This window comes from Maylandia zebra, linkage group LG17 (assembly GCF_041146795.1).
Source record: "Maylandia zebra isolate NMK-2024a linkage group LG17, Mzebra_GT3a, whole genome shotgun sequence".
NCBI lineage: Eukaryota > Metazoa > Chordata > Actinopteri > Cichliformes > Cichlidae > Maylandia > Maylandia zebra.
Genome location: NC_135183.1, coordinates 14,044,221 through 14,188,399, shown reverse-complemented (window position 1 = coordinate 14,188,399; position 144,179 = coordinate 14,044,221). Strand labels below are relative to the sequence as shown.

The 144,179-nt window shown below is 41.7% G+C and overlaps 5 protein-coding genes and 3 long non-coding RNA genes across 9 annotated transcripts; 3 read left to right on the top strand and 5 right to left on the bottom strand.

Annotated features, from left to right (window-relative positions):
• Positions 1 to 3,882: 3,882 nt before the first annotated feature.
• LOC143413148 (uncharacterized) lies at positions 3,883 to 6,936 on the bottom strand. Its single transcript, XM_076875723.1, has 5 exons — positions 6,845 to 6,936; positions 6,523 to 6,627; positions 6,251 to 6,418; positions 6,014 to 6,130; positions 3,883 to 5,716 (listed from the first exon to the last, which is right to left on the bottom strand). Exons 4-5 carry the CDS (start codon positions 6,028 to 6,030, stop codon positions 4,843 to 4,845), a joined length of 891 nt encoding a protein of 296 aa, XP_076731838.1. The 5' UTR covers positions 6,031 to 6,130; positions 6,251 to 6,418; positions 6,523 to 6,627; positions 6,845 to 6,936; the 3' UTR covers positions 3,883 to 4,842.
• Positions 6,937 to 55,054: 48,118 nt separating this feature from the next.
• LOC143413333 (uncharacterized) lies at positions 55,055 to 60,090 on the bottom strand (the record flags this gene model as incomplete). Its single annotated transcript, XM_076876165.1, has 2 exons — positions 55,055 to 58,550; positions 58,839 to 60,090. Coding segments are annotated over 2 exons (3,741 nt in total), but the record flags the coding sequence as incomplete, so codon positions are not given.
• Positions 60,091 to 60,424: 334 nt separating this feature from the next.
• Positions 60,425 to 61,390, bottom strand: LOC143413129 (uncharacterized). Its single transcript, XR_013093712.1, has 4 exons — positions 61,346 to 61,390; positions 61,074 to 61,241; positions 60,837 to 60,953; positions 60,425 to 60,539 (listed from the first exon to the last, which is right to left on the bottom strand). It is a non-coding gene; the product is annotated as an uncharacterized LOC143413129 (long non-coding RNA).
• A 482-nt stretch (positions 61,391 to 61,872) lies between these two features.
• LOC143413141 (uncharacterized) lies at positions 61,873 to 62,742 on the bottom strand. The gene is made up of 4 exons (XR_013093727.1): positions 62,698 to 62,742; positions 62,426 to 62,593; positions 62,189 to 62,305; positions 61,873 to 61,891 (listed from the first exon to the last, which is right to left on the bottom strand). It is a non-coding gene; the product is annotated as an uncharacterized LOC143413141 (long non-coding RNA).
• A 344-nt stretch (positions 62,743 to 63,086) lies between these two features.
• On the bottom strand, positions 63,087 to 64,094 carry LOC143413124 (uncharacterized). Its single transcript, XR_013093706.1, has 4 exons — positions 64,050 to 64,094; positions 63,778 to 63,945; positions 63,541 to 63,657; positions 63,087 to 63,243 (listed from the first exon to the last, which is right to left on the bottom strand). It is a non-coding gene; the product is annotated as an uncharacterized LOC143413124 (long non-coding RNA).
• An 18,924-nt stretch (positions 64,095 to 83,018) lies between these two features.
• Positions 83,019 to 86,852, top strand: lg17h8orf82 (linkage group 17 C8orf82 homolog). The gene is made up of 3 exons (XM_004572318.4): positions 83,019 to 83,349; positions 83,442 to 83,490; positions 85,627 to 86,852. The coding sequence occupies exons 1-3, from the start codon at positions 83,185 to 83,187 to the stop codon at positions 86,112 to 86,114; spliced, it is 702 nt and encodes a 233-aa protein (XP_004572375.1). The 5' UTR covers positions 83,019 to 83,184; the 3' UTR covers positions 86,115 to 86,852.
• Positions 86,853 to 89,741: 2,889 nt separating this feature from the next.
• Positions 89,742 to 97,720, top strand: naprt (nicotinate phosphoribosyltransferase). Its single transcript, XM_004572320.5, has 13 exons — positions 89,742 to 90,242; positions 91,374 to 91,501; positions 91,589 to 91,671; positions 91,956 to 92,086; positions 92,614 to 92,729; positions 93,599 to 93,795; positions 94,857 to 94,997; positions 95,135 to 95,219; positions 95,334 to 95,414; positions 95,506 to 95,608; positions 95,799 to 95,956; positions 96,256 to 96,363; positions 96,498 to 97,720. The coding sequence occupies exons 1-13, from the start codon at positions 89,990 to 89,992 to the stop codon at positions 96,582 to 96,584; spliced, it is 1,671 nt and encodes a 556-aa protein (XP_004572377.1). The 5' UTR covers positions 89,742 to 89,989; the 3' UTR covers positions 96,585 to 97,720.
• Positions 97,721 to 100,795: 3,075 nt separating this feature from the next.
• LOC101473405 (1-phosphatidylinositol 4,5-bisphosphate phosphodiesterase gamma-1) lies at positions 100,796 to 143,678 on the top strand. 2 transcript variants are annotated; one of them, XM_004572319.6, is made up of 32 exons: positions 100,796 to 102,043; positions 113,124 to 113,273; positions 114,049 to 114,142; positions 118,341 to 118,388; positions 118,971 to 119,055; positions 119,204 to 119,284; positions 121,406 to 121,440; positions 121,787 to 121,859; positions 121,949 to 122,044; positions 123,934 to 124,052; positions 124,641 to 124,726; positions 124,885 to 125,005; positions 125,131 to 125,299; positions 127,366 to 127,485; positions 127,594 to 127,701; positions 127,796 to 127,980; positions 128,429 to 128,629; positions 129,036 to 129,155; positions 129,272 to 129,455; positions 130,725 to 130,802; positions 132,251 to 132,354; positions 132,435 to 132,531; positions 132,619 to 132,685; positions 134,070 to 134,236; positions 136,720 to 136,816; positions 136,903 to 137,127; positions 138,290 to 138,435; positions 138,894 to 139,008; positions 139,109 to 139,270; positions 139,403 to 139,491; positions 140,001 to 140,185; positions 140,313 to 143,678. In XM_004572319.6, exons 1-32 carry the CDS (start codon positions 101,773 to 101,775, stop codon positions 140,371 to 140,373), a joined length of 3,939 nt encoding a protein of 1,312 aa, XP_004572376.1. In that variant the 5' UTR covers positions 100,796 to 101,772; the 3' UTR covers positions 140,374 to 143,678. The 2 variants fall into 2 exon arrangements, with proteins under 2 accessions (XP_004572376.1, XP_076732119.1); XM_076876004.1 differs by lacking the exons at positions 100,796 to 102,043; positions 113,124 to 113,273; positions 114,049 to 114,142; positions 118,341 to 118,388; positions 121,406 to 121,440.
• The last annotated feature ends 501 nt before the right edge of the window (positions 143,679 to 144,179 follow it).

Genomic DNA, 144,179 nt, shown 5'->3' with positions numbered 1-144,179 from the left:
ACATTCTGCAACGGTAAAATATGACTTGGAGGCGGATATTTGTTTTACCAAATGGACAATTGCTGTTGACAAAACTTGACTCTGAGAAAAAAAAACTCTTTCCCACAGAGGGGAATAAACTTATTCGAATATGAGCTTTTTTCCACTAAGACTTGTTTTATGGGGAGATGTACGAAATTATTTACCGGGTTATTGAGATAATCCATCCCACCTCACAGGTGTGCCACATCAGGATGCTGATCTGACATCATGAGTAGTGCACAGGTGTACCTCAGACTGCCCACAACAAAAGGCCACCCTGGAATGTGCAGTTTTTTGTTCTATTGGGGGTCTGGGGACCCAGAACTGGTCAGTATCTGGTGTGACCACCATTTGCCTCATGCAGTGCAACACATCGTCGCATGGAGTCTATCAGATTGTCAATTGTGGCCTGTGGAATGTTGGTCCACTCCACTTCAATGGCTGTGCGAGGTTGTTGGATATTCATGGGAACTGGTACACGCTGTCGTATACGCCGGTCAAGCACATCCCGAACATGCTCAATGGGTGACATGTCCGGTGAGTATGCTGGCCATGCAAGAACTGGGACATTCTCAGCTGCCATCTGCCCTGAACAATGTGAACCATGATTCATCCGTGAAGCGCACACCTCTCCAACGTGCCAGACGCCATCGAATGTGAGCATTTGCCCACACAAGTCTGTTACGGCGACGAGCTGGAGTCAGGTCAAGACCCCGATGAGGACGACGGGCATGCAGTTGAGCGTCCCTGAGATGGTTTCTGACAGTTTGTGCAGAAATTGTTTGGTTGTGCAAACCAATTGTTCCAGCAGCTGTCTGGGTGGCTGGTCTCAGACGATCTTGGAGGTGAACTTGCTGGATGTGGAGGTCCTGGGCTGGTGTGGTTACACGAGGTCTGCGGTTGTGAGGCCGGTTGGATGTGCTGCCATATTCTCTGAAACGCCTGTGGAGACAGCTTATGGTTGAGAAATGAACATTCAATGCACGGGCGACAGATCTGGTTGACATTCCTGCTGTCAGCATGCCAATTGCACGCTCCCTCATTGCTTGTGGCATCTGTGGCATTTTGCTGTGAGACAAAACTGCACATTCCAGGGTGGCCTTTTGTTGTGGGCAGTCTGAGGTACACCTGTGCACTACTCATGATGTCAGATCAGCATCCTGATGTGGCACACCTGTGAGGTGGGATGGATTATCTCAATATAGCAGATGTGCCCACTACCATACATTTGGACTGATTTGTGACCACTGTTTGGGAGGGATGGTTATATTGTGTATCTGGAATGAATTTTAGGTCTCTACGTCCATCCCATGGGGAATGGGAGCAAAAACAAAAGTGTTGCGTTTATATTTTTGTTCAGTGTGTATATATATATATATATATATATATATATATATATATATATATATATATATATATATATATATATATATATATATATATATATATATACACACACACACACACACACACACACACACACATATACGGTGAGGTGGTTCTTTGTTAGTGGCTTCTATCTCCTCCTTTGGCCAGCTGATATATGATCACCAGCAGGGCATAGGTAGTGATTGCCCACTTGTTGTTCTTCCCATTCAGCTGACTCCTTAGGCTTTGCCTTACTTCCTGCAGATATTTGGCTGTTGCAGCTTTCTGAGGGGCCTCCTGGGGTGGGTGTTAGGCCCTGTGATGGCTGTAGCTTAAGAGGTAAAAAGTGACTCCCAAGCTAGGCGAGTGGCTCCAGCAGACCCCAGAACCACATCCGAGATCACTGTCAGGACTCAAGCTCCCAGGCCTCTGGTAGAGGACCTGAGCTTGAAGGACAGACCGGCCGCAGGGGTTAGAGGGAAAACCTTTTCTTTAGATCCTAATTTATTCCTCACCAGAAATTGCATTTTTTTTTAAATTACATTTCACATAAATTTTTAAAAAGGCATTTCTTGTTTTTTTAAACATTTAATTATATTATTTGGATACCTAAGTATCATTAAAATTGATACTAAATATCCACAAATGTATTTTAAAATATACAAGCTTTCATAGTGTGTCCTAATTTTCTCACATGACTAGATAGATAGATACTAACCCCAAGTTGTTCTCAAATGCATCCATTGAATTTGTGTGAATGTTAGATAGAAAGCATTTATGTCGAAAAAAAGGTGCTTGTGCAAATGGGTGAATGAGGAGAGTTGTGTAAAGGACTCAGTGCTCAGTTAGAGTAGATAAGTGCTAAATAAGAACTAGTCCACTTACCATTTACTCCTCATTGTTCCCCAGAATCCTTTATTTCTGCAATTTTCCCTTCTGGTAGTGCAGTCCCCTCACTTCTGACTAGCTTTCCTCTTTTTGTAGCCAACCTACTACATTTCTCCAGTCTAAATTACATTTCTATCCTAGTAGTGTAGATCAGTGAATTGATGTCTCGTCTCATTTGGCATACAGCTTTTATTCAATACTGGAATTTAAGGAATAATTGTACTGTTCAACCGTATCCGTTTCACATGGTTGTTCGGGTTTTTTCTAATTGTACTGTAATTAACTTTTACATATAAGATATTAAGTGTGTGATGGAAGGGGCAGAATGATGAATCTGAATACAGGCAGGAGGTAAAAAGGCTGAAAAGATGGTGCAGGTATACCAGTCTCAGCATTTCATTAAGGGCAGAAACTCCCTTCCACCCCTACACATTGAGGAGCAGCTGAAAAGGTGTTCAGTTTTAATTAACTTGTTGAACATCCCTCTGAGGACCTGATCTGGAACCACAACTTTTTCTTTGTTGTTGTGACAAAGTGGGTGAGAAGACCATTTGTCTATATTCTTAGTTAACATTCTAGTTTTGATTCAACCATATTTCACATGTAATCTGCAATAGGCAAACATCTACTATCCTGGGTTTGTTTATGTTTTGCACTTTTACAGATTATATAAAATAACATCTTGGTTTAAATCAATTCCTACAAGTTTGTTAAGTTAACATGTTCTTTATTTCAACTGTTAATTTGTATTGTTTAGAACTTACCTTACCTACCTGTCTTGCAGAAACAAAAGGAGGAAATGTAGTTTTACTTCCTGCTTTATACCTTCTGGGTTCATCTGAGGTCACAGGAAGAGACCAAGTGCAGAAGGGGAAGAACTCTTATAATTTAATAAAGTTGATTTTAGAGGATTTATAAAGAAATAGATTTATTGTTGTGATATGTATTGATTACACCACAGAGTTTATGTTGCCAGTAAAGAGGAGTAGTAGAGGTTTGAATATAATCCTGTTCATCTTACCTACCTACTGAATGGAATAGTCCAGAGGAGAAATTGTTTGATTAAGTGGCCTATTTAAGCAGAAGAACTCAGGTGTTTCGAGAGAAAGGTTCAGGTTGGTGTAGCTGTGTGCAGTTTGACCTTAATTTTTGTTGATTTAAGTTCAGTTATGTTTATTTGAACTGAGTTATAGAGTTGAGTTTCTTATTTGTTTCTTTGTAAATATTGTTTGGGTCACAAAATGGTGAATAAATCACTTGCTACACTGGACAGCATCAGTCTCCTGCACTTCTTCAACCGCTTAAGTCGAGTCCTACCACAGTTGTTAACAAGGTGCACCGGCACACTCTACTTTCTCAGGAAGTGAAGGAACACTGGACTTGGAAACTCAGTCCTAAAACTATTCTACAGATGTGTGGTAGAGAGTTCCCTGTGCTGCTGCATCACTGTGTGGCATGGAATCTGCTCTATGGCAAAGAAGATGACTCTGCCAGCGGTTGTGAAAACTACACAGAGATTGTAAGCAGCAGCCTCCACACAACCAAATTAATCTATACCAACATATGTCAGAAATGTTCCCAGTTTAACACTGAAACACAGAAGGATATAGGACAAGGGCTTTATTGTATCTTTATCATCAGCAGGGGCAGAGCTACAGAAATTTCCTAAATTCTAAAGACCTACACCCACATTTTGTAAACAATAAAGTTCTATACAACTATTTACCAAAAGATGGAGACACTGCATCTGGAGTTGTTTTTTTTTGTACCTCTATTTAAAACTACTAAAAAAAATTAGACAACAATCAGGTGTCACAGTAAGATGCCACACATATTATTTGTGCCAGTGCAAAAAAATAGTTTGTCTGCCATAAGACAGAGGAGAACACCACAAGCTTAAACCCTGCAGGTCTGACAAGAGGAGGTGCAAACTTACTGTATTGCTCACTCTGTCAATGTTAACTATAGCTAGGCTCAAAGTGTTAATGCTAGCTTATTTTAATAAACAACACTGTCATATGCAAAACGTGGGTTCCACTAGGGATAGCAAGAGATTAATTTTAGGTGGGCACATGCCACCCTTGCAGATTCAACATTGATCACTAGTAATATACATCAGATTAGAGAGAGAGAAATGCAGAAAATAAAAAGCACAAAGCAAAATAAATGAATAAATAAGAAATAGAAATTCTCCTTCTTTCTTCTATTTCCAAAGCATGCTTTGTTATTGCTAAAAGGATTCAATATTATCACACATTTAGCATTATGATTATATTATTATATTATTTTGGACATAATGGACATAATTGTCCATCATGACAACATACAAAGAAGGCATACATACTTATTCCAAGTCTGCTTCAACAAGACTCTATCACCTTTTTTCATTGACTTTACTTTAACAGTGGTTTGTAAACACAAGGTCAATATCCAAAAGGTTTTTGAGTCTTGTTAAAGCATCATATGTTCTTTTGTTTGTTTTTGTGTTATTCGGGACTTTAATGAAAGGTAAAGAGAAGAAGTCCAAGCAGCAGATGGATCATTCCCAGTCTGATAGAACAAGCATCACTTTTGGTTGTAGAGGCAGTTGTTGCAGTTGATGTAGCAGTTGTAGCTGCAGAGCTTGTAGTTGAGGCGGTGGTTGTAGTTGTAGTTGGGGTGGTGGTTGTAGTTGTGGTGGTAGTTGTAGTTGGGGTGGTGGTTGTAGTTGTAGGAATGGTTGTAGTTGGAGTTGGGGTGGTGGTTGTAGTTGTGGCGGTAGTTGGAGTTGGGGTGGTGGTTGTAGTTGTGGCAGTAGTTGTAGTTGGGGTGGTGGTTGTAGTTGTAGTTGGGGTAGTGGTTGGAGTTGTAGTTGGGGTGGTGGTTGTTGTTGTGGCGGTGGTTGTAGTTGTAGTTGGGGTGGTGGTTGTAGTTGTGGCGGTAGTTGTAGTTGGGGTGGTGGCTGTAGTTGTAGTTGTGGCGGTGGTTGTAGTTGGGGTGGTGGTTGTAGTTGTGGCGGTGGTTGTAGTTGTAGTTGGGGTGGTGGTTGTAGTTGTAGATGGGGTGGTGGTTGTAGTTGTGGCGGTAGTTGTAGTTGGGGTGGTGGTTGTAGTTGTAGGTTGGGTAGTGGTTGGAGTTGTAGTTGGGGTGGTGGTTGTAGTTGTAGTTGGGGTGGTGGTTGTAGCTGGGGTGGTGGTTGTAGTTGTAGTTGGGGTGGTGGTTGTAGTTGTAGTTGGGGTAGTGGTTGTAGTTGTGGCAGTGGTTGTAGTTGTAGTTAGGGTGGTGGTTGTAGTTGGGGTGGTGGTGGTGGTTGTAGTTGTAGTTGGTGCTGCAGAACAGGCAACACCTGATACTGTACCAACGCTCTGCATGAAAGGTAGAGAACCCAGGCTTAAAGCAGCTGCACACAGGTTTGCAGATGCGCAGCCGTAACCTGGATACGTGCTGGTGCCGCTTTTGACTGCAGATCAAAAAGAAGAATTTCAGGATATGTTTTAAATTGGCTACTTTCCAGGAAGCTTAATATATTTCATGCAAAAAACAACTTAACAGCTTTTTAAAAAGTTTATGTGTTTGTCTGACTTCCAGGCTTGAAATTTAAAATCTTATCACAGTAACTTTCACACCCAAGGATAACATTTAGTATAAATTAGGGTAAAAGTTTCTGCTCTTTTATATGTCAGATGTATTACAAAAGAATTTGAAATCATCTTTGATAGAAAACCGATGACACAACTGATACAACATAAAGACTTACTGGTTGATTGGAAGCATTGGTTCTCCACTCCCTGACACTGTAATGTGGAGGAGCACTGACCAGTAGAAGGGTCACAAAAGTTGCATACTCCACCATTATTTGACTGAGAAGCAGGATCTGAAACAGAAAAGGAGGCCATTTCATTTCAGAACAGAGACTCTTACAACATCAGATTATTGCTTTTATTTCTTTATATTATTCTTTTGTCATCAATGAGCAACGTAGTATTTAACTTACTTGGTAGAGTTACTGAGTTGCAGTTATCTGTGTTGCAGCATTGAGCAGAAGCCAGAGCACTTTGAAAACCCAGGTCGACTGAGAATGTCTGAGAGGTAACGGCTGGACACAGGGAGGAAGATGCACATGCCTTGTAGATTTGTGTGACCGGAGTTCCAGATGAAGTAGCTACAAATTCAAAGTGCAGTTTGTTAATGTTGATGGAACACAAATAGCTTCACAGGGGATGTAATTTGGTGAAAATATGAAATATGATATGAAGAAAACATTACCTAGAATGGTAGCTGTAACACACATTGGTTCCGATGAGGAGCATGTAAGTAGTGCTGTGCTTGAACATGCTGAATTTGTGCAGGTTTGGCACTGGAGGGCTCCAGCTGCAATCAGGAGAGAAACACAAAACTGATCATCACAATTTAAATATATAGCAAATATGAGATGTTCTGAAAGTTCATATTGGGTTACAGCAGGTTACAGTCGAGTCAATACTACTCACTAACTTTGGAAAAAAAATTACAATGTAAGATTTAAATAAAAGATTTAAAGCTTTAAATTAGACTCTCTTCTACCTGCAGGTGAAATGAGTGTAGTTACCTGTGGTGGAGAGTGCCCAGAGAAGAAACAGAGAAAACAGCAGCTTCATTGTGATGAACAGGTCAGTTCTGCAGATTAGTTTGCCTGGGCTGTGATACTGAAGCTGAGGAGCAGCACTGCACTTTATATACTGAACAGGTGACATCAGGTTTGGGTGTGTTTACATTTTTAAAGCATGATCATTCATACATTCAACTCTTCTTTCGTCAAATCACTATGTCAGAGCACCTTACCACACCTTTCCTCTTCAATTCAACAACAAGTATCCGTGCATCACAAAAAACACAGGAATTCTTTTTTACATTATTAAGTTTTTAACAAATGAGAATGACCTTGCATCTTGTGTCATTAAGCCATCATCTTTAATTTTGACGTTGAAACCATAATTGACGTTTTGTTCAGACAATTCAATTTATTTATAACAGCTGACACTTCCAAATAAAATCAGGACCAAATGTTATGAAACAACCCTGGAATAACTTTTCTACAACTGATGAAGATCAAGCCTAAATGCTTTACATTAAGTGTTGTCCTCTACATATACTACTAATGATAAATGGTGTCTAAATAGATCAGGGGTTATCAACTACATTTGTCCAAGGACCAGAATTTTATCAGCACACACTGTGAGGACCAGATGCTCTCATAAAGTAACTAAAGTAACATAAACATAACATCAAGTACCTCACATTACCTGTACTGCAACAAGCCACTAGAGAGTGACTGCAATATTTTAGGCTTCATATTTGTGAGGCTAATAATGCATGCACTGAAATCATACAGTTTTTGTCATAATGTAGCTTCGAGTTTGTTTGTCTAAGAGAGGGACACAAACATAGAGATACTACAGAGGTCAAGATAAAACAAAAGAAAGAAGTCCAAAAAGAACTATTAATTTGCTAACAAATGTTGTGTTTTTAATCTCAAAATTAATATATCTGAAAAAAACAGTGATCATTGTAGATGTCTATTTAATCAGCTTATACTACAATAACAGTTTTCATTCCTACTTGAATGCCAGTTGTTGACCATTTCAATATGAAAACTTGATTTTACTCACTAACACAGTATAAACAGTGTGGTGTGAAATCTGTTTGATTTTATGTGTAAGTTGAAAGAAAATCATCAGATGTTCCTTAATGCAAGAACTAACAGTCATGACTGTGAGGTAACTGTCTGAATAAAATATAAAACATGTTAATCACTCTTTATTTTCTTGCCCCACACCTGCTTCATTCTTTCCTATAGATCTGGTTTGTTGAGAAACTGACGGCTTTGTGATCAATGGTGTAAAACCTGCTGCAGGTGTGGCAGCTGCCTTACCCGATCAAGATCAATACTTGAACAGTGGAGTAACTTTACTTTTACTCAGCTGCTTTACTGAAATGTCTTTTAGCTCAAACATTGATTTTCTGGTTTATGCTTCCATGCTTTGTACATTTTGCTCTTACACGCTTCAAACAGCTAAGAAATCATCTAAACCTCATGATCTACCATCTCAAATGTTTTCAAAAACCATCATGAAGCACAACTGACGCTGTAACTCTGTCACAGTGTTGTGCTACTCTCTCAATTTACCACACCTGCTGTTGTTAAACGGATGTCATTGCCACGCTCTCTTTGTAACATAATAATAGCACACCTATTCAAATCAAACATACAGCATGTTATTTATCAAGTATGATCATTTGTCACACACACCTTCTTTTTTTATCTATTATTGTCTAACACAGAAATAACGCAGGTTGTTTCTGAATCACTTAATTAAGGGTTTGGCCATTACATTAATTTTTCAGCTAATGCCCTGGTATGTCACCTCCACCACAGCCGAGTTATCTTTTAATATATGCTTCTCTTTACTATTTCTTTACTCCTTTCTGTTTCCATGTCTTAGATGAAACATCTGAAACACTACTGTGTGATAAACATGAACTATAAAAGGAAGACTATGACTGAAACTGCAGGGGAAAAAACACAATGTCCAGCTTGAAATGGACATTTTCAACGAATGGCTGTGCAACTGTCCAACTGTGCATGGAATAAAATAAAATATAAACAGGAGAGCAAGAATAAGTAGCAGATAAGAGAAGTATATGCATCCTCACTTAGATCTTCCTGTTCTCCAGATGGCTCAGCATTCTGTGAAGGGTGATGATGATGGCATCCTCCATGAACTGATTTGGTGTGTACACAAACTGATTGTGGTCAAGAGAGGGAGATAGGCAGCCTCTGATGTGCTGAGAACTTTTCGCCTTCTAGTAGGTCCTGTGCTCTCCTCAGCGCCATAGAGCCCTGTTGGCTAAACCAAACCAGTTCTTATGCCTTCAACATGACTGGTTCGCTAATTAGTCAGTGATAGTCTGTGGAGGCATATCCATGGAGGGACCTCTACAAGCTAGGCAACGGCAGCCTGACTGCTACACTCAAAAAACAGATTCAGGTCCTCCTTTCAAAGAACACATGCAAATTATGTTAGTTGTTCACAAATGCAATTAAAAAATACCAAATCAATTTGATTTTCTTTGTGTAAACCTAAAATTATTCAAAACCAGCAGAGGCTGATTCTGAACACAACATGAATGAGTTTGTTGGGGCACTGGGGGTAGGGGGAGTACATTTTTGCACTTGCGCATTTGTAAACTCAAAGAAAAAAATTCAAGCCCCTCATTAAGCCTAAACATTTTTTTTAATCTCACTCAACGCAAATGTAGCACTCCAGCATTACTGCAACTATTATTCGTGTGGTGAACCTAAATTATTCTCCCTCAAAACGGTATTTGTCACAAGAACACAAAGTTGCTGAGTTACCCAACAGCCCGCCCTCTCCGAAGATTTTGCGCTCTTTCAGGATCATCAGAATGAATGCAGCTGCTGTTGGCCTCTCTCTCTGTACTTTCGAACAAAACTACACCTTCAGGTAAGGTAACATTTTTATTTTTCATATATCCAATTGTGTATTACCTTATGAGCTGAATGTATGGCAATGCTATTTATCATAGAAGCTTTTAATAGTTGTTTTTCGAACTTTAGCTGGTGCTACCATTCTCTTCTCTGCTTGAATACTAATTTTTGGACAATATAGACAGGTCTTTTCAAAAGTGCCTTGTTATAGAGGAGAAATTGTGTAGCTGCCAACTTTTAAGTACTCAGAGCGTGTGCTAGCTTATCAGCAGCTAGCCAGCGGCCATGTGCTCAATGAAAGATGATGTCCTATAGCTAACTTCTTTCTTACTGTTTTTTTTTTATATAATCAAATAATGTGGTATTCTGTGCTTATTATCATATAATGCCATTTTCTAGTAGAACGTATTGTTTTGAGGTGTCTCTAAAAGCACTGCATAGTTTACTGAGGGTGCTACCAAAAGCGAACCATGTGGCCGGAAGAGTAACTGTAGTCAGCACAATGCGAACTCCCGTGATGTTCAAACCTACTTATTATTATGAATGATTTCGGCTACGTCTACACATGCACGGGTATTTTTGTAAACGGAGATATTCCGTTTTCATTTCAAGAAATAATCCCGTCCACATGTAAACGCAAAACTGAAGGAAAACGCTGCTATGAACATGCCAAAGCAACAGGTGGCGATATATTCCTAACCGTGTAGAAATGTTGGCCAATCAGAAGTCTAGAAGACTCGGCGAGAAATAGTAAACAAAGATGGCGCATAGCAGCAGAACTGAGACCTATGTGTAGAGGGACAGTAACTGTGTGTATATGTAAGCATTTAAATACTGCAGAGAGGACAATTAACAGTATTTTGTCTAAGTCCCCTATTGTAGAGATTAATTTCACCGAAACAATAACGTGGCGCACAGTGTGACGCCAAAAAACGCGCACACCTTTGACACTGCATTTTCTCCATTTTTCTCATCCACACTAAATGCAAAAATGGAGTTCTCAAAAATATCCACCCTGGCAGGCGGGAAGTGTTTGAAGGAGAGGCGGATGACAGTCGCCTGGTTTGTAGGGGAGAGCACTGTGAAACCAGTGAAGTGTGGCGGGCCATCGCGGAAAGTTATTCCCCGGGACAGTGAGCCCATATCGGATTGCCCTCGGAGGTTTCCCCGCTCCCTATACTTTATCATTATGCAGGCCGGTATTATTGAACGACTCTAGAACTACGATGACATGCCGCCTAACAAATGCAGTGAGCGTTTTGGGTCAGAAACGTTTCCAGCCCCTAACTTAACTTATAGCTAATTCAAGAAGAACACGGCCTCGTGAACGCGCATATGTCGCAGCATGCTCTCACATAAGGTGAAACTGTCCCAAACCGCTTCAAAATAAATCTAACCGATACCTCTTCATGGAGAATTACTGCCTTTTTTACCCACCTTTTTGTTGAAATTGTTGCATTCCAAACGTAAACTTTCATGAAAAAAGTAACATAGGCGGATATATTTGTTTTCAAATGCATGTTTCTTATTTACACATTCTCATTAGTGAAATTTTCACAAATCGTCACTTGTTGACATTCTTCTCATGTTCTCTTTTAACTAGAAAATCGAAACACACTACTAATAACTGTTCTGTCTGACTGTATTGAACCTCTGCCACTTCTATCTGTGTCCAGAGCTTTTATTGTTGCCTATATTATGGAAATATTCATGATGTTATTATGGGAACACTGTAAGGAACAAGTAAAGAAAAACCATGAAATTATTCTTTTACCAATTAAAATGTTATATGATTTATTTTACAGTGTGATCAATTTTGAAGTGTGATCATCATTTTTACATCACTAAGTCACCAAGTTATCTGTCAACTTTTAAGTGTTGGTAAGTAGCATTTTTTACACATTTTACACATTTCCCTTGTGTAAAACAGTTTTGGGATTCTATAAACTTATTTTTCACTGATATTGTCTTATTTTTCTTTCTTTCAGGTAGTTGGATGTGGACATGTAAAAGCTGCAGTTTAGAATTATCTAGCAGGTATTTGTTGTTGAAACATTTTAGACAGGCTCACGGGCATATAAGAGGTGTTATTCGGTTTCCCTGTCCGTACTCAGATTGTCCATGTAGCTTTACTACATGGACTAAATTGTTAAATCACACGTACAAAAATCATTCAGAACAAACAACACAAAACAAATCAGAACAATCCATTTTTCAGTGTCCTATTTGCTCACGCAGAGAATAGATTTCAGAGAGAAATTTTTTCCAACACATAAATACACATCTCAGGCGTCACCAAACTGTCCAATGTGTGTTTAAAAATTGTGAATTTGAAACTAATATATACAGTACATTTCAGACACACAAATACAGAAAACACAACAAATACTCCCTTCATGATTTTAGAGATAATATTTGTATACGTAATCAGTTGATTCAGTCAGGGAGTTCTGAAGATGATCTGTTTAAGGCTGGGACAACAGATACCCTTCAGGAAAAACTAGATTGTCATGAACCGGTAGAATTACTTACTTCAGATTACTTTGAAGAAAGAATTGCTTGCCTTTTACTGAAGTTAGAAAATGTCATTCATGTCCCAACAACAGTTGTTGATGAACTGCTGTCTGAACTCGATTACTTATTGAGTACAGCATCTTTACATGCCACGAAAAACGTTATTTCTGGTGTATTTCAAAATAATCAGCTACAAATTGAAGAGTCTTTAATTGATGAGATTTCCTCTATTGTTTGCAGATCTAGTCCTGTTTGCATAGCCATTGCGAGTGACGGCCCTCTTGCTACTGCATATAGAAGAAAACAGTATTACTGTGCACATTTTGGTATTATAGAGCCAATAGAGTACATACTAGATGCTCAAAGGAATCGGACCTATCAGTACATTCCTTTATTACGATCTCTGCAGCAGTTGCTTTCTCAGAAAGATGTTCTTGAACTTCTTGTAGCCCAGAAGGGTCAAAACACACAATTGACTTCTAAAGAATACAGAACAGTTAGAGATGGTGAGTACTACAAGCAAAACAGTTTCTTCTGTGGTGAAGAGTTAAGAATTGCTGTAAATCTTTATATTGATGATTTTGAGATATGTAACCCGCTTGGGACATCTCGTAAAAAGCACAAACTCTGTGGTGTCTATTGGGTTTTGGGGAATTTACCACCAGGTTCCCATTCAGCCCTAACCTCAATTTATTTAGCTGTACTTTGCAAGTCAGATGACACAAAAGCTTTTGGTTTCGTGAAAGTATTGGAGCCTCTCATTCAAGACTTGACCATTTTAGAAAAGCATGGTGTCTTTGTGTCTCAGCTTGGTAAATTTGTAAAAGGCTCTGTCCAATGTGTAATAGCGGACAATCTTTCAGCTCATGGTATTGGTGGATTTGTTGAGAGTTTTGCTGGTGGATACATTTGTAGGTTCTGTACTGGAGACAAATCAGAATTTCAAAAACAGGATGTAATGTCAGGGATTTTCCAACTTCGAACCAGAGAGGTCCATGAAGTTCATGTCCGCTGTGCTCAAGAAAAGGCAACTGCTGTCTGTGGTGTAAAAAAACAGTGTGTGTTGACAGAGAATCTCTCACATTTTCATGTCAGCACTGGATATCCTCCAGATATTGTCCACGATATCTTTGAAGGTATTGTTCCCACAGAACTGGCACGTTGTATTAGCTTATTGATCGCCAAAAAATACTTCACACTTGACAAACTTAACACCTTGATCCAGACATTTCCATACAAATTTGATGACAAAACAAATCGACCTCATGCCATACCACACACTTATTCTTCAAAAAACACAATAGGGGGCAATGCTCATGAAAATTGGTCCTTGCTGAGATTGCTTCCTTTAATCATAGGGCCATTTTTGCCAGTTGATGAGCCAGCATGGCAGGTAATTCTACATCTTAAAGATATAGTTGAGTTGGTTGTTGCCCATGTCCACACAGATGAAACCTTAGCTTACCTTGAGGCCAAGATCTATGATCATAAGCAGCTCTATCTTGATCTCTTTCCACATGTAAATCTGTTGCCAAAGCATCATTATTTGGAGCACTATCCACAGCTGATTAAATGCTTTGGACCTCTCATTTCTCTATGGACCATGCGATTCGAGGCAAAGCATAGTTTTTTCAAGCAGGTTGCACGACATACAAACTGCTTCAAAAACATACCTTTCTCATTAGCTGTTAAACATCAGTTCATGATTGCCCATCAGACACATTCCTCTAATTACAAAAAGTCATCCTTGGAAGTTAGAAATGCCTCTGTCATGCCCGTTGAGGTTCTTAATGACAGAGTAGTGTCTGCTTTGATGGAAAGATACCCATCTGTTTCTGAAGTTGCTCTGTTAAAGAAGGTATCCTGCAATGGTATGCATTACAGTCAAGGCATGCTTATTGTTCATGGAACTGTAAATGGGCTGCCGAAACTTAATGAGATCATTCAGCTGTGCATAGTTGAGAAGAAACTGTGTTTCATAGTTAGGGAACTATGTTCTTGGTACAGGGAGCATTATGGTGGATTTGAGCTGTCTACCCCATCCACTAGAGAGCTGGCCATAATTGAGCTTGGTGACTTGGAGGACCCATATCCCCTTGCGGACTACATTGTGGAGGGACTACGCTTGGTGATGTTAAAGAGATTCATCATCGTGAAGGGTATGTTTTCTTCAATAACATGGCTCTTAAAATTCCTAAATTTAGTATGTAAAGATTCTTATAAAGAGCAACCCCTCTGCTGGAGGATGCCTGACAATAAGCTCTTGAAAGCAAACTCTTTGAAGGTTTTGCTTATAGTTGTGTCCGGCGTCGAAAAGCCAGACTCTCCATTGTCGTCCTGGAAGCTTCTTTCAGCTCTGGGAGACCCAGCAGCACACTTTCTTAGGTGACACTGAAAAGTTAATAAAAATAATACTGCTGGGTGAGCATACCAGAAGAATCATACAAAGGTGTTAGAAATGTATGTGGTCTAGAGCTGTATTTATGTTCATTTAATATGCCATCATTTGGCTGTGCTTTTTCTGTTCCAGAGTAAAGGTTGTCCCATAATGGCAAGCCCTGTTCTCAGAATCATCTTTGGGGATGTGTCAGACTCCAGGAAAATGCATCTGGACTCTGGAATTCCAGCAACATTATCAGAACTCCATATGTTGGTGAAGACATTCTTCAATTTGACAGAAGACTTCCGTTTGCAGTACATGGATGAAGACTTTAATGCATTTATGAACTTAACTTCAATGTCTGATGTAAAGGATAAAGGCACACTGAAAGTGATATCCAATCCTAAACCCACACTTGAGGAACAATTCATCACTTTGTACCCAGTTGAGACTTCCACAAACAGCAGTGTTTACACTTGCCAAGGAACTTCCAGCCCTGGGCCTTCTTTAGTTTCATCCTGCAGTGATGATACCCTATACACATCAACCCCTCATTCATCACCAGACGTTCAACCGACAAGACAGTTTTCCTGGCCCAATGTGTTTGTGGTCCCTAAATTCACATATGACGTGGAATTGGAACTCCAGCAGAAAAACGCAGAATATGAAGCAAATGGCACACTCTTCAAGCCTGGGATAAAACTGAAGGGAGTCATCCTTGATGGGTTAGCTCAAGAAATGCTGAAATACACAAAATATCCTAAAGACTATCAATGTGAAGAGGTGGCAGCAGCACTGACAAGGACCCATCCTTGTTTAGGGCAGCTAGGATCTAAGACAGGATTTTGGGGATGGAAACAATCACTGAAGTACAAAATGCAAAACTATCGAACAAAGCTTGGGCGGCTCGGTGATCCTGAAATCCGTGTGAATTCCTTAAAGCACAAACAAGAAGGCAGAGGAAAAACTGCTGCCAACATCAAAAAACCAAGAAAGGCCGAGGTCTATTATGTCCCTTTGCCCCCAAAAGGTGAAAGCACTGAAAGCTTGGAAACTGAAAGAGTGGCACTACTCTCAGAAATCAAAAAGCGGGACAATGAAGCAGTGATAAAAGCAAAAATGGAAAGAACCTTCTCCCATAGACGACTAGAGATCGTGGAACAGAGGCCGATGATCAAAGACTTCATGAACAGATGGCCTGCCCTTTTCAAGGAAAGTGAAGTAAGTAAAATGATTGTGTATCAACAAATTTAAGTATTGTTTGTTTTGTCAGCGCTTTTAGGTATATTACTGAATATTTTTGTGTAGATGAACTGAGGATTTGAGCAAAAAACCCTTTTGTCTGTATTTTAGCCAACTTGTAATAAAGTTAAACTAAACTTTGGTGAAAAACATAGTGGTCCTAGTGGTAAGGGTGGTGACTTGAAGCCCTTTTCCCAGCAGCACTACTCACCCAAAACAACTCAGTACAGTGTGGGTTAACACAGCTCACATTAGTGTAGTTGGTTTTTCCTGCCAAATCAGTGGAGAGGAAAAAAAAACACTAGTTAAGGGGTATTAGTTGCAGTCATTATCTTTATTGGAGACAGAAATAGCACAAGGTAAACAGTAAACAATGTGAAGTATAATTCAGGCACACTACAGCACAATAATGGGGTAGGTACTAAAATTTGGGGGACAATAGCGAATCGTGCTGTTGGACAAGGCTGTCTAACCGAACCACAACCATCCGAGTCATGCTGAGTAGTGCTGCTGGGAAAACCCCTATAACGGTATTGTAAGAAGAGGCTAAATGAACTTTGAATGCTGTTGTCATGAAAAAGGACACATCAAACTTAAAACTCAGTTACAAACAGTTTAGGTCTTGACAAACTTCACTGATGGTTCAAATGTTTAGCAACTTTAAGTGTGTTGATTCAGCAGTCTGTATTTACTTAACTTCTAGTTTACTATATTTATGTATGTTTTATTTCCAGGTGAATGCAGAGTTCCTGCGGATCACTACAAAACCCCTGCAGGCAAAGTTCTTGGCTCAGCTGGACAACTTAACAGACAAGCTGATGCAAATTTTTGAGGGGAGCAAAGGAGCAAAGGGCCAAAAGATCAAGGATATCATGGCGATCAGTAGTTTGGTCAGTACTAATGATAAACCCATCAATTAAATGCAATCAATTACATTTATTTCACCCTTGTTTTTCACCCTTGCATTAGTGTGATGACATCGACATAAAGAGGGAGCATACTCTTAAAAGCCTGGTGATCTACTTTAATGAAGATCCAGACCTACTGTTCAAGGAGTATCTGGTACGCTTATCACACTTTCTTTTCTAGATTCAATTTGAGTTAGGTTCATCGCACACAAAATCCTCATATATTCAAAAGAGACAATATAATTGTGAAATATGTATTATTCTTAATAGTCATTGTTGAAACTTGCGCTGGAGAGCACTTTTTAAGGGGACAGTTTCAGCAAAAATTCAATTGTTCATTCTTTTGGTGCTGCCATGTAGGTATCTACTGCCTCTATATACACAGTAAATGTGGAGAAAACATTCATCCATTTTCCGTCAGTGTTTCAATTCAGTTTATTTATATAGCGGTATACAACAACAGTCATCTCAAGGCACTTCAGAAAGTAAACACTCCAATGGAGTTCAGTTAATTATGCCAATTAGTAAAAAGTTTTCATTATAAGGAACACAGCAGATTGCATCAAGACACTAACTAGTGTCACTGCCATTCCTGGTTTCAGGAATAATGTGCATAAAACAAGCTGTTTCAAAAGGTTCCCAATTGTGATGAAATAAGGGAAATTGACCCAGCCCCCCCCCCCCCCCCCCCCCCCCCCCCCCCCCCACACACACACACACACACACTGATAGACACTGGAGGACCAGAATTTTATCAGCACACACTGTGAGGACCAGATGCTCTCATAAAGTAACTAAAGTAACATAAACATAACATCAAGTAACTCACATGACCTGTACTGCAGTAAGCCACTAGCTAGAGAGCGACTGCAATATTTTAGGCTTCATATTTGTGAGGCTAATAATGCATGCAGTGCTTTAGTTTGTGGAGTTGGCCTGAATATATTACATGAATGAAAAAATGTCATTCCTCAAGAGCCTTAAGTGTTGTGCAATTTGATACAATTTCATACAAAAGCTGAAATTTCTTAGGTCTTGAACAGCAGAAATTTGGTTGTCTTGTCAGAGGTGTTTGTTACAAAACAAAATCAATTTTAAAAAGGGGACAGCCACACTGTACATATAATAGACTGGTGCATAAAGCATCTACGCATAACTAGCAAATAAGGCTGAAAATAGTGATGGGAAACAGCTCTTGAAGCACACTGGAAGATGGAGCCGTGCGGGAAGCGTTTGTTCAGGTGGACGTTTGGAAGCAAGAGAGCAAAGATAAAACAAAATTCATCCTAATGTTTTTCAAACTTGAAGAATAATTGTGGTCTTTTGCTGCTGTTTGGTAAATTTTGCTTGGAGCCTGCCAAAACTTGCAGTTTTGGAATCTGTGCTTTCTGATTGAACTCTGGCGACTCTGTGGAAACAGGCAGAAGTGTTTAACAGGTTAAGTAGAAAGTTAATGCAGAAAACCATAGCTTTAATGAAGAATGGACTGATACGTATGTACTCATAGTGCAAACTTTTAGAAATGCTGTACCTGGGTGCCTCATTTGCAAACAAAGAGTCGCGGTTGCTAAATAATAATGTAGTTTATAAAGATAGGCTAACAAGTCCTCTGAAGACAGAGAAATCATGGGACAAAAGAGGGACAAAACTCAGAGATCCTACAGAGGTCAAGATAAAACAAAAGAAAGAAGTCCAAAAAGAACTATTAATTTGCTAACAAATGTTGTGTTTTTAATCTCAAAATCAACATATCTGAAAAAAACAGTGATCATTGTAGATGTCTATTTAATCAGCTTATACTCCATAACAGTTTTCATTCCTACTTGAATGCCAGTTGTTGACCATTTCAATATGAAAACTTGATTTTACTCACTAACACAGTACAAACAGTGTGGTGTGAAATCTGTTTGATTTTATGTGTAAGTTGAAAGAAAATCATCAGATGTTCCTTGATGCAAGAACTAACAGTCATGACTGGGAGGTAACTGTTTGAATAAAATATAAAACATGTTAATCACTCTTTATTTTCTTGCCCCACACCTGCTTCATTCTTTCCTGTACAGCTGGTTTGTTGAGAAAGTGACGGCTTTGTGATCAATGGTGTAAAACCTGCTGCAGGTGTGGCAGCTGCCTTACCGATCAAGATCAATACTTGAACCGTGGAGTAACTTTACTTTTACTCAGCTACTGTATTGAAATGTCTTTTAGCTCAAACATTGATTTTCTGGTTTATGCTTTGATGAAAGATTTTTAATTTTGTGATTATGCTTAGTTGTAGCTTCATTTAAAGGAAGAAGAGCTTGTGAATTGGAGCCAACACAGGAAGAGAGATTGAAGCCATATGTGTAGAGGAATGCGGTGACATACGAGACAAACTGGCGCTCCCCCTCTCTTTCTATCCTTTTATGGGAATGTCTGAATTCTATACATACAAAGTTATCTCCTGTTCCAGCTGACAAGCGAACAGTCTCTCCTTTTATGGAAATGTTTTTGCCACTCCTACTTCCCTGAAAGCTCGTTTAAGTATAAATAAAGAGAGTTCTGAAAGCCCTGGGCGGTCTTTCCTCTCTCTCAAATCTGTCCTGCACACGTTGCTGCAGGATGGATCGGGCGATGAGGGGGGGATTGTCCATGTGTGCACATGTATAAGATATCTTGAGTCTGAGTTCCTTTGCCTTCTAAAATTTTCTCTTCACATGCTTCTATGCTTTGTACATTTTGCTCTTACACGCTTCAAACAGCCAAGAAATCATCTAAACCTCATGATCTACCATCTCAAATGTTTCCAAAAACCATCATGAAGCACAACTGACGCTGTAACTCTGTCACAGTGTTGTGCTACTCTCTCAATTTACCACACCTGCTGTTGTTAAACGGATGTCATTGCCACGCTCTCTTTGTAACATAATAATAGCACGCCTATTCAAATCAAACATACAGCATGTTATTTATCAAGTATGATCATTTGTCACACACACCTTCTTTTGTTATCTATTATGGTCTAACACAGAAATAACGCAGGTTGTTTCTGAATCACTTAATTAAGGGTTTGGCCATTGATAGGTTTGTAGCTTGAACCTATTCGCTGGAACGTTGAGGACAATATAATTACACAGCAAGCAAGACCCGAAGTAGGCAAAGTTCTTCATGTTACTCATGCATGAGGGAGACCTGCCTGGAGCCAAGTGTCGTTCCACCACTTGACCTCCGTCAGACTCTCAGCCAGGTTCCCCATAGCACTCCTTTTATTGTGGTTACATGAATATGCATAGGGTCATTAACATATAACATCTTACATAGGTGTACATGTGAACAAAGAATACTGTGTGTGTGTGTGTGTGTGTGTGTGTGTGTGTGTGTGTGTGTGTGTGTGTGTGTGTGTGTGTGTGTGTGTGTAAGTGATTTGTGTGAGGTCAAGATGTGACCCTGTGAAGACTCCCCAAAGCTAGTGCCAGGAGTCTGGCGGGTCCATCTGAACGAAAGGCTCTTATACTTAAAGAGATACAGTGGGACAAAAAAGTATTTAGTCAGCCACTGATTGTGCAAGTTCCCCCACTTAAAATGATGACAGAGGTCAGTAATTTGCACCAGAGGTACACTTCAACTGTGAGAGACAGAATGTGAAAAAAAAAGCCATGAATCCACATGGTAGGATTTGTAAAGAATTTATTCATAAATTAGGGTGGAAAATAAGTATTTGGTCACCTTAAACATGGAAAATCTCTGGCTCTCACAGACCTGTAACGTCTTCTGTAAGAAGCTTTTCTGTCCCCCACTCGTTACCTGTATGAATGGCACCTGTTTGAACTCATCATCTGTATAAAAGACACCTGTCCACAGCCTCAAACAGTCAGACTCCAAACTCCGCCATGGCCAAGACCAAAGAGCTTTCGAAGGACACCAGGAAAAGTATTGTAGACCTGCACCAGACTGGGAAGAGTGAATCTACAATAGGCAAGCAGCTTGGTGTGAAAAAATCAACTGTGGGAGCAATCATCAGAAAATGGAAGACATACAAGACCACTGATAATCTCCCTCGATCTGGGGCTCCACGCAAGATCTCATCCCGTGGGGTCAAAATGATCATGAGAACGGTGAGCAAAGATCCCAGAACCACATGGGGGGACCTGGTGAATGACCTGCAGAGAGCTGGGACCAAAGTAACAAAGGTCACCATCAGTAACACACTACAACGGCAGGGAATCAAATCCCGCAGTGCCAGACGTGTTCCGCTGCTGAAGCCAGTGCATGTCCAGGCCCGTCTGAAGTTTGCCAGAGAGCACATGGATGATACAGCAGAGGATTGGGAGAATGTCATGTGGTCAGATGAAACCAAAGTAGAACTTTTTGGTATAAACTCAACTCGTCGTGTTTGGAGGAAGAAGAATACTGAGTTGCATCCCAAGAACGCCATACCTACTGTGAAGCATGGGGGTGGAAACATCATGTTATGGGGCTGTTTTTCTGCCAAGGGGACAGGACGACTGATCCGTGTTAAGGACAGAATGAATGGGGCCATGTATCGTGAGATTTTGAGCCAAAACCTCCTTCCATCAGTGAGAACTTTGAAGATGAAACGAGGCTGGGTCTTCCAACATGACAATGATCCAAAACACACCGCCCGGGCAACAAAGGAGTGGCTCCGTAAGAAGCATTTGAAAGTCCTGGAGTGGCCTAGCCAGTCTCCAGACCTCAACCCCATAGAAAATCTGTGGCGGGAGTTGAAAGTCCGTGTTGCTCGGCGACAGCCCCAAAACATCACTGCTCTCGAGAAGATCTGCATGGAGGAATGGGCCAAAATACCAGCTACTGTGTGTGCAAACCTGGTAAAGACCTATAGTAAACGTTTGACCTCTGTTATTGCCAACAAAGGTTATGTTACAAAGTATTGAGTTGTATTTTTGTTATTGACCAAATACTTATTTTCCACCCTGATTTACGAATAAATTCTTTACAAATCCTACCATGTGGATTCATGGATTTTCTTTTTCACATTCTGTCTCTCACAGTTGAAGTGTACCTCTGGTGCAAATTACTGACCTCTGTCATCATTTTAGGTGGGGGAACTTGCACAATCGGTGGCTGACTAAATACTTTTTTGCCCCACTGTATATGTGTGTTTGCTATACCATATATCTCCTAGGATGTGGGTGTGCATTCCACTCTAGAATGCACACCAAGCCTTTGCAGCCTGCTAAAGATCACAGTCCTATCACTACACAATTGATTATACACCTCTAAGCATATATGGTTAAATATTTCTAAGCATAAATGGCAATCAACAATACAAAACCTAACAGCCATTACATTAATTTTTCAGCTAATGCCTTGGTATGTCACCTATACCCCACAGCCGAGTTATCTTTTAATATATGCTTCTCTTTACTATTTCTTTACTCAATTCTGTTTCCATGTCTTAGATGAAACATCTGAAACACTACTGTGTGACAAACATGAACTATAAAAGGAAGACTATGACTGAAACTGCAGGGGAAAAACATAATGTCCAGCTTGAAATGGACATTTTCAACGAATGGCTGTGCAACTGTCCAACTGTGCATGGAATAAAATAAAATATAAACAGGGGAGCAAGAATAAGTAGCAGATAAGAGAAGTATATGCATCCTCACTTAGATCTTCCTGTTCTCCAGATGGCTCAGCATTCTGTGAAGGGTGATGATGATGGCATCCTCCGTGAACTGATTTGGTGTGTACACAAGCTGATTGTGGTCAAGAGAGGGAGATAGGCAGCCTCTGATGTGCTGAGAACTTTTCGCCTTCTAGTAGGTCCTGTACTCTCCTCAGCGCCATAGAGCCCTGTTGGCTAAACCAAACCAGTTCTTATGCCTTCAACTGACTGGTTTGCTAATTAGTCAGTAATAATAATAATAATAATGGATTGGATTTATATAGCGCTTTTCAAGGCACCCAAAGCGCTTTACAATGCCACTATTCATTCACTCTCACATTCACACACTGGTGGAGGCAAGCTACGGTTGTAGCCACAGTTGCCCTGGGGCAGACTGACAGAGACGAGGCTGCCATATCGCGCCATCGGCCCCTCTGGCCAACACCAGTCTGTGGAGGCATATCCATGGAGGGGCCTCTACAAGCTAGGCAACGGCAGCCTGACTGCTATTAGGTATCATCAAGAAATCCTTGGGCCCATTGTCAGACCCTGCTCTGTTGCTGTACATCCTGGCTCCTCCTGGTCCCCGTCAACGCCCAGCCTCAGCATTATTATTAGCCTCATGCAGCATCTCAGTGATGCCGTGGACCAAGCATGTCTTAACATTACAAGCATGCTGTGACACACGCTAGGCACAGATACACCCACACACAGGTCGTTGTCATCAGATCCCACATTTATTAAGAGTGTGCACTGAATCACAACAGAACACCGTCTGACAGCGGTCGGTTTCCCCAGCGTCTCTCTCCTCCGCTCCTCTCCACCTCCTATATAAAGGAAAGGAAAAGCATCATCAGTCCAAAATCGCCATCAGCTGTTCTTACCAGCACCGCCCCGTTGAGCTCACTGCACCACTCCTCCCCTGCAGCCGCGCCCCGGACCACACCTCCGCCACACACCCCCACCGCCCGACTGAGGCCGGGAAGCCCACCGGCCGAACCTACTCCCCCCCCCCGCGAGCGAGAGAGGAAATCGGCCACCGCCATCTGCGCCCCCGGCCTATGGACCACCTTGAACTTAAAAGGCTGCAAAGCCAGATACCACCGGGTGATCCGGGCGTTGGCATCCTTCATGCGGTGGAGCCACTGTAGCGGGGCGTGGTCCGAGCAGAGGGTGAATGAGCGCCCCAGGAGGTAATAGCGAAGGGAGTCGACCGCCCACCGGATAGCCAAGCACTCCTTCTCCACGGTGCTGTACCGTCTTTCGCGCTCTGCCAGCTTCCGGCTGATGTAAAGAACGGGACAGTCGGCCCCCCTCACCTGCTGGGACAAAACGGCCCCCAACCCTCTGTTCGAGGCGTCAGTCTGCAGAACAAAAGGGAGGGAAAAGTTAGGGGTGTGAAGCAGCGGCTCCCCACAGAGAGCCTTTTTCACCTGCACAAACGCCGCCTGGCACGGCCCCGTCCACTGAACCAGATCTGGAGCACCCTTCCGGGTAAGATCGGTTAAGGGGCTGGTCAGCTGCGCAAATCCTGGCACGAACCGGCGATAGTAACCCGCCAGCCCCAGAAACCGTCTCACCTCCTTTTTAGTCTTGGGGCGCGGGCAGGATGCGATAGCCGCCGTCTTTTCCACCTGTGGACGCACCTGCCCGCCCCCCAAGTGGTACCCCAGATACTGTACCTCCCTCCGTCCAACCGCACACTTCTTCGGGTTGGCCGTGAGCCCCGCCTGCCTCAGGGACTCCAGGACCGCGGCCACCCGCTGCACATGCTCCGCCCAGGTGTCGCTGTGGATGATCACGTCATCCAAGTAGGCAGCAGCATACGCAGCGTGTGGGCGCAGCACCCGGTCCATGAGGCGCTGGAAGGTGGCAGGGGCCCCGAACAAGCCGAACGGAAGTGTAACGAATTGGTACAAACTGTACGGAGTGGAGAAGGCCGTTTTCTCCTTGGACTCGGCAGACAAGGGAATCTGCCAATAGCCCTTGGTTAAATCCAGGGTCGTGAAAAAACGGGCCGTGCCCAGCCGATCCAGGAGCTCGTCGACCCGGGGCATGGGATAAGCATCAAAACGTGACACTTCATTCACCTTGCGATAGTCGACACAGAACCGTATAGACCCATCCTTCTTCACCACCAGAACGATGGGGCTACACCAGGCGCTGTGCGACTCTTCTATCACTCCCATTCTCAGCATTTCAGCCAATTCCCTCTGCACGATTTGCCGTTTATGCTCAGGAAGCCTGTAGGGCCGTGAACGCACTGTCACGCCAGGCTGCGTTACAAAATGATGCTCAATGAGAGACGTCCGGCCGGGCAGGGGGGAGAACACGTCAGCAAAACGCTGTTGTAACGCGACAACGTCCGCTCTCTGGGCCTGTGTGAGATGGTCATCACAAGGGAGGGAGGCGGGGATGATGGAATTTGGCACCTCCGGCCCCAACTCATCTCTCTCCTTAACCAGGCTCACCAGAGAAGCGGTTTCAACCTCTCTCCACGCTTTAAGGAGATTGAGGTGATAAATCTGCGTGGCCCCTCCCCTGTCCGACCGAGCGACCTCATAGTCAACGTCCCCGACTCGCCGTGTGACCACAAAGGGTCCTTGCCACTTGGCGAGCAACTTTGAGCTAGAAGAAGGGAGTAATACAAGCACTTTGTCTCCCGGTGAAAATTGCCTGAGTCTAGCCCCTCTGTCATACAGGCGTTGCTGACGCTGCTGAGCCTGGAGCAAATTCTCCCGTGACAACCTCCCCAAAGTGTGGAGTTTTGCTCTCAGGTCCAACACGTACTGAATCTCATTCTTGGCGGGGCTCGGACCGTCCTCCCAGCTTTCTTTAATCAGGTCGAGCACCCCACGTGGCCTCCTGCCGAACAGCAGTTCAAAGGGAGAAAATCCCGTGGAGGCCTGGGGCACCTCCCGCACTGCGATCAATGGCCGGCTGATTAACAAGTTGGCAGTCCGGGCAGGACGCGCACCAATGGCGCACATCCGCTCGGATGCCCGGCCAATAAAATCGGGCCGTTATTCGCTCCAGAGTTTTTTCGTATCCCATATGCCCTGCCATGGGGTTATAATGAGCCGCCTGGAAAATTGTTTCCCGGCGGCCCTGCGGCACCAACAGCTGGGTGTGTGTCCCCTCCATGCGAGCGTCACGACTCACTTGATATAACCTGTCTTTTGATAAAATGAAGCGTGGGTAGGTCCGCACGGCTTCAGGGCACACCACGTGACCATCAATCTCAATCACTTGGTCAAAGGCTGAGCGTAGGGTGTCATCACGAGACTGTTCCAGTGGGAAATCACCCGTGGGGGGAACTTCCGGAGCCGGCAGGGCTACCTGTGAAGGACCCGCCGTCTCCCCCTCCCCAGAGTCAGTGTCGGACGACCCCGCGTCACCACTGAGCACCGCGCAGACACTACATGCTACTAGCGGTCGTGACCGCACCCCCGCATACTGTCCCAACAGATGATGAAACCCCGGCCAATTCGTACCCAGAATTAGGGGATGCGACAGGCGCGGGCTAACCGCAGCCGTTACTCTATGCGTTTTGCCCTTATACTTTAATAACAGCGGCACTATGGGATACCTGTGAACATCACCATGCACACACCTCACCACCACCCATTCTGCCTCCAGCAATGCCCCGGGGCGAACCAAGCATTGGTGCACGAGGGTCTGCGTGCAGCCCGTGTCCACCAAAGCATGGCGTATACCCCCTCAAGTCCTTACCGGAATGCTGTATGTCCCTCCGGGAGAGGGTGCTGGAGCACCGGCAACGCGGAACACCTGCCCCACCTCCATCAAAGGACAGTCCCTCCTCAGGTGTCCCGGCTGTCCGCACTTCCAGCACTCCTGCCCCGGCGTCTGTGCTGCTCTCCGTGGCTCAGGGGCGGCACTGCTCAGGTCCGATCCCTGGGAAGGCACAAACGCAGCAAAAGGATTAGTGGGGCTCAACGCCAGCGGTGCCGGCACCGGGGCTTGTCTGTTCGGCCTCCGGCCGCTGTTCCCGGGCTCCCCCGCTCTAGCGGCAAGGTGGTCCTCCGCCAACGTAACCGCCACCTCCAGATGGTGGCACCTGACCCATCTCGCCGTCTCCGCAGGCAGCCCCTCCACGAACTGCTCCAGCACCACTTTGTCCACCAGCAGCGTCTCGCCCTCTGACGATCCCGACGATCTTCAGTGGTGAGCCCCAACCTGTCCACCACCGCCCGGCTCACGTCCTGGAAGCTGCCCCTCGAAGCCGGCGGCAGACTGAGGGCCGCCGTCCGAGCCTCCCCCGACAGCAGAGGAAGCAAACGCGGAGCCCACTCCACCTGCGGCCACTGGCAGGCCTCCGCCGTGGCACGAAAAGTCTCCAGAAAAACCTGGGGGTCGTCCCCGTCCCCCATCCGGGGCACTGCCACCGACAGCGGTGGGGGCTTCGGCGGGGCAGCGGCGCCAACCAGCCGCTCCAGAACCAGAGTCTGCCGGTCCGTCTGCTCCTGCAGCGCAGCCAGGTGAGCCCGCTGGGCCGCCGCATGGTCGTGGCTCATCTTCGCCATCTCCGCCAGCATCTGCGCCAAAAACTGCAAAGGCTGGGCGGGCGGCGCAGCCTGCGGGTCGGACATCCCCACACCGGCAGGCTCCTGGGTTTCGGCACCACTTGTGACACATGCTAGGCACAGATACACCCACACACAGGTCGTTGTCATCAGATCCCACATTTATTAAGAGTGTGCACTGAATCACAACAGAACACCGTCTGCATTAGCTGTTCTTACCAGCACCGCCCCGTTGAGATCACTGCACCACTCCTCCCCTCCTCCCACCTCCGCCACACATGCATACAAGCACATGGGGGTCGTACAAACTACTGATACTGATACTAATGCTGCATTGAAATTTATGCAAAATGAACTAGCCTACAGCATCATTTTGTTCATTTTGATTTTAAATGTGTCTTTTATTTGAGAGATATACAGCAAAAAGAAAAAAAAATCCCATTGAGATGAGGCATTTTCAAATTGTTTCTTTAACGTGTTTGTGCAGTGCATATATACAAATACTAGTGTTATGTCTAAGGAATTTACAAAAATGTACATTTTTATTTTCTTTTTTTCTATTAAAATGTATTTAATATGAGTAATATAGCAACACTTCAATGGAAGCGCTTATATTTTTCAGAAACACTGGCAGAGCCACATTGTATTTTTGCTCTGTAAAATCTGCCACCATCAGGGTGCAGTGTTGCAGTCAGTGAGCCTGTACTAGAAAGAGAGGGCACAGAATTGTTTACGATTATTCTCTGGCTCATAATGTTGACCTGGACTTTTTGACTTTTGTTTGATATCTTTATTAGAATGCTTTTGGAAAGAAATTAATTTGGTTAAAGAAGTTATTTATAAAGTCACATTTGGTATGCTGGCATTAGGTATTTTCTGTTCTGCAGCAGTTTGCCCTCTAGTGGTTGTTTTTGTGTATTTTTTTTACTCTGTAAGATCGAGCCAGAGGCAGTTTCACCTCCATTAATCTGTTGCCATCCATGTCATGTGGTTTCTTTAACGTTTTGATCATGAGTGTGATTTCATTTGATGTTTTATTCGGGCACTCACTAAGCAGATAAATATTGTGGTCATATTTTTGAATATGTGTTTGTTATACTGTATATTGAGGCAACATTTTTATTGGTTTATTTCTGGTTTTGTCAACAGTTTCACACTTTTTCCTTATTAAATCATCCAACTCAACACATTGGCCTGTTCCCTGGATTTTGATTAGGAGAGTGTTTAGCTGTCTGTATAGCTGAGTCTACGTTCACGAGGACAACGCTTAGTGAGGACAGAACAGTGAAAAGATGAATCATCACATCAAGCTTTGAAGGAATCTCGGCAGCCTATTTCTTCGCCACCAGTAACCACTAAGTAGAAGAAAAACATCAAAGAGGTTACGTTCGCTTCTTCTGTATCTTTTTACGGGATTTGAAGACCCATTCACCTGCCTGTATTAAACGATGTCCAGCTCAAACCCTATTGACGCCGATATTCAGAGCCTGGAGGTTAGGTCGGAGTGTGCTGCCTCAGCTGCATTTTCCAAGCAAAGTTCAAATAAATCTTCAGCTAGTGCCGCTGCTGCTAAAGCTCATGCAAAGGCGGAAGCTGCATGCACACGAGCAGCCTATGCAAAACGTCAAATAGACATGCAAGTGGAGAAACCACGCATAGAGGCTACATTGAATGCACTAAAAGAAGAGTGTGAAGCTGAGGCTGCCTCAGCAGAGGCTCAAGTGTTTGAGGCTGCTGCGGATTTAGACAACTGTGACCTTGGGAGTAAAGCCAGTCATGCTCAAGCAACGAAGCAGTCATTACAGCGAACTGGTGAGTTCATCCAAGCACATTTCTCTTCAGGGCAGAGTTATGCTTTAGCTCAAAATGAGAAAGAAACACAGGCTGCTGCTTCTGTACCACAACACAGACAAGTTCATTGCGTCAGTCGTGACACACAACAGCCGTATCCTTCTGCTTGCTCGGCTGAAGGCCTGCACCCAGGCAACCAGAGAAAGAATCGCCCTGACCCTCTGCCTTTTAACACAGATAGAGATGTCCCCTCCATGCACACACATCGCTGCACAGACTCAACAAACCAACTTCCACCCCGCTCACCACTGGAGGCTCAAGGTGTATCTGAGTTAGCTGTATATCTGGCGCGTCGAGACCTTGTCACAGCTGGACTAAAAGTGTTTGATAACCAGCCTGCTAGTTATCTGTCATGGAAATCTAGCTTTGTTAACGCTGTGGAGGGACTTAGCCTCAAACCTAGTGAAGAACTGGACCTGCTCATTAAGTGGCTTGGTGGGGAGTCGCTACACCACGCCAAGAGGATAAGGGCAGTTTATGTCAACAATCCATTCATGGGTTTGAACATGCTTTGGCGAAGGCTGGACAAGTGTTATGGCTCTCCAGAGGCCATTGAAGCTTCTCTCTTCGATAGATTGAACCACTTCCCAAAGCTTTCAATTAGAGATCACCAGAAGCTTCAAGAACTCGAAGACCTGCTCCTAGAGATCGAAGCTGCTAAGCAAGAGGGATATTTGCCAGGGCTCAGCTTCCTAGACACTGCAAGGGGAATAAACCCTATAGCGGAGAAACTGCCCCACAATGTCCAAGAACAGTGGATAACTCAGGGGTCTCGCTATAAGAGGGAGCACCAAGTTCCATATCCCCCTTTCTCATTTTTTGTGGACTTCGTGTATAACCATGCAGAGATGAGAAATGATCCTAGCTTTGCTTTTGCTAACTTCAGTTCAGCTGTGTTCAAAGGTGACGGATCCTTCTCCAAACAATGGAAATCCAAACCTCCTTTATCCGTAAGTAAAACTGAGGTAGGAAACCCCCCCACCTCTCAGTCCTCCAAAGGACTCACCGTTGATCTAGACAGAGAGTGTCCTCTCCACAAGAAACCTCACTCCCTCAGGAAATGCAGAGGCTTTCGAGAAAGACCACTTGCAGAGCGAAGACGCTTCCTGGTGGAGCACTCCATATGTTTTAAATGTTGTGCTTCAGCAACTCACCAAGCTAAAGAGTGTAAAGCTGACACCCACTGCTCTGAGTGTGACAGCGACCGGCACATTGCAGCACTCCATCCTGGACCGGCACCTTGGGCTCCAAGTTCCAGACCACCTTCTGCAGAGCATGGTGGGGAGCCTACCGAGTGTGTCACTGACATAGCAGCCTCTTCATGCACAGCCATGTGTGGTCAGGGTCTTAAAGGTAAATCATGTTCCAAAATCTGTCTGGTCAGTGTGTATCCCAAGGGTCGCCCAGACCAAAAGGTGAGGACATACGTGATGCTGGATGACCAAAGCAATGTGTCGCTAGCCAGATCAGCATTCTTTGACATGTTTGACATCCAGGGTGAGGCTTCCCCCTATACCCTCAAAACATGCTCAGGAATCACCGAGACTGCTGGAAGAAGGGCCTCTGGATTTATGGTGGAGTCAGCTGATGGACAGTTGCACTTATCATTGCCGACTCTTATTGAGTGCAACCTGATTCCCAATAATAGGGACGAAATCCCTACTCCAGAAGCCGCCCAAAGCCACAAGCATCTCAGGTGTATTGCTGACAGGATCCCTCCTCTTGATGCGTCAGCTGAGATACTTTTGTTACTTGGGAGGGACATCATCAGAGTTCACAAAGTGCGCATTCAGCGTAACGGCCGTCACAACGAACCTTATGCCCAACAGGTGGACCTGGGTTGGGTAATAGTCGGTGACGTCTGTCTCGGTGGGGCTCACCGGCCGACTGTCAACACATTCAAGACCAATGTCCTTGAGAATGGACGACCAAGCTACTTCAAGCCTTGTGAGAACAGGATCATCTGCAAAGAAAAGTTCATAGAGGAACAGCACCCTCCATCGAAGATGAAATCTTCCTCCAGATCATGAACAAGGAGTTCAAGAAAGATGATTCCAACAGCTGGGTGGCTCCCCTGCCATTTCGTAGTCCAAGACCACGTTTACCAAATAATCGAGAGCAAGCCCTCAGCCGACTGATGTCACTTCGCCGTACCTTGAATAGGAAACCGGAGATGAAACATCATTTCATAGATTTCATGGAGGATATTTTCAAAAATGGACACGCTGAGCCAGCTCCTCCACCAGAGCCTGACAAAGAGTATTGGTATTTACCTTCCTTTGGTGTCTATCACCCCCAGAAACCGGGAAAAATAAGGATCGTCTTTGATTCAAGCGCACAGTTCAAAGGCATCTCATTGAATGATGTGCTCTTACAAGGCCCGGACCTCAACAACACCCTAATTGGGGTTCTCATGCGTTTCAGAATGGACCCAGTGGCTGTGATGACAGACATTCAACAGATGTTCCACAGTTTCCTAGTGAGGGAGGATCATCGGGACCACCTCCGATTCTTGTGGTTTCGTAACCACCAACTTGATGACAAAGTGCTGGAGTACCGCATGAGGGTTCATGTGTTTGGTAACTGTCCCTCGCCAGCTGTGGCCATTTATGGCCTGAAGAGGACGGCTATGGAGGGTGAAGAGGACTATGGACCCGAAGTGCGGAGCTTTGTGCACAGACATTTCTATGTTGATGATGGCCTGAAATCTTTCCTCAGTGCAGAAGATGCCATCAAAGTGCTGAAAGGTGCACAAGACATGCTAGCGCAATCCAACCTCAGGCTACACAAGATTGTGTCTAATAGTGTTGAGGTCATGAGGGCATTTCCAGCTGAAGATCTAGCTAGCAACCTGCAAGACCTGGACGTGGGTCAGGACTCCCCTCCCATGCAGCGCAGCCTGGGTCTTGGTTGGGATCTTGCTACAGATACTCTAACTTTCCGTGTGGACTGCGCTGAAAAACCCTTTACTCGTCGGGGTGTGTTGTCTACTATCAACAGCTTATTTGACCCGTTGGGGTTCGCTGCTCCCTTCAGTGTTCAGGGCCGCCTCATTTTGAGAGAACTCACCACTGAGACTTGTGACTGGGATGCACCACTGCCCCGAGAAAAGCTTGAACAGTGGCAGAGGTGGTGCACATCTCTTCAAGACCTAAGAGAGTTGAAGATCCCAAGGGCCTACACAATGGTCCCACTCTCCACAGCTCAGAGCAAGGAGATCTGTATCTTTTGTGATGCATCTACCAAAGCTATTGCTGCTGTTGCTTATCTGAGAGTCACAGATGCTGCAGGACATAGCGAAGTTGGATTCCTGTTTGGGAAAACAAAGTTGGCACCTAAGCCTGACATCACCATCCCAAGGCTTGAGCTCTGTGCAGCCGTTCTTGCAGTGGAACTGGCAGAGGTTATGTCTGCAGAGTTGGACATTCAGGTAGACGACATCAAGCTTTTCTCAGACAGTAAAGTAGTGCTTGGGTATATATTTAATGACTCTAGACGGTTCTACGTCTATGTTCATAACAGGGTACAAAGGATCAGACGTTCAACCAACAAAAGCCAATGGAACTATGTTCCTTCTGATGTCAACCCAGCTGACCAGGCAACTAGAGCGATTCCAGCTAACCAGCTTGCAGCTTCCTCCTGGTTGTCTGGACCAGCCTTTCTTGTAGACAAGCAACATTGTCACTTAAAACAGGAAGCTTTCAGCCTAGTTGAACCCGCAACAGATGTGGAACTACGTCCAGAAGTAGTGACTTGTGCCACAAATTTGTCATTTCAGCTGGGCAGTAAACGCTTTGAGCGATTTTCAAGTTGGAGGTCACTCACCAGAGCTATTGCCAGGCTCTGCCACATTGCTTACTCCTTTACAAGGGCAGCAAAAGAAGGTCCTTGCCATGGTTGGCACAACTGCAAGCTGCTTTTCAGTCCAGACCAGCTGCATCATGCAAGGATCAGAATTTTGCTTGCTGTCCAAAGGCAGGTCTATTCAGAAGAAATACACTGCTTACAAAAGGGAGGTCAGGTCCCTAAACAGTGCTCTCTCAGCAAGCTTTGTCCTTTCATTGATTCTGAAGGTCTTCTCCGCGTCGGAGGACGACTGAAAAAGTCACAGCTCACAGCAGAAGAGGGTCAGCCAGTTATCATGCCTGGTAAACATCATGTTACCTCCTTGCTTATCAGACACTGCCATGAACAAGTCTGCCATCAAGGACGACACTTGAGTGCTGGTTTCTGGATTGTTGGAGGAAGACGGTCTGTCAGCAGTTTGGTCTACAACTGTGTGACATGTCGAAGATTGCGTGGGAGAGAGGAGGAGCAGATAATGGCAGACCTGCCTGCTGATCGCTTGAGTACAGATCCTCCGTTCACCTTTGTTGGATTGGATGTGTTCGGACCATGGTGTGTCACCTCAAGGAGGACACGTGGAGGGCTAGCCAACAGTAAGCGTTGGGCAATCATCTTCACATGTATGAGCGTGCGTGCCATACACATCGAGGTCATCGAATCAATGGATTCATCCAGCTTCATTAACGCTCTAAGACGCTTCTTTGCAGTTAGAGGGCCTGTCAAACAGCTAAGGTCAGACTGTGGTACTAATTTTGTTGGAGCCTGTCGAGAGCTTGGGATCACTTCCAAAGGCTGTAACAACAAGGAAGTGTCCAACTACCTGTCTGATCAGGGCTGTGTATGGCTGTTTAACCCTCCCCACTCTTCACACATGGGGGGAAGCTGGGAGAGGATGATCGGTGTCACACGTCGGATCCTTGACGCAATGTTCCTCAAGCTTGGGTCTTTTCAGCTCACACATGAGGTCCTGACAACATTTATGGCAGAGGTAACTGCAATTGTCAATTCCAGACCACTTACTTCAGTGTCCACAGATCCAGACGAACCTCTCATCCTCACTCCTGCTATGCTGCTAACTCAGAAGATTGCTGTACTTCCTGTTCCTCCTGGTAACTTTGATGATAGTAATATCTTCAGACGTCAGTGGCATCAGGTTCAAAGCTTGGCCAACACATTCTGGGAGAGGTGGAAAAGGGAGTACCTCAGTAGTCTACAAGGTCGAAAGAAATGGAGAACGGAGAGACCTAATCTCATGGACGGAGACGTTGTTCTGATGAAAGACAATTCACTGAAGAGGCATGACTGGCCCACAGGACTGATCACAAGGACTTTTCCAAGTGACGATGGGAAGGTCAGGAAGGTCGAGGTGAAAGTTTTCAGAGACAGTGTTCCAAAACTTTACTTAAGGCCAGTGTCTGAAGTTATACTCCTGTTGCAGAGAAACTCTGTCAAGTGATGTGCAGTTTGACATCCTAGGGATGTCAGGTGGGGAGTATGCTGGCATTAGGTATTTTCTGTTCTGCAGCAGTTTGCCCTCTAGTGGTTGTTTTTGTGTATTTTTTTTACTCTGTAAGATCGAGCCAGAGGCAGTTTCACCTCCATTAATCTGTTGCCATCCATGCCTTCACAAGCTGATAAACGGCATCATCTGTGAGTAATATTGTTTGTTATCACTGAGACAACTTGTGTGCATTATTATTTGTTGTGAAGGCGTGATATAGTTTGTAGTTAGAATTTAATTTGAATGCATGTATAACCTAAGCTAGTGAGGTTAAGCTAGCTCATATGTCATGTGGTTTCTTTAACGTTTTGATCATGAGTGTGATTTCATTTGATGTTTTATTCGGGCACTCACTAAGCAGATAAATATTGTGGTCATATTTTTGAATATGTGTTTGTTATACTGTATATTGAGGCAACATTTTTATTGGTTTATTTCTGGTTTTGTCAACAGTTTCACACTTTTTCCTTATTAAATCATCCAACTCAACACATTGGCCTGTTCCCTGGATTTTGAGAGTGTTTAGCTGTCTGTATAGCTGAGTCTACGTTCACGAGGACAACGCTTAGTGAGGACAGAACATTTGGAATAGTAGATGTGACACAACAACTTAGTCATTACGTTACAGTCAAATGAAGACAAACTGAGTCTAAGGTTTGTCTGTGGATGAGTGTGACGGGTGGGATATCCACACACCATTAAGTGCTGGCTCTTCTCTGGAACTTAAATTCCAATATTCAGAATTACATTACATTAATAACATTAAAGCACATTAACAGAAAACAAATGTCAGTGCCTAGTAGTCAGAACATCCACATCATTTTTTGGGTAAAAACAAGTGTTTGATGGGTCCAAATGCGCCTGTATTTCCCTAAGTGAAAAAACAAAAGAAAACATGGACTAATCACTGAGAGTACAATAATGGTCCCTCTTATTTTAGCTTTTCTTCAAGGTAGCTTGCATCTATAGCATGCGCCATCTAAAATTTCCTCAGAAGTCAGTGTGCCATATGATTGCATTAGCAATAAATTTAATAACACGCTATATAAACAGTTACACACTATATAGAACCACTTTATAGAATTATATTTGTTCGCAGATGTTGGCAGCTATCAGTGAATAGTTATCAGCTATTTTGAAACAAAAAAAGACACCTTTTACCCATAACAAGAACTCCATAATAGCAAATGAACTGTACAACAGAAAATACAAATGCTATTTATGGTCTCCTCACAACAATGATAAGAAAAATAAACTAAGCCAATATGACATGTCTGTTAATACAGAGACACACATGTTATGTGATCTCTGGTCTCCCACTCAGAGACACAGGTCTCCGAGTGTCCAGCATTCAGATGGCTACCTGAGGACACTCATGTGAGAGAAAATCTGCTCACACAGATATGTAGAGCCAAATACTGTCAATAAGGCCTCTGCAATGTTCTGAAGACAGTCAAACTTGTCAGGTAGTGATGTCCAGCAGGTGAAAATGCAGCTCCATGAATACGCACATCTATGGATTCCAGCTGCTTCGATGTTGCATTAACTGGCATTAACTCAGCCAGTTAATGCAAGACAAATCCAGCTGCTCATTAAAGATTTCTGGTTTGATTAGAAAAGAAAACATTGGTCCACACACCTGAAAGTCCCAAAAACACATTGTGAATTCTGTCTCGAGTCTACAGATGTATCCGTGTATTTCCGTGGTGCTGATGCTGTGCTGAGCGGACAGCTCCTGAAGCTTTTGAAGTGTCGGAAAGTGGAAAGCTAACAACGTGACTCTCACCGGTAGGCTAAGTTATTTTTAGCCAATTACAAGTTGAATCTGGTAGTTGGGGTTGTTAGCTAAGATACCGTCATTTAGAAGCGGCAAAACTATTATGTCTATGCGAGCTAATTTTTGATGTGCACCGCTGGCGCAGCCATTTTTTTTTAATCCTTCTCAGATTCATTCACTGCATGTCGTGCCCAGGAATGGACTGGGACAAAAAAATTGGCCCAGGCATTTTGACTAGAGACCGGCCCACCAGGTATTATAGGAAAAACCATAAAGCCTTTGAATGAAAACAAACGTCATTGTGACAGTGATGTACACTGTCTTGTTGGTACATATGTATCATTCTAATAAACTTAAATCTACACCATCCTCCCTATTCTGGTATTCTAAACAGTACTTAGCCGAAACCCAAAGACTGCTTGGTTGAGTTAACTTCCTGAACTATCTACATCATATGGTGGAAACCTGAAATTAAGACAGAGAAGACTAGAGGCGAGACATGACCATTACTGAATATTAAAAATAATAAATGACAGATTTAATGATATTTTCATAAACTATTTATTTACCACATCATTAACCCTTTAAGACCTACCATAGAACCAAGTTCGCCAGAGCTTATATTATATTTTTACATGCTGTGGAGCCATTTTTGGGAGCATTTCAAGTTGCTATACATCAATACAACCATTATAGCCCAAACTTTAATAATATGTCTGCATTAGGTGCATAGTAATTACATAAATTGCAAAAAAGTGCAATAAACTACAAAAAAATTGAAAATCGTTTTTGTTTTTTTAACATATATTTCTAGTTAGAGAAATTTAAGAGGCTTATCCCTCAAAACTGTAAATACAAAAAAGTTGCACAAACTAGTTTCCCACCACAGGAAATTTATTTTAAGTGTCTTCATAGTTTTATTTTTGAAATACACCAATTTTTATATACTGCAGGAAAAACGAAAATAAATATTATAGTGCAAATTTGCAAAATAACAGCATATGCATCAAAATAAACTATTTCCAGCAGTGCAATATGAGTCTTAAGCATCCCAGAAACGACACAGAAAGTCATAAAGTCAAACATAACTTTTTAAAACACATAACAAGTAAAACACAAGCTCATAAGGCCCCGATCGTAAAAAAACTACATTTCCGCAAAATGACGTCACTTCCGGTTTCGGGCAGGTCATGCGGTCATGTGATAGTTCGCGCTGATGGACGTAGGAAGTGTTACAAACAGCTGATGGATCGGCGAAGCGTGTTTCTGGAATATCATGTTTTTGTTGCTGCAAGTGATTTTTATGCAGTTTTTGCAAAGCTATATGTGGAAGGAAACTGTGACCTAGGACAAGCTGATGGCATAAGATGTAAGTACAACTCCTCCAGTTTCATATGCAAAAAAAATTATTGCGCTAGCTTACTTGGTTGCAGAGCTACCGGGATTTAAAAATAGTTACGCAAAACAGAGCGTGCCCGCTCCGATCGGCTGTAAAGGGTTAAACAGCATGGCAGGGCAAAATATTTTTTCTAACATGGCAACCTTTAAAAAGTGAAAGGAGATAGAAAGACGTGAGAAAGAATAAAACTTAATTTTTTTGATGGCATTTTACACAAAGTACTAATACAGAATCTAGAAAATGTGGGAAAATACTGGCATCATGTACAGTACTTTCTTCTGAAGAAATTATGTTGGGACCCTGAAAAAAATTACTATGTACAATAATGGATTTCTATACATTTGACATCAGATGAAAACTTTGGTTGTAAGATTCGGATAATTATTTGTTAAAAGCGAGACATTTTAAATGAGAATAAGAAAGAAAAGTATTTTTTGTGCCCTCCTTTTCTTGTTAATGCTCTACCTGGCCCCATGGCAAAACTTTGCTAGACCCGCCCCTGCACACTTACCAGCTGTCAGCTACATAGAAAAGGATCCTGGGGTTATTTGTCTCTCAGAAACAGTTCATAACTTCCCTTCAACTCATTCATGTCACCTAAAAGGTAAACCTGTTTCTCCATCACCTGTTCAGCTCTGATGATTCAGTAAGGACATCTCCTGTTTTCATCTTCATGTTTACCTCTCACCACATATCAAACCGTTATCGTGACCAGCAGCTTTTCCAGCTGTGGCTCCAGCAAACAACAATTAATATTAAATAAATTCTAACAACAGCTGATCAAGCTTAAACGTGCTGCTGTTGTTTAGCGCAATATCCGCTGGTTTCCTCTTTCTGGCGCAAAGTGGGCAATAAACAAACATGAGAGAAAAGCCGATCAGCTGATCATTGATCCATTTCATGATTGAAGTAGCAACAGGTGCGGGAGGGTGAGAGGATGAGAGAAGAAGAGGCAGCTGCAGCGTAATAATGCAGAATAACTCCAGCTTTGTGTCTTTTTTTCTATTCTAGCTGAAGTCCGGGACAAATCGGGTTTCTTTTCAGCTCAATACGAAACGCGTAATATTTTCTCTGAATACGGGACGATTCGCTATCAGTAACATCATAGCACCCACCCAGCTGTATAGAAACTCTGTCATGCTAGCTAGTACGCAGTACACGTTATTGTAACTGACTGTAAAAAGTCAGCACAACGAAAAAAAAACTCCACCTAAACTTGGTTTATATCTGACCCAGATAAACTGCAGGTCATAAATTCTTACCTGAAGTTCAGTTCACCTGACACTCGGACCACCAAACAACTGAGTTATTTTTACACATCAGCCAGCATCTGGCCAATCCACCACCTTTCATTGTTTATACCGTCAGAAAAAAAAAAATTCACCATGGGCCCACTGAGCAAATGCCCAGTATGCCCGATGGCCAGTCCAGCTATAGTTGTGCCATCAGTTAACCCGCTGGCACGCGTGCCTAGGGTTGCCGACCCCTGATCTATAGAATACACTTTAACCCTTTAAGACCTACCATAGAACCAAGTCCGCCAGAGCTTATATTATATTTTTACATGGTGTGGAGCCATTTTTGGGAGCATTTCAAGTTGCTATACATCAATACAACAATTATAGCCCAGATTTTAATAATATGTATTCATTAAGTGCATAGTAATTACATAAATTGCAAAAAAGTGCAACAAACTACAAAAAAATTGAAAATCGTTTTTGCTTTTTTAACATATATTTCTAGTTAGAGAAATTTAAGAGGCTTATCCCGCAAAACTGTAAATACAAAAAAGTTGCACAAAATAGTTTCCCACCACAGGAAATTAATTTGTGTCTTCATAGTTTTATTTTTGAAATACACCGATTTTTATACACTGCAGAAAAAATGAAAATAAATATTATACTGCAAATTTGCAAAAAAGCAGCATATGCATCAAAATAAACTATTTCCAGCAGTGCAATATGAATCCTAAGCATCCCAGAAACGACACAGAAAGTCATAAAGTCTAACATAACTTTTAAAAATACCAGTATAGGCCCTGAGGCCATGATGGTAAAAAAAAAAAACTAAATTTCCGCGAAAATGACGTCACTTCCTGTTTTGGGCAGGTAATGGCGGACATGCAAAAGTTCGCGCTGACGTCTATTCCAACGTAGGAAGTGTTATGAACAGCTGATCGGATCGGCAAAGCGTGTTTCTGGAATATTATGTTTTTGTTCCTGCAAGCGCTTTTTATGCAGTTTTTGCAAAGCTATATGTGGAAGGAAACTGTGACCTAGGACAAGCTGATGGCATAAGATGTAAGTACAACTCCTCCGGTTTCATATGCAAAAAAAATTATTGCACTAGCTTACGTGGTTGCAGTGCTACCGGGATTTAAAAATAGTTATGCAAAACAGAGCGTGCCCGCTCCGACCGGCTCTAAAGGGTTAAACACATCACATTACTTTACACATACAAATGTAAAATTTGTGTTTACTGTTAGTAATATTAGAGACAGTGTTGCTAAACAAAAGCGATGGCTCTGAACAGCATGTACACAAAGAAGTTATCATGAATGTCAAGGGTCAATCTCTGGTAACTTCCAATTTGCAAGTCTGTTGAATGGCCTTTGTTTCTACTTTATTTAAATGATACTATAGAATACTATTTGTATTCTTATTTTTCATCAGCTAGATTTGTAATGTTTTATGTATATTTATATAGGATATATTTATATAGGAAAGTGTACTTTCCTATATGCTATTTAAATAAAGATTTGTTTGCTGTCTTCCATCTTTTTGGTCATTTCTCTACACTGTATCTACAGCAGACGAACCAACCTGTGCACTGCCGGGATTGATTACAAAAAAGCCTCGGACTCTCTGCCCCTTCATCAGGAATTGGATGGGAATGTGCAGAATAACACTAGAGGCCAACTTCAAGCACAAGTCACCATAAGTGTGGGATCTACCAAGAATATCCTTTGTTCTCACTGCTGCGTAGAACTGAACCCTCTCAGCCATTAACATTAACAAAACTGGCTGTGGATGCAGACTACAAAATGGAGGACTTGTTAGCCACCTCCTCTAAATGAATGTCATAATGCTGTTTGCCAGTAGTGAACGAGGTATCAGTTCATTGATCCACACCACTAAGACCTACAGCAATGACATGAGAATGTCATTCAGACGGGAGAAGGTAGTCAGAACTGAGGGGATTGCACTACCAGAAGACAACATCGCAGACATAAGAAAAGCTACAAGTACCTTGGAATCCCACAGGTAAATGGGACCCATGACGAGGCTGCTAGGAAAGCCACAACAATGAAATACCCACAGAGAAAAAGGCCTGAGGAGTCAGCTAAATGGGAAGTACAAAATCTGGCCAACCAACACATATTGGCCTTTAGATACCCTTTAGATACCCTGCTGGGATAATAAGTTGGCCAAAGGAGGAGACAGAAGCCACTGACATCAAGACAAGGAAAGGCTTTACTATGCATGAGGGGTTTCACTCAGAGTCCAGCACCTTGAGGTGTACGCTAAGCGGCAGTAAGGTGACCAGGGACTAGTGAGTGTAAGAACCACTGTCCAGGATGAAACACAAAAAAATCCATGAGTACACCAGGGAGATGGCCACAACTGATCGGGTGCTTGAATACCTCAGTGAATACCTCAAGGAGCAGAAACTGGAGAAAGAAAAGGAGCACAAAGAACCTTCATGGAAGGTTACTTCCATCTAGCCATCTCAGCTGAATTCATCATATATAGGCTGTTTCTGAGTGACATTGCCGAAGGATAATATATGATTCAGATAGCTTTCACAACTCTTATCATTACTCTTACTCATAGCTCTTAAAGCTACATTTTGTACCATAAGTGTGTGGATTTTTGTGCCATTACTTTAACAGCCAATTACAGTACGGATTGGAGGATATGTCAACGCACACCGTCATTACCAAACACAGGTTGGACACCATGGAAATGTTTCTGTTTTTATTTCTTCATTTTGTATTGTATTCTGTTTGGCCTAAGTATGACCACCAGCATAACATGACAAAAACAAAACAATAAATAAGATTCATATCAGTTTCAAACAGATTTTTTTCCTTCTTTTTATTTATTTTGTTACTGGTTTTACATTGAGAGCCATTTATGCAGAATCCCTTATGCAGTAGATTGTTCATGCCTGTAAAGTCTTTAGCATTGTTTCAGTTAAATCTTCATTATTTTCAGATATTGATACTATTTTTCCTGCTACAAGGAATGCTCCAGTTCCACATTTCACACAAGCCTTAAAATTGATAATTAAAAGAAAAAAGAAAATATGCAGAAAGTATGATATATCGAGTAAATATTGGTATGTATGCAGGTTTTTTTATTTGTTTTATATTGATACCTTTTTATTGTACCTCGGCTTCAGACAGACTCCAGTCTCTTTTATCTAAATTTGGATTTCGTAAGCCCAATCAGGTCTTGAAAAAGGTGTTTTCTGAGCCTTTCTGATGCTTCACAAGGTGTATCAAGCCTTTTGGTTTTCTTCTAATAGATAATATAGATAAGTCCAGATAGAAGATAGATGAACGTGATAGTTGTTGTTGGAGCAGCATCACACAAATTGTTATTACAACAGCTGACGTTCCCAAGATTCAAGACAGGGAGACTTAAAAGGCTGGCCACTGCTGTACAGATGTTTTCAGACATGCAGTTCTTGACTGGAAATGAAGTGCTGATACCTGATGGCACTGTAGATAAAAATCATCATTTCAGATTTCAATCTTTATAGAAATTTTTTCGTCAAGAAACTTTTTCCAGGCCAACCTGGTAAATACAAACACGTTCTTAATGGGTTATATTGACTCAGCATACCATCTTGTGGTACAAAGTGGTATTACATTAAACTAAAAACACCTGACCAGTGTAGAAATGTTTAGCTTATTTTAGAGTTTAGAAATGTGTTAACATAGAATGTAGAATTATTGTAGAGACACTGACACTGCCCTCAATGTAATAAAGGCCTGACTCTGTCATGAAGTTAAAGTAAATTGTAGGAGACCCCTCCCCCAGTTGAACTGTGAAAGGTCTCAACATTTGTAACTGGATAACTGGGGTCTGGAAGGGAGATGGGTTTTATGACCTCTAGGGAGTGACCTACACCCACAGTGTTTTAACTGTCACGCACGTATCTTTAACACTAATGCACAAGAATAATACTACGCCAAGTAAAAACTGGAGATTTAATACATCACTGCTTAAAGATGAAGACTTTATTAAATATTTTAAAAAGGAATGGATTTCATATTTAGACTTTAATGACACTCCCGGAATATCTGCTTCTGTTCTATGGGAAGCAGGGAAAGCTGTGATGAGAGGTAAAATAATTTCTTTCTCATCACACAAAAAGAAAGAAGAAAACAAAAATATTCAGGAATTAGAAAAAAAACATCAAATCACTAGAAGAAGCCTATGCGTGCGACCAAGATCAGAAAACATTGAACAAAATACACAAAACAAAACTAGAATTAAATGAAATTATTAATAAAAAAACACAATTCCTTATACAAAGACTTCGCTTGCCGAATTTTGAACACAGTAACAAATCAGGTCGATTTCTAGCTAACCAGTTAAAAATAAATAAAGAAAAAACAACTATATGTGCTGCTAAAGATTTATTGGGGAACACAATATATGACCCTGGAAGAATAAACAACATTTTTAGGGATTTCTATGAAACTTTATATTCACCACAAATAAACCCATCTAAAAATGAAATTCATTTGTTTCTTGACAACGTAACTCTTCCAAAATTACTAGACAGTCAAGCAATGGCACTGGATTCGCCACTGACGCCAGGTGAACTCCAGGAAGCCCTGATAAGTATGCCCAATAATAAGGCTCCAGGTCCAGACAGCTTCCCTGCAGAATTCTACAAAGAATTCTGGACAATTTTGGCACCAGTATTCCACGGAATGTTGCAGGAAATCGAGGAAAATGGCAGACTACCACCAAATGTGAATTCTGCCAACATTAGTCTCCTGCTAAAACCAGGCAAAGACCCTTTATTTCCCTCAAGCTATCGTCCAATTTCTCTTTTAAATGTAGACCTTAAAATAATCTGCAAAGCTCTCTCAAAGAGATTAGAGAAAATGACCCCCCTCTTAATTCATCCTGACCAAACTGGTTTCATAAAAGGTCGGCACTCCTCAACAAACACTCGTAGATTACTTAATTTAATAGACTACTCATACAATAAAAACATCGAAACCATAATATTATCTCTAGATGCAGAAAAAGCATTTGACAGAGTTAACTGGAAATTTTTATTCGCAACTTTACACAAATTTGGTTTTGGAAACTCTTTCATAAACTGGATAAGAATATTATACAATTCCCCAACAGCTCGTATCAGAACAAATGACCAGACATCCTCCAGCTTCTGTCTCCTGAGGGGCACCAGACAGGGATGCCCACTCTCCCCTTCACTTTTTGCAATTTTTATCGAACCTCTAGCAGCAGCATTTAGACAGGCTACAACAATTAAGGGCATAAAATGTAAGAACATAGAACATAAAATCAGTCTCTATGCGGGTGATGTGTTGCTTTTTCTGCAAAACACACAAACAAACCTCTATGAGGTAATTACTCTAATAAACTGGTTTTCAAGAGTTTCAGATTATTCAATTAACTGGCCAAAATCTACAGTTCTTCCCATTAACTGCTCCTTCCATAATTCTTCCTCTGCCCCACTACAATCTGGAAATATTAAATATTTAGGTATTAATGTTTCTCCTAAGCTTTCAGACTTAACTAAATTAAACCACATCCCACTTCTAAAGAAAGTAGAAGGCGATCTGACTAGATGGAAATCTTTACCCATATCACTCATGGGAAGGGTCGCCTCTATAAAAATGATGACCTTGCCAAAAATAAATTACTTATTTTTGATGATCCCTAACAAACCATCACAAGATTGGTTCAGATCTCTGGATTCATATATTTCCAAATTCCTTTGGAAAGATAAACCCCCGCGTATCAGCTTAAAAACGCTACAAAGAACCAAGGATAGAGGATGATTAGATCTGCCTAATTTTCACCAATACTTCTTAGCCAACAGGCTTCAGTTCATCTCAGAATGGTTAAAACATACCTTCTTAGATGAGCCCTGGCTAGATGTTGAACAGGCACTATGCAAGGATCTAGAGATTTCAGACCTACCATTTATTAGCTCAAACATCAAAAGACATGAATGCTTTAAAAGTATCAACATCAGGTTTTCTCTGACAGCATGGTGGGAGTTTCTAAAAATAACTGAGTCTTCATTAATCCCATGCAAACGTACACCTATCTGGAAAACCCTGACATATTACAAAACAATAATATGATTAATTTCCCAGAATGGAGTTGTAAAGGAATTAAATACTTAGAACATATATTAGATGGAACAGAATTTATTCCATTTGACAGACTAGTTGCACAATATGGGATCAACAAGAAAAGATTTTTAGAATATCAACAAACTAAATCCATAGTAAAAAGGAAATTTAACCTCAGTCAAGTTGAATTACAAACACCACCAAGTGCGGCACATTTCCTTACTCTTAAATCCCCCAAATTATTATCTAAAATATACAGAACACTTTCTAAATTAGATGAATCAACATCCCTTCCTATTTCAAAGTGGGAAGCAGATTTATCAGTCAGCTTAGAACAAAACTTCTGGTCTCAGGTATGCTTAAAAACCTTTAAATTGATTAAAAATCCCAGTCTGCAATTAATACAATACAAAATACTACATAGAGTGCACTATACAGGTCATCGGATGTTCAAGATGGGCTCTACATCTTCCAACAACTGCTCACACTGTCAAGGCAATACACCAGACAATTACATTCACGCTCTTTGGTTCTGTCCACCAGTGCAGAAGTTTTGGCACGAGATATGTGAAGACTTATCAAAGTGTCTGAAATGTAAAATTCCAACCTCCCCTTTAGTATGCTTGTTGGGAAAATTGGATGAGGTCACTACAGAAACTAATACAGTCCACATGGTTTTTACTGCCCTATGCATCGCCAATAAAACGGTCCTCATAAACTGGAAAAATAAAAATTCTAACCTTAATTCTAACCAATATAGAAACCTTCTAATAGATCACATTAGTCTCGATATAGCCTCTGCCACCACATTAGATCAATCCCTCTGGGCTCCTTTGATTGGCTCCATCACCTAGCGGGGGTAGGGGGTCGTGGTTTGGTCCCGCCTTAGCTACTGTGGTTGATATGGAGTTGGGGCGGGCTTAGGGCGCCTGGAGGACACCTAGAGGCGTTATCCCTGGTTAGTGGCTCTGGTCGCTCTTAGAGGTTGTTCTCCTCGTGGCTGCGTGCAGCGGGGCTGGAGGATGGTCTGTACTGGTGGACGTAGGTTACTGGCCTGGTGGCCTGGCTGCCCCTGAGTGGATCCGGGGCAGGCGTGGGGGTTTGGGGTTCGGGGGTGCTTCGCCTCCATGCTGGGGCTCTGGCTGGGCCTTGGGGGCTTCGGTCCTCGTCGGTGTGTCACCGAGGTTGTGAGCGGGTGGGTGCATGGGGGCTCAGCCCTGGCGCAGGGGGCCTCTTGTGCATCGGCCTAACTGGGGGGCTCTTCAACTGGCGGGGAGGTTGTTCCATCCTTGCAGGAGTCCACTCTGCAGGTGGGGGAGAGACATAAGAGAGGTGGAGAATAAACTTAACCTGGGTGTTTGTTGTCTTGTGTAGTCTGGGAGACGATTGAATGTTGGGGTGGGTACAGTTTCCTCTGCGGTGGGGTAGGGTGGGCTGCCCCGGGTCCTGTGGGGCTTGGCAGTGCTACCATAGGCCCCAGTCTGGATGGACCTGGGCTCCCTTGCCTTGGTGGGTACCAGAGGACGGGGGTGCCTACTGGGGTCAGCGGGGGAGCTGGCCCTAGGGAGGGGCATCCTCCCCTCCCTCCTTTTCCTCCCCATCCCTGGCTACCTCCCTCTTCCCGCTCCACCACACTCACCCACACAGGTAGGGCCTTGGGGTGTGGGTGTGTCACAAGGGTGCAAGGGAGACATCCCCCCCCCTCTGTTCCCTTCTGGCCACCTGTGCCTATATTTTATCTCACAACTTAGACATCCACATTACTTACACTCTCATAACACACACACACATATATAGGGCCTTGAGGGTGGGCACGTTAACGGCGTCCGGTGGACGGTCTGTGTACTCAAACCTACCTCTGGCGCTGGTGCCCACCTCCCAATTTTAAATCCATGTAGACATTGAGGGTTCTCGGGAGGGGCCGTGCTAAACACCTGCTGCTCTCTGGCAGCAGCACCATGCTCTCCCTTGTTTTAAATGCACTTTAGAACAACACGCAGCAACTGTTAGGTTTTGTATTGTTGATTGCCATTTATGCTTAGAAATATTTAACCATATATGCTTAGAGGTGTATAATCAATTGTGTAGTGATAGGATGTGTGATCTTTAGCAGGCTGCAAAGGCTTGGTGTGCATTCTAGAGTGGAATGCACACCCACATCCTAAGAGCATAAGAGAGGTCCTATCTTCTCTTTGTTGATATATGGTATAGCAAACACACGTATATCTCTTTAAGTATAAGAGCCTTTTGTTCAGATGGACCCGCTAGACTCCTGGCACCAGCTTTGGGGAGTCTTCACAGGGTCACATCTTGACCTCACACAAATCACATACACACACACACACACACACACAGTATTCTTTGTTCACATGTATACCTATGTAAGATGTTATATGTTAATGACCCTATGCATATTCATGTAACCACAATAAAAGGAGTGCTATGGGGAACCTGGCTGAGAGTCTGATGGAGGTCAAGTGGTGGAACAACACTTGGCTCCAGGCAGGTCTCCCTCATGCATGAGTAACATGAAGAACTTTGCCTACTTGGTGTTCAATGCTTTTGCTGTGTAATTATACTGTCTTCAACATTCCAGCGAATAGGTTCAAGCTACAAACCTATCATTAATTGGTCCTTCGAGAGCCGGAGCCCTGGAGTCGACATTCTCAGAGGGGAGAAGAGACACGCTGAAAGACTGACGTCAGCCAGGAAGTTCCTGTAGTAAAGTCCCGAGACGTGAGAATTTGTCATCGGGCCAGTGGATTAGCTGTCTGTTTTCTCTCCTTGATGAATGACGATCGGCGGGATCCGAGGCTATACTACACGCTAAGCAACACCGAGTAAGTTTAGAGTCCAACTCTATAACTGTACGTCTTCGCCGCTCAGTGGGGCGTTGTCCGTGGTCGCTTAGTGGGGATAAAATTCGTTGTTTGTACGTCTTCGCCGCTCAGTGGGGAGTTGTCCGTGGCCGCTCAGTGGGGCTAAAATTCGCCGTCTTAGTGGGGCGATGTACAAAGCCGCTCAGTGGGGTTTTTTTGTACAGAAGCATTAAGTCGCAGAGTTGCGCAGTTCGAACTTTTTTGGTTCGCCGTCTTAGTCGGGCGAAATGTAGACCGCTTTGTGGGATCCGCCGCTTTGTGGGGAATTTAGAAGTTCCGCGGGGTCCAAATTGTGCTGGACAATAGGCCTATTTTGTGTTGTTGTTGTTGTGTTTGAGTGTGTTTGTGTGAGTGGGTGTGGAGCAGAACACGTGGTCTGTGACACCGGCTGCTGTTGTTATCATGGGTTCCTAAGCAACCAAGAGTGCGTCAGAGGGTGACAGACGTTTATGCTGGACTTTGCTCCTGGCAGCACAAAGTATTTAAAAAAAAACAAAAAAAAACAGAGCAACGGCTCCTTAGCTGCGCGGGTTCACGCGAGCACGGTGGCGCGGGTTTCACGCGGACCTGAGCCGTGCGGTTAATCGCAGGCTTATAAATGGAAGAGATTCAAATGTCAGAAGTTTTCATAAAACACACCAGCCTTAAAGAGCGTGTGGAGAAGGCCAGCCCACATCAGCAGCACTTAAGATATGCTCTGGTGAATGGCTTTCCCCCACCCCTTGCTGACATAAAATGTTTATTCTTTAGCTTGCCCTGATCGACAACAGCCTGTGTGCCAGACAAATCTGTTAAATCAAAGTTCACATTTTCAACCAACTATAGATCATGAGAGTGATAAAGTACTCAGCATAACAGACAAGTATCATGTGCAGGTTTTCTCCAATCATTAAATCACTATTATTGCCATAATTTGTCCCAAATCATGAATCATCCCAATTTATTCCACAATTTAATCTGTGACTTTCCTTAAACAATGTCACTCCACCCATTTTATCACTATGAGTTCAATAGTGGCAGGCTAATGAGCCCATATTCAACTATTCCATAAACACTGCATCTCTTATTTGTTTTTCTCATGTCACTTGTCTGCTTCTGCTGAATCCTCTACATGCACTCTTAGAGAAAAAACAAACATTAGCAACACACATGGATCGTGTGGTGGGCAGGCGTCGGCCATCCACATTCCAGAGGTGCCGTAAAAGGCCATAAAATTAAGCCTGCTGTAAAAAGAATAACACTGGTTTCAACACAGGAAATTTCTCACGTTATTCGCATCGTCAAAGTAATCTTCAACATTTTCCCAACAACACAGTGTAACAGCATCACCAACTCATAACCTGTAGTAGAGAAACAAACATCAACCCATTGTTCTGTTAGAAATCACATCATCAAATCACATGAAGAACTGTAATGCTGTAGAAAAGAGAATGTAAATGTTAGCGCTGCGCAGGTGTGTACACACTTTCTCACAGTAACTTCTGTGAGCAACACACCCCTGGTTGATTCCCAAACATAGAAAATGGCATTTAAAAGGTTAAACCATCACGCAACCTCAGATGTTGCTATCATCTTTCTGCTCCTGTAAAAGGAAACACATAAATTCATCCACCCTTTTGTCCTGTCTAGGTGGAGGTTAACCTTGAGTCGTGGTCAAGTCTTGTCAGCTTTTACCAGTCAGTCAGTTTGTTTTTATTTCCATTCATTCATTCATCCATTCATTCATTCTTTCTTTGCTGATAGTGGAACCCATCGTCGCATTTAGTTTCCACTCTCAGCAAAATGACGTCATTTCAAAAAGAAAAAGAAGAACTTTAGATCGGATTACCTCGCTGAATCCTTTTTAGGCCGGGACTCTCATTTTCTAATTGTCCCAAATAAGTGGCTTTCTCCAGAGCCCATTTTAATGTGGAGAAACTCACTTACAATAATTTTCTCGACGACGTGTAGCACTTTTAATTCCCGACGTGCAGATCTGCTTAAAGAAAAGAAATTCACAAACAGAAATCAGTGCACTGTTCAAAAAATAAAAATGAAATGAAAAATGACAAATAAAACTGAAAAACAAAAGAAAAAGAAAAAATACAGAAGCCCGGTCTTAGGACTTGTCACAGAATATTCTTTCTCTTATAGGTGAGAAGACACCAAATCTAAAACTTGGTGCCATGGTAAAACCTTCCCCATACTTCAGAAACAAAAACAAAAAATCTGCTAGTTTGACTCATTTAAACTCTGGCTGCAGGATTCTGTTCACCCCTGCTATCATGTTCCCCAAAATAATACTAATTCAGTCGTCTATGTATCAGTTCTCACCCCACTCAATAAACCAGACCAGATGATGGTAACAGTATTACCTACTTAAAATTGTGTTTGATCTTCATTACGTGTGTGTGTGTGTGTGTGTGTGTGTGTGTGTTAGTCGGGTTAATACATTTTCTGTTTTTATGTATCCTTTTATGTATCTCCCCCTTTTTTCTGAAACAAAACTCCGTTCACTCCAAATTTTGTTCCAGAAACATCTAACTGAAAAACTCTGCCATAGACAGGCACAGCTAAACCCCAAATGCTTGCAGGTTACCATAGGCAACCACACTGAGTGTTGTTAACCCCTTCTACAAATGCCCTCTTTTAATGTGTAACACTTTGTGTATGATTTTTTGTTATCTCTGGTGCATATTATCTGCATGTGTGGTGTCACCTTTCCATTTTTTCTAACAGTACACTTGCATACCTCAGTGCTTGTCTTCCTCCCCCTTTTGTGGTGGTCTGGACACTGTGTCAATCCTCCACTTCCAGGCAGTCGCTTGTCTCCCCGGATGCTTTAACCTAATTTGATTCCCCACACTAAAACAGCCGCCTCAGTCCTCTTCTGCTCCTTTTCTTCTCTCCCACTTTGCAGTCCAGTGGCAGTCTGTTTTCTTCAGCTTTGTCCCGCGTATCTCTTTGTCCCACTGTCTCTTTCATTGCCATCTCACTCCAAACATGGCAAATGTCAAGCTCAGACAGTCTTCTCAAAAGTCCTTCACACACAGTGAGGTTGCAGCTTGCTGGAAACGCATCTCCATCCATCCAATCTAGATGGTGGATCTTCTCTTTCTGATGCCGTTTGCCCATAGTGCTGCTGGACCTCTCTGCTCAGAACTCTGGTATTGTCTCTTGGTCTTCTGTCCAGTGTTGATGTTCATGCTTGTGCTTCTGGAACTGCACTCGGTGTCTTCAGGGAGAGATTAGCTTCCTTGGAGCTTGCTTTTTCAGGATGAAGACGGGAAGCTGCAAAACAATTCAGCCAAAAATTCTGGCTGGGTGTTTCTATTTTTTTCTAATGATTTTAACCTATAATTTTCTTCCGACTGCTGCCCGTGGAGAATTGATTCAGGTCCGTTCCCCACCTGTAATCGACAGACTGAGAGACTTTCATTATTCGCTGTGACTGCATATGTTTTCATCACTCCTAAAGGCACACATCTCTATTCATTTTGTTTCTGAACTCTGACTTTAAGCCCCAAAAATGAAATTTTTATTTGTTCTTAACTGCAAACACAAAAATCTTCTTGATGTTGTTGTTAATTATTTTCATCCACAACACTCCAAATTATGTTTTCGTTTTGTGTCCAGCAGGGGAAGAAGGTGACCTGTAGCATCACTGCTTCCCCCAGTTGGAGACAACCTGTTAACTCACTCCTCCAACCTCATCTTCCTTTCACCCCAACAACTCTCATACAGTCAGCAATCAAATTCTCCATTCATCCTTAAATACTTGGTCACCTTTAAATGTCACTGTTAATTTTATCAATTTATTTGTCATTACCTTAACACTAATCCACTGTTTATTTTTCTTTATTTATTTTCAGTTCACTTTCTCCTCTTTGATTACTACGATTTCTTAACTATTATTATTTCACAGAAAATCAACTAATCTACTTTGTCTCCCTTTTTGTCATCAAGGAATTCACACACACACTCACAGGCTGGTCACTATCCCCCACCTTTTCTTTCTCTCTCACACACACACACACATTTTACTCTTCGTTCGTTCCACCTGTGAACCCGCAGTCCCATTCAAACTTTCTGCGAGACACTTCTGCTGATTCAGGACAACGCCCTAATCAGCACACAGAGCGGGTGCTGTCCGCTCTTACACCTCAACCTAACTAGGACAATTAGGCTCACGATCTTCAGATCGCGCCACATTTGCCTCACAAACTATTCAAACTGCGCCACGGACTGGATACCGCAGTTTCTCTTCCCCATAAAAAATAAGATAAGATAAGATAACCTTTATTAGTCCCACACGTGGGAAATTTGTTTTGTCACAGCAGGAAGTGGACAGTGCAAAAGTTATGAGGCAAAAATTAGAATACAATAAGAATAAATACAGTACACAACTGTACAGAATAGAATAAAATAAAATACTATATACAGTAGAATAAAATAAAATAAATATACAATAAGATAAAAATAGAATACAAATACAAATACTATATACAACTGAGTAAAAATACAACGATGACAGAAAGGATTATTGCACTTAGTATTATTGCATATGTATGGATGTGTGTGCTTGATCAGTTAAAGTCTTTATTATGGAGTCTGACAGCAGTGGGGAGGAAAGACCTGCGAAATCTCTCTGTCCCACACCGTGGGTGCCGCAGTCTCCCACTGAAGGAGCTGCTCAGTGCTGTCACAGTCTGCTGCATGGGGTGGGAGATGTTGTCCAACAGGGATGACAGCTTAGCCGCCGTTCTCCTGTCACTCACCACCTCCACTGGGTCCAGAGGGCATCCTAGAACAGAGCTGGCACTTCGGATCACCCTGTTCAGTCTCTTCCTGTCCCCAGCAGAGATGCTGCCGCCCCAGCAGACCACACCATAAAAGATAGCAGAAGCCACAACAGAGTCATAGAAGGTCTTCAGGAGTGGGCCCTCCACTCCAAACGACCTGAGTCTCCGCAGCAGGTACAGCCTGCTCTGCCCTTTCCTGTAGAGGGCGTCTGAGTTATGAGTCCAGTCCAGTCTATTGTTCAGATGAACACCAAGGTACCTGTAGCTGTCCACAGCCTCAATGTCCATACCTTGGATGTTCAGTGGTTGCAGTGGAGAATGCTTGTGCCTGCGGAAGTCTACCACCAGTTCCTTGGTTTTACTGGCGTTGATCTGGAGGTAGTTCAGCTGGCACCAGTCCACAAAGTCTTGGGTCAGACCTCTGTACTCCTTGTCGTCCCCATCAGTGATGAGGCCGACTATTGCAGAGTCATCAGAGAACTTCTGCAGGAAGCACTGGGTGGAATTGTGGGAGAAGTCTGCAGTGTAGATGGTGAAGAGGAACGGAGCCAGAACCGTTCCCTGTGGGGCCCCCGTACTGCAGACGACCCTGTCCGACACACAGCCCTGAGTCCTCACATACTGTGGTCGGTCGGTGAGGTAGTCCAGGATCCAGGTAGTGAGGTGATGGTCCACTCCAGAGTTCACCAGCTTGTCCTTTAGAACCGAGGGAAGAATGGTGTTGAAGGCACTGGAGAAATCAAAGAACATGATTCTCACAGTGCTTCCAGCGGTCTCCAGGTGAGCGAGGGAACGATGTAGGAGGTGAATGACGGCATCATCCGCTCCAATGCCAGGCTGGTAGGCAAACTGAAGTGGGTCCAGTGATGAGCTTATTAGGCGCCGAAGCTGAGCCAGGACCAACCGCTCCAGGGTCTTCATCAGGTGGGATGTCAGAGCCACCGGCCTGTAGTAAAACCAAATTAAACCCCCAATTGACTTCACAGTTTGCAACAATTCGCAACACGGTCTCCTGCCGCAATTTCTGCATACCACAAACACACACTTTTAGACACAAATTCTTTTTGTTACTTTAATTGACTTCTGTGCTTCAGACGAGACGCCAACTCTAACGGCGCTTTCACACAACTACACAGTCTACACACACCGCAGTCAGTGGGACAAGCCAAGCAGTCGTTCTCTCACTAACAAAGCAACTTGCCCCCACTCTCATGCAGGTTATCAACCGTGACTAGGATCCAACACCTAGCTTTAGTTATTTAGGGCGCCCCCGGTGCCCAGGTCACCACCCCGGCAAATCCCAAGGACGCGTCTGACCAAGGGTGGAGTTGCCAAACTCGGAGCGCACACGGCCCTCAGCCGGCGACGAGGCCTTTCAGCCCCGCTTTCTAACTAATAGTAACACAAGTTCCCTGCTTTAATGCACGAGGACGGATCACACACCGCCACTTTTTTCCTAATAACTAAAGACGGATCACACACCGCCATGGATGAAACACCGATGCTATTAATTACTAACTAAGACGGATCACACACCGTTTCTTTAACATACTGAGTGAATTTACACTGCAATACGTTCAACTTAGCGAACAGATAATTTAGGCTTTAAACAATATGCACGGTTCGAAAATAAACAGGTCGTGCTTACCTTTTAATCATGTGAGCTAGCTCTCTGTTCGCCTCGTTTCACGATCTCAGCTCTGCCAATTCATCCTCTCTGGGCCTCGAGTGAATCCCGGGTTTCGGCACCAAAACTGTTGCGAAATCAGTTTTACCCCGGTTCTTTTATTCGTCGAAACTTCCAGAGACGGCACCGGAACTCAGTAGTCATTTCACAAAACCTTTATTTATCTTTATTCATCTTCATTTAAGCATGCACTTCTAGAAGGGAAGACGAGGCCGGTGTGTCCCTCTGCAAAAAATCTTCACTCCTTTGTCTGTGAAACACAGTTTTGTAGGGGCGACCCTATCATAAAACCCCCACGGTGTGCTGCAAACTCTGTGTCTGTGTGCACGAGCACATGAATGCCTATGTGAGCGCATTCCCGCATGTCTATGTGAGTGCTCGTGTGTGACTGTGTACGCATACCTGTGTGTATGTGTGAGTGCACATGAGTGAGTGTGCATGTGGATGTGTGTGCGTGACAGTTAAAACACTGTGGATTTAGGTGACTCCCTAGAGGTCATAAAACCCATCTCCCTTCCAGACCACAGTTATCCAGTTACAAATGTTGAGACCCCCACCCAAACATTCTCTGGGGAATTTCCACTCAGCATTAACTCCTCTCTGTTTTACTTTCACAGTTCAAGTGGGGGAGGGGTCTCCTACAATCTACTCCTAAGTTCACGACACAGTGAGGCCCTTATTATATTGAGGGCAGTGTCAGTGTCTCTACAATAGTTCTACATTCTATGTTAACACATTTCTAAACTCTAAAATAAGCTAAACATTCCTACAATAAATAAATAAATAGATAGATAGACAGACAGACAGACAGACAGACAGACAGACAGACAGACAGACAGACAGACAGACAGACAGACAGACAGACCTGAGGACCTGATCTGGAACAACAACCTTTTCTTTGTGGTTAACAAGGTGCACAGGCAAACTCTACTTTCTCAGGAAGTGAAGGAACACTGGACTTGGAAATTCAGTACTAAAACTCCTGCATCACTGGCATGGAATCTGCTCTATGGCAAAGAAGATGACTCTGCCAGCGGTTGTGAAAACTACACAAAGGATTGTAAGCAGCAGCCTCAACACCACCAAATTAATCTATACCAGCATATGACAGAAATGTTCCCAGTTTAACACTGAAACACAGAAGGATATAGGACAAGGGCTTTATTGTATCTTTATCATCAGCAGGGGCAGATCTACAGAAATTTCCTAAATTCTAAAGACCTACACCCACATTTTGTAAACAATAAAGTTCTATACAACTTTTTACCAAAAGATGCAGGCATCTTTTTGTTTTTTTGTACCTCTATTTAAAACTACTAAAACAAAAATTAGACAACAATCAGGTGTCACAGTAAGATGCCACACAAATTATTTGTGCCAGTGCAAAAAAATAGTTTGTCTGCCATAAGACAGAGGAGAACACCACAAGCTTAAACCCTGCAGGTCTGACAAGAGGAGGTGCAAACTTACTGTATTGCTCACTCTGTCAATGTTAACTGTAGCTAGGCTCAAAGTGTTAATGCTAGCTTATTTTAATAAACAACACTGTCATATGCAAAACTTGGGTTCCACTAAGGATGGCAAGAGATTAATTTTAGGTGGGCACATGCCACCCTTGCAGATTCACCATTGATCATTAGTAATATACAGAGAGAAATGCAGAAAATAAAAAGCACAAAGCAAAACAAATGAATAAATAAGAAATAGAAATTCTCCTTCTTTCTTCTATTTCCAAAGCATGCTTTGTTGTTGTTGTTATAAGGATTCAGTTGTATCATCCATTATAAATAATTATTATATTATTATATTATTTTGGACATAATGGACATAATTGTCCATCATGACAACATACAAAGAAGTCTTACATACTTATTCCAAGTCAGCTTCAACAAGACTCTATCACCTTTTTTCATTGACTATACTTTAACAGTGGTTTGTAAACACAAGGTGAATATCCAAAAGGTTTTTGAGTCTTGTTAAAACATCATATGTTCTTTTGTTTGTTTTTTTTGTTATTCGGGACTTTAATGAAAGGTAAAGAGAAGGAGTCCAAGCAGCAGATGGAACATTCCCAGTCTGATAGAACAAGCATCACTTTTGGTTGTAGAGGCAGTTGTTGCAGTTGATGTAGCAGTTGTAGCTGCAGAGCTTATAGTTGTGGCGGTACTTGTAGTTGGGGTGGTGGTTGTAGTTGTGGCGGTACTTATAGTTGGGGTGGTGGTTTTAGTTGTGGCAGTAGTTGTAGTTGGGGTGGTGGTTATAGTTGTAGCTGGGGCGGTGATTGTAGTTGTAGTTGGGGTGGTGGTTGTAGTTGTGGCGTTACTTGTAGTTGGGGTGGTGGTTGTAGTTGTAGTTGGGGTGGAGGTTGTAGTTTTGGCAGTGGTTGTAGTTGTAGTTGGGGCGGTGGTTGTAGTTGTAGTTGGGGTGGTGGTTATAGTTGTAGCTGGGGCGGTGATTGTAGTTGTAGTTGGGGTGGTGGTTGTAGTTTTGGCGGTACTTGTAGTTGGGGGGGTGGTTGTAGTTGTAGTTGGGGTGGAGGTTGTAGTTTTGGCAGTGGTTGTAGTTGGGGTGGTGGCTGTAGTTTTAGTTGTGGCGGTAGTTGTAGTTGTAGTTGGGGTGGTGGTTGTAGTTGTAGCTGGGGTGGTGGTTGTAGTTGTAGCGGTGGTTGTAGTTGTAGTTGGGATAGTGGTTGTAGTTGTAGCGGTACTTGTAGTTGGGGTGGTGGTTGTAGTTGTGGCGGTACTTGTAGTTGGGGTGGTGGTTGTAGTTGTAGTTGGGGTGGTGGTTGTAGTTGTAGCTGGGGTGGTGGTTGTAGTTGTGGCGGTGGTTGTAGTTGTAGTTGGGGTGGTGGCTGTAGTTTTAGTTGTGGCGGTAGTTGTAGTTGTAGTTGGGGTGGTGGTTGTAGTTGTAGCTGGGGTGGTGGTTGTAGTTGTAGTTGGGGTGGTGGTTGTAGTTGTAGCTGGGGTGGTGGTTGTAGTTGTAGTTGGGGTGGTGGTTGTAGTTGTAGCGGTGGTTGTAGTTGTAGTTAGGATAGTGGTTGTAGTTGTAGCGGTACTTGTAGTTGGGGTGGTGGTTGTAGTTGTGGCGGTACTTGTAGTTGGGGTGGTGGTTGTAGTTGTAGCTGGGGTGGTGGTTGTAGTTGTAGCTGGGGTGGTGGTTGTAGTTGTAGTTGGGGTGGTGGTTGTAGTTGTAGCTGGGGTGGTTGTTGTTGTTGTAGCTGGGGTAGTGGTTGTAGTTGTAGTTGGGGTGGTGGTTGTAGTTGGGGTAGTGGTTGTTGTTGTAGTTGGGGTAGTAGTTGTAGTTATAGCTCGGGTGGTGGTTTTTGTTGTAGTTGGGGTGGTGGTTGTAGTTGTAGTTGGGGTGATGGTTGTAGTTGTTGTTGGGGTGGAGGTTGTACTTGTGGCAGTTGTTGTAGTTGTAGTTGGGGTGGTGGTTGTAGTTGTAGCTGGGGTGGTGGTTGTAGTTGTGGCGGTACTTGTTGTTGGGGTGGTGGTTGTAGTTGCGGCGGTACTTGTAGTTGGGGTGGTGGTTGTGGCGGTAGTTGTAGTTGTAGTTGGGGCGGTGGTTGTAGTTGTAGTTGGGGTGGTGGTTGTAGTTGTAGTTGGGGTGGTGGTTGTAGTTGTGGCGGTACTTGTAGTTGGGATGGTGGTTGTGGATGTAGTTGGGGCGGTGGTTGTAGTTGTAGTTGGGGTTGTGGTTGTAGTTGTAGTTGGGGTGGTGGTTGTAGTTGTGGCGGTACTTGTAGTTGGGATGGTGGTTGTAGTTGTAGTTGGGGCGGTGGTTGTAGTTGTAGTTGGGGTGGTGGTTATAGGTATAGCGGTGGTTGTAGTCGTAGATGGGGTGGTGGTTGTAGTTGTAGTTGGGGGGGTGGTTGTAGTTGTAGCTTGGGTGGAGGTTGTAGTTGTAGCTGGGGTAGTGGTTGTAGTTGTAGTTGGGGTGGTGGTTGTTGTTGTAGTTGGGGTGGTGGTTGTAGTTGTGGCGGTAGTTGTAGTTGGGGTAGTGGTTGTAGTTGTAACTGGGGCGGTGATTGTAGTTGTAGTTGGGGTGGAGGTTATAGTCGTGGCGGTACTTGTAGTTGGGATGGTGGTTGTAGTTGTAGTTGGGGTGGTGGTTGTAGTTGTGGCGGTGGTTGTAGTTGTAGTTGGGGTGGTGGTTGTAGTTGGGGTGGAGGTTGTTGTTGTGGCAGTGGTTTTAGTTGTAGTTGGGGTAGTCGTTGCAGTTGTAGTTGGGGTGGTGGTTGTAGTTGTGGCGGTACTTGTAGTTGGGGCAGTGGTTGAAGTTGTAGTTGGGGTGGTGGTTGTAGTTGTAGCTGGGGTCGTGGTTTTTGTTGTAGTTGGGGTGGTGGTTGTAGTTGGGGCAGTAGTTGTAGTTGGGGTGGTGGTTGTAGTTGGGGTGGTGGTTGTAGTATTGGCGGTACTTGTAGTTGGGATGGTGGTTGTAGTTGTAGTTGGGGCGGTGGTTGTAAATGTAGTTGGGGTGGTGGTTGTAGTTGTAGTGGTGGTTTTAGTTGTAGCTGGGGCGGTGATTGTAGTTGTAGTTGGGGTGGTGGTGGTGGTTGTGGCGATACTTGAAGTTGGGGTGATGGTTGTAGTTGTAGTTGGGGTGGAGGTTGTACTTGTGGCAGTGGTTGTAGTTGTAGTTGGGGTGGTGGTTGTAGTTTTAGTTGAGTTGGTGGTTGTAGTGGTAGTTGGGGTGGTGATTGTAGTTGTGGCGGTACTTGTAGTTGGGTTGGTGTTTGTAGTTGTAGCTGGGGTGGTGGATGTTGTTATAGTTGGGGTGGTGGTTGTAGTTGTGGCAGTACTTGTAGTTGGGGTGGTGGTTGTAGTTGTAGCTGGGGCGATGATTGTAGTTGTAGTTGGGGTGGTGGTTGTAGCTGGGGTAGTGGTTGTAGTTGTAGTTGGGGTGGTGGTTGTAGTTGTAACTGGGGCGGTGATTGTAGTTGTAGTTGGGGTGGTGGTTGTAGTTGTAGTTAGGGTGGAGGTTGTTGTTTTAGCAGTGGTTGTAGTTGTAGTTGGGGCAGTGGTTGTAGTTGTAGTTGGGGTGGTGGTTGGTGTTGTAGTTGGGGTGGTGGCTGTAGTTGGGGTGGTGGTTGTAGTTGTGGCGGTAGTTGTAGTTGGGGTGGTGGTTGTAGCTGTAGCTGGGGCGGTGGTTGTAGTTGTAGCTGGGGTGGTGGTTGTAGCTGTAGTTGGGGTGGTGGTTGTAGTTGTAGTTGGGGTGGTGGTTGTAGTTGTGGCGGTACTTGTTGTTGGGATGGTGGTTGTAGTTGTAGTTGGGGCAGTGGTTGTAGTTGTAGTTGGGGTGGTGGTTGGTGTTGTAGTTGGGGTGGTGGCTGTAGTTGGGGTGGTGGTTGTAGTTGTAGTTGGGGTGGTGGTTGTAGTTGTGGCGGTACTTGTTGTTGGGATGGTGGTTGTAGTTGTAGTTGGGGCAGTGGTTGTAGTTGTAGCTGGGGTGGTGGTTGTAGTTGTAGTTGGGGTGGTGGTTGTAGTTATGGCGGTGGTTGTAGTTGTGGCGGTACTTGTTGTTGGGATTGTGGTTGTAGTTGTAGTTGGGGCAGTGGTTGTAGTTGTAGTTGGAGTGGTGGTTGGTGTTGTAGTTGGGGTGGTGGCTGTAGTTGGGGTGGTGGTAGTAGTTGTGGCGGTAGTTGTAGTTGGGGTGGTGGTTGTAGTTGTAGCTGGGGCGGTGGTTGTAGTTGTAGTTAGGGCGGTGGTTGTAGTTGTACCTGGGGCGGTGGTTGTAGTTGTAGTTGGGGTGGTGGTTGTAGTTGTGGCGGTACTTGTTGTTGGGATGGTGGTTGTAGTTGTAGTTGGGGCGGTGGTTGTAGTTGTAGTTGGGGTGGTGGTTGTAGTTGTAGCTTGGGTGGAGGTTGTAGTCGTAGCTGGGGTGGTGGTTGTAGTTGTGGCAGTGGTTGTAGTTGTAGTTGGGGTGGTGGTTGCAGTTGTAGTTGGGGTGGTGGTTGTAGCGGTGGTTGTAGTTGTAGCTGGGGTGGTGATTGTAGTTTTAGTTGGGGTGGTCGTTGCAGTTGGGGCGGTAGTTGTAGTTGGGATGGTGGTTGTAGTTGTAGTTGGGGCGGTGGTTGTAATTGTAGCTGGGGTGGTGGTTGTAGTTGTAGTTGGGGCGGTGGTTGTAGTTGTAGCTGGGGTGGTAGTTGTAGTTGTAGTTGGGGTGGTGGTTGTAGTTGGGGTGGTGGTTGTAGTTGTCGTTGGGGTGGTGGTTGTAGTTGGGGTGGTGGTTGTAGTTGTAGTTGGGGTGGTGGTTGTAGTTGTAGCTGGGGTGGTGGTTATAGTTGTTCCAGTGGTTGTAGTTGTAGTTGTGGCTGTGGTGGTTGTTGTTGGGGTGGTGGTTGTAGTTGGGGTGGTGGTTATAGTTGGGGCACCAGAACAGGCAACACCTGATACTGTACCAACGCTCTGCATGAAAGGTAGAGAACCCAGGCTTAAAGCAGCTGCACACAGGTTTGCAGATGCGCAGCCGTAACCTGGATACGTGCTGGTGCCGCTTTTGACTGCAGATCAAAAAGAAGAATTTCAGGATATGTTTTAAATTGGCTACTTTCCAGGAAGCTTAATATATTTCATGCAAAAAACAACTTAACAGCTTTTTAAAAAGTTTATGTGTTTGTCTGACTTCCAGGCTTGAAATTTAAAATCTTATCACAGTAACTTTCACACCCAAGGACAACATTTAGTATAAATTAGGGTAAAAGTTTCTGCTCTTTTATATGTCAGATGTATCACAAAAGAATTTGAAATCATCTTTGATTGAAAACCGATGACACAACTGATACAACATAAAGACTCACTGGTTGATTGGAAGCATTGGTTCTCCACTCCCTGACACTGTAATGTGGAGGAGCACTGACCAGTGGAAGGGTCACAAAAGTTGCATACTCCACCATTATTTGACTGAGAAGCAGGATCTGAAACACAAAAGGAGGACATTTCATTTCAGAACAGAGACTCTTACAACATCAGATTATTGTTTTTATTTCTTTATATTATTCTTTTGTCTTCGATGAGCAACGTAGTATTTAACTTACTTGGTAGAGTTGCTGAGTTGCAGTTATCTGTGTTGCAGCATTGAGCAGAAGCCAGAGCACTTTGAAAACCCAGGTCGACTGAAAATGTCTGAGAGGTTACGGCTGGACACAGGGAGGAAGATGCACATGCCTTGTAGATTTGTGTGACCGGAGTTCCAGATGAAGTAGCTACAAATTCAAAGTGCGGTTTGTCAATGTTGATGGAACACAAATAGCTTCTCAGCAGTTGTAATTTGGTGAAAATATGAAATATGATATGAAGAAAACATTACCTAGAATGGTAGCTGTAACACACATTGTTTCCGATGAGGAGCATGTAAGTAGTGCTGTGCTTGAACATGCTGAATTTGTGCAGGTTTGGCACTGGAGGGCTCCAGCTGCAATCAGGAGAGAAACACAAAACTGATCATCACAATTTAAATATATAGCAAATATGACATTTGTAGTTGTGGCGGTAGTTGTAGTTGGGGTGGTGATTGTAGTTGGGGTGGTGATTGTAGTTTTGGCAGTGGTTGTAAGTGTAGTTGGGGTGGTGGTTGTAGTTGTACCTGGGGTGGTGGTTGTAGTTGTGGCGGTAGTTGTAGTTGAGGTGGTGGTTGTAGTTGGGGTGGTGGTTGTAGTTGTGGCAGTGGTTGTAGTTGTAGTTGGGGGGATGGTTGTAGTTGGGGCAGCAGTTGTAGTTGGTGCTGCAGAACAGGCAACACCTGATACTGTACCAACGCTCTGCATGAAAGGTAGAGAACCCAGGCTTAAAGCAGCTGCACACAGGTTTGCAGATGCGCAGCCGTAACCTGGAAACGTGCTGGTGCCGCTTTTGACTACAGACCAAAGAGAAGAATTTCAGGATATGTTTTAAATTGGCTACTTTCCAGGAAGCTTAATATATTTCATGCAAAAAAAACAACTTAACAGCTTTTTAAAAACTTTATGTTTGTCTGACTTCCAGGCTTGAAATTTAAAATCTTATCACAGTAACTTTCACACCCAAGGATAACATTTAGTATAAATTAGGGTAAAAGTTTCCGCTCTTTTATATGTCAGATGTATCACAAAAGAATTTGAAATCATCTTTGATCTAAAACCGATGACACAACTGATACAACATAAAGACTCACTGGTTGATTGGAAGCATTGGTTCTCCACTCCCTGACACTGTAATGTGGAGGAGCACTGACCAGTGGAAGGGTCACAAAAGTTGCATACTCCACCATTATTTGACTGAGAAGCAGGATCTGAAACACAAAAGGAGGACATTTCATTTCAGAACAGAGACTCTTACAACATCAGATTATTGTTTTTATTTCTTTATATTATTCTTTTGTCTTCGATGAGCAACGTAGTATTTAACTTACTTGGTAGAGTTGCTGAGTTGCAGTTATCTGTGTTGCAGCATTGAGCAGAAGCCAGAGCACTTTGAAAACCCAGGTCGACTGAAAATGTCTGAGAGGTTACGGCTGGACACAGGGAGGAAGATGCACATGCCTTGTAGATTTGTGTGACCGGAGTTCCAGATGAAGTAGCTACAAATTCAAAGTGCGGTTTGTCAATGTTGATGGAACACAAATAGCTTCTCAGCAGTTGTAATTTGGTGAAAATATGAAATATGATATGAAGAAAACATTACCTAGAATGGTAGCTGTAACACACATTGTTTCCGATGAGGAGCATGTAAGTAGTGCTGTGCTTGAACATGCTGAATTTGTGCAGGTTTGGCACTGGAGGGCTCCAGCTGCAATCAGGAGAGAAACACAAAACTGATCATCACAATTTAAATATATAGCAAATATGACATTTGTAGTTGTGGCGGTAGTTGTAGTTGGGGTGGTGGTTGTAGTTGGGGTGGTGATTGTAGTTTTGGCAGTGGTTGTAAGTGTAGTTGGGGTGGTGGTTGTAGTTGTACCTGGGGTGGTGGTTGTAGTTGTGGCGGTAGTTGTAGTTGGGGTGGTGGTTGTAGTTGGGGTGGTTGTTGTAGTTGTGGCAGTGGTTGTAGTTGTAGTTGGGGGGATGGTTGTAGTTGGGGCAGCAGTTGTAGTTGGTGCTGCAGAACAGGCAACACCTGATACTGTACCAACGCTCTGCATGAAAGGTAGAGAACCCAGGCTTAAAGCAGCTGCACACAGGTTTGCAGATGCGCAGCCGTAACCTGGATACGTGCTGGTGCCGCTTTTGACTGCAGATCAAAAAGAAGAATTTCAGGATATGTTTTAAATTGGCTACTTTCCAGGAAGCTTAATATATTTCATGCAAAAAACAACTTAACAGCTTTTTAAAAAGTTTATGTGTTTGTCTGACTTCCAGGCTTGAAATTTAAAATCTTATCACAGTAACTTTCACACCCAAGGACAACATTTAGTATAAATTAGGGTAAAAGTTTCTGCTCTTTTATATGTCAGATGTATCACAAAAGAATTTGAAATCATCTTTGATTGAAAACCGATGACACAACTGATACAACATAAAGACTCACTGGTTGATTGGAAGCATTGGTTCTCCACTCCCTGACACTGTAATGTGGAGGAGCACTGACCAGTGGAAGGGTCACAAAAGTTGCATACTCCACCATTATTTGACTGAGAAGCAGGATCTGAAACACAAAAGGAGGACATTTCATTTCAGAACAGAGACTCTTACAACATCAGATTATTGTTTTTATTTCTTTATATTATTATTTTGTCTTCGATGAGCAACGTAGTATTTAACTTACTTGGTAGAGTTGCTGAGTTGCAGTTATCTGTGTTGCAGCATTGAGCAGAAGCCAGAGCACTTTGAAAACCCAGGTCGACTGAAAATGTCTGAGAGGTTACGGCTGGACACAGGGAGGAAGATGCACATGCCTTGTAGATTTGTGTGACCGGAGTTCCAGATGAAGTAGCTACAAATTCAAAGTGCGGTTTGTCAATGTTGATGGAACACAAATAGCTTCTCAGCAGTTGTAATTTGGTGAAAATATGAAATATGATATGAAGAAAACATTACCTAGAATGGTAGCTGTAACACACATTGTTTCCGATGAGGAGCATGTAAGTAGTGCTGTGCTTGAACATGCTGAATTTGTGCAGGTTTGGCACTGGAGGGCTCCAGCTGCAATCAGGAGAGAAACACAAAACTGATCATCACAATTTAAATATATAGCAAATATGACATTTGTAGTTGTGGCGGTAGTTGTAGTTGGGGTGGTGATTGTAGTTGGGGTGGTGATTGTAGTTTTGGCAGTGGTTGTAAGTGTAGTTGGGGTGGTGGTTGTAGTTGTACCTGGGGTGGTGGTTGTAGTTGTGGCGGTAGTTGTAGTTGGGGTGGTGGTTGTAGTTGGGGTGGTGGTTGTAGTTGTGGCAGTGGTTGTAGTTGTAGTTGGGGGGATGGTTGTAGTTGGGGCAGCAGTTGTAGTTGGTGCTGCAGAACAGGCAACACCTGATACTGTACCAACGCTCTGCATGAAAGGTAGAGAACCCAGGCTTAAAGCAGCTGCACACAGGTTTGCAGATGCGCAGCCGTAACCTGGAAACGTGCTGGTGCCGCTTTTGACTACAGACCAAAGAGAAGAATTTCAGGATATGTTTTAAATTGGCTACTTTCCAGGAAGCTTAATATATTTCATGCAAAAAAAACAACTTAACAGCTTTTTAAAAACTTTATGTTTGTCTGACTTCCAGGCTTGAAATTTAAAATCTTATCACAGTAACTTTCACACCCAAGGACAACATTTAGTATAAATTAGGGTAAAAGTTTCTGCTCTTTTATATGTCAGATGTATCACAAAAGAATTTGAAATCATCTTTGATTGAAAACCGATGACACAACTGATACAACATAAAGACTCACTGGTTGATTGGAAGCATTGGTTCTCCACTCCCTGACACTGTAATGTGGAGGAGCACTGACCAGTGGAAGGGTCACAAAAGTTGCATACTCCACCATTATTTGACTGAGAAGCAGGATCTGAAACACAAAAGGAGGACATTTCATTTCAGAACAGAGACTCTTACAACATCAGATTATTGTTTTTATTTCTTTATATTATTCTTTTGTCTTCGATGAGCAACGTAGTATTTAACTTACTTGGTAGAGTTGCTGAGTTGCAGTTATCTGTGTTGCAGCATTGAGCAGAAGCCAGAGCACTTTGAAAACCCAGGTCGACTGAAAATGTCTGAGAGGTTACGGCTGGACACAGGGAGGAAGATGCACATGCCTTGTAGATTTGTGTGACCGGAGTTCCAGATGAAGTAGCTACAAATTCAAAGTGCGGTTTGTCAATGTTGATGGAACACAAATAGCTTCTCAGCAGTTGTAATTTGGTGAAAATATGAAATATGATATGAAGAAAACATTACCTAGAATGGTAGCTGTAACACACATTGTTTCCGATGAGGAGCATGTAAGTAGTGCTGTGCTTGAACATGCTGAATTTGTGCAGGTTTGGCACTGGAGGGCTCCAGCTGCAATCAGGAGAGAAACACAAAACTGATCATCACAATTTAAATATATAGCAAATATGAGATGTTCTGAAAGTTCATATTGGGTTACAGCAGGTTACAGTTGAGTCAATTCTACTCACTAACTTTGGGGAAAAAATTACAATGTAAGATTTAAATAAAATATTTAAAGCTTTAAATTAGAATCTCTTCTACCTGCAGGTGAAATGAGTGTAGTTACCTGTGGTGGAGAGTGCCCAGAGGAGAAACAGAGAAAACAGCAGCTTCATTGTGATGAACAGGTCAGTTCTGCAGATTAGTTTGCCTGGACTGTGGTACTAAAGCTGAGGAGCAGCACTGCACTTTATATACTGAACAGGTGACCTCACAATTGCATGTGTTCACATTTTTACAGCATGACCATTCATGCAATTAACTCTTCTTTTGTCAAATCATTATGTCACAGCACCTTACCACACCTTTCCTCTTCAATTCAATAACAAGTATTCGTGCATCACAAAAAACACAGGAATTCTTTTTTACATTATTAAGTTTTTAACAAATGAGAATGACCTTGCGTCTTGTGTCATTAAGCCATCATCTTTAATTTTGACTTTGAAACCATAATTGACTTTTTGTTCAGACAATTCCATTTGTTTATAACAGTTGACACTTCCGAATAAAATCAGGACCAAATTGTCATGGTCGGCTGTGTGGCAGGCAGGATGAGGACCCAATCGCAAAACTCACGGACTCAAGGGATGAACTCAAAAGGCAGCTTTATTGCTGACAAGATGACAGGAAAATACAAAACTTAAACTGGGCACAATAAACTAATACTTGGAGAGAGACACAGGGAAATCCACGCAGCATGAGGGAGACTACGACACAGAACTGAGGGAGACGCAGACATAAATACACAGAGGGTTAACGAGGGAAGTGGGAGCACACGGGGAACACAGCTGACACAGATAATCATAACGAGACAGGGCAGGAGTGAACACAACATGACGCATACTGACGAGAGACTGTCAAAGTAAAACAGGAAGTACAGAGGTTCAGACAGGAGGAGAGAGCACGGGGAGAACACAGACATAACAGGCTGGGGAAAACATGGAATAAAACACGAAAGGGGACAAGGGCTCATGAATACATAGAGGGGCACACAGGGGGTGAGAGTCACAAAGGGAAAGCACACAGGGAACCACATAACAGGGCAACTCAGGAAACAGAACCTAAACAGGGAACTGAATACAAAAATACAAGAGAACTAAGAATACTGGGCCAACACGGCCCAGGACCATGACACCAAATGTTATGAAACAACCCTGGAATAACTTTTCTACAACTGATGAAGATCAAGCCTAAATGCTTTACATCAAGTATTGTCCTCTACATATACTACTAATCATAAATGGTGTCTAAATAGATCAGGGGTTATCAACTACATTTGTCTAAGGACCAGAATTTTATCAGCACACACTGTGAGGACCAGATGCTCTCATAAAGTAACTAAAGTAACATAAACATAACATCAAGTACCTCACATTACCTGTACTGCAACAAGCCACTAGAGAGCGACTGCAATATTTTAGGCTTCATATTTGTGAGGCTAATAATGCATTCAGCGAAATCATACAGTTTTTGTCATAATGTAGCTTCATGTTTGTTTGTCTAAGAGAGGGACACAAACTTAGAGATCCTACAGAGGTCAAGATAAAACAAAAGAAAGAAGTCCAAAAAGAACTATTAATTTGCTAACAAATGTTGTGTTTTTAATCTCAAAATTAATATATCTGAAAAAAACAGTGATCATTGTAGATGTCTATTTAATCAGCTTATACTACAATAACGAGTTATTTTTTAATATATGCTTCTCTTTACTATTTCTTTACTCCTTTCTGTTTCCATGTCTTAGATGAAACATCTGAAACACTACTGTGTGTCAGGGTCCTGGGAGCATGAGCGAGACAGATAAATATGAAGGCATGCCGGCTCGGACGTCGCCCGGATCAACAAGGTCCGCGTCAGGTGTTGAGGAACCAGGGCACCCTGACGAAAAGTGGGCTACTGGAACAAGAAGGCATCGGTGGGCAAGAGACGAAAACAGGGCGTTGTTGGAATGCTACTATGCAAGTAACCCTGGCGGAAGGGGCTACATGAATAGGATGAGGGACCTATGGATTCTTCGATACCCAACATCCACAATGACGGCGAAACAACTAGTAGCTCAGTGTTCCAACATTCGAAAGAAGGGACTGCTCTCACAGCTAGATGTAGCGGTTCCGAATGACAGCAATATCAGGAAGAAGGAACACGAGAAGCTGGAGAAATACCAAGGGCTCAGAGAAGAGCTCGAGAGGATGTGGAGGGTGAAGGTAACGGTGGTCCCCGTGGTAATCGGAGCACTAGGTGCGGTGACTCCCAAGCTAGGCGAGTGGCTCCAGCAGATCCCGGGAACAACATCGGAGATCTCTGTCCAGAAGAGCGCAGTCCTGGGAACAGCTAAGATACTGCGCAGGACCCTCAAGCTCCCAGGCCCCTGGTAGAGGACCCGAGCTTGAAGGATAAACCGCCCGCAGGGGCGTGCTGGGTGTTTTTATATATATATATATATATATATATATATATATATATATATATATATATATGTATCTATCTATATCTATATATGGTAAATGTATCTATCTATATCTATATATCTATATATAGATATAGATATATACATATATTTTACCATAAGTGTGTGAATGTTTGTGCCATTACTTTAATAGCCAGTTACAGTACGGATTGGAGGATATGTCAAGGCACACCGTCATTACCAAACACAGGTTGGACACCATGTAAATATTTATCTGTTTTTATTTATTTGTTTGTTTTTTTATTGTATTCTGTTTGGCCTAAGTATGACCACCAGCATGACATGAGAAAAAACAAAACAATAAATAAAATTCGTGTCGGTTTCAAACATTTTTATTTCTTGTTTTTATTTATATATTTTTGCTTTTCATGTATTTGATTTTATTTATTTTGTTCATGGTTTTACATTGAGAGCCATTTATGCAGAATCCCTTGTGCAGTAGATTGTTGATGCCTGTAAAGTCTTTAGCATTGTTTGAGTTGAATCTTCATTGTTTTCAGATATTGATACTATTTTTCCTGCTACAAGGAATGCTCCAGTTCCACATTTCACACAAGCCTTAAAATGCCTAATATCCTTGATAATTAAAAGAAAAAAGAAAATATGCAGAAAGTATGATATATTGAGTAAATATTGGTATGTATGCTGTTTTTTTTTTTATTTGTCTTATATTGATGCCTTTTTACTGTACCTCAGCTTCAGACAGACTCCAGCCTCTTTTAACTAAATTTGGATTTCCTAACCCCAATCAGGTCTTGAAAAAGGTGTTTTCTGAGTCTTTCTGATACTTCAAATGTTTTTCATGCCTTTTTATTTTATTCTAATAGATAATATATATGAGTCCAAATATAAGATAGATGAACGTGGTAGTTGTTGTTGGAGCAGTATTACACAAATTGTTATCACAACAGCTGACGTTCCCAAGATTCAAGACAGGGAGACTTGACAGGCTGGACACTGCTGTACAGATGTTTTCAGACATGCAGCCCTTGACTGGAACTGAAGTGCTGATACCTGATGGCACTGTAGATAAAAATCATCATTTCAGATTTTTCATCTTTATAGAAACAATTTTGCTCAAATCAGAAAGAAGTATTGAAAGACGCTTTAAGCAAAAACCTTCTACAGCATGTAATTACAACATTTACCAGCAAGGTGTATTTTACCAGTGGGTTTGTAAGGTGTTTTTTTCACGTAGCAGTCTCATTAAATTAGCTTCCTTATTTCGTCAGTGTAATAGTGACTCATAATATGACTCAAATAACAGAATATCTTGAAGTTGTATGTAATATAATGCTTTTTTTTCCTTTTGTTGATGTTTCATTTTTCATATTACAAAAACACAAATTTGTATAAACATTTCAAGGTAGCAAAACAGGTTTGAAGAGAATTACCAAATGCTTGAAAGCAGCGATTCTCTACTCCACTACACTTCACTGTAGAGTTACACTGAGTGGAGCCGGGGTCACATGAAAAACACTTCAGATTGTTCTCGGTCTGATCTGCAGGGACTGAAATAGGAATGAAAATCTTTTTCAAAAACAGAAAACATTACAGTGACCAGATTTAACATTCCAGGTCAAGAAGATGGCAGGATTCCGACATTATTATCTAGCTTGTGTTTTCTTGTCATATAGAAACTCTATCTTTACTTGCCAGGCAAAATGTTTAAGTTGCAGTTGTCTTTGTTGCAGCATTCAACAGATGCAGCTGCACTCAAAATACCCAGGTTTGCTGAATATGTCTGAGAGCCTAAGACAGGACACACGAAGTCTGGTGCACAACCCCTGATGATTTGTGGTACCTTAATTCCAGACGATGTCACTGCAGAATCAAAGTGGAGTTTGTTAACATTGATGTAACCTCCCAGTACATGTATGCTCACTGAAAAGTAAAAGATGGAATAAAGAAGAGACTACCTAGAATAGAAGATGTCACACACGCCTTCTCTATAGTGCACTTAACTGGGTTTGTCGTTAAACATGTCACATCTTTGCAGGTTAAACACTGAAGGGCTCCCGCTGTGAAAAAAAAAGTGAAATTGTGATCACATTTTCATTCACATTCATGAAGATAGCTGGGTTTTGCTTTATTGGTTGAAAGGCTTTAAGGGATCTTGCAATACATAACGTGCAATAATGGTGAGCAAAAATAGGCTAACTCCTTAAATAGTGCTTAGAAGCATGATTTGAAGTCAGTTCATAATTAGTCAGGATAACATTTATATTCCCTTTTAAAAAATGTTTTCTGCAGAAGTAAAAACGTTTAAGTCCTTACATTTTTGGAGAAGTCTAAATTTAAGAACAAGATGATGTACCTGTGCTGCAGAGTGCCCAGAAGAGAGTCAGGGAAAGAATCAGCTTCATCATAATGTGAAGATTTGTTTTCCCAGATAGTGACACTACACATAACATAAATGGATCCATTTATATACTCTACAGAGACTGAAAAACAAAGACAGACATCAATTTCCTAGAAGCTCCTCCTTCAAAAAAGAGAAAAGCAAACAAAAAGATTTCTGAAAGGACCTAAAGATCAAGATTACAGATGAGCTGATGAGGCAGTTTGGCCTACAGTGTTACTGCTACAGTAAGAGATATGATTGGAATTTAAATTTACCGCATTAATTCTTCACTCCACTGCTTTGGAGTGAACTCCACTGCTTTTCTAGACCTAGTAACACACACTGTACCATTCAATAATTTATATTTAAATATTGCTGGTTGTTATATTTTTACTTCTTAGGGAAAAAAAACAGCAGATGATATTCTGTGATAATAAATGTTTTTCTCCAAAAATGAGTGCTGTAAAACCTCAAAATTGATCTTTCCCTGCTCTCTGAAACATCATTAAGGATAAATCATACATTTATTACTTTATTTAATCAGAGAAAATGTATTTACTCAAAGAGGCTGTTTACACATGTTAAATTGATGTGTGGTTAAAGTGTATTGTATTGTAGAAAAAAATTTCTACACTACACAGATCCAATCATGATATAATCTAAGTTATGCATTTAAAAAAAAAACTACATAGCAATTATATACTTACATTTCAAAGCCCACAATTGCTCCCTTCTGTCATTGTCTCCATTGAAGGCGTTCTCAATACAGGTTAATACCAACGTTAAAATGTCTAACTTCATGATCCAGAACATGAAACAATAATTTACGTAGGACGTAAGGATGTAAGTATGTTTTGTAATGTAAAATGTACTGTTTTTCTTTAAATCAAACATGACACATTAGAGGTCATGGTATGCAAAAGTCATAGCATGTTTACTTTTTTACTCCATCACTAGCACAAACATTTGCTTGCTCTTCTTCAGAAATCCCTCAGCTTGTCTTGTTCCAAATGCCACAAATACTTGCTTAGACTCCAACCACAGCCTCACACCCAGAAAAATACAGCAGGTGTTTTAGAAACAGTTTCTTTGGAACGTCTTTGTTCTGGCATTTTGTTCGTTTTTATTTAAGGCTGGGTAAACAACTTAGATACATACAACCTCCACAGTCACTCTTGCTGAGGTTTCACTAATGCTTGAGAGAGTCTTTTCAGTCTTTCCAAACAACACTATTTTGAAACAGATTTGCAAAACACACACGCACATCAAAATACATTTTTTAATTTTATGTAGCCCCTGACCTGAACGTTCCTTTTAAGTGAAAACTGCAACCACCTTCCACTAATTTTCCAGCTCAGTGGTGGTAATAACAAGTAGCTTTGCATTATATTCCACTGAATTATTGCTTTGCTATTTTTGTTAGTTGGTTAGGTATTTAAAACTGATGACCACAGCAAAAGTAGAAATTCAGAACCAGGTATTTAGTTCAGTTCAATTTTATTAATTTAGCACTAAATAACAGATACGGTTACCTTAAGTTTGGTTATATTGTATGCTAAAGACCCTACAATACACGTTTAAGATACCACCTCTCCATTCCTTTTGCTATATACTTACATTTTAGATCCCACATCTAGCCCCCTATATTTGACTTTTTGTGTGTTCTGTCTTTAATCATAGACTTAAGGCACAGGTATCAGTATTGGAATGTTTCACTAATGCAGCTGCATTCATAATCCTGAACATGAAACAGGAAATCTTCTGCATTTTACAACTCTTATTTAAATAACATATACTGTATATAGGGCAGTTCCTGGTTCAAATCAAATCTGCGACGTGAAAGGCCATACAGTAAGGTAAGAAAGGAGGAAGATTGTGAGACACAAGATCTATTGACTGCTGATATTTTGTTACTGAATCAAAAGTGCAAACAGAAAACAAAAACCTTGTGGTTCATGAGAAGTCCCTCACCATGCCTGCTGTACTGGATTCCAAAAACATATCCCACCGTATAATAACACAATGGATGTTTTGAAGATGATATCTGGAAACTTGTTTGTTCTAGCATTTCAACACTTTTTATTTAGAGCCGGTTTAACACGTTTCATACATATAAGTCAAGATTCAGTTACTTTCTGCTGTGGTTCTAATGATTTCAATTGTGCATTCAGGGAGCACTTGCAGTCCAACAACAGATAGGTCTGTATAAAAGATGAAGCAATCACTTCCAAAAGTATTTTATGGAGAATGTTATCCAGGAGCTGTAACAGATGTACAGATAGAATAGAAATAATAGATGAATGCTTCATGTTTCATGTCGGATTGTGACTCGGACATTCATTAATCCTCCACATTTCCATTGCTTGAAGAGAGATAATGCTTTTTAAGGAGCCAGGGTACTTGTAACTGTTGAATCTCCTGATCAGCCTTCTAGGAACTCCACCCCGTCAGTCCAGATCCCTTTCCCTCTCTTTTCACTCTTTGGCCACACTGAACCTATTGTTCAAATTATGCTGTACCCTCCAGCTGTGAAAGGTCATTGTGGATGCTGGTTTTCGTCTTATCCCATGGTTCATATATTGCACTGTGTATGGGGAAAAGAATAAGAATTCAGCAATTCATATTCCATTATCAATGTTACCTATCGATTTGCTTCCTTTTTGATTCATTTATCAGTTCTCATTGAGTTCTTGTTTGCTCCTCTTTGAAAGTCACCATCATCACCTAGCAGCATACATTGCTTAATTAATTCCAGGAGAAACTAATTTGATACATTACTCATTGCATTACTTTCATGTTTCACCGTAAAATGACCAGAAACGCACTTTCTCACACTTAGCAGTTAACTACATAAACCTGAGGCCAACACAGCCTGGCTTCATATTAAATAGTTTTTTGAACAATAATAAAAAATTTAAAAAATTGTCAAGTCATTATGCAGGCCGCAAGATTGAGACATTAGAGCATCTTAATGTGTGTTTTGTTTCCATTGGTGTGGAATTACCTGTCACGGTCCTGGGCCATGTTGGCCCAGTATTCTTAGTTCTCATGTATCTTTGTATTCAGTTCCCTGTTTAGGCTCTGTTTCCTGAGTTGCCCTGTTGTGTTGTTCCCTGAGTGCTTTCCCTTTATGACTCTACCCCCTGTGTGCCCCTCTGTGTATTCATGAGCCCTCGTCCCCTTTCGTGTTTATTCCGTGTCTCCCCTGCCCGTTATGTTGGTGTTCTACTCGTGCTCTCTCTCCTCCTGTCTGAACCTCTGTACTTCCTGTTTCGCCTCGCCCGTCTTCCCACCAGTGTTGTGTTCACTCCTGCCATGTCTCGTGATTATTATCAGTGTCACCTGTGTTCCCCATGTGCTCCCACTCCGCTCGTTAACCCTTGGTGTATTTATGACTGCGTCTCCCTCAGTGCTGTGTCGCGTTCTCCCTCATGTTGTGTGGATCTTCCTGTGTCTACCTGCGAGTGTTAGTTTACTTTTCCCAGTTTAGTTTTGTATTTCCTGTGTTCTGCCGTGCCAGCATTAAAGCTGTGTTTCTCGAGTTCATCCCCGTGTCTGTGAGTTTTGCATTTGGGTCCTCCTCCTGCTTGCCACACAGCGTTCCATGACATTACCAAAAATAGACAGGGCATAGCCGAACACATGAAACAGGAAAAGACCGCCATGTAATCCCTTTATTTCAACAAAGTTACTGTATTTCTGAATACCACCTTTTAAAATGGTAACTGTAACGGAATACAGTTACTCATATCTTGTATTTTAAATACGTAATGCCGGGACATTTATTTCGTTACTCCCCAACACTGATTGTTCTTGAGATCTCTGAACCACACAGCTTCTCCACCATGAGAAGATGACAATCTTGGAAGAACAACAAAATTATTTTACTGTTTCCCCGGTAACTGTTATTTTTATATGCAATGTGCACAAGTAATTGGACAATTTCATGTGTACGCTGTTCACTGGAATGAGGCCCAAACACGATGATGACGTTGGTCATCATTAGAATGATCTTTGGGAGTGTCTAAACAGTCTATTAAAATCTTTTTTTTTTTAAGTAAATGATTCCAGAATTTTTCTCTTACCTAAGAAAATTTCTTCACAATGTAATGAAAAGTCATCTGGGTTTACAGCATAGTGCTGGTTAGACTCAAGTACAAAATTAGACTTTGTCAGAGAATATCTGTCTATGAACAGCATGTAAGGTTCAATACTTAGACACTAAATGCTTTTATACTTTAATCAAACCTGCCTATGTTGTTTTTCATGCAGCCGCACGATGAGGTTCCGTGCAGGTTATGTTCATGTCTGTTTCGTCATGCCATTTGGTTCACAGTTTCCATGCATCTACACAGCATTCTGTTCACAGTGGTCATAGTTATTCCTTTCAGTCAGGTTAGTGTTTTTCCAGTTTAGGTTTTTGGTTAGTTGCAGTCTCTGTCCCTGTTATGTTTTGTCTACTACCTTCTGCATCAGCCCAAATAAAGGCTTGCTTTCAGTTTAAGTTCACTCCCGTCTCCTCGCCTGTGTTCGCACCTGGGTCCACCACACACACTCTCCACATGGTCTGCCCCCGCTGGCCATGACAACTACTAGGTATGGGGTAAGTGATTACTTAATCAGGCAGACCATAGTGATAGCATGAATGACATTTCAGAACCAACTGTGTTACTTAGGATTAAAATAATTAAATAAAGCTGCTTTTATATACACATTGCATATTCTCATTAACAAGTTGGCGCTCTGTGTTTTTGAGGGTCGGAAGTTTCATTCAGTGTCATGACTGAATCAAAATATTGTGATTGACATAGATGGCAGAGAGTTTTTTGCAGCATGCTTAGATATCATAACTAGTTAACAGTCAGGATAATATTTGTCCCAAACTTAGATAATAAAAAGAATCAATAAGATAATATTAATAATCAAGGCTTGGCAGGTAGGTGTTTTTTCTGTCTTTGTCATTCCAGGAAAAGGAGCAGATACAAGGTTGGACGTGAACAGAGAGGAGACTCGAAGGGAGACAGCAGGACAGCCACGTTGCTTCCGGAAGAAGGTAGTAATAATAAAATGTGTTATTGTTGGGGTATAAAACTGTACGGCCTGATCCGGGGTCATCCTCTTTGTGAAGACATATAGCTGATTTCACATAGAGGGCCAGCACTGTAACTTGTAATTTCAACAGCCAAAGCAAATTAAATCTTTTGAAAAGGCAGATATTTCAGATAAATAAAGTTGACATGACTTTTGGAAAAACTGGACACAACACTATATAATTTCAAAGCCCACAGTTACTCCCTTTCATTGTTTTCCTTTTTTGCAGATGTTCTAAAATATTAGAGAAGAAGCAAAGGTGTTTTAAAATTACAATCTAAAATTAAAATGTCTAGCAAAAACAGCTGCATGAAACAAAAAATGAACTTCATGTAGAAAAACATTTTTTTTTTTGTATGTAGGTCAGTTTTTGTTTCAAATCAGACATGACACATTAGAAGTCATAATACACAAAGGTAAGAAGGGAGGAGTTGCAAAGAAAAATAGATAAGGTGTGTCAACTGCTGATATTTGTTTTTACAAACAGCTAGCTCTTCATGAGAAGTCTCTCAGTTTACCTTGTTCCAAAATGCCAAAAATACCTGTTGCTTTGGGTTCCAACCACAAATCCCACACCCAGAAGAAATGACAGGTGTCTTAGAAACAGTATCTTTGGAAGTTGTTTGTTCTGGCAATTTATAAATTTTTGTTTAAAGCTGAATAAACAACTTAGATACATAAGTGAAGGTACACCCAACCTCTTGCTGTGATTTAAATGGATGGCATTCGGGGACTGTTTGACTTCACAATTGCCGTTTTACAATTCTGTAAAGAATGATAAATATACATTTTAATGTTATGTAACCCCTGACAAAAAGGTTCTATTAAGTGAAAACTCTCACTGACCTCCACCAGCTTACCAACTCAATGGTCAATGAGATATAGCCAATACCAAAGCTGATTTTGTTATATTGTATGTTAAAGACTGGTGTGAATTAGATAGACATCTTTAATCAGAGCCATCTTTATTCATTCCGCTGCAACTCACAAGCTGCCAGCCACACATAACGCTACACCACAACTCTCTACCCCTGCTTCCCCATGGTTTTAAATACTGCGGACGGATGCCGTGCAGGTGCGTCCGCACGGTATCGCCAACCACACCTCACCACAAAGACCTACAACAGGGGTGTCCAATTCCAGTCCTTTAGAGCTACTGTCCTGTAGCCTTCAGACACATCCTTGTTCTAACCCACCTGAATCAGATGAATGGCCTGTTACCAGGCCTTTGCCAAACTTGAAGGCATGCTGAGGAGGTAATCCAACCCTTTTATTCAGCTGTGTTGGAAGCATCTAAAAACTGCAGGACAGTGGCTCTGGAGATGGATACCCCTGCCTTACTATATACATTTACCACCTCTCCATTATTTAATTTTATACTTACATTTCAAATCCCACAGGTACTCCTCTATGTTTGTCCCTTTGTGCATTCTGTTGTACTTTTTCAGGTTTTCAAAATTGTTAGATTTGAAGCACAGGTGTCAGTATTGAAATGTTTCACTAAAGCAGTTGCATGATCCTGAACATAAAACTCATTAAAGACACTTGTTGGTTTAAATCAAATACGACGAGGAAATAGAAGTGTATGTAGTGCAAATAGCAAAAAGCTTGTGGTTCAAAGCTAGTCCTTTTGTCCAAATGGCAAAAATACCTGCTTCACTAAATTTCAAACACAAACCCCACACCCATAATAACTCGACGGATGTTTTGAAGACACTTCTTCACTTTTTTTCCCGCCCAAACCAGATTAACAAGTTTGCCACATAGTACAGACGGCTTCTTGCTGTGGTTCTAATGATTTAATTGGTGCATTCAGGGTGCCCTTGCAGTCCCACAACTGACAGCACTTATATACTCATAAAACATAAAACACTGACTTCCAAATATATTTTGTGGAGAATGTTATTGAGAAGCTGTAACAGATATACATTGCATTTTGATTTCATGGTTGACTGATTCTTATGTGTCCAGAGTCAGGTGATACAACAAGGTGTTGCATTCCTTCACTCTTTGCTGCAAATTATTTTCACTTTTTATTTTCTCTGTCTTTAGCATTGCTACTATACTGTCAGCCGGTTATGAAATCCTGCAGGTTAGAGCGCAAACATGATCCCTGCACAATCTCACTGAAGATTTGCTCACATCTCCCAACTCAATAAAGTCAGCATCAAAACACAAAAATATCTCATAATTTGAAAAGTCCAACAACATAGCAGTGATGAATTGAGCCCATAAACAGTACAGCACTTTCACTACTGTGATGCACTTACTTTGTTTTTCATATGTTAATCTTACAAAATCCTTCATATACATAATGATCTTCCTGGTGGTGCTGTTGCACAACCAGGTCTGTTAAAAAATGTTATAATGATATGGCTTCCAATTGATGTATATTTATTATATTACAGTATTCATAATGACACTATATCCAGGGTACTGTAAATTCTGTTTGTCAGTTTCACAGTCCACTTTAGGTTTTTGTAAGATTTATTTCTGTATCAATTAGTGATGGGATTTCCGGCTCTTTTTAGAGATCCGGCTCTTTCGGTTCGGCTCACTAAAAAGAGCCGGCTCTTTCGGCTCCGAACCGGCTCTTCAGGTTGTTTTGTTGCTTTAATTAATTTATTATTAACAACAGTATAAAATTGTGCACAAAAGGAATTACTAACGTTAAAAAAAAAGTGGTTTTATTTATATATGTTTATATATAAATATAAAACACATTTCTAGCATGAACTGAACTTCCAAAGCAGAGCTACTAGATCACTTAAATTACACAATTGAAAGCATGTGTGTATTGTTTGTGTATTTATACACAGGCACTCATATATATTCAAATAATTAAAAAAAGAAAAGGTCATTTACCTGTTATTACCACACACCAAATCCGGTCGTTGGTACTTGCTGGCTTGTGTAACCACTAGGTAACAAAAGCTCAACACTGCGCCCAGCATCCTGGAGCACTTCTGTTGTCTTTTGTACGTGTTTTGAGTTTTTATGTGCTTCTGAGTTTTTACGTGTTTTTACGTATTTTGAAGTTTGTACGTGCTTCAAGGTTTGTATGTGGTTCAGAGTTCTCGGATATCTGAGCGTCACCGTGAAAACATAATCGGACATTTGATATTTGATTGAATTTTATTGTTTTGCCTTTGGGGTGGCACCTGGGGTGGCCAGTCTGGTTGGGGGGGTGGCCTGTGCCCCCCCAGGCCACCCCGCTGGACACGCCATTGAGTAAGGCAAGAACGTGGCAAGCTAACAGCAGTTAAACTAAACAATAAACAAAAGAAAAATCCTTTAACGGCTTGATGTAATTATTGCAGGACATTCTGGCCACTGGTATTAACTGCGTACAAATTAATTAAATAATTAAATAATCCTACCAATATGGTATCAATATACCGAGGCATAACTTTAACATGCACAGACAACTATAGCTATTATCATACTAGTTAAGCCGTCAAAGGTAATCACACTTACAGGTTAAATAACGCACGTGTAATCACACAACACCAACTGCCATGCTCTGCCGCTGCTCCTTTCGTCTCTCACTCCCCCTCTGCTGCGCACATGATCACTGATTCCCTTTGGGTGCGCTTGATTCTTGCCTGGTGACATCCTGAGGCCAAGTCAGCAGGTAATTTGCACAACCACCAAGGCAATTGACTCTCAGGGCATTATTCACTTTTAAAGGAATAGAATTCAATACAAAACAAGTACTATCCAAATGCAATGCAACACATTTTTTTCAGAATTTATTGAAAACCTTTTGAGCAATCATTTTTATAGACAGAATGACAAGCACGTACGCAAATGCTCTCAAATAAAAAATTTATTTTTTTTTAATTTCACCAGGAGCTTTTATTATGACTGGGAAGCCGTGTTTAATACAGGAGCAGTTGATTACTTCAAGACCTATCCTATAATGGTACCCGCAGCCACAGCAAACGTGCCATTTCAGAGCCTGTTATGTTACCAACTCTGTTTTTTGGGGTTTTTTGGTACTATCCTAATGATATATTTAGATTTTGAACCCCTGTCCATCATTTTACCCTTTGTGCATATTTTGACTTAGCACCTTGAGGCAGCTGTTGTTGTGATTTGGTGCTATATGAATTGAACTCGGTTTGCATTTTCTCCCTGTGTTTGCATGGGTTCTATCCAGGTACTTGAACTTCCTCCAATGGTCCAAAGACATGCAGTTGGTGGGGTTAGGTTAGCAGGTTACCAGCGACATTTCCCTGGTGTGTATGGGATAAGCTCCAGCTCCCCAGTGAACTGAATAAGAGAACTGATGGATGAATCAAACTGAACTGGTAGACTTAAAACGCAGGTGTCCGTAATGAAATTAAAATGTTTCACCAGTGCAACTGCTCTAACTAATGATCCTGAACATTAAGCAGGAAGAACTTTTATATGCATTTTATTTTATTACAAGGTGCTCTATGTGGGGAAGTTTTTGGTTCAAATCAAACACAATTCTTACCTTTAATATGCAAAAGTAAGAATGGAGGTGGAATGGAGGAGGGTTGCAAAAAGGGAAAAAAGAAGCTTGTACTTCATAAGAAATCCTTAATGTCGTAGTCCAGGTGCCCTAAATACCTGCTTCCTGCTACAATGGGTTCCAACTACAAACTTAAAAACAAGTTCTTGAGGAGTTGTTTTCTTTGACATTTTATCTTTTTTTTTTTTTTTTTTTTAAGATGGTTTAAAAAGTTTGGTACATTATTAAAGATAAAGGCAACTTCCTGCTATAGCTCTAACAATTTAAACGGCGGTGTTCAGTGATTCTTTGTCGTCCAACAAACAAACTGAATGCATTTAAATACTAATTATAAGAATTGCTTTGATTTCTCTGTCCTGCAAAATGGCTTTTTGGGTAACACACACACACGCAACAATGTTATAATAATAATGGATTGCATTTATATAGCGCTTTTCAAGGCACTCAAAGCGCTTTACAATTCCACTATTCATTCACTCTCACATTCACACACTGGTGGAGGCAGCTACAGTTGTAGCCACAGCTGCCCTGGGGCAGACTGACAGAAGTGAGGCTGCCATATCGCGCCATCGGCCCCGTTAGCAACCAAAATTACACCTTGAATGAACTCTTGAGTTGTTGATGTGTATCTGGGATCTGATCCAGACAGGTCGGAGCTCCTCTTCTACCAGTCTGTCTGCTGCTGCAGGCTGAGTTCCTCTTCTGTCTCCAAAGTGGAACAGCTAACAATAAATACATGAATAGTACAATGAGACTGATGCACTGCAAATGTACTGGCTTAATCTAAATCCAACATCCTACAGGGAGTGCAGAATTATTAGACAAATGAGTATTTTGTCCACATCATCCTCTTCATGCATGTTGTCTTACTCCAAGCTGTATAGGCTCGAAAGCCTACTACCAATTAAGCATGTTAGGTGATGTGCATCTCTGTAATGAGAAGGCGTGTGGTCTAATGACATCAACACCCTATATCAGGTGTGCATAATTATTAGGCAACATCCTTTCCTTTGGTAAAATGGGTCAAAAGAAGGACTTGACAGGCTCAGAAAAGTCAAAAAATAGTGAGATATCTTGCAGAGGGATGCAGCAGTCTCAAAATTGCAAAGCTTCTGAAGCGTGATCATTGAACAATCAAGCGTTTCATTCAAAATAGTCAACAGGTTCGCAAGAAGCGTGTGGAAAAACCAAGGCGCAAAATAACTGCCCATGAACTGAGAAAAGTCAAACGTGCAGCTGCCAAGATGCCACTTGCCACCAGTTTGGCCATATTTCAGAGCTGCAACATCACTGGAGTGCCCAAAAGCACAAGGTGTGCAGTACTCAGAGACATGGCCAAGGTAAGAAAGGCTGAAAGACGACCACCACTGAACAAGACACACAAGCTGAAACGTCAAGACTGGGCCAAGAAATATCTCAAGACTGATTTTTCTAAGGTTTTATGGACTGATGAAATGAGAGTGAGTCTTGATGGGCCAGATGGATGGGCCCGTGGCTGGATTGGTAAAGGGCAGAGAGCTCCAGTCCGACTCAGATGCCAGCAAGGTGGAGGTGGAGTACTGGTTTGGGCTGGTATGGTAAATGGCCTGCATTTGTATAGCGCTTTTCTAGTCCATAGGACCCCAAAGCGCTTTACACTACATTCAGTCATTCACCCATTCACACACACATTCACACACTGGCGATGGCAAGCTACATTGTAGCCACAGCTGCCCTGGGGCGCACTGCCGGACACAGGCGCCACCGGGCCCTCTGACCACCACCAGTAGGCAAACATGGGGTTAGTATCTTGCCCAAGGATATTTGACATGCAGCCCGGAGGCAGCCTGGGATCGAACCACCGACCTTCTGATTAGTGGCAGACCTGCTCTGCCACCTGAGCTACAGCCCCACAAGCTCATCTTTGATGAGCTTGTGGGGCCTTTTCGGGTTGAGGATGGAGTCAAGCTCAACTCCCAGTTTCTGGAATACACCTTCTTCAAGCAGTGGTACAGGAAGAAGTCTGCATCCTTCAAGGAAAACATGATTTCCATGCAGGACAATGCTCCATCACACGCGTCCAAGTACTTTTTGGGTTCATTGAGAACATGGTTGTTGTTCAATATTAAAATTATTCCTCAAAAATGCAACTTGCCTAATAATTCTGCACTCCCTGTAGAGGGTGCATTCAAATAAACCTGATCACTCTTTCTTTAGCAGTTAATATACAATGAGCTAACATTGTAACAGAAACAATATGTACTCTGTGGTTATGAGGTTAGTACCAACTAATGCAACCAGTCACTGTCAAACATGTAACATCCATATACATATGTGTTATACTCTGTATTTTGTTCTTACCTTCACTTTGTCTATGCTGTACACCTGGCCTTTTTTTAAAAAATTGCTATGGCTATATCTTCTCAAACATCTTCACTTTTAGCTGATGTGAGAGATTTTACATGGTGTTCAATATGAACCAGCCGAATCAGACATTGCAGAACGGGTGCTGTACATTTAGCACTGAAAGAACTGACATAAAAAAAAAAGCAATAAAGTCTGATTGACTGATAATAAAGACCAAATAGTATTTGATAAAACTGAAAGAATAAGAACAAAACAATAATAATTGTAAAAAAACAAATGTGACAAATAAAGGCTTCATCCATCTATCATAACCTTGGAGTTGGACTTCACATTTTTCTACCGCAAACCGACAAGTCAAACACATCAGATTTTTTTTTAGGATGACCTGATTCTTATCTACAGTCTAAAAATGTCTGTTTCACTACATTTTTAGATACGGCCAAGTAAAATAACAACACAGGTATTTAATATGTAAAGATTACAATTAGAATTCTATTATTCTTTTCTAATTTGTCGAGCCTCTCATGAAATATACGCGCGTTACATCTGCATTTCAAACGTGTGCATGATATCATCCACTAGGTGGCAGCAGAAAATAAATGACCACATTGCACCACTTAAACACTTCCGGGTAACGTTTGTTCGATTGCAAACACTTGGGGCTTTAATCTGAGTTGTGTAAGGTGTGCAAATAGCAGAAACACACAGGCTGTCGTTTGTGAAACACCACATTTTCGGTTCCCGTGTTTAATACGGAGCCTATTTACTATTACTCGGTTATGTTGTTCCTCCGGACCGCGGCTTTCAGCGCCAGAGCTCTGGCCGCTCTGCGCCGCGGACCAGCCGGCTTAACCGCCTCCAGAGCGACCGCTACGTACGTCCAGGGCCAGAGCCCCACACCACGCATCCGAGAATACTTCTACTATATCGACCATCAAGGACAGGTAAGAAAGTAAACTAGCTCTTCAAAAAGTAAACATCCGGAGTCTCCCTTTAGCAGTAAATATCATGTTAACTTTCATTCCTCTACTTGCAGCTTTTCCTCGATGATACCAAAGTGAAAAACTTTGTCACCTGCTTTAAAGGTAACCAAGAAACATACAGCACAGACTTATTATTTATTTTGACATTAAGAAATGACAGCGTTACAGTACACAGCAAAACTCTTGACTGGCCCATCATTTCTTTATAATTGAAAATGGGCAATGTATGTAACGATTTATTAAAATATCCAAACATGCATGGAAATACAGTTTAAGCCATAAACAGTTTGTATAATTCTAACGAGCTTGGAACCTCTCTCTCTTGGATTTTGGCACTCTTTTGTTCTCATCCCTTCATTAATTCTGAGGTCCAGGCTCAGGGAAGATAGTGTTTTGTTCTTCCGTCCCGTTTGGTATCCTCAGTACATACTGCCGACAATTTGAGCCCAAAATGTAAAGTTTGTATTCATCACTCCATACGACCAGTTGTCATTGATTTTTCAGTCCGGTTCTGGTGTAATGGTCACACCCCTTTTTCCCATCCTTAAGAATGTCTTCTTCTTCTTCTTCTTCTTCTTCTTCTTCTTTTTTTTAAAGGTACAGCGTGTAAAATATCACCGCTATATGCTGGTAGATTGCAGTTGACTGATTTCTGTTTTCTTACGCCTCCCAAATCATGTGCATTATCGTAGCTTTAGTGACTTCTGTAGAACAAACAACTCTGGCCAGCGTTAATCTGTAGTAAGAGCAGGCAGTCAGTCCACTATTTACCTCAAACATCAGAATTCTGAGTGTCCACATCTGTTTATTCTGGAGGATGCTGCAAAACTTTGTGAATGGAGTCTGATACACATCAATGAATCACTTAAGCTCACGTCTGTCAGATGACATGATATTGAGATGAGGTGATGAGGATGTCCTGAATTTTTCTGTTGGTTAGCGGTGCTGTTTTACCATTGTTAGCTGCTGTTAGGCAGCATTGATGAAACTTTCTCTGAAGTGGATCAAACCTTGCGGTGAACCCCAGGAGAACTGACGGCTCTGACGGCATCCCATGGGATGTTGTTAAAGCCTGCGTGAAACAACTGTCAGGGAATCCTCACCATGCTGTTCAACCTCTCCCCGACTCATGCCACCATTCCCACCTGTCTGCCTTAGCCATCATTTCCATCCTCCAAAAGACTGGAATAGACCGCCTCAATGACTACAGACCCATAGCCCTTACGTCTGTAGCCATGAAGTGTTTCAAGCAGAAGGCCCAACAGCAGCTGCACTTTCTACGCATCCTGAGGAAGAATAACCTGGACCAGAAGCTGCCGCTGGTCTTCTACCACACCTCAGTGGAGAGCGAGCCGTCCTACTGCCTGGGTGTTTTGTACTCCACTACTGAGCCCAGGATGTCCCACACCTCCAGACTCATGAACAGGTTCTTCCCTGGGACATTTAGACTGTTAACAAAAATTGTTCTCCCACACCCCACCCCTGCCCACCATCCTCACCAATATGAGCTATGGTCTGAGTAAACCTCACCATTCAGACCACTTACAAGAATGATACACGTGATAATGCACTGCTTCCAAGCACTTTGTTCTCCAGTGTGTGCCTTTATTTCCTTTTTGATTGTATATATTTCTCCTGTTTGTTATTTATTCCTTCTGTCTTACTGTTATTCATGTACAAATGTTAAATGGTTATATTTGAACCATTTGCGCTTTTTAAATTAAAAACAACTTATAAGGTGTATTACATATGCGGCCGGTCCTTAGCTATGTACATTAAACACATGATGTAGAAATACTTCAGAAAATAAGTGCTTGAGACCACTTATACCAGGTATTTCAGTTAATTATAAAAATGTCTGGATTCTTGGATGCAAGGAACCAGACTAAAGAAATGAGAGGTAACTTGTGACATTTCACAATTCGCAATTCACTTAAATTGCAGCCAGCTTGAATACATTGTAGTGTTGTACATTAAACTGGGAAAAGAAAAAAAAATTTACTTTGTGATAATCCTTGAGAGACATTTAAATTGTGTTACACTGAGATGATAAACTGTGACATTTAATTATGGATTTAATATCACATTCTTATGTTATACTAAAAAAGTTTTATACAAAATGTAGTGCGATGTTCATATACAGTTGAATTATTTTAATTTCAAGTAAATTGCATTAATACCACTTGTGAGACCATTACTGATGCCCTCATTTTTTATTTATTTGTTTTTTGTTACCAGATAAGGAATTCCTAGTCTTCTTCTTCACTCGTCTGCGCATGAATCATAGTGGTCGTTACGAGGATGACTTCCCCTTCCTGTCACTGTGCGGCAGGGAGAGGAATTTCCTGCGCTGCGATGACCGACCTGTGGTCTTCACCCACCTGCTGCAGAGCCCCACTGGACCGCAGGGCGAGCAGGAGCTGCTATCATACTGTGGCGGCGCAGAGAAACTCTCCGTCCTGTTCCGCCCCGAGGCGCTGTACATGCATCCTGTCAGCGGGCGAGTTTACCACCCCTGCTCAGAGCTTTCAGGTGGAGTCGGCCTGGTCAGGTCGGCTCTGGCAATTGAACTCAGCCCCTTCTTTGTGTATACACAAGAGCGAGACCAGTCAGGACAGCCTACATACTTTGTATGGGCAGGACAGAAGCACGCACTGACCAATGAGCTTGCAGGATACTTCCCTGTAGCTGAGCAGGGCAATGGACACCAGGGAGAAGTGGGATAATTTGGTAATGATTCCAGACTGAGTTTAAAATCTTCTTAGGGATGGGATGTGTGAGAAATGAGAATCACTAATGAATAATAGCTCCAACATTTTTTTGGCTTGCAAACAAAGAAATGCCTTCTTTTGTCTCCGTGTTTGAGGCTGTAGCCCACTAAAGGTGTCACATTTGAATTCGGTTTATGTGCCTGAAGCGATGAAATTATCCAGACAGTCAAAAGAGTACAGCTGTCTAGTGTTTAGGACTGTTACATTGCAGCAAGAAGGTACCCAGTTCAAATCCAGGCTGGGACTTTTCTGTGGGTTATTTGCTCTGTTGTGGTCTTCCTGTGCCTACGTGGGTTTCCTCCTCTTGCTCTTTCCCACAGTCCTGAGATATGCGTATTTTAGGAAGGATATTATTTGTACTTCTGTTCTATTAATTAAGCTGTTCTCCTGAGGAAACTTGAAAAGAAATCCAAGTTGTTGTATCACAATAGAATGTGGTGTAAAACTGAGTTTTTTTTTAACAGTTGTATATATCATATTATAGTTACAGTTTTTGCAAATTTAGGTGCAATTCCTTTTAAAGAAAGATTCAGATGTAGCCTCACTTTTAAAAGTTGAAACTTGATACAAATGCATTCATTGTGTTGAATGCAAAGTCTAAGAGTATTCATTTGAACACTGTAAAATCACAAGCAGTGTGAACTGAAGTGTGCTTTGGAAATATTTTGGAATTAAACTAATAACATATTCCAAGGTTTAGTTTTCAGTTTATTTTTGTCACACAAAAAACAAAATGCTTGGACACTGCTAGCATGGGCGCCTACAGAAACGCAAAGCAGTAGATGAAGCATCGCTGAATATGTTTCCAAACCAACTTCATTCTAAGCCAAAGACTAGAAAATATGGTGAAGCATATCTTCCCTTTGGTTTCACCTGCACAAGTGCCGAGGTAGGTCTCCCTGCAGAATTGGTTTTCCCTTCGTCGGGAGCAGCGCTGGGCTGTTTAAATCACGGACAAACAGTATCCCACATTCGTGATTTAGTTCACAAACACTTCTTGTAATGACTAACTACTCCTGACATTTTGGAGATATACATACTATACTTTATAGAGTAAAGTTACAGTGGGATACAAATGATATCAAGCTGATCCTGCCACGATTTGTTCCCCCGGTTCAAATCACGGACAAACAGTATCCCACCGTTATTTATGTTTTAAACCTGTTTTGCTCAGAGAGGCATTTTTTGAAAAATGTATTGATAGCAATGTTGAATATTATTACACAGAAAAAAAACAACTACATGTAAAATAATTACACCGTGACGCCTCTGCCTTTGTAAATGGAGGGACAGTAACTGCGTGTGTATATGTAAGCGTGTAAAACCTGAAGATGGTCAGATTAACACATTTGTCTCTATCTGCCAGTCTGCAATTCATCTCATGTAAACAATAACGTGGCGCACAGGGTGATGTGGAAAAAGGCACATACCTTTGACGTTGCATGATGAACTCCGTATTCCTCGTCCACACGTAAACGCAAAAAAGGAGTTTTAAAAAAAATCTCCGTTTTCGGTGATTCGAAACGCCGTTTACGTGTGGACGAAAGGTCAAAACGCATAGAAACAGCTGCGTTTTCAAAAATACCCGTGTAGGTACGGACGTAGCGTAAAAGAGTTAGTAGTTTATTTTCTTACTACCTGTAATTTATTGCAGATTACTTGTATTTGCTTAATTGTTTACTAAATGTTTGAGGTGTGAAATAAACCGCAATGGAGCAAAATATGGGTGTGTGTGGTTGGAGGATGTGTTAGTGCGTGTGCGTGCGCGCGTGCACGCGGTGGGGGGGGGAACATTTTTCTTGTAAAACAAAGGGGGGCCAGCAAAAAAAGTTTGGGAACCACTGGGTTAACTAATGATTGTACATTGCCCATGCATGTGAATGTGAGTTTGAATAGTCTGCCCCTCTGTGTTAGCTTTCCGACAGACTGGTGCCTCTTCCCCTGTTGCAGCTGGGATAGGCTCCTGCTGCAAACCGCTCAGGTCCTATGGCTGCACAAGCCCAAATCATTAACCCTTCACCACTGTGCTGTGTATTACAACTAAACTTCTCCACTTTGCTCTTATCTGTCCAAAAGACATTGTTCCAAAAGTCTTGAGATTTGTTCAGGTGCAACTCTGCAAATCTAAGTCGTACTACCATGTTCTTTTTAGAGAGAAGAGACTTTCTCATAGCAACCTTCCAAACAAGACATGCTTGTTCTTTCTTTTTTATCTACATTCTCTTGTCATAATGGTTAACATTTAAAATCCAGAGGCCTGTGGCTTTATGGTTGTTGTTTTTTTTAATGTTCTCTAAGCATAAAGCAGTATGACCTTGGAGTAAATTTGTGTGATGTTCAAGTCTGGGAACACTGTGGGAGTGTGTTAAAACAACTCCTGCTGTGACTGGCCCTCTCAATTACCTATGGAAGCACTAAGGATGTGTTAGTTTTTCATAGGACTGCATAGAGTCACGGGAAGACTTTTTCACATGACTCTAGCTCATTGCCAGATTTAATTTCAGCTTGACATAGTGGCCTGCAGAGAACAAACTAAGACCAGTCATTACTAGATTGTTGATAACCAGAGATGGGCAGTAACGCGTTACAAGTAACACGTTAGTGTAATCCGATTACTTTTTTCAAGTAATGAGTAAAGACAGGGATTACTATTGCAAAGAAGGTAATTCGTTTACTGTTACTTTCCCGTGAGCACGCTGCGTTACTGCATTACTAAAACCATGATTTTTTTTGTGTGTGAGTGTCTCACGACAGTGACCTAAGCGAGTGCGGCATTCGTGGCAACAGCTGCGTGCAGATCAACAATGGATAATATAATGGATACTATAATATATCTCGAGAGAGAGAGTATGACCGTGCAGCATTTAAAGTGTGGAAGTACTGACCTTACTTTGAGTTTGATTCCGTAAGTGACAAAAACATTAGCGTCTGCTGTTCGAAGAAAACTTTTAAAGCATCTGTTTGAAAGTGTGAGTTTAAACACAAAAGCCTATTTTTTATATGCTGGAATGTGCAGAAAATAGGTTTAAATGTTAAACAAATTTCTTCCAGTCAGAGAATGTTGCATATAATTAAAGTTTTGCTTGATGCATAAAGTTTAAAAATTAAAACTAATAAAACAAGTTTTAAAAAGAGACTTTTTCATTTGATTACATTTTATATGATGGATTATGCAGAAAAATGGTGTAAATGTTTTTAAAGATTAACTAAGTAACTAATTACTTTCAAAAATAAGTAATCAGTAGGGTAACAGGATTACTTTTGGGGGGTAATAATCAGTAATTAGTTACTGATTACTTTTTTCAAGTAACTTGACCAACCCTGTTCATAACTATGCAACTGACAAATAAAGAATCTTGAATAAGGTTAAAACCAGAGGATGCTTGCTGACATTTTGGAATAAATTTAGTCAGAAATTAGAAATAATCAAATAAGATATTCCAACATTTTCATGGCTCATTATAAATAAAGACTAATTTTGTAGTTGCAATATATGCATAGATGGTGGGTTTTTACATTGCGAGCTGAAGGATCTCGCTCCTTCACAGCAGGTGGCCACATGGACGCGATATTTTGAAAGTGAATCCAGTTTTCATCATCCAAAATTGCGTTAGGTTAAGCGCATGACTCGTGACACGGGCTGACACTAATGGGAATCACTAGACCATAAATGTACGCCAACAAAGAGACTAACTGAAAAGTCTTTAATGCAACAACGTGAGCCGTGGCTGTATTTCCCAGCTGCCCCGCTCCGTCTCTGCCTCAGGGGGTAAAGGAGTCGGTGGGAGAACTGCAAGTCCCAGAGGTCTCGGCATCAGCCCTGGGAGAACATGGCAGCGCCGTCCAGCAGCAGCACGTGCAGCGGGGTTATGGAGCGGTGTATCCGGGAGCGGGTTCCCCCGCTGCTCACCGACTTGTACCAGTTCACCATGGCGTATGCGTACTGGCGGGCCGGTCGCCACGACGAGCACGCCGTGTTCGATCTCTTCTTCAGGGACAATCCGTTCGGCGGAGGCTTCTCGCTGTTCGCCGGGGTGCACGACTGTCTGCTGTTCCTGCGCAGCTTTCGCTTCGCAGACGAAGGTGAGGAGATCAACTAACTACATGTTACTGTCACTGACTACAAACTGGACATAAACGCTAGATTAAATAATAAAAGTCTCGTTATTAATCCGCTGACAGTCACGTTTCTCTCCCGTGGAGCTCTGGTAGGCATACAGAACTGGTTGCGCAATACTACTTATTATTTCTTAAGAACTGGAAAAGAGAAAGTAGTGACTTGTGAAAACTTACAGAAGCCCAAGAAGCAACTGTGCTTCTTTAAGTTCGTAAAGTCCAGTTTCCCCAAAGCCGTTAAGAATACCACCATTAATCGTATGATCGTGTTACTATTTGTTCCACCAGCAGCAGCTTTGCTACTCCAGGACCGATTTAACCGCAAAAGTCACACAGGGGCTCTGCAACCTTGGCTTTATGTAGGAATATAAGCAAATCATCTGTAGCCCACTGCACATCTACTCAGACTGACTGCGAGGTGTTAGTGCTCTGTCTGTCTGTATGAGAGTGACAGCAGTCAGTCCGAGTGGGACCACTGTTGATTTTGGATACACAGATATGCCAGTCCAGCATCAGTATCGGATAACATGACTGCATTAGATGTTGCTACCTATCCCAGTAACTAATGTTAATGTGCTGCCCTCGCTTTGATTTAGGACTGTTTCAGTGTTTGAAAGTGATGAGGTTTGCACAGTAGTACACAGCAGAGGAGCACTGTTTCACACTGCCTTCAAAGTGGTGGACCTATGATGTTTCTTCTATACATGTGTTGGAACGTGTACTTGAGTAAAAACAGGAAATCTATTTTCTCTACGACAAAAGTATGGTCTAAAGTAGCATAACATCATCAGTTAAGTAAAACCACCAATTTCTTTGCAATACTTGAATTAATGCACTTTTTAAAACTTTAGCAGCTGCACAGGTGAAAAGTAATCAGCGCTAAGACAGGATCACTGTGCCACACTTGTGCAACAAACATGTTTAGTCTAACCTTCGTTATAGTCGCACCACTGATTTACAGGAAACGATGTGATTTTTTTTTTTTTTTTTTTTTTTCTGTTCCTGTGAGTGTAGGTGCGTGAGACAGGAGGACAAACAGAGAAGTGAGTCAGGAGAGTGTTACAGGGTTGTGTTAACATTTTGTGTTCATGGATCCAGATGTGGAGTTCCTGCGCTCTGTCATGCCTCCAGACACTGACCCTGCCTTCTTCCAGTTTCTGCGATGCCTCGACTGTTCGGGTGTAACGCTCCATTCCGTCCCCGAAGGCACTGTGGTCTTTGCCAGGGTGAGCTATGAGTCTTTAAGGTTAAACTGAGGTTCAAAGGTCACAGTCTGAGGGACTAACTAGTGCTGCATGTCATCATATCTTCAGGTGCCTCTCATGGAAGTGGCTGGTCCACTGGCTGTGGTACAACTACTGGAGACAAGTCTATTGTGTCTTGTCAACTATGCCAGGTAATACATAGTCATATTTCTGTCTTTCCTGGAAAAGTAACGTCCTGGTTATTTTCCCATGTTGTGCCATCTTTAAAGCTACTGCGTTCACCCCGAGGACCTTAGGAAATATATTTCTGAAGAATTCTATTTCATATTTGGGAAAATGTAAATAAGCTTATTTGCGATATTTTGTTTGTTGCTTTCATGGAATATAAATGTCATATACTGTAGCTTCATTGAAGCAAAGCTAAATTTATATAATGGACTGTTGCTTCAGTGTCCTCTCTCTTCTCTGTTGTCAGTCTGGTCTGCACTAATGCTGCCCGTTTCCGTCTGGCGGCAGGCCCTAAGAGGAAGCTGCTGGAAATGGGCCTCAGGAGGGCTCAGGGTCCAGATGGAGGACTCACCGCCTCCCGATACACACACATCGGAGGTGATTGCTGTGTGATTACTTTGTTTTGATCCTCCCAGATCTCGACAGATAACTTGGCACATTTGTGGAGTTGTCACTTAAAGGCTGCTTTCCTATATATATATATATATATATATATATATATATATATATATATATATATATATATATATATATATATATATATATATATATATATATTTTTTTTTTTTTTTTTTTTTTTAAATGCCAATATCAAAAATCAGAAATGTGATTTTTTTTGATATTGGCATTCCATCCAACGAAACTCATGAAGAGGACGCCTGTCTTAATGAGAGGATAAAAGCATCCATCTGTAACCTCTGAAGGAATGTAGCGATCTGGACTTCATTTCCATGCTGTCTTACACAGCGTGTCTGCAGTATTTACTGAAATTCCCAAAGAACATTACTATATGACATCAAATGAACAAAAACCAGCATGTTTTATGTTGAAATAATGCATGAAATAATGTGGAAATGATTTTCTTCTGTTCTGCATACACACAGAGACTTTATTCCATCTTTCAGGGTTTGATCTTACCAGTAATGTTCAGGCTGGTTTCCTGTTTGGAATCCCAGTTGCAGGGACCATGGCACACTCGTACGTAACTTCTTTTACCTCCCTGGAGGAAGTGTGGCCGCAAGTGAGTATGTGCACTCTGTCTTTACGTCATCTGAATGGAACCATACCATTCAGATAATTGAGCTACACATCTTATGTGTTTATACTGGCAAACCAGAACATGACTTCCATTTTACACTCGGCAGGGTTTGTAAAGATCAGCTGTGACATGTTCCACGACTCATTAATGCAAATATCCTATGAGCCAATCACATGGCAGCAATGCAATTATGGCAGCAATGCAATTAAGCGAATTAAAACATTACTATACTAGCAAGGTCTACCAAAAAAGCTGGTCTGGGAGGTTATGTAAGGTAAAGGTGATGTAATATTAGAGAGAATGCAAGAATCAGACCACTCGGCGACAGTGAGGAGGACACCCCCCCCCCCCCCCCCTCTTACCACACTCCCTGCCGGTGCCTGATGCCCTCGTGTGTTGGTGGTTCCCGGTGTCTGGGACTGGGCGCTCAGGTATGTACTGGCTCACTCCCAGTGGCTGCTTGACAAGGCCTGGCGCCCGGGACTTGGTCGGGCCCCTTCTAGGGGGTGGGGCACCCCCTGACAGTGGGCCCCTGGGCCCGGGATTCGGTCCGTCCAAAAAACACAAACTACCAGAGAGAGTTGACAAATGAAAATGAACGACGTGCACCAGTGGCATATAAACACCACAGTCCCCAGCCACCTGAGTTATCACCACCAAAACTACGGGATGGTTCAAAAGATTCAGCTCCCATTTGAACCCTAATTTCAAAAGTAGAGAGGGTATCAGTCTCCTGAGGGCTGGTTTCACAGGAGAGGCACACGTTAGGCTCTCCTTATGTTGTAATTTGGTAACTGAAATGCTCTATTGCATTTAACAAACTCTTAAACGTCTTGTTTGTCTCTTTACAGACACTTTCGGCGGTGAACGGGGAGCATAATCCAGTCGATATCATTTCTTTAACAAAAGGCTGGCTGAGTCGTGTGTGTGATCTTCTGGGAGCAGAGCCAGGGAAAATCCATGAGGGAGAGCTGGCTGCTTTCTTGTCTTATGCCATCGCGTATCCTCAGAACTTCCTCCCAGTGATTGACAGCTACAGTGTTGGCTGGTAACTCCTGCCTTACATTAAGTTAAAGTTAAAGTTTACACTGCATATATGAGATAAAGCTGACAAATTGGCAGTTTGGCTAATGAAAGCCAGAAAACTAAGAAGCTCTAAAAACTAAAGGAACACTTTTTAATCAGAATAAAGCATCTAGTCACTGAAACTTCTGGGATTAGAGTTAAAATAATGAGACAAGCCCCAAAACAAAGGTGGAGGCCACTGACATTTTTCCCTCATCTTTTCTGACTGATTTATTCATTGGTTTTGCATTTGGCTACAGTCAGAGTCACTACTTTTAGCATGAGGTGATACCTGGACCCTACGAATTGATGTTGTAGAGGTAATCCAACTCCACATCAGTCTATCACAAGGTAGGCTGGGTCTTCCAGCAAAGTTTGAAGTGCATGGAAGAGATTCCAGGAGACAGGCGGTTGCTCTAGGAGAGCTGGACTGTGCAGGAAAAGGTCTTTAACCCACCAGCAGGACCTGTATCTGCTCTTTTGCGCAATAAGGAACAGGATGAGTGATGCCATAGTCCTATGAAATGACCTTCAACAGGCCACTGGTGTGAATGTCTCTGAGCTAACAATCACAAACAGACTTCACAAGAGTGCCTGATGACCTTGGAGCACAATTAGCATTTTCCATACAATATTAGAACTGACAGGTCCACCACTGGTGCCCTGTGATTTTCAGTTTAAGAGCAGGTTCACCCTGAGCACATGTGACTGATGTGTCTGGAGAAGCTGTGGGGAATGTTATGTAAAATCATTAAACATGACTGGATTGGTGGTGGGTCATTGATGGTCAGGGGAGGCATATCCATGGAAGGACACAGACTTGTACAGGCTAGGCAGTGGCACCCTGACTTACATTAGGTATCAGTTTCATGTGATGAGAGTATGCAGTCAGCTCCTGGAGGACGAAGGAATTGATATCACTGACTGGCCCTTCTCTTTTAAGCCTTGTCTTTTCTCCATTCCCTAGCTTTGTTTCCATTAAACAAAGCTAAACACAAAGCAGTTCAATGATCTCATCTATTCTGTGTGTAAATATAATTTCAGCAGCGGCATCTTGAACTTCTGTGCTGTGGCACTGGTACTGTGTGAGCTGGGCTACAGGCCGGTGGGGGTTCGTCTTGACAGCGGGGACCTTTGCAAGCAGTCCCTTGATGTGCACCGTGTCTTCAGACTCTGCAGCGAGCAGTGAGTAAGGTGTCCTCCCGTCTGTCTTTAAACTTACAGTGAGATATGTTCTGACTCCTCCAGAGATCTGTGGCTCGCGTCTAATTTTGTGTCACTGCTTTTTGATTCCTCTCTTATTGTTCATTTCATCTCTGCAGATTCTCCATTCCTGCTTTTGATTCCCTGATCATCGTTGGGACTAATAACATCTCAGAAGAGAGCTTGGCTGAAGTCAACAGTAAGGTAAATTGAGTGGCCATACAGGGTAATTCATTAGGAGTCAGTCAAATTTTGTGACTTGTAAAAGTGACTCCCTGCAAGACCTTTCCATGTCAGCTTGATGTGTCATTGTCTTAGGAGAACGCGATCAGTGTAGTTGGTGTTGGAACACATCTGGTGACTTGCACAAAACAACCTTCCCTTGGCTGTGTATATAAGGTGATTTAATGAGAATTCACACTTACTAGCCTCTCTCCTCTCCTGCCATGTTTAACACCTGTATGGTTTTGTTTGTTCCTCTGTTCATTAGCTGGTGGAGGTGAGAGGAAGACCCAGGATGAAGGTCAGTGAGGACCCAGAAAAGAGCACTGTTCCTGGGAGGAAAGCTGTCTACCGGCTAATAGATCCTGAAGGTGAGAATTGAGTACTACCTGCTGCAGCTGAGCTTCTTTCTCTGTGTGGCACAACAACAGGAACGCCACAAATTACTTGTTATAAATGATCAGAGACAGGTCCGTGAATGGCAGTATGATCGTCCCTTTAGGCAGAAATGAATATGTTCCTGTAAATCTATAATTGGTTTCTGTCCTTTCTCCTCTGCAGGTCATCCATTTCTAGACGTGGTATGTCTGGCGGTGGAGTCTCCTCCAGAGGCGGGACTCCCACTGAGCTGTTACCCCCTGGGATGCAACCACACCGCCCTCTCAGTCACTCCAGCTCGGGTCACCTGTCTGCGTCAGGAAGTGTTTAGTAAAGGACAGGTGAGGATGGGCCGCTCTCTCAAACATTAGCAGACAGCTTATGAAGAATTGTGGGATAATCACACTGAATACATACTTTTTTTTTAAGCTTTGTATCTTAAAGATTTTCCATTTAGATTTTTAATCAGTGACTAATAAGTTTACAAAGAACACCAAACGTATGTAATATAACAGCAAAGAAAAGTACTTTCTTTAAAAACTATTAAAAAAAAATCACACTTCATGTACTAAACAGTACCAAACAAGCCACTATAGTGTGTGGGAGCTTTGCCTTTATGAGTGTCTCCAACATTTTCTAGGTCACACAGCCTTTGTGCAGCACTGCAGAAACTAGAGCAAAGGTCCAGCGCTCCCTCCAGACTCTGCACCCTCGGCACAAGAGACTGCAGAAGCCGGATTCCTACACAGTAAGTCTCTCAGTACAAGCTGTACTGAATGCAAGAGTACAGACCAACTTAGTCCTTCACTAAGATGCAGAAATTAACTCTCACAGATTGTGAAAGATTTCTTTACCTATGCCTGTGGCTTTCTCTTCCACTAGGTGGCCCTCTCCCAGAAACTCCACAACATGGTCAAAGAGATCCAAAAAGGAAGCAGCAACAACACCAACTTTCTTTTAGCCAACTAAAGCGAATCAAGTGTTTCCTAAATTGCCTCACAGAAGTTCTTATATTTATAGAGCATCGTCTGAATGAACCCTTACAGTGGGGACACTCCAAATACTGGAATAACAGCTGTTGTGTCGCCTGTGTTATTCAGATGTAACGAATGTTTTTAAAGAAGGATTAAAATAAAGGTGTTTAGTGCAATGATCATCAGGGTTAGACACTCTTTCAGACATATCCTTATAGTTATGTTTTCTACATTTGGAAACTTTCGACAATAAACATCCAACAAATCTAAAAACAGGAGCCGCACTGTGAAATGAAGACATAACAGTGCAGAAATAATCATGTTCTCTGAACCAGACTTTGCTGCCTTGTTGCAGATTAATATCATTAAGTTCATGTTAAGGTGCTGAAGAAAGACGTGGTTGGAAACTAGAAAAAAAAAATAGAAAGCTGCCCGTGCATTAATTATTTTTTCATATTAATAATATTCTAAACTTGGGACTAAGACTCAGGTTAGTGGAATTTTTTAAATAAATATGTAACCTCAGACCCTTTGATCATGCTTTTGAAAAAGTGGAAGCAATTACAGGTTGATATTTTAGCTCCTGTCAAAGATTATGATTTTGTTTGACAGTATAGAAGCTAAGGAAGTTTGACCCTAAAGTATTTGTGCTTTCTTATCCATAACACTTCATCCATAATCACAGTAATCAACATTTTTATGTAGGTGAGACTACACAGGATGAAGGCACTGAGGAATATCGAAATTTCAGGTTACTTTAGGTTCATCACACTGTCGTCTTTTCACTTAAATTAAGAGGAAATCACCAGATTATAGATTACGTTTCCTTTGTCTACATGATATTAATGTAAAATGATTCATATGTAATATGTAAAACACACACTTTTCATATTTAATTGTAAAATTCCAGAAATCCTGCCATGCAAAAAAAAGGTAAATTATCTTCATATAATCACCTTGAGTGTGGGGGTCTTTAAAATTCTTACTGATAACTTGTATTTAATAATAAAATCTCATCTTCAATAACAAAGGCTGCTTTTTGTGAGCAAGAAATCACCACTTCAGTTGTATTTACATCTCTGAACTTTCCTGCTGTATTACTGCAAATTATAGCACTTTTTTAACCAACAAGTGTATTGATTGTCATTGAGTGCTTGATTTATGGAACAGTTTTACCTAATGTGTTTCTTTCTGGGCTCTTAATATGAAAATAAAATGACACAACAATGAGGTTTTTATCAAATATTCACATTTGTTTTGAAAAGGTATGCTCAAGTTAAACATAGAAATGTAACAAAAAAGTTGTAAACATATTCTTTATGTTAGTAATAAACAAGCCCAGTTTCGTAGTGATATGTGTTAGTAATAAAAACCTATTCACAACTAAAGTCTCTCAAATCCAATGGAAGGACTCAGTAAAAGATAAATGGCTGCTTGTGTTAAATCCACACAGAAAAAGAAAGTTCTAAAGCTGTGTATAAGTCCTTGGACTCACGTGTAGCTTATTTCTTTCAGCTGTTCTGACAGTATCTGTGTTTCTGTCCAGTGATGGTAAAGAAACTGAAAATCAAAGACTGCAGCTGTTTCCAAGTGTTCTTCTCATTTACCTACAAACCAAACGCATGCCACTAAAACAGTATTAAATGTGCCATGATAACAACTTTAAGTTCATTTCAACATGTTTTTCTGCTTTTTGCAGTTTATGGTTTCTTTGCAGGATTCATTTTAAGTTTGAAAAGAAGCAGCAGAGTGAAGATGGAGACAGAGTGTAATGGTACTGCTCTTAGTTTAGATGTAAAATTTAACCTTTAGGCGATTAACTGAATGCTCACCATTCCTCTTTACTCTGCTTCAATCTGAAAACTGTTGGCAACAATTCTCTACATCCCACCCCCCAAGCCTCTTTTCCTTGCTGCTGCAGGACATGTGAGAAGAGTTCCCTTGAATTCTGATTGGCTGCCTGCTGACCAGTGGTAGTGGAACTGGAGATACACCCAGTGGACATATGGAGCTGATTAAAAACAGAGAGGCAGTGATATCATCCTTGACTGTCTCAGCGGTGGATCAGTCCACACTCTTTTACAGCCTCAGGGAGTCCTGCTAATGCACATTACTGAACTTTAGTCTATTTCACTACATAAATAATGGTCAGTAGTGGGCGAGTTATTCCTTTAGTTATGGGGATCACAAGGCACAAATCCTCTATCCAAAATTCCACGACACTACTTTTAAGCCATCCCTAATCTCTTTATATTTTGCTGGAAAAATGGGAAATAGGTGATTTATTGGAATGTCCAAATATATGGAAATGTAGTATATAAGGCAAAAACAGTTTGTGCTGTTCTATAGTTTGAAAGTCTGTAAGGCATGACCACCTTTACTCTATAAGTAGTTTTCAGGAATAGTTCTCCAGGATTCTTGCAAGACATTCAAGCTCTTCTTTTGGATGTTGGCTGCCTTTTGTTCTGTTCTCTGCCAAGATGATCCCACACTGCTTCAATAATGTTGAGGTCTGGTCTCTGCTGAGGCCAGTCCATGATTGATAGTGTCATGGATAAAACACTGTTTTGGGATCATTGTCATGATAAAAAAAAACAACTTTCTATTTTTGTGTTCTTAATGCCATCAATTTTGACAAGTTCCCCAACACCACTGGCTGAAGTGCAATTCAAATCCACCTTGTTTGTGCAAAGATACACTCAATGCCTGTCAAACAGTCTTTTCTTTAGCAATTTGTCAATTTGGTTTTTTGTATTTGTGTAAAGAAATGGGAACCAATTATGTGCTTTTTGCCTCTGGCTGCTAGTAACAAAGTGTCTAAAGGTATAATTTTAAGTTGTTTCTTTGCTAAGTTTTCTGTTTCCTGCAGACAACACACTGATACACTGCTTTTAATGCTTGGCTGATAGGTCAGTGGTAAGTGACTTAAAAAACAAAAGTGGCGATGTGCATAGACGCGACTGAAAACGAGTGAAAATCTCCACACACAAAAAAGCTCGGGACCACTTTAAAAGTTAGAAGAATGCATTTTTTATTATAAGAAAAATAAATGACTAGTGGCTCAAGACTTCTGCAAAGTACTGTACATAATAAAAGTTACTAAAGTTTTGCATTGTGCAGTAAGATGAGAATCAATTTATTATCCTGTTAGGTCCACATATATTTGGACTTCTTCTTCTCTATTTTCCCTATCCTTCTGTTCATTCTCTCCCAACCTCTCTGTCCTTTTTCTTTCTCTTCGTCATCCCCCAGTTATGTCTGTTCTGATTGTAATGACTTAAAATAAAATAACAATATTAAAATTTAAAAAGTAATAAAAAAAAATCCTGACAAAATTCTAATTAACTATGACAATCAAGTGGACCAGAATAGCAAAAGGTCCACTTGGCACAATCAATCTGGGCATTTTCCTTGGACTTCAGAAGACAATTCCGATTGCTACAGTGACGCGGGAAAAAAAGTGATCAATACAATCCTAAAATTAGTTCTAATAGGTACATTAAGAAACCACAGAGCAGCATTTTGAACAGAGTTCAGGATGACTTTTTAGGGATACCCCAGAGGAGGGAGTGGAAGCGGTTAAGAAATACTGTATATACTAGCTGGAAATGACAAACTGGTTTTAGACTCAGATTCTGACTCTAACCAGTATTCTTTTTATTTCAAGGACATAAATTACTATATTTGGAAAGAGGGGGGGCATATTAAATAGCACACGCAATTTGCAAAGTGCATCCATAAAATAAGCGCAAGATGCAGACATATTGGCTAATTAGTGCTAGGTAATGGACTGATAAGCCACTACAATTTCACCCCCCAGAATTAAAGCACAAACTTGCTGAATGGTCTGTTGTACACTACAAACATGTTGGTCAGATAATCCATCAAAATGCTCCCAAACATGCTCCCCTTATTAACAGTATTAGTTTAAAACGATTATATGTATAATGTCCTGGAAATCTAAATTTCAGCTACGACATAAAAACAAAACAAAATAAACAAAAAGAACAACCTCTAGCGAGCTCACCAGTCTTTTGATTTACTGTTACTGGGTGACACATCAGTGACCTTTGTAATTTGAACCGCACTTAACCTCCTGACATGCCCAGATACCCGCTGAGTCCACTGCGCATTCGCTGCAGAAAACGCTTTCACCTGCAGATCTTGTAGAGGCCGGCAGGGGGCGCTCTGTTCTCTGGCTTCTCTCCCTCTCTGGCTGTCCCTGCGACTCTCCCTCTACTCCCCTCATCTTCCCTCAGATACTGTACAGCAGGCAAAAAAAAAAAAGTCGGATCAAGCTTTTCCGGTCTGCTGGCACTAATTTCCTCTCAAGACCTCTGGCGTTGAAGCTGAGGATACGCACAGATCCAGAGACAGAGAGCGACATCCTGGGGAAGGAGCAGCAGGGAGGACCTGGTGAAATTAACCGCACAGTCTTGCACCCGTCTCAAGGGGTTTTCTACCACGGGTGAGTGGATCCTGTGAGCAGGGAGAGGAGGAACAGAGAGGGAGAAGGGAGCAGAATGCTTCGGCAGATGGGAGCGCTCCCGAGTCTCGTCGCGGCTGCTCCGTGCTTTCCCATCCGCGCGTCTCTTCGTCTCCGTGAAGCCGCCACATAGCGGCCGCCGCTGCCCGTCCTCCTCTCCGCCGCCACTCCGGGTATTTGCCCGGCTCGTTATTGCATAACCCAGCGTCTTTGTCACCAGCCCCGACTTGATTCTCGTCAGTCAGCATCTTGTTTACCGGCCCAGCGAGAGCAGCGAGGCGTCCAAGCAGGATTTTAAGCCGGATCATCACGCTGTCTGGCGGTGATGAGAACTCACCCCGAGTGGATTTCACTGGTGTGCTGCCAGAAGCATCTGGAAAGGATAAGACAGGAATACACTCCCCCCTCCAGAGTACCAGAGGATAGTTCACATCTCAGACGGGTCGGTGTTTGAGCTGTGCAGCTGCTGACTGATGCCTTTTAGCTTGTGTTTTATTGGGGAATAGTTTTATTCACTCTGGCTGCCCCAACTGACACAGTTCATAACCAGATTTCCTCCTGACCCCAGTGGGCTTGAACATGTTGAATACCCCTGTCCTTGTTGCTTGCAGCTGGTGACTGAAGGATAAGCATCCTATTCGACAAATCACAACAGATTAGTAATCCAGCAAGGTTTACTTTTAGCGATGCAGTGAAGATGTGTGCAGCCAGATTCAGTGGCTGCCTCAATGGCTGTGCTGAGGAGGCCCCCAGTAGTGTTGCAGGGGCTGCTGGTTCAGTCATGGTCTCCAGGATGCTGGACTGGTCTGAGGCAGGTGCCCGCATCCTCCACAGCCTGGAAATGGGCACAGTGATGACCATCTTCTATCAGAAAAAGTCTCAGCGCCCTGAGAGGAGAACGTTCCAGATAAGGCAGGACACGAGGCAGATAGTGTGGAGCAGAAACCCAGACAAAATAGAAGGAGAGAGTAAGTATAAAATTGGGGATTGATTTCTGTGAAATGTTTAAAGTCAGTAATTCATGTTGAAAAGTCAAACAGTTCTTCTAAACTAGCAGCAGTGAAACAATTGTGCTTTTAAGGCTTTTAAGGCTAATCCAATGTTTGCGTCTGCCAAGTTTAAACCAGCCCGCAAAACACAAGCATGTTTAAACCATGGAAACATCTGTCTCACATTTATAACACGCAGAAGTGTGTTTGAGTCAACCAAAGAGTCAACCTGGTTGAGCCTTTCCATCTTGGAGCTGTTCTGAAACAAGACCACAGATTCAGACAGCAGCGCTCCATATAAAACAACCTGAAGAACCAATCCCATAAACGTGTAGGTTTGCTCTACATCACAGGTGTCGAACTCCAGTCCTCGAAGGCCGCAGTCCTGAAACGTTTCCATGTGTCTGTGCTGCAACACATGGAGAAAATTAGTAGGTCATTATCAGAACTCTATGGAACTTGACTGCATGCTGAGGTGGCAATTCAGCCATTTGATTCATGGTACAGCAGCTCATGAATATGGTGCAATAAAAGTACTTTTAGAAGTTAAAACTTAAATTTATTTAAACTTACTTGCACAAGGGTTAGGGGTTGCCACCTCGGCATGCAGTCAAGTCTTTCCAATGACCTAATTTTATTCAGGTTTGTGCAGCAGGGACACATTTCAAAGTTTCGAGGACTGGAGTTTGACACATGGTCAGAGCTGCTGACCATGCATGTAACGCATTATTAGAAATCTGAGTATGATGTTATTTATGTGGACTCTTTCAGCTCATTGTGAAAGTCTCTACTGCTGTTTTGGTACCATTGTGCTTGATTCTCTCCTCTGCTCGCTGTTTTCTGTCTGGTTTAGGTTTACCTGGCTTTTTTTAAGGCAGTAAATGAGAATTTTTAGGAAAAAAAACCCCACCATCACTTCATCAAGACAAGGTTATTAAAGAAAATCCAATATTCTGATGTTCCAGTTCAGTCTTTATTTGAAAAATCTTCAAAATAGATATTATGCGTCATATAAAAGTGGTTAGAAACAGTCTCACATAGATGCAGTGCCAACACTAGACAGCAGATTTTCCCACGTCAGTTACATTAAAAGCTGAAATGAAAGGCAGTGATCAATACAGTTTTCTCCAGGCGTTAATCTGCTTAACATGGCTAACTAGCATAGGCAACATGAGCACTTGGCTAATTAGCCATCAATATATAATTCACATTATCAGAATTATGTCCTGACCCCTGTTTCCTTTCTTTATTTACAATCATCCCATTACAAACTGTAGTCTGTATAAAAATGTTAAAGAGTTATTATGTGTATTTATGTGTATGCTCATATGCTCCCTAACTTGCTGCACTTATGCAAGATTTCTGTATCGTGCTATTAAATAATGAGAGCTCAACAGCAGGGGCAGTGGATCATGTGTTTGATGACCTGAAGTTGAGGCAGAAGCACAGAAAGGCCTTCTGTCTTGAACCATCACACCCATGTTCACAGACTCATCAAGCCTCAAAGATAAATCTGCGGATGTGACAAAGTTTTGTATTCACACAAATGAATGTGAATGGCTGTGTTTACGCTATATTTATGAGTTAAATGAAGGAGAACAATAGATCCCATAGAACTTCTTAACATTTTTTACACACCTCACACAGTACAGCCTCTGTCTGAGTGCTCACTGCTGATCCGTACAAAGAGAATACCTTGTTCTGAAAGCAAGGCATAATTGCGTGATGTGGTACTGTGTATTTTTTTTTCTTTTTTGGGAGGTGGGGCTGCTGTAGGGCTATAAAAAGTGGGTAAATCTAGAGAAAATAGTTGATATAGAGATATATAGTTGGCAACACTGCTGTAAATAAGGGTTGCAGGCATACAGAGAATTCTCTTTATTGAAAAAAAGAGAATCTATGTCTATTATTAAAAAAGAATATATACAACAAACAAATATCCAGATACATACAGTGATTACATAGTTATGAAGAAGCTTTATAAAAATGCAAAATAACAATAATTGGGTGTATTTCTCTATAGCAGAGGTTTGATTGATTTTAAATATTTGTGCTCAGAAATCTTTTAACTATTGAGAATAACACATTCATACAGGATATGATGGCGCTGTTTTCCACAAATCACATGCACAGATTGTGTATCAGAAGATGTTGAAGTATCAGCCAACGATTAGGTGTCAGTGAAATATGCTGACAAGCAAAGAAACAGGACACCACAGTCTGCTTCCTCAGCTCTGTGTTCACGCTTTTAAGAGGTGATTACCAACTATAGACTGTATGTAAAAGATGGATATGGACACCTTGATGTTGGTCACTGGGCTGCAAAGCTTTTTAAAGCCTCAAGCTGAGGATTTTTGCAGGTGCCATTGTCAATAGAGACCTGTCCTAAACCACACTCTGCTTTAATGTCCTAAACAGTGTGAAATCCACTTCTTGAAAACACCACCTTCAAGCGGTTACATCTTTTAAATCCATCCATCCATTTTTTAAAATACAGCATACCAGCTGTGACCCATTAAGATGCAGTTTAATGTTAATTTTTATCTGTTATGGCAGCAGGATAAAGGATAAAAGTACAGTCAAGTGCCCAGTGAGGCCTTATACTGAGACAGTGCAAATGTACAAAAATTACACATTTTGTTGCTTTTCTGTCTCAGTTTCTTTGTCCATAAGTGCACTATGGATAAAGAAAGTGAGGTTTTACAAACCAAATGACACAAATATTTATGCACACCGTGTGTGTTTGTGTGTACAGCACTTTCTTTCTCCACAGTGCGCTTGTGGGCAAAGAAACTTTGACAGCCTAAAATAAAACCAACTTCAAAGTAAATGTAGGAAAAGCTGACTTTGAAGGCTTAGCCAACTGTTTAATCAAGTTTCTTCTGATTTAAAACTAAATTTGTCCAGTTTTACGCTCTAATTCAGATTCCTTATAAAGGTTTTGTATTTAACAATTTTAAGAGTGTTTTAGAGCTTTAAAGTTTGATTTCTCATGGAACTCATGGCTCAGTAGCTTTCCTTTTTCGGGGGTTTTGAGCTATGAGATTCCCTCTGTAGTCACTGGATGAAAACCAGACCTGATGTGGTTGAAAGCTCAGGAAAAAGGCATTGTTTTGCTGGTGATGCAAAAAGCTCTGAGATCTGGATGCTGCTTAAGCTTGAAGCAAAATCAATATATAGTTAACTGATCCTTTGAAAAAACAGGTTTCTGGGGTTTTCGTTCTAAGCGTTGCTGTAAAATGACATTTTGCTGTGGCAGGCTGTTCCCCACAGTGTCGGAGTGTCTCCCGTCCCGACACTGTGACAGGGCCCTCAGACGACAGACAGATCATGACCCTGTGACCTCTGTTTCCTCCAAGTCAGCCTGCCTGTCACTCTCAGCACACATGCTGCTGCGGCGTGGATCTTTGGCCAGCTTTAGCTTTTCTGCCGGCTGCCCAACATCCTGACTGACTGACTGGCAGGTTGTGGGCTTAGACGACTGAGACAGCCTATTGGAGTGGAGTCAAGTGGCAGTGGTAAACTTAAAGCAGGCGGCTGTTGGGGTGTGGACGCTATTGTCTGCGTCCTGGATTTTGTTGCCCGGGAGTGGATTTGTTACAGATTCTGTTAGTACTGAGAAAACTTATGGTATTCACAGAGTTGCTAGAGTTTCCTTCTGTCTGCCATGTGTTATTTTAACTCCAGCAACTCTTCAGAGGCGACGCATCACCCTGACAACCAAGAAAACTGAGGTTTAAATAGGTGTCAGGTGTTGTATTTTGATCCAAGCCATGATTTTTTAAAAACCAAACCAAGTAGGTCATATATACAAATATATATATATACAGTATTCTGTAAGTCTTGAGACAACTGAATTTCTGTGAAAAATTGGAAATTGGTGCAGCGATTTATTGAAAGCTATCCAAACATAAATGGATATATAATCTATAAGGCAACAAGAGAGTGGTTCAGAACAGCCTCCTTGTAATTTCGATAAGTATTCTTCATGAGTAGCACTCCAAGCTTCTTAAGCTCTTCTTTGGATGGTGGCTGCCCTTTGTGCTGTTATTTGTCAAGATGATCCCACACCACTTCAATAAAGTTCAGGTCTGGATTCTGGGGAGGCCAGTCCACGACCGATAATATTTCATTGTGTTTTTGTATCTAAGTATGCTTTTACTGGATGTGTTTGGGGTCATTATCATGCTGAAAAATGAGGCTGCTGCCAATCAGACATTTTCCTTGAAAAGCAGCCCTAAACCAGGACATACATTTGAAATTAGGATTCACTACAGGATCTGTTGCCACTGATTTTTATTAAAGTCATTGTGTAATTTGGCTTAATAATAAGATATTTTGTGTTATTTGCTTTGTGAGGGTTTCGATCATTGTCTGTTGTGTGAGCAGCAGAATGAAATTTTTATTTTATGAACACATTCACAATGAAAAGCTAAAACATACAGCACAGAAGCTGGGAGAACACAGAAAAGCTAGCCTATAGTTTTTAGATGACCTTCCTTTTTTTTAAAATTGTTGAGCTGTGATATTCAAACTGTAGCAAAGTTCATGTGTGCCATCTCGGCCCTCTGTTTCAACAACAAACAGTTCAGTATCAGTAAGCATTTCTTAAGCTAGCAGTCATTTAAGGGGTTGGGCAAGTCAGCAGTTGTTAGAACCACAGACTGTAAGTAAAAGATGGTTTCTGGACTTCTCTGCATCTCATTTTTCACAATCACATGTTGTTACTTGCTCTGCAGATGATGTCCAGTAGGTGAATAATGAAGAATTTATTAATACTGTTTAGTTATCTGTAGTTGCCCCTCCTCTCTTCTGAACTCTCCTCTGCCAATCTTTCTCTGAACGCTCAGAGGCTGATTTAACCTTAATTGTAAACCTAGCAAAAAACAGCACCTTGGCTAATGAAGGGAAAAACATTCAAGTGTGAGCATGTACAAAATCACAGAGAACACCTACTCTGTCCAAGTCTACACATTCCCACAATGGTAAAAACAAAAACACCCCATTTACACAAAAACACAAAAATCCTCCCACTGGAAAAACTCATCAGTAGATTCTAGGAATTCAGCAGGTCTCTCTTTGACTTTAGCTCCCACAGCTCTTACTCTCAGCCACCCATGTTTATCCCTCCTCTTCTCGCCTCTCCATTTTCTTCCCCCAGCTGTCCTTTCTCATTTTCCTGCCCCCACGCATTCACCTAAACACCCTTCTCATTTCCAGATTTTCTCTGACCTCCCACATTATTTTCTCACTCTGCTTTCTTTCACTTTCTTTTTGTAGTTACAAGCTCATTTATCTCACGCTTAGACCATCATGACCTTCCCCTTCTCTCCTGCTTTTCTTTCCTTTGTTTTTGTTGTTTTTTTTCCCTACTGTTTGCTCAGCTATGTACACACCTGCATGCTTGGATTCAGTGTTTTTTGTCTGAGATGAGCACTTTGGCAAACAGTGGAGGTATTAAGTCTTGAGGCAAAGGAAGTATGGGGTTATCAAGGAGTGTCTCACTTCCTGCCTCAGATTGAAGGGCCGAAAACAAAAGGCCCAGCGTCATCTACAGGAAGCAGAGACATGGTCCACAAATGAGGAGTTGGATGTTTGAGATACTCAGAGTATTTTGAATCAACAAAGAACAATTTTGTTCTTGATTAGGGTTAGCCAGAGTCAGTTTATCTGAAATGTGCATATGTAAGATCACTATGCTGAAAAATATGAGATTGCTCTCAGCGGTGTCGATTGTCCTCCCATCTTTAAATTTTTTCTTTAGCTCCATTAAGCTGGGACCATACAGAGTATAGAAAAGTAGCTTCAGAATCTGAAAAATGAAGTCTGCATCCTTTATAATGGCCAGCAGGGGGCAACTCCTGTGGTCACTAAAAGAAGGTTGTAAGTATGTGGAAAAACTTCTCCTTTGTTATTTGATCTGTGACCTCAGTAAATGTTTTCCTTCTAATTTATTGTCTCCATTAGAGTGAAAAACAAGGATAGAGCCAGGCATTATTCAGTGCTTAACAGTTAATCGAATATAAATTTTAGGTATGATTTTGTCTTTTAGTATTTATGAAAAAAAAAGTAGTGCTATCAGCGTTAATCTTCATGGGGCTGTACGGCGCTAACGCGGTAACAAGCTAACCGCTCTAATGTGTTGACGCCGTGCAGTCCCACGCACGGGACGACCCATGCTAACTCGCTAACGGAGATTTGCCGTGTTAATGTGGTTATGGCGTTAACGTCATTTTAACGAGATTAATGCTGACAGCACAAAAAATTGGATAAATTGCATTTTTGTATTCATTTTTACTATCATTTTCTCTTGTCTAGCATGAACATTTTCCTTTACAGCAATGCACTTTCTCCCCTCCTTCAGAGCCAACTCAAAATTTAGTTCAACTACATTATTTGGTTGACAAGATTGTCTAAAAGAAGTAAAAGGTGTAAAGGTTTTTGACAAGTGAACCTGCCTATTAGCAGCGGTAGGTGCCTTTGTGTACAGATCACCAGAGGTGTTTCACCTCACCAGTCCTGGAGCACAGTGTTGGTTGGCTTCAGGCTCTCCATCGCTCCCTGCATGGCTACCACGCATGTCTCTTCCTGAAGATGCAACATAATTACCAGTAGAGCCCTATGTCTGTGAAGGTTCTCAGTCATCCAGGTCTAAGGGCTTGGAAAGAAAAGCGTCTGAAGAGCCCTACCTATTTATACATGGGCCTAAATTATTGTCTGTTATAAGCTGTTTGGCAGTCTTTCAGTATCTACATTTATAACTAAATGAAAACTAAAAAGTAAAGAAGAGAGAAGAGAAATATCCTTTAGTCGTGTTGCATAGTTTGTCCATTAGAGGCCACAGTATCAGTCCACCTCTGATGACCAGTTTACATGTATTTGAAGTGCCTGAAGAAAGCTGCTGTAACTTTTAGAAGTTGTCTTCATCCACAGCCTTTCCCACTCCTTTCTACTCTTCTTATTAACAGTAAACATCTGTGAATTACAGTAGAAAATGGAAATCAGAGCCAGAAGTGGGGCAACGTGGCATTTTTGATGCTTTTTATATAACTACAGCAAGTGCAAGAGGTTCACATCGTCGACCCAGAGTGCATTGCTCATGCACGGTAATGACAGCTTCCATAAGTCATAATATGTATTAAAGTGGGATTTTTTGATTATTTTTTAAATATTTAAATTCCAAATTTGTAATCTCCATTAAATTTAACTTCATTTTGCCTTGTCTAGCTGGGCTATACATCTGTGTTTGGATGTCAGCTGAGTTCTTCGATAATGAAAGCTTAGAAGTTTTGCGCAGCAATAATACTATTAAACCATGTTACAGTTATGTCATATCAAGCTTTTCAATGACGAGTCCTTCTAACTGTTCATTATTTAGTCCTTGTCTAACCTGAACACCTCCCTCCCTTCAATTCAAATTCTTTGAGCTGCCATAAACTATTTGTTCCAACGGGCAGGAAATTCTGTTACTAGCTGTACCAGAAGAAATTTGTTTCACTGGAAGTCCACTGCAGCTATCAGTGGTGTGTGGTTTTAGGTCAGCTATGCACAAAATGGCTTTTAGGAGAGTTTCTACAGCCAGTGTCTGTCTAGCACTGAGTATTGACAGCAAACCAGAGAAGTTCATAAGCTGCTCTCATGATAAAACAACTGATTATATCTCTTTTTGTGATGGAGGTTTACCTTGTATTTTCTTTCTGTGAGGCTTCTGACATTACCTCACACTCTTACATGCTAAATGTGCAATTGGCCCTTTGGATACGTCTCCCTACTTATTCTTTAAACTTTACTTTAGATTGCAGAGTCTGTGTGTCTTTATCACAGCTATGTTTACAGCTTAGACCCGGATTAAAGACCGTAATATGTGTGGTATTTATCAGTCTCTGCATACTGCGGAGTGGGAAAGGCTGGGTGTGTGCTGCCATAGTTATGGTGAGCGAAGTGTGACGTTTGGTGAGCCGAGCGCCTGTTTGCCTTATTGTCCGGAGTCCAAACGAAATGGCAGGAAATAATAACGAGAGCGAGCAGAGGAAAACAAATAGGAGGTTTTTGAGGTATTTCTAAAATTAGTTTGGGAAGAAAGTGACTCAGCTTAGACTGTGAAGCACTTTGTATAGCTTCATGACTGATGCATATAGTGAGGCATTTTTGTTTTTTACATGTCTAGCTTGAGGGATATAAAAAAGGCCATGGCCTAAAAAGGAGTTTTGTGATGCATCAGACAAACAAAAATAAAATTAGACTTAAAAAAGTGAAAGTTTTTGGTGTTGGGCTCTGACTAGGTCTTTTCTTTTTCAGCCAGTCTGTTGCAGGCTTGCTGCTGTGTTTGGGATCACTGTCCTGTTGCATGACATCTATCTGTCTTCTCTCTCCCCAGCAGATGGCTGCCCCTCCCTGAGCTTAGTTCTGCTGGAGGTTTCTTCCTGTTAAAAGGGAGTTTTTCCTTCCCACTGTCGCCAAAGTGCTTGCTCATAGGGGGTCATATGATTGTTGGGGTTCTCTCTGTATGTATTATTTTAGGGTCTACCTTACGATATAAAGTACCTCTAGGTGGCTGTTGTTTTGATTTGGCGCTGTATAAATAAGATTGTATTGAATTGAACCCAGTTTCAGACAACTTTCAGCTGTCAGACATTTGACTCTTTGGTATACAAAGGGGTTTATAGTTGATTCAAGGTGTCAAGGTAAGGTGTCCAGGTCCTGTGGCTGCAAAACAAGTCCACTCCCCCCAACCCCCCACTGTGCTTGATAGTTGGTATGAGGTGTTTGCGCTGGTATGCTTTGTGCATTATGTGCATTATGGCCAAACATTTCCACTTTTGTCTCTTTTCTTGTAGGAAGTCTTGTTGTTTGTTCAGATGTACCTTTGAAACCTTAAGCTCTGCTCTATGTGCTTTTAGAGGTTTTTCTTGGTCCTCATTCGTGTGAAGACTTTCTTTTACACATGACTGTATATGATCATGAAGACCGCTATTAAGAGTTACCAAGCAAACATTAGCTGTGTTTCCTCTTGGTTTAGTTTGAGTGCAAAACCAGGTTAGTATTTCCAAGTACGAATAACCTGGATCTTGTTTTAAATTTCACCATGATTTTCACTTTGAGACAATCAAAGGGATATTTTTTAAGCTAATGTATGTGTGAATCATTTATGTTTATAATGGTGTTTTTTTTTACATCTTATAAAGTTATTATTTCCATGTACTGAAACCAAACAGATCTCTGGTTAAGAAATTGCTGCTTCCAGTGCTGGACCCCATCTCAATGAGGTACGGCCACATTTCCATCTGAGGAAAATGGCTTTCTCTTAATCTCATGCCAAACGTGCTCCATGTCATCTCCACATGCAGGAGGCTCAGATAGGAACCAGATTTCTGTTTGATTCCAGATTATTTACAACCTGCTGAGGATGGCCTTGGCTTGATAAAGACCCGGAACACTGTTCTTTCCCCTGCTGTGTGTTCCCTGTTGTGTATGCCCTGCAGTGTACATTTTGGAAAGATAGCTTTTTCCTGGTGGGATTTTTTTATGCCAATGGGAAAAAAGCTGTTGGGCTTCTGCTTGATTCCTGTTTTTATTCGGAAGAAGCTTCTCTGTGGTGGAAAAATCACATCCAGGCTTATAAAAGTCACATTCAGTTCAAGTGTGTGTGTGCTACAGTGGGTCTTTCTGTGGTCTGTGAATGGCAGAGCATTTTTGAGCCTATGTTTATGTGTGTTTGCACAAGACATCTGCTATGTCAGTAAGCTGGGGTTTTCTTTGTGGGTGTGTCGACTGCTGCCAGTGTCAAAGCAGAGGCCGGAGTTTACATCATATTCGGCGGTCTGTCACCCGACTCCATAAGCCTGCCAGTGGAGCTTTCACTGACTGAGCCACAAGTGTGCATTACATCTATGAAAGCCTTTATATGACACAGGAAATAAGCCAACGGTTAGATTGCATGTAAATCTTCATCAAATAAACAAAACTGCTTGACGTGCTATATTTTGAGAAATAAAAATGACTTATTTATAATAACTTTATGTTATGACTAAGACTGCAGTGCACATTGTAGGCACTGCAGTGCCTACAATGTGCACTGCAGTCTTAGTCATAGAATAGTTTCGGACTGTGTGCTTACCCTGACATTGAACAGGCATGTTCACAATTTGCTTCAGAATTCCAGAAGAAGTTCCAACCATCAGAACCAAAGTAAAGTTTTCTCATGTTTCGTTTTGTAATTCTAACCAAAGTTTATCTCTATTTATGTTGTTTTCATGGTCACCGCCTGGCTGCTTGCACAGAGACTAAAGGTACAAATTGGTTTTATAGCAGGCCGAATATTTTTTTGTCCAGATGCTTAAGACTGAGACCTATCCCAGCTGTCATAAGGGGAGAAACAGAGTACACCCTGGACTCTTGAAATGTCGTTGAGCATCCTCAGTAAATTTTAATTAAGTTAATAAACGAAATTAAGTAAATTTAGTGGCTTAAAGCCATGATTATAAAAAGGGGCCTAATCTATTTTTCTGTTTCAGTGAGTTCAGAATATTTCTAAGTAATTCCCATGACCCAAAAGTTTAGCTCTAAACTCGCAATTTGAGACATTTTTCTTTCTTTTCTTTGCTCTGTGATGTCATTGAGAGCAGATAGACCTAATATGGTCATCTCAGGCACACAGCTCTGGCTGTGAGTACAGAAGCCCCACCCACCTGTTATTCAAAACTTCTTTTTCCAAGGAGAAGCCAATCAGAAGGGAGACTGAAAGTATAATCTCGCACTGTTAATAATGCAAAACTACTAGAGTCTCAAATTAAAAATACATTAGAGAATCTTTTCCTTTAATAATGTGGAAGGAAAGCGTAAACATCGGTGTGTTGCAGACATTCTGCAGTCAGCAGAAATGTTAGTGTGTGTTTTTGGGCTCTCACACACAAACACTGAGTATTTGTTCAGCTCTTCAGCAGCAGATTTCTGTGTGTTTGGCACTGAAATGAACAACGTGCCAAAGTGTGATTTATGGTTGTGCATATTTGCATTCATGCAACACAATCTTTCCTTCCTCTCTCTCTCCCTCCTACAGTCGACATACGGGAGATCCGGGAGCTGCGGTTGGGGAAGGGCTCCCGTGATTTTGAGCGCTACCCTGAGGAGGCTCGTAAGCTGGACTCCACCCACTGCTTTATAGTGCTGTACGGCCTGGAGTTTCGCCTCCGGACCCTCAGTGTAGCTGGTCAGTGTGTGTGTGTATATAAGCTACTGTCTGTGTATGTGTACTGATGATTCCCAAAGTGTTTTCACAGCTACTGTTTGGTTTTTCTCACAGTCATGTCTGCTGCTCAACTAGAACTCGCATCACATCACATAACATATTTTCTGTTACTCATTTTCACAACTTTGTTCATCTTAAACAATCAGTTTAGCACTGCTGTTTATTTAATTACTGTCAAAATGCCACATTTTGACACAATCTAACAATGTGCTTGGTTTCTCTATCATGATGTTAAGGCTCTACTGCAAACATATGTTGGTGGGCCCCTGGTGTTCAGTGTACAGTATCATAATTTGCCAAGTAACCATATAAGCAAAGCTTAGTTATGTAATCAACTTAAAATCACATCTTAAAATTTGATTTTCAACAACAAATAAAACAACCGTGTTTTATATTGTACTGTTACTTTACAATGAATCGTACAGACCTCAGTTATAATGAGTAAACCTGGAACCTACGTGGGTTTAAAACTACTGGTTTCCAAGTGAAGGTGTAAATCTTCAAAATAACAACTATCGGGAAAATGAACTCTTATTTGTTAGTGTGTGTTTTTAATAGTTTTTGATACAGAGTTATATTTGTTATGAGAATCATTTTACTGTTGGGTATGGTCTTTTATTTCTGGAGGAATTCAAGACAACAATAAAACTACAAAATTTAAAATACCTACAATTCAGTTTTAGCAGGACAATTGTTGCCCTAAAAACATTCTTGCTCTGTGAATTTGTGTTTGTAGCCTTCAGTGAAGAGGAAGTCAACATGTGGATCACTGGACTCAACTGGCTAATGATGGACACGCAGAGGGCACCGGCACCACAACAGATTGACAGGTTTGTGTGTTTGTGTTTGAGAGAGCTGTAAACCTGAGGCTTCATATACACAAATGGATATGCTCCTATATCAACACACAAATCATTCCTGTCCATCATCTTAAAGGGCAGTTTGTGCTGGGAAGGTAGAGGAATGACAAAGAGACTCTCAGATTTATTACAGTTGGTCTTCTGATCACATCAGTGTAGCTTTGTACCAGAATGACAAGTATCACAAGAAACCTGTGGCAAACATCAGAAGAAACTCTGGATGAAAATCTGTATTATGAGTAATAATAAGAGTAGAAAACAATAATCATATACTTACACATATATAGACCACCGGAAGGGACCGGTCCGGTCTGGGGGATCTTGAGGATCAGGACTGTCCAGCCTTCGGTTAGCCATTCCGGGTGTCTAGCAGCTGGTTCATTAGTACTGCCAGAAGCTTGTGGAGTGCAGTCAGCTTCTTCAACCAGTAGGTGTGAACCATGTCGGGGCCTGGTACTGTCCAATTCTTCATACTGGAGACCCTTTCTGCCACTGTGATGGTTACTGGACCCTGTTAAGGGAGGTTGCTGTGGTCTGCTCTTAGATCCACTAGCCCCTGAGCATTGCCGTTAAGGGTTGCGTCCTTCTCCCATAAGCTCTTCCAGTATTGCTCCGTCTCCAGCCTTGGGGGTGCTGTTCTCACAAATTCACATTAACTACTTACATCCAGGGTCTAGCTAGAACCTCATAGATTTGAAACTGAAAGTTAGAAATTCCTCCACAAATAGTGATCCAATTGCTGCAGTATGGTGATATAGGCACTCTGCAGCTTTGCTTTACATAGAAATATGTCAAGTGTCCTGATTTTATTCGGTGTGTTAAAGAGACAGTAAGTAAGTAACAACTAAAAACACATCTTTTTATAATTGCATTTTGTTAACTTTTGTCTGTTTTTGTTTTATACCTTGTGAAGCACTTTGTGATCTTTTATCTAGAAATGTGCTATATAAATAAAATTTTACTTACTTACTTATTAAGTATTAATGTACAGGATGTTTTATTAAATGTCAGAAGTTTGTGAAGCTTTTATTTTGACATTTAAATAAACAGGAAGCTGGAGGTTCAGAGAATAGTGGGGAAAGCATGGCTGCACCTTTGAGACCATTCATCAAAACAATCCTTTGGAAAGCAAAGGATGTGAGTTCCATCAGTTCTTTGGGAACTGATTATAGTGTGTTTTGTGACAAACCAGTAATAGAAGTTCTAACCTGCTTATTGTGTTAATATAAGATTATATGTGTAGGAAACTTAACTTGTAGTCTCTTGTGTTAGTACTATTTACATGACAACCTATTAAGAGTTTTTTTTCTGGCTTTCTGATTTCACTCCAGTTGATGTCAATGATGTCAGTTCGATGTGATGGATGTGTACGAAGTCAATAAAGGAGCAAGTATGCTCTCTTTCCTTTCCCTGAAAAGGAGTTTGGCTGGTTGATTATCTATAACTCATTTATTCAGATTGATTAGTTAAAAAGAAGTTAGCCCCACTCAGAGTTATTATGAAGAGGGAAGCTTTCTAAAGAAGGCTATAAACATGCTTTTAAATGCTGTAAAGTTGCCCACAGGAACCTATATAGACTGGCCAGCTGGGTTCAGCAGAAGCTATAGGTTAACAAGTAGCTTTTCTTTAGTCAAAATCTAAACATGAACTCTTAAACTTTTTCTGGCATGCCCCACTTCAACAGCCCAACGGGTCAAGCCCCATAGCCCACATTTTTTATCGATTATTAACAATGAAAAAAAGATCTACGTTGAATTTGACTTAAATAGGGGTGAAGATAATCAGTGCAGTAACAACAGGAAATTCTCCTTTTCTCTGGGAAAAAACAGGAAACTGTTGAACAAAAACTAAACAAAATGAGCAGGAAAATTATACACCCCCTCCCACTCTCTTCCCCAAAACTAAAAAAAAGGCTTTTCAGTGCCTCACCTGCAATGTCTCTGCATCTCACGTTACCTATACATTCACATCATCTGGCAATCATTTTCAATTCAATTTCAATTCTTGTTGTAGTGGACAGCAAGAGAGAGGGGCAAATGCACAGCAGCCACTATCCATTATTAATGAGTAGCAATGTATAACTTAGGGCTTTTTAGAAATACAATGTGTGGAAGGCAAAATAAGACACACATATGTGTGTATGTGATTTTGGTCTACACAAAGAGTCTTCAAATCCTGAGGCTTCTGTTTTTCTATGAGGTTGCAATTGGATTCAGGTCAGGTGATTGGCTGGGTCATTCTAGCTGCTTTATTTTCTTTGTCTGAAATAAATTGAGAGTTTTCTTGGCTGTGTGTTTGGGATCATTGTCCTGCTGAAACTTCCATCCCTGTTTTATCTTCATCATCCTGATAGATGGAAGCTGGTTTCTCACAAGAATGTCTCAGTAAATTTTCCATTTGTTCTTCTAGCTCTGCACAAGTGGTCCTTGGCTCTGGGGAAACTCTTGTGATAATTCTTTTCAGTTCTCTGTCTGAAATCTTGTGGGGAGCATCTGGTCGTGACCAGTTTACGGTGAAATTATGTTCTTTCCACTTCCAGATTATGGATCCAACAGCGCTCACTGGAACCTTGAGTAGTTCCGAAGATTTTCTGTGACTAATACTAACAGTATATTTTGCAACAATAACTTTGCAAAGGTCTTGAGAGAGCTCATTGGTTTTACCCATCATGAGATGTTTCTTCTGTGACAACTTGGTAATGAGACACCATTTTATAAGCCATCAGTTGGGACTGAAAAAGCTGATTTTAATTTGCACTAAGTGGCAGATGCTAGATATCAGCTGGTGTCCCATGCCTTTTTGCACCTCCCTTTCTTCAATACTTATTGTCCTCGCTGTATATACGTGCGGAAATTGGGTTGTTTTTAATATGAAACATTAAACTGGACAATGCTCCCCACAACCACCAAAACGGGAGGCCAATTGGTGCCAATTAAAAGTACAAAACTGAAGTAATGGAAACAATTAAAAAAAACCTGTCTATATTTGTGATCTGGGTATATCAAAGGAGTGGTGACCTGGACAGAAACGGAATTGTGAGTCAGCAGTAAGGACAAATATTTATTTTGGGATGAAAATATTTGTTCCGGACAAATGTGCGGAGGCAGTTTTTTGGCTTATGTGGTGAAAGCAGAGGAACAGAGAGGTGTTGTATGGCAGAAAGACAGTTTTGTTGTCTACATAGTGAGCACAGTTTATGTTTGGAAGTGGTCGAAGGGAATGAAATGGATAATTTTATCTATTTATGAAGTTAAGGAGAAGAACCATTAGCTGAATACTTAAAATAGACGCAGGCATTATGACAAAAGTCAACTTCAATGTCTTTGAAAGTTTAATAGTTAAACAAAAAGGGAAACTCTGTATAACATTGGTAATGTGTGTCTTTGTGTGTTTTAACACTGGAACACTAATTAGATTAGCTTTGTAATGTTACAGTATGTTGTAAGTAGCACTAATATTGAAGACATTAAAAGTGAAACTTTTTCATCCCAAATATAAATGATGATCTTTTTAAAAGAAAGAAAAAGAAGGGTACTCTTAATGAAAGACAATAAAAATATCCTACTTGAATGACTTGGCACTATGACCGGCAATTTCAATTCCATTTTATTTATATAGCACCAAATCACAACAGCAGTTGCCTCAAGGCAATTTAGAATGTAAGGGAAAGACCCTATAATAATATAGAGAAAACATCAACAATCAGGTGCAAGCACTTGGCAATTGTGGGAAGGAAAAACTCCCTTTTAACAGGAAGAAAACTCCACCAGAAGCAGGCTCAGGGAGAGTCAGCCATCTGCAGCAATCCCAAGTTGTTAGGAAATGAGCACACCATGGATAATGTTCCTTCCTCACACTAAGAATAACCAAAATCGATAACATCGACTTAATGTTTTAGTTAGTATGACCAAAAATGATGCACTGGGCACATTATCATCAGGAAATTATTTATTAGTTTTACCTAAAATAGAATGACTTCTTTTCAGAGCACAGTCTGTCAGAATACATGTTCTGCTTCTATGTTAACAGTTAAAACAAAGTCTAAAAATATTCAGTGCTTTCCTTTAACTTCAGTGTTTTAGCACAGTACCCAGAAGTGTGTATGTTAGAGTTTAATGCTTTTAAATGCTTTCTCTCTCCTATTACTTTACCCTCTCTCCCTCTGTAGGTGGCTGAGGAAACAGTTTGAAGTCATGGACAGGAGCCACGAGGGCAGGTGAGTGACATGCAGGCCTTCAGCACCCAGTTGTAAAGCCTATGACGGCTGCTCATTAGTGGGTGCCACAGCAGGTGGAATTACGGTGAAATCATATCCAGATCTCATCAGAGAGACTCTGCCAGGGACCTGCCCATACACCTCCATGCTCCGAGGCAAATATCACGCAGACTATTTTAAATCCAGGCTTCTGTTTGGGTGGAAGTAGCTCCAGGACAAACAGCCTGCCACCCCCTGATAAGGAGGAGGAAGTGATGTGATGCGATGCCGGGAGAGGGCAACTTCCTGTCTCCTGTGAAAATAGTAACAGTAGCTAGAGAGAAAGAGGTGGGAGGTGGCAGGTCTGAGACCAGTAGTGATAGCGGTCATTGAACCTAAAAGATCCCAAGAGCGCTGACCTAGATTCTTTTCCAGCTTCCTTCTGTAATCTCTTATTGATTTCTGAAGTTGCATATGTAACGGTATGGTATTTGCCACCATGTGACTCACTCTGAACAAACTAGATGATTTTTTCATGTGCTGAGTTTAGATTCACTGCACTTGAATAAGGTTTTTCTTTCTTTTCTTTTGTTCCCATCCCAGCATTACAGTAAAGGATGTGAAAGCTCTGCTGCCTCAGGTCAACTATCGAGTGCCCAACATGCGCTTTCTCAAAGACAAGCTACAGGTTAGAGTGAAACATAAGTCTGAGGATCATTTTAATGTTTTACTGCCTGCAGCTTCTTTGCCTTTTTGAATTTGCTCTCCTGCATGTTCTGACTTGACCACAGCACTGTTTGGTGTCACTGTAACTCACAACAAACCCATTTACATAGGAGGTGGAGGCCAGGAGCGACCTGTCATACCCCAACTTTGCACAGCTCTACAGAACACTGATGTTTGATGCACAGAGGAGTGTGAGTGTCAGATATAAACCTACATACATTTGCAGAGCACTGGAGGAAGTATTAAAATCGTATACTTAATAAGTAGCATCATCAGGATGGAAAAGACAATAAAGAAGGTTTTTCTTAAGTCACTATTATAAACCATATACTAAATGTTATGCAAGGAAAGTTTTACTGTCCAAGTGGTTTCAAGGGTGGGGGGTACACCTTGCCACACCAGAATGTGAAATAAGCCAGCGAGCTTGAGCTTGAGCACAGCCTACACTAATGATATGATAAGGAACTCATTATTGGAGTTTGGATTTCATTAAATCTATATGATGAGATATAGTAGGTTGTTCACCAGCTAAATTGTTTCATGTCCTCTGGAGGATTCATTTTGACATTAGGAACTGTAGGAAAAAATCTGGGTTAAGTTCAATATCAGCAACTAGCGCTATAAACTAAGCATGCTACGTCCTGCGACAATTTTCACTTTGATCAGGAATAAGCTTACTGAGGAAACTGAGACTCAGTTGCCTTTTTTAGGATGCCATTACATGTTGTTAGTGCTTCGTAGCTACAGGGTGTTATACAGCATGACCCAAAGTGGCAACTGATGAAAATCTTTCAAGAACCTTTTTTTGTTGTTGACTTAGCAAGCATAGACAGTGAAGGAAATGGAGCTGTCATGATGTCAACCATCAGTTTCTGAAGTAACTTTTGAACCCTCAAGATGAATGTTTTCGCTGTCTTCATCTTGGTTGCAATAAACTTGACATGAAAGGCAGGTCTGGCTGAAAAGCACACTCATTAGCAAATGATGCCACTAACAACTCTTTAGGCAGTTAGCTTGCTGTTTCTCACGGGTCCTCCATTTTGAAACACAGCATGACCAAAATGTACAAAATAGGCTTCATTTTTTTATTTAGTATATCCCAAAATGAGTAACTGAGCTCACAATTTACTATGGTCAACACATGAAGTTGTTTTTTTCCTAGACTTCTATGCTATGTTAAGTAGCTAGCAAAGTGTCTGTGTTAGCATGCTACGAGCACACATTGGTTTTGATACCTAAGACCAAACAGAGAAATCCTGTTCAGGATGTTTTATTCAAGAAATCATGCAGCACGATTTTAGTCGTTTTTATATTCTTCAATTTTCTAAAGCTCTGGCTACTACAACAGCAATATAACATAATTGTTTTCAAAACATTTGTAGACAAAATTAAAGAGGTAAGGATGAGAGTGTTTGGTAGGGTTGCCAACTGTCCCGTTTTAGCCTAGACATGGCGTATAATGAGGCAAATTAGTTTGTTCCTTATTAATGTCCCTGGATGCTTGTGTCCAGTCACAACCAACACTGATGACCTATCAGGCACGCCACATGTGAGGAGTAACACGTGATTCGTAAAAATAACGTTTGGTCTCCGTAGCATAATAAACTGGGTAATTGAAGCCTGTATTTACAGTATTTTTATTTGAATATTTTTTTCTTTTCTGATTATTTTTCAAAAAAATGACCATCATTTACTTTATTTTTCTTTATTGTGTTAGAAAAGGCATTGAAACTGATTACCAACATTTTACTGCATTTTTATTATAAGAATATGGACATAAAGTGCATGTTAAACTTTGCCCAGCTGACTGTGCATTGTGCTTCTGGTGCACCAGTGTCCCTATTTGATAGTTAAAAAGTTGGCAACCCTATGATTGGGACATGTGCAGAGAAGCGATGGGGATATATTGGTCAAAGGATGTTAACCATTGAGCTGCCAGCAGGAAGGAAAGAAGGAGATTCCAGAGAAGATTCATGAATGTAGTGAAGGAGGGCATGCAGAGGATTGGTGTGACAGAAGAGTTTGCAAAGTATAGGGTGAGATGATCCACTGTGGCAACCCCTGAGGGTCTAGCTCAAGGAAGAAACAACAGCAATATTTTATATGTTTATACAGTATTATATTTATCTGATCTTGATTGTTGTACTTAAATATCACTTAGCTAAAAGTTTCAGTAGCTCAGAATTCCACTAAGTAAACACACCAGTGCTGTGATACTTCCTCTTCTGCTCTCATGCACGCTTTGCTCACTTTGTCCTTTACTGCTCCCTCCCACCTGTCCATCACCTGGTTCCTTCCCTTTTGTTCTTCAGATTATTGAGCAGCTGGAGCTCTCCTTCCCTCTGCGGTGAGTTCCTCCACCTTTTTGTCCTCAGTGTCTTGTCCTTCATCCTCACATCCCCTGCTATCCCACTACTCCTCCAGTTTTCCCAGTTTATCAGGAAAGTTTTGCATTTCAAATCTTTATATGATTTGTCACATTAATGAAATTTAATAATTGTTTTGGATGTCCAAAAAAGTGAAATGTTTTCTTAAAGTTATGTATGCGATGGGGCGGTGGTAATAAAATAAAGAAAGCTATCACAATGAAATTATCTATCACTAAAATTCTTGATGTTTCATGCCTGCTTTCTCATTCAATAGTACTTTCAGACGTCTGCCATCTAATATCTTGTAAATCACTGTCTTTTCAGAAATGTTGACAGACCAGAGCTATGTCAAATCTCCCTCTATGACTTTCAAAAGTTTTTACAGATGGACCAGAAGGTACAGAAAAGATTGAGTGCCCATCAGCACACAGAAAAAGCTTCCCAAAACTTCTTTGCGCTTACTTTTCTTTATCCGGCTCGTCTCAGGAGTCCTGGGCGTCAGATCTTGGTCGTGTCAGGGAGTTTCTTATGGGCTACATGAGGGGGGCACCACAGCCTGAGCCGATGCTACAACTGGATGAGGTGACACACTAAATAAGCACAAAAAGTTAACCTCTCAACAATCCACCAGGTCACTGACAACCTCGCTGTACGGCTGCTTTTGTTATAGACACATACAGTGGGGCAAAAAAGTATTTAGTCAGCCACCGATTGTGCAAGTTCCCCCACTTAAAATAATGACAGAGGTCAGTAATTTGCACCAGAGGTACACTTCAACTGTGAGAGACAGAACGTGAAAAAAAAAATCCATGAATTCACATGGTAGGATTTGTAAAGAATTTATTCGTAAATCAGGGTGGAAAATAAGTATTTGGTCACCTCAAACAAGGAAAATCTCTGGCTCTCACAGACCTGTAACGTCTTCTGTAAGAAGCTTTTCTGTCCCCCACTCGTTACCTGTATGAATGGCACCTGTTTGAACTCATCATCTGTATAAAAGACACCTGTCCACAGCCTCAAACAGTCAGACTCCAAACTCCGCCATGGCCAAGACCAAGGAGCTTTCGAAGGACACCAGGAAAAGTATTGTAGACCTGCACCAGACTGGGAAGAGTGAATCTACAATAGGCAAGCAGCTTGGTGTGAAAAAATCAACTGTGGGAGCAATCATCAGAAAATGGAAGACATACAAGACCACTTATAATCTCCCTTGATCTGGGGCTCCACGCAAGATCTCATCCCGTGGGGTCAAAATGATCATGAGAACGGTGAGCAAAGATCCCAGAACCACACGGGGGGACCTGGTGAATGACCTGCAGAGAGCTGGGACCAAAGTAACAAAGGTCACCATCAGTAACACACTACAACGCCAGGGAATCAAATCCCGCAGTGCCAGACGTGTTCCGCTGCTGAAGCCAGTGCATGTCCAGCCCCGTCTGAAGTTTGCCAGAGAGCACATGGATGATACAGCAGAGGATTGGGAGAATGTCATGTGGTCAGATGAAACCAAAGTAGAACTTTTTGGTATAAACTCAACTCGTTGTGTTTGGAGGAAGAAGAATACTGAGTTGCATCCCAAGAACACCATACCTACTGTGAAGCATGGGGGTGGAAACATCATGCTATGGGGCTGTTTTTCTGCCAAGGGGACAGGACGACTGATCCGTGTTAAGGACAGAATGAATGGGGCCATGTATCGTGAGATTTTGAGCCAAAACCTCCTTCCATCAGTGAGAACTTTGAAGATGAAACGAGGCTGGGTCTTCCAACATGACAATGATCCAAAACACACCGCCCGGGCAACAAAGGAGTGGCTCCGTAAGAAGCATTTGAAAGTCCTGGAGTGGCCTAGCCAGTCTCCAGACCTCAACCCCATAGAAAATCTGTGGCGGGAGTTGAAAGTCCGTGTTGCTCGGCGACAGCCCCAAAACATCACTGCTTTCGAGAAGATCTGTATGGAGGAATGGGCCAAAATACCAGCTACTGTGTGTGCAAACCTGGTAAAGACCTATAGTAAACGTTTGACCTCTGTTATTGCCAACAAAGGTTATGTTACAAAGTATTGAGTTGTATTTTTGTTATTGACCAAATACTTATTTTCCACCCTGATTTACGAATAAATTCTTTACAAATCCTAGCATGTGAATTCATGGATTTTTTTTTCACATTCTGTCTCTCACAGTTGAAGTGTACCTCTGGTGCAAATTACTGACCTCTGTCATCATTTTAGGTGGGGGAACTTGCACAATCGGTGGCTGACTAAATACTTTTTTGCCCCACTGTACGTGGTCAGTGCTGGTGTTCCAAATGACCAAAGGAAAATGGTACATTACTGAAGTGAAACCCTAACCTGAGATGAAATGCCATTGGCCTGATGGATGTTCTCGATAAACTTGAGCATACAGTCAAATCACAGTGTTTTCCTGACAATTAGATCTTTTTGCTGTTTTTTGTTTTTGTTTTTTTTTTAGTTCCTGACCTTCCTGTACTCTAAAGAGAATTCTGTGTGTGACCCTCGTCTTTCACCCGTAGTTCCTGATGACATGAAAAGGCCATTGTCTCAGTACTGGATCTCATCTTCGCACAACACGTAGGTCTCACAGGAAATCTTTCAAGTTCACAAATATTCATAATTCAATAAGAACATCTTTTAAGCTAAACACAGATGACAGTTTAAAAAGTTCAGTGATAAACTACCAACTTTATTATTATAGAGAGCATGTCATTAGAGACTGAGTTTGCAGATAGGAATTTTTATTCTGCTTGCTAATATTTTTAGGATTTTTATACATTTTTTGAATGTTTTTTCCAACGCAGAAGTGAAAGGGATATTCCTGTTCTTTGACATCTAATTATCAAAAATGTTGAGTTAAAAAAATTGGAAATTGAAAAGTCCTTCATGACAGAGATATTTCAAGAGAGATATTCAAAATCCTCGGATTTGCTGGTAACTGCTGAAAACAATACGATTCAATATTTCTGTGGAAATTTAAAGACTGGAGTCTGTTTTGTTTTTGGTTTTTTTTGCTTGCTAGTTGCGTCGAGGGGTAGTGCTGGGGGTTGTTAGTATTTATTTTTTTAAATATCATTACGGTATATTTTTACTTGCTACAGTATTAGTTATTCTATAACCACCGCTGCTATAACCAGGTTGTTTTCTACATTCATGCTTTTTCAGGTACCTGACAGGTGACCAGTTTTCCAGTGAATCATCTCTAGAAGCCTACGCTCGCTGTCTGAGGATGGGCTGCCGCTGCATTGAACGTATGCGAGATGTTTTTTAAACTCACTGGTGAACTACTCCTTCCTGCAGTTTATTACATACATAGTGCTGTTCCACAAGCTTTGGGTTAACCAATACAGGCTTCATTTCAGGGTCTAAAATCTTAACTATATGTTTGATTTTTAATTTCTAATCTAAGTGGACTGCTGGGATGGACCTGATGACCTGCCAATCATCTACCACGGCCACACATTAACTTCCAAGATCAAATTCCTGGATGTGCTGCATACCATCAAAGAACATGCCTTTGTTATATCTGAGTGAGTACATGATTGTGTTCATTTACTGAGCCGTATTGCTAAAGTAGCAGTTTTAAGTAGCGACTGAATCACCATTTTTTTTCTTTAGCATTACAGCTCTTCTACCTACTGTTGTGTCTTTGCAGGTATCCTGTGATCTTATCCATCGAGGACCACTGCAGTGTGGTCCAGCAGAGGAACATGGCCACGCACTTCAAGAAAGTTTTCGGAGATCTGCTGCTCACCAAACCGGTTGACAATAACGCAGAGGAGCTTCCTTCGCCCTACCAGCTCCGCAGGAAGATCCTCATCAAAGTATATACTCAACACCTCAACACTGAAGAGATTTTTCATTTTAAATTGAAGTTAATATCACACAGTGATGTTTGTCAGGTGGTAACAATGTGTGCAGAGATGTGAGTTAATTCAGAACAATGGAGGAGGTGTAGATAATGGAAAAATAAAACTATTTTTAAAGGTTGCCTTCAAAATAGATTCAAAGCTGTATTGCTCTCAGCTCTGTATATATCTGGTCAAAAGTTTCATCATATCCTGAAAATTTACACCACATGTTCACCAGAAAGCTTGACTATTCCACAGAGTGGTAGATAGAGTAGCTGACAGTAATTACGATGCTGCCCTCAGCTCTCTGTCATCAGCCCCAAAGCACAGCGTCCCACCCTGTCTATGACCAGCCAATCCTTCCTGATTATAGGCTAGAAATGCACGCAAGCACAATTAGTCTGCCTATAGTTAAGACAAAGAGTTACTTTTGGCCATTTGAAAAACAAAAATCTCTTTGAAGTTTAAGTTAATGAAATGCCACCTACAAAAAAGGTGTTAAATGAAATGTCGAAAAATCGTTTTATATTTATACATTGGTGTGAAAAAGTGTTTTTGCACCCTTTCTGTTTTCTTATTTTGTTTTGTTGTTTGTCACACTTAAATGTTTCAGATCATCAAACAAAATGTAAATATTAGACAATGATACACAAGTAAACACAGCATGCCATTTCTAAATCAAGGTCTTTATTATTAAGGGGCAAACCTTAATAATGAACTGCATCGCCCTGTGTGAAAATGTGATTGCTGCGAAAGCTGTGGGATTCCAGTGAACCATAGTGAGAGCCATTATCCACAGATGGTGAACACATGGAATAGAGGTGAACTTTCCCAGGAGTGGCCGGCTGACCAAAATTAGCCTAAGAGCGCAGCGACGACTAGTCCAAGAGCTCACAAAAGACCCCAGAACAACATCCAAAGAGCTGCAGGACTCACTTGCCTCAGTTAAGGTCAGTGTTCACCATAAGAAAGAGACTGGGCAAAAAGCAACATAAAGGCTCTGTGGACTGATGAGACAGAAGTTAAACTTTGTGGAAGGTGTGTGCCTCATTACATCTGGCGTAAAAGTAACAGGAACATCATATTAACAGTGTGATGGTCTGGGGCAGGTCAGGACCTGGAAGACTTGCTGTGTTAAATGAACCATGAATGCTGCTGTCTGCCAAAACATCCTGAAGGAGAAAGTCCAGCCATCTGTTTGTGACCTCAAGCTGAAGCACACCTCAGGTCTGCAGCAGGACAATGAACCCAAGCCCACCAGCAAGTCCACTTCTGAATAGCTTAAGAAAAACAAAATGAAGACTTTGGAGGGGCCTGGTCGAAGTCCTGACCTGAATCTGACTGAGATGCTGTGGCATGACCTTAAAAGGGTGTTTCATGCTGGAAAACCCTCCAATGTGGATGAATTATAACAATTCTGCAAAGATGAGTGGGTCAGAATCCCTCCACAGTGCTTCACTACCAGTTATCACAAATGCTTAATTGCAGTTGTTGCTGCTAAGGGAGAAATCAGGAAGGGGACAAACACTTTTTCAAACCACTATAAAATTTATAATGCCAGGTATTTATTTCTTGTCTTGATATCACTTGCATACTCTTACCTCCACCTAGGCAAGATATATTTTTTCCCACATTTTTTTCCACACAATTTGTCATAATTTAAAAAGAGAAAAAGGTTTCTGATTATGACAAGAAACTCAAGAAAAACTGCTTTGGTAATGAGTGCGGCAAAATAATACACTGTTTTGATTTGTATGTGTAGATTTTTCTTCCCCTTGATTTTACTTAAAAATGGCTTGTATGTCATGGCATGGTGGCCAGTTCTTTGACATCATTTCAGACCGTGTTGAAATCGTACAAATGCAAACACTGACAGTTCCATTCCCTAAATGGTGATGTCTGACAATGAGATCACTGTTTACCTTGAGCTGTCAATTAACATTTCAGATTCCACATTAATGGAAAATACACCTGGTTGAGATTTTCCTGGGACAGTAAACCTGTGGTGCTCAGCATCTTTCTTTCTTCCTCTGTCACAGCACAAGAAGCTGGTTGAAGGAACCCTGTATGAAGAGGTGACGTCAGCCAGCTACTCTGAAAACGACATCAGTAACTCCCTAAAGAACGGCATCCTTTACCTCGAAGACCCCATTGACCATGTGAGTTTGTGTAAGCTTGGCTAAGTGATTATGAAGAAAATATACTTTAACCTCTAACTCTAACTATACTGATCGTTGTGTGTCTAAAATGTGTGTATCCATTTGCAGACATGGACGCCACATTATTTTGTCTTGACCAGTAATAAGATTTACTACTCTGAGGAGACGTCTCATTATCAGACAGCTGATGAAGAGGAGGATGATGAAGGAAAGGAGGTAGAAAAGTGGCACATAGCAACACATGGCAAAACTTGGTGCTTTCGCAACCAACTTTGGTATTACTACCTCCTATGTCTTTGTAATTGGTCAGGAGTGCAACAACAATGAGCAGCACTGTGCAGAGCGCTGGTTTCATGGGAAGCTGGGTGGAGGACGCGATGGCCGACAGGTGGCTGAGAAACTCCTGCAGGAGTACTGCGAGGGCGGGGCCAAAGACGGCACCTTCCTGGTCCGGGAGAGTGAGACATTTGTTGGAGACTACACCCTCTCCTTCTGGTCCGTGTGTTTTCTGTCATAAAATAGCTGATAAATTAGTAACACAATCTGGTGCAGAGAAAGAAAAAAAAAAACAACATTTGTAAAAAAAAAATTGCCATTTCATGATCAGACATCTCAAATTTAAATTATCTCCAAACCCCATATCCAGGAATGTCAGAAAAGGTTTCTAATTATCTTGAAAGTTCATTAACAGAACAGCTTTACACACTAGACAGACTCGCTTAGGAAAGCCCAGGCTTTCCTAAAATGACTAGCGGTAACTAGGCTTAAAAAAAACTTTAGCAAATAAGGAACCTAAATGTTTAGAAGTTGCCTACAGAAGAATAAATCATCGACAGTTCAGGGACCCACATATGATAAAACTCTGACTGAAGAAGATAGGACTAAAGAGACTAGAGAGAAGGAACTAAATCACAGTACTAATGCAATCTTATTCGCCTTCCAGGCGCTCTGGTCGGGTCCAGCACTGCAGGATACATTCACGTCAAGAGTCTGGCTCCACCCGCTTCTACCTGACTGATAACCTGGTGTTTGACAGCCTCTACCGGCTCATCTGCCACTATAGAGACACGCCGCTCCGCTGCAACGAGTTTGAGATGAGGCTGGGAAACCCTGTACCTCAGCCGAATGCACACGAAAGCCGAGAGTGAGTGACTCACATCTTAATATAATAAAGTAGAGGGTAAATGTATTGATACTTTAGTGTAAAAATACATTACAAGTTCAAGTCGTGCATTAAAAATGTCCTGTAATGTAAGCAAAATGATGCTAGAATAGAGGAAAAAATATGAATCTTTATTATTGATGCCTTTAATATTTATTGTATTTTATAGACTGCAGGTTACATAATTTTCATTACTGAATCAAATCGTCTTTGAATTATGTTAGTAATTAGTTCATTAAAACAATCATAAAATTAAAGTAACAGCTTTTGTCCTGCCAGCAATTTAAAAGGTTGAAGCCCAGGGAGCAAACTGAATTCATTGCTCAATGTACTCCACAAGTGACAGTGCAAATAACAAACTGTTAAAATGAAGTTTGTTGCTGTTCAGGTGGTACCACTCCAACCTGTCCCGTGTTCAGGCTGAACACATGCTGATGCGTGTGCCCAGAGACGGAGCTTTCCTGGTTCGAAAACGCAGTGAACACAACTCCTACGCCATCTCCTTCAGGTAGAACTTGACACACCGTAAAGGACAAAAATATGAGTTCTGGTCTCTGCTCAGTTAATTCTTAAAGCCAGCATAAAAATGTCATTTATTTTTGTCTATAACTTTTTTGTGTGTAGGGCAGAGGGTAAGATCAAACACTGCCGTATCCAGCAAGAAGGCCGTCTCTTCATGTTGGGTAGCTCGGCAGAGTTTGAGAGTCTGGTGGATCTGGTGAGCTACTATGAGAAACATCCTCTGTATCGTAAAATGAGGCTCCGCTACCCCATCAATGAAGACACTCTGGACCGGATGGGCACCACGGTTGGTCAAGACACACCTCACTTCAAAGCATAACCTTGTTGTACAGTATTGTGTAGTCTTAAGCGCCCCCTCATTTCTTTTTATTTTCTCTACAGGGAGACAAAATGTAATGAAATTTTCACTCCTTTTCAGTCCAGTCCTTGTACTGGACCATTTTCAGTGTTTTGATTGTTTGTTGAGCCACTCAACACTGAATTATTCAAACATAAAAATGCATCTAACTCAAGGCACGGACCTGTGTTGTTACACATAACAGACAACTTGGCAAAGAACGAATTTTACATTTTATCGTTTTGTAACTAGCAGCCGGTCACAAAGACACATCATTTGTTTACATTTCACTGGTTGAATCACGAAAAATGCACAGTGAAAAATCAGACATATGCCAAATTACAGAAGAGCTGGACTGAAAATCAGTGGCAACCATTTTTATACACTATTGAATTTCAGCCAGTGGGGATGGGGATCTTAATAGAATTGATGGAATTATGTAGAAATGTACCATCAGATTTTGATCAGTCATGCAATAGCATCTGGAAAGCACCTGAATGGCAGCAGCTATATTTTTCAGCATAAGAATGATCCCTGATACATTACGTATGCAGTAAAAGCATAGCTGCATACAAAAACACACCAATGGAACACTGTCAGTCATGGCACCCCCAGATCCTGAGTCCCAACATTGCTGTAGTGGTGCGGGATCAGTTTGACAGAGAACAGAACAAAAGGCAGCCATGATCCAAAGAAGAGCTTTGGAATGACTTTAAAGAAGCTTTGAGAACCATTCCTGAAGAATATTTACAGAAATGACAAGAAACCTTGCCTAAAAGATCTCAGGCTATGTTGAAGAATAAAGGTGCTGATACTAAATATTGGCTTTCATGCTTGTTAAAATTGTACAAAATCAGTTCTTACATTATACTACTACTACTCATCAAGAAATGCTACACAACTAAGTGAATTTCCATTCAATATGAACATATAAAAAGCTGATTTTCAGAGTTTTAGGGTGCAACGGAGTCATTAATCTAATAATAATTTAATGTGCTTAATATTTCGTTGTTGTTTAGTCTATGTCTGACAATAGCAAACAAAAAGGCAGACCTTGTATTTCCTGTTCAACATGCACACTGTTCCAATGGTGGAATGCTTCTATTAAACATTGCCAAAGTCAAATATTGATGTTAGTGTATGTTGAATTAATTCAAAGTCAGTCAGAAGTAACAAAACAAAAACGGTGGCTGAAAACTTGATTATTTATTTTTCCAGGAGCTTGACTATGGAGCGCTGTATGAAGTTCGCACTCCTCATTTCTATGTGGAGGCTAATAAGATGCCCACAGCACGGGTGAGTGTGACTGGAAACACATGGCCTATGGCCCTTAAGTTTAATGGGTTTGTTTATTGATTATCACATATTATCATATTCTTTAGTAAATGATTAGTAGTTTTAATTGCCTCATTTTGCTACTATGGAAACACGGTCTAATAGCCTTTGGCAGCTCTCTGCAGTAGCAGCACAAGTACAAAGTACAGGAAATGTTTGTTTTCAGTCAGGTATTGGGAGTCCAATGTCCTTCTTGAGGGGCTAACAGTAAAACTACTGGCACCAAAGAAGAGAGTGGGGTTTGTGCTTTTAGAATAATTAAAGGAACCAAAAAGAGAGACTGTTTATTTAAAAAGAGAAGCTGTGACTGAAAGAAACAAACGAAGAAAGAACCAGCTGTGTTTTTAAGAGACAGTTTAAAAAAAAAAAATGTAATTAACTTTGGCGCCATCAAGCGGCTGCATCTAAAGCACAATGTGGCTGTTACGTCCCCACTTAAAAGCTAGGCGATGAGGGTGGGGGACAGTAACAGTTAGATCCAGGTGGAATGAAAAGAACGCCAGGCAGAGGTATTTAATATAAAATAGATCTTTATTGTAGGCAAACACCTCAATAATCATATAAATGGCAACAACAAAAGGAGACAGCACCGCTGCTTTAATGAGAAATCAGGGAGGTCAACCCAAAGTGGTAATGACCACTTCAACAAAGAAAGCAACAATAAGGCTTCAACAGAAAGAGACAGCAATGCTGCTAGCAAACAATATCCAGGCAGGCCACACAAACTAATGAAGGCTGCCGTCACTCATGGGCAATCACTGCTCAGTTAAGCACTACTCACAAAGAGCCACACACCAGAAGGCTGTTCCACACCTAAGCCAGTAGCACACTCTGCCCAGCACACTCTGCCCAGCACACTCTGCCCAGCACACTCTGCCCAGCACACTCTGCCCAGCACACTCTGCCCAGCACACTCTGCCCAGCACACTCTGCCCAGCACACTCTGCCCAGCACACTCTGCCCAGCACACTCTGCCCAGCACAGCAGAAATCCACCCAAAACCTCTCCCTCCTCCTCCTCCACACTGCTCTTCTCCAGCTTATATCACCCCTGAGGGTAATTGGTTGTAACGAGAGCAGATGAGCAGCAGGTGTGACCTAAAGGAGAAGGCAGGGGCAGAGAGAGACAAGGGGAGGGGCCAGAACGAAGGAGGAGGAGAGGGAGAAGAAAACACCACGCCCACACAAGGGCAGTATCAGGAGGCCCAGCTAGGGCCGTAACAGTGGCATAAATGCTGCAATGAACTCAGTGAAAGCAACACATGTGATGCTTCTTATCACTTTAATTCACGTTTCAAACCTCCACAGCATTAGTTATGTCTCAAAGTGCGTTCTCATTTCTCTAAAATTGTGTTTTCTTAATTGCATCAGAGTTTGTGAATTGGTCCTGTTTCTCCCTGCATGTTTTAGTGTACGGTCAAAGCTCTGTATGACTATCGAGCTCAGAGAGAAGACGAGCTATGTTTCCCCAAACAAGCGCTCATCCTGAATGTGGATAAGCAGGAGGGCGGCTGGTGAGTGACGCTCAGGTGCACATGTACCTTCTTCTGTTTTCTGCATACCTTCTTGCTGTTGATATGCGACCTGCCTTTAGGTGGAGAGGTGACTATGGAGGAAAGAAGCAGCTGTGGTTCCCTGCAAACTATGTAGAGGAGGTCCCTAGTTCCCCCACTAGAGAGATGGATGAAGCAGTGAGCTCTGATTCACTCACTACTTTCAAATGAGCTTCCAGCTTTCACTGTGTATTATTCTGACAAATATTTATTCTTTTGTGTCAGTCCACAGAGAACAGTCCTCTGGGAACTTTCCTCAAAGGCTTCATAGATGTACCAACCTGCCACCTGGGTTAGTGGATAAACGTTCTTATGTGTTATAGTTTTATCAGGTATATTAAATAATTACTGCAGGAAGGGACTAGTTCCTGCTCAAAATGATGTTGAAATTTAACCTTGATCAAAAAGATCAGTCCACAACTAGGATCATTGACTATTTTAGAAATCGAGGATTTGGTCTTTTAAAACGAGCTGCTCTCTGGTTTGTATTTTAGACAATGCAATGTTTTTAATAGTTTAACTGCATACATGTGTTTACCAGAACAATTTATTGTTTTACATGTCATATTAAAAAATATTATTTTAAAGAAAACAATTTCTTACATGCAAAAGAAAAGAAATAAGTAAAGTAGTGTCAAATAAGATAAGGTGTACATGCAACCTAAATAAGGTATATAAAAAAATAAGCCTTTATCTTCTTGGAATGCTTTCCAACATTATTACGAGGCAAAAAAGGACTCTGACAGTATTGTATCTCCTGAGTGAGGTAATTGTGGGTTTTTATGTGAAATACATACATCTTGTACACTCCAAGCCCTTATTTAAAGCTGGATAGCTGCTGTCAACCTTAAGCTACCAAATTGAAACATGGTTTCAGACTAAGTTAACAGTTGATCTGAATCAGTGTTTTTGTTGAAAAATTGGGCGTCACTTTTTATTCATACACATGATACATTTCTACTGCAGGTGTATTTTTAGTCACAAATGTGGGTGAAGCGGTTGCACTTACATGGTGACAACTGGGCTCTACAGAGTTATATTAGTATTGAAGTATTAAAGTAAAAACAGCATAACAGATTTTGTTAATGCTGTTTTTAGATTGCTCTGTGGAAGTCCTGTTCTCACTCCTTGCAGGCTTGCCCCTGCTGTGACTTCCACATGTCTCAACTTTCTCAACTTTAAGACTTCATCATCGTCACCAACATGAATTTCAAGTTCAAGATTTCTGTGTTTTGACACAGAATGAAAGAGACTTGTCGTGCATCACAGAGGCCACAAAACAGAGCAGTCTAAAAAAAAAAACCCATCACTGGTAGCGAGGCAGAAATGCAAAAGATGATGAACTTGAAGGTGAGATTGGCCTAAATTAAATTAGTCAGGGTTTTAGATTTGCGTGGATTCATTAGTGGAAAGTAAAGCTCTGGGCTCTTACCTAGGCATAATACTGCTTTGCACATGTAGATGATACTGGGCTCAAAATTCAAAACCAGGAAGTCCAGCCAGTTGTTTTAGGACTGAAGAAGCCTCTTGGATGATCAGTAAAATGTTTTCATAAACCAGCTCTCAAGACTATCATGACCTAGATGAATGAGAAACTACACAGGCACATTTATCCAATTCTAACTTCTTCCCTCCCTTTTTTCTCATTCCACTTGTACCTCCTTTAATCTCTGCAGTGGTGCATAAAGACGGAAAGAATTCCCGGGCCTTTGTGTTCACTATCCACTCCCAACACCTCTCTTCTCATCCGGTCCAGACTCTGGACGTAGCAGCTGACAGTCTGGAAGATCTCACCGGCTGGGTCAGCAAGATCAGAGAGGCTGCACAGAATGCTGATGCACGAGTGAGTGCAACTCCGCACACATACACAGATGAGTGCAAACACATCTGTTAGAGTTTTTGCTACTTGAATAATTAGACCGCAGGTCGTCAGGACTTCACTTAAGGACTTTCCTTGCTTACATGAAAACGTGACAGAGCCTCGATTACACTTCGCATCACAACTAAATTTTGTAAATAGCAATATTTATGACTATGTATATGATATACGTGGCTTTTCTAGAACAATTAAGTATGAATATTTTTCAGATGTTTGTGTAAAATGATTTGTTTTATCTTTATGCTCGATTGGACTGGATGTTTGCTGTGTTTGTCAAACTGACTTATGGTTACTCTTTTGATCATAAAGCAGGAAACTACATATAAAAAATTTAGAGATTAGGAAATGTTTTCATCTCTAAGCGGAGTCTGCATTTATGGGTCCGAGCCTGTGGTGAGCTTAGCAGTTTTGTCTTGCTGAATATCTAATTTTGGGGGTGACAAACTGAGAGATTAATGGGTTGGTGAGTTATATCTGTGCTATGAAGGGGGCTCTCTCTTCACCTGGTCAAAGCACTTTAGTCACTTGCCGAGGACATCATCTGCTCCTGACAATGTTGTATTCAGATTTCACTTTAAAATTGTCTACATGCACCACGTTTTCATGTCTTCTTTAATACACTACAGCAGGGGTGAGGGAACTCCAGGCCTCGAGGGCAGGTTTTAGATCTCACCCTGGGTCAACACATCTGAATCAAATGATTAGTTCATTAACAGGTCTCTTGAGAACTTCAAGACATGTTGAGGAGGTCATTTAGCCATTTAAATCAGCTGTGATGGATCAAGGACACATCTAAAACCTGCAGTTCCCTACCCCTACGTTATGGTGTAGTGTAAAACTTGAACACGCTCTCAGTCTTGCAGAAGTCCACTTTACTGTTAGTGTGAACACTGAGGTTCTTGTAACCCTCTGCTGTCTCCAAACAGAGCTTGGGAATGGAAATAGGGATCACTGGTGTTGTTGTCCTCCTCATGCCCACAACCAGTTCCTAGGTCGTTACCTCATTAAGCTGCAGATGGTTGTGCTTTGCTGCATTCTTCCTCATCACCAGCCTAAAGTCTGTGGTGTTTGGGGTGAAGAGAAAGGGAGACGGGATAGGAGATATGTTTCCTGTGTTTTGTGATCAGCAACACACAAGTCTGTGAGAAACACAAAAACACTGTGGGAATCACTTTGTTGACTCTTGCATGCTAACTCCCCACTTCTTCGACTCCACTGCTGTTGGCTGGCCTTAAACCAGTGATGGTCTTCAGACCTCCCTCATGTTGTTTTGCTGAGATTTCCATTCCAGCTCCCTCCTGTATTTGTCCTTGGCCTCCCTGACTTATGCCTTCAGTTCATTTTGAACTTCTCTCACTGCCTCCCTGTTAGCAGACCTCAAAGCTCTCTTTTTCCTGTTGAGCAGTGCTTTGATGTCCTTTGTTACCCATGGCTTGTTGTTTGGATAACACTTCACACTCTCTGTTGCAATTGTGGAGTCGGTGTACAAATTTATGTAGTCTGTGGTTAATTCTGTGAGCCCATCGATATCCTCCCACAGAGTGCTTGGCAATTAGTCACCTCAAAACAGCCCTGGAGAGCCACAAAAGCATCCACTGATTATTTCCCCACCGTCCTTGTGGTCACAGGCTATCTCTTGACTAAAGGGGCATTGCACAGAGTGATGTGAACCAGGCTGTGATCCAAACGACTAAGCGTGTGGGGGGGAGGATCAGGTTTGGAGCAGATCTATTGTCCTGTCATTTTTGGTGGGGCAGCTAGCCTGCTGGGTGAAGGTGGTTATTGCGGTGTCAAAGGTGTTGTGGTTAAATTCTCAAGCGATAGCAATAAATGCACTTGGATTTTGTCTCTGTAACCGGGTCTGGGCATTTAGGTTCAACATGGCAGTGGAGAAAGCAATCCCCTCAAGATGCTTGGATCTGTTTCCTAGTCCACTGTTTACATCACAGAATGATACATGGGGAACTTAGTTGGAAGTTGCTGTCAGTTTAAGTTGATATAAGAGTTGTAGGTCATAGGTGGGTACATTCCAAATGGGATTCCTAGAAGCTGCTGAAGCATGTTTTTGAATCAAACTGCTACACCACCAGCAGTAATCTCAGCTAGAGTAGAGAGTGTGAATGTATAAAGTTTTCTACGGGACAACCTTGTCAAATAGTGAAACTCCAAACTTGACAGTTTCCTCATACTCATATGTCAGATACATGCTGTTATAATGTCGGTTGTTTATAGAAAATATAGTTAATGTTGTCAGAAGATGATGCCATGTTCAAGATTCAAGATTCTTTATTTGTCACATGCATAGTCTGAGCGGAGCGGTCAGGAATGTTGCTCCTTGTTGTCCATGTTGTTGTTTTCATGGTGTGAAAACCGTTTGCAGAAAAAAATGTGACATATGTTTAAGAAATGTTCATATTTGTATGGTTGTCTCATCTCCATGGTAACAGATGCAGGAGGAGAAACAGATGGAGAGGAGGAAGAAGATTGCAGTGGAGCTGTCTGACCTCGTGGTCTACTGCAGACCAGTGCCCTTCAATGAGGACAGTAAGGACCATACCATTTCATTTCTTTTACCATTATAAACTGTTGCTGTATGCAATCTCATGTCTCACTTCCTGTTTCATTTGCAGAGATTGGGACGGAGCGAGCATGTTACCGGGATATGTCCTCCTTCCCGGAGACAAAGGCAGAAAAGTTTGCGACCCGTGGCCGAGGGAAACGCTTTCTGCAGTACAACCGTCGTCAGCTTTCCAGGATTTATCCCAGAGGACAGAGGCTGGACTCCTCCAACTATGACCCTCTACCTATGTGGCTCTGCGGCTCACAGCTGGTTGCACTCAATTTCCAGACCCCAGGTTAGTGTGTGGATGCATTACTGTAGAGAGCCTTTCTATCCACACAGTGAGTCCAAGACAGCATGGGTTGATGGCAAGTTGTAAGATTTTCCTCATCTCAGACACTAATTCATGTCTGTTCTCAGAGAAATTTATCCATCCATCTTTTTCCACTTATCTGGGGCTGGGTTGTGGGGGCAGCAGCCTAAGTAGAGAAGCCCAGACCTCCCTCTCTTTGGCTACCTCCTCCAGCTTGTGTGGGAGAACACCAAGGTGTTCCGAGGCCAGCCGAGAGATATAATCTCTCCAGCGTGTTCTGGGTCTGTCCCGTAGCCTCCTCCCATTGGAGGAGTGAGGAGGAGCAAGAGGCCGGGCAGACCCACCTCACCCGGGAGACACTTAGGAGGCATCCGTGACAGATGCCCGAACCACCTCAACTGGCTCCTTTCGATGCGGGGGAGCAGTTGCTCTACTCTGAGCCCCTCCTGGAGGGCTGTACTTCTCACCCTATCTCTAAGAGAGAGGCCAGCCACTCTTCGGAGGAAGCTCATTTCCACCGTTTTTATCCACAGTCTTGTTCTTTTGGTCACTACCCACAGCTTGTGACCATAGGTGAGGGTGGAGACGTAAAACAACTGGTAAATCGAGAGCTTCACTTTTATACTCAGATCTCTCTTCACCACGACAGACCGTAACAGCATCCACATCACTGCAGTCACAGCACCAATCTGTCTGTGGATCTCCCGCTCCCTTCTACCATCACTGGTGACCTGTCACCCTGGATACTTAAACTCCTCGACTCAGGGTAGGAACTCGTCCCTGACCTGGAGTGGACACACACCTTTTCCAGCTGAGTACCATGGCCTCAGATTTGGAGGTGCAGACTCTTGTTCCCACTGCTTTACACTCGGCTGATGCTTGCCCTCAGGCACGCTCCCCGGGCCTGGCTCCTGAGCAAGTTATCGCTAACAAATTCCTAACAAATTTGACTCAAGCAGTGGCCACCAGGGGGAGACATTGATACAGTGTAACATCTGGCTTACTTTAACAGAAAAGCTCCTATTTGCCTCTAAGAACAACAGGCCGCAGTCTGTCCACATACTCAACCTGTGATGGATCAGTAATCAATTAGTGATGCTAAATACAATTTTACACTCATTCTTTAAAACCTGTCTGTTTGTAGATAAACCCATGCAGCTGAACCAAGCTTTGTTCATGCTTGGAGGTGGGAGTGGCTATGTTCCCCAGCCTGACATCATGAGGGATGACATGTTTGACCCTTTCGACAAGGACACATTGCACGTGGAGCCAATCACCATCCAATTACAGGTCAGATTAAATAAGCAGGATAGAGGGAGTTTGATTGTACAGCTAAGTCAATCCTAAGAGAAAGCAAAGGAGCAGTTCACATTGTCCAGGCATGCTCCCTTTCTAGGTGAGAACAAGCTTAAAACTACACTTTTATTGTTCTTTGAACCATAATGAAAGTTAATGGAAGAAACTGACCATAGCTAGAGTTAGAAAGGCCACAAAGTCACACTCAGCCACCGTTTTGGCAGATCAGTTCATACAGAAGGTGGTATTTTTGCTCCCCCCTTTTTTCAAAGCGGAGTGAAAAAAATATCATATGAAGTCAGTTGTCTGACAATATGATCATGAGCCAATTTCAGCTGATTTCTAAAAAATACAGACCGATTTTACTTTGTCTATAAGTGCTCCTGGCCCACTTTAATATTCTAAGTGTCCAATTTTCCCACTGTCTTGCTTATTCTTGCTCTGTTTCCCAGGTGCTGGGAGCTCGCCATCTGCCTAAGAATGGTCGGAGCATTGTCTGTCCTTTTGTAGAGTTGGAAATCTGTGGAGCCGACTATGACAGCTACAAGTGCAAGACAGATGTTGTAGGTAAGACAGCTGCTGCATAGCAGCAATGAAAATGCAACATTTCAGCAGTTTATGTGCACTCACTGCAGTGTTAACCCTCTGCTTTTCTCCACCCTCCTAGCTGATAATGGTCTGAATCCTGTGTGGGTGCAGAAGCAGTTTGTGTTTGATATCCACAACCCCACCTTCGCCTTTCTGCGCTTCACTGTCTACGAGGAGGACATGTTCAGCGATCCCAACTTCCTGGCACAGGCAACCTACCCAGTCCGTCTGCTCAAAACAGGTGAGTGCGCAAATGTCTCCAGAATACAAACTTATGAGTTATTTATTTTTGTATTTTTTAGATTGCAATGTTTCTGGAAATATTTCCTAATCTTAATTTACATTGAATTGGTTTAATTTTCTGTTTTACCAGGCTACAGGAGTGTACCTCTAAAGAACAGCTACAGTGAGGAGCTCGAGCTAGCGTCCCTTCTGGTTCACATAGAAATCGTCAATGCTAAGGTTTGGGCTACTTTATCTCTGCAACAAACAGGACATCTGAATAATAGTACTCTGCAGGCATGAGGCAAGATTTTTGGTTTCCATTTGTAGTTCAAAGATCTGTTGATGTGGAATCTACACACAGAACCCCTGACTTTCACCGCTGTGAGATACATAGCCACAAATAACATGGTATCAGCAAATAAAGTTCACTAAGCACAGTCATATTTGATGATTTCTGGATTTCCAGTTAGCAGCACTGCTGTTAGTTGAAGCTGAACACCACCATCTGAACGTGAAAATTCCAGCGTGAAATAACCTTTTTGAACACGTCTTCATCATTATTTCCACAAAACAAATATCACACAGCCTCTTTTTTCAACTAGGCACTAAAAGTCACAAATTCATGAATTGTTAAAAATGTTCAAAATTTATGATTCATTACAAATCCACATTTATCAAATCCCACTGTTAAGTATTACATTCTGAAATAAAGCTGTTGTATTCTCTATCCACCTTGTGGCTACAAGGAGGAAGACGATGAGAACTTGTACACATCCATCCAGCGGTTGCGAGATCGAACCTGCGAGCTGTCCAACCAGGTTTCTCTCCTGGAGAGGTCAGGCTCCGCAGACCTGAGCTATCAGCAAAGTCTGGAGGAGCTCCGAGCCGCTCAGGACCAGCTGAGTGAGCTGGTGGAGGCTCGCAACCGCAGGTTAGTCCCTTAGCAGTGGCTCCTGCAAGCTTTAATTTAACATCTCCAAATTACATCTGTATCTGCTACATCTGCTATCTGTCTGTCTTCCACTAATCTGTCACTGTTTTTCTTGCTGCTCTTTCAGGCTGATGGAGAAGAAGAGAAGGGAGAAGCTGAGACAACAGGTGATAGCAAAGCGCAGCTAATCCTCCCGTCCACCCGAGAGCGCTAAACTCCAACACAAACTGTGCCTCATAGGTTGTGTGGTGACAGCCTGAATAGAACAGGGCTCGGTTCCAGGAAGCATATTCAATAAACTGTTAGTCTGATAAACTCTTAGTTGATTAACTCTGATATCAGAAGCTCAAGGTTTTCAGTTTCAGAACTGCTCATAAGTGTTTTCTTTCTCTACTCACTTGCATGAGTAGAGAAAGGAAACACTCATCACTGAAGATCAGATACCACAATGCAACAGGGGAATATAGTGCAGAGTCTCAATTTTAATCAAATGAATGGAGGAATGTGAACATGTGCCAGTGCTGACTATGACATTTATCGGGGGGGGGGGGGGACTCATTTTAATTTGCTTGGACCAGTCTGTTATCATTACAGACCTTACAAACTTTTATATGAAATTTAAAATTTTCTATCGTGTTCACAGTCCTTTACATGAGATGTGCATCCAAAACGGACCAAAAACGCATGAACTGGGAAATTACTGAAGCCGAATTCAATCCAGGCCCGATCCAGTATGAATCTGTGATTCTTGTCCATTTTTAATCTTTTCTGTTGTGCAAGTGGACTCCAACCTGAACATAGTTTTTGATCCATTGTGGAGCCTATCATAGGCTACCTGTGGGCAAATCTGGGTCTGAGTTGATCCAATGAGAAAGATTCAGGTGATTTTTTTAGTCGAAAACATCAGATTCAAATTCTGATTTTCAGACTCTCTACCATTCAGCCTGATGTTTGACTTTAATTTAATGAGTTAATGACTGAATATCAATCTGTGAACACATTTCAACATGAAATCTACAGAACACACCGCATTTTGCCTAAAAAGCCAATTTAAAATACATTTTTAGACTCTTAATGCCCTTTCAGCCTAATCTTCATTCAAATATTCATCTCCAACATCTGTGACTGATAGTATGACCGATAGCAACACGGGAAATGAAGTTCATTGACCAGTGTGTTGTCTGTCTAACGCTTCATACAGATCAATTTAACATAAACAGTAATTGCTACAGTGCTCTAAACTTGTTGATAGGCTGACAGTTACACAGCTGTCCACAGGGTCACAGAAGAGATGGATCTGAGTGAGGGTAAAAGCACTCAAATCTAAAAACAGCTAACTGAGGTCTAACTGGGATTTGTGTTTTTCTAAAAATGTAAATTTCCTTAAATGAATTACCTGTGCTATGCACTTTCATAGTGAATGAGGAGCTGAATCAGAGTATCAGTCAGCTGATTCAGCAGCAGGACATTGAGTGGGTTTAGTTCTGTTTACCCAGTGACTGAGTTTAAGTTAACTCGCTTTCTGGAACAGAAAACCTGGCGTTTTCCTCATCTCAGGGTTAACAAAGAGTTGTTAGATAAACCTGCTTCCTGGAGTGGACTCTAGCAGGCTTTCTACAGCAGCCACATGCAATCCATTTAGAAGTGAAGAAAACATGTTCTTTGACGAGAAAATATCATATAGTATAGCAACGTTCTGTGCTGAGGGCAGAATGAAAAAAGTAAACACAAACATAAGTATCTCATGGACTGAAAAGACATAAAACTAAGCTATAAAAACAATCGTGGACTAAAGGCTGAAACATATTAATTGCAAACTGGTTTTTCTGTGACAGATTTCATGAAAAGTAGATCGCATAACAAAACTACAACGTGTTTCTAATACTTTCGGCAATAGTGTCCAATGAAATGGAATCTGGGGAAGTTTAAACCATTGGTGAGAAAAAGAAAGTGTTTGAAAATGAAATATTTATGAAAACAGACATTATTCATTATTTTGATGGACCTGGAAGTTATTTAAAAAGGAAAAACAATCAGTACAATAACAAATAATGAAATTATTCTTTAATTATTATTTGCCATTATTATAAAGAGTCATTGTGGGAATCAGCAGTAAATACAGCTAGCACTTTTTCAAATGCAAACACAATATAAATTTCCATTTGACATTTTCAGATGAATGCTGTACAATTTAAACAATAATTTACCTACAAAGCTCCCCCTGAAATTTGCACTTACTTTGTTTCAGGCTTTACCAAGAAAAACAGGATAAAAAGGGAGACGAAAACTCAGGTTACACAAATGTGGGGAATGAAAAATTAAACTGTTCGTAATGGATGGAAAAAGGGGTTAGAGGGCACTTGTAGCAAAAAGGAAGTATCCTGTATGTGCCTTTGTTCTGGAGTGTAATTACTCTTGTATTTAAGAAAGAACAGGAGCTCTCTTTACAACTGGAATAATTTCCCTTTTAGGGAAAACGATCTACAGTCTAGAGGAACATGCTCATTTGGTTTTTGACCACTACCCATGAAATAGGGTTTAAAGGGATCTAAAGATGCAAGTCTGTTCCTCCTAATCAAGACCAAGTCCTCGGTTGATCACTTGAACTCTGCCTCCAGGTGGTGGGGGCTTCTGTCATAGACTTTCTTGTTCTGCCGGGGAGAGCACAAATTCTCACCAAACCACGTAGAGAAGTTTTTTTTTAATATTTCTTCAAAGGGCTCTAAATTTATCTATACTACCTTCAGAGAAGTGTGAGAACAGTGAGTGGGGGAGGAGACGAGAACGCTCCCCTGGGTGTCTGCATAGGGGCTCAGATGTGTTCGCCTCTACAGGGAAACACCCACAAATAAAGGGCTATCACTAAAAAAAAAAAAAACCAAGCAAAGAAAAAAACAACAAAAAAAACCTAGTAAAGCATTCTTTTTACCTGCCAGCTCTGATTTCATGCCTTGTTTCTAAACCATCGATCAAGATCAGTTTCCATCATCTGACTTTAATCAACAGATGTGGCCCAACTGGTCCTGAATTTGCCAAAAGCAGCTTTGATTGGACCCTCTGCATGACTTTATATTTAACCACCCACCCCTGTAGCTACTTCATCTCCTCCCCTGTCTGATTTCTCATTGTATATAACTTCTTTTATTTATCAGACAGCTGTAGATCCTGTTTTAATAGATAAAAGAACGTGCTACAAGGATGCTAGCGGACTTCAGATTGAAGATACTATAACTTTATGTAGAAATTATTATTGTGTACCTGGAGCTCCCTTTAACTGTCCCCGTAGACACAAACCTCTCTTTCTCCCTACACTGCAGTTGCACTGGGTAGGGACTTCTATGCAAAGGTCATCGTTTTGGCCTATAGCCATTGTGTATTAGGCGGTTGACACAAGTTGTGTTTTTCTCTCTGCACCTATGCTAACTGTCCAGTATTATTATTCTGCATTGCAAATCATGTGCAAGTTTCCATTTAATAAAGCTCTTTCATGTAATCGGCAGAGTGTCTTTTCATTTTAAAACAAAAATCCAGAAAAAGGAGTGATCACATTTTTATTGATATATATATTTTTTTCTTCTTTTTTTTTCTTCTAATGATTAAAAAAAATTGCATCCAAACAAATTCTGTCCCCTAACGTGCGGCAACCAGCCGCTCTCCACCTAGCTCCCTCCTCAGGTATGGCTCCAGGGTGGGGCCCTGGTTAACCGTCTCAGGTAATTTCACCCCATGGCAGGAAAGGGACCGTCTAGTCCAGGGCTGCCCAATCCCAGTCCTCAAGAGCTACTATCCTGCAGCTTTTAGATGCATCCCTACTCCAACACAGCTGAATCAAATGGTTTGATTACCTCTTCAGCATGCCATCATGTTTGGCAAAGGCCTGATAACAAGCCATTCATTTGATTCGGGTGTGTGGGAACAAGGATGCGTCTAAAAGCTGCAGGACGGTAGCTCTCGAGGACCGGGATTGGGCACCCCTGGTCTAGTCCAAGTCTGC

Coding starts and splice junctions, on each gene's coding strand:
- naprt (XM_004572320.5), top strand. CDS start 89,990: ATGGCAGCGCCGTCCAGCAGCAGCACGTGCAGCGGGGTTATGGAGCGG. Junction 92,087..92,613: donor CCGATACACACACATCGGAG/GTGATTGCTGTG, acceptor TCCATCTTTCAG/GGTTTGATCTTACCAGTAAT. Junction 96,364..96,497: donor AGAAGCCGGATTCCTACACA/GTAAGTCTCTCA, acceptor CTCTTCCACTAG/GTGGCCCTCTCCCAGAAACT.
- lg17h8orf82 (XM_004572318.4), top strand. CDS start 83,185: ATGTTGTTCCTCCGGACCGCGGCTTTCAGCGCCAGAGCTCTGGCCGCT. Junction 83,350..83,441: donor ATATCGACCATCAAGGACAG/GTAAGAAAGTAA, acceptor CTCTACTTGCAG/CTTTTCCTCGATGATACCAA. Junction 83,491..85,626: donor CTTTGTCACCTGCTTTAAAG/GTAACCAAGAAA, acceptor TTTTGTTACCAG/ATAAGGAATTCCTAGTCTTC.
- LOC101473405 (XM_004572319.6), top strand. CDS start 101,773: ATGTGTGCAGCCAGATTCAGTGGCTGCCTCAATGGCTGTGCTGAGGAG. Junction 134,237..136,719: donor CACAGAATGCTGATGCACGA/GTGAGTGCAACT, acceptor CCATGGTAACAG/ATGCAGGAGGAGAAACAGAT. Junction 139,492..140,000: donor TAGAAATCGTCAATGCTAAG/GTTTGGGCTACT, acceptor TGTGGCTACAAG/GAGGAAGACGATGAGAACTT.